At 43.8% G+C, this 123938-nt stretch overlaps 2 protein-coding genes and 2 pseudogenes across 2 annotated transcripts; 1 reads left to right on the forward strand and 3 right to left on the reverse strand.

Annotated features, from left to right (window-relative positions):
* The first annotated feature begins 1267 nt into the window (after positions 1-1267).
* On the forward strand, positions 1268-11171 carry C8H17orf64 (chromosome 8 C17orf64 homolog). Its single transcript, XM_036195283.1, has 6 exons — positions 1268-1397; positions 2854-2955; positions 3147-3322; positions 3922-4021; positions 8160-8322; positions 11086-11171. The coding sequence occupies exons 1-6, from the start codon at positions 1347-1349 to the stop codon at positions 11169-11171; spliced, it is 678 nt and encodes a 225-aa protein (XP_036051176.1). The 5' UTR covers positions 1268-1346.
* Positions 11172-21135: 9964 nt separating this feature from the next.
* Positions 21136-75942, reverse strand: Appbp2 (amyloid beta precursor protein binding protein 2). The gene is made up of 13 exons (XM_036196910.1): positions 75507-75942; positions 50909-50997; positions 49624-49775; positions 48579-48702; positions 39737-39905; positions 37104-37193; positions 34058-34125; positions 33874-33979; positions 32627-32751; positions 29509-29594; positions 27724-27914; positions 25508-25673; positions 21136-23363 (listed from the first exon to the last, which is right to left on the reverse strand). The coding sequence occupies exons 1-13, from the start codon at positions 75642-75644 to the stop codon at positions 23110-23112; spliced, it is 1758 nt and encodes a 585-aa protein (XP_036052803.1). The 5' UTR covers positions 75645-75942; the 3' UTR covers positions 21136-23109.
* Positions 71228-72076, reverse strand: LOC118590201 (annotated as a pseudogene).
* An 8717-nt stretch (positions 75943-84659) lies between the features above and the next one.
* Positions 84660-85041, reverse strand: LOC118588324 (annotated as a pseudogene).
* Positions 85042-123938: the final 38897 nt, after the last annotated feature.

The raw sequence follows: 123938 nt of genomic DNA on the forward strand, positions 1-123938 counted from the left end.
CCTGGCTATTTCCAGTGTGGCCTTGAACTCACAGAGACCCATGGTGTGAGTGCCACCATTTCCTAGCCTCTGTATCTAGTGGCTGTTCTGTTCTCTGACCCCAGATAAGTTTATTAGGGTGCACAATATCACCACAGAAAAGGAACTCACTCAAGGGCCTCCCAGCCTCCAGCCTTGAAGCTGTCAAGAGCCACCATGTCCTGTCCCCCGTCCTGTGTGACTAGATGGACAGAGGGAAGAGTCTATTTGGCCGACATCCAAGAGGTCCTGGCGATAGACTGAATCCAGCCTTCAGGGAAGATATGGCTCAAGAGAGTGGACCGCAGCAGCAACCATCTTTGCACCAGACAACTAGCTCCGCTAGCTGCTGACGGACGCTAGGGGGCTCTGGTGCCCTGGTAGGGACGAAGCGGTCCTGACTGACAGAGCCTGGAGCCGCAGAGCCTGGCAGCCAGGCTGGTTCTTGCAGCTCCAGACGCTGCTGACAGCGTTTGCTCCTGTGGTCCCGACACCCCCGGGCATGCGGGAGGGAAAAGCCAGAGCGCTCGGAATCCGATCAAAAAAAGCCTTGCGCCTGTTTCAGTGGCCACTGACCTAAGGCGAGTGATAGACCTGGGCTCCCCAGGCTCGTTGTGAAACCCGCTTGGTACTTGGCACCTACCCCCAGGAAGGTTTTGGCGAGGGTTAATGAATTATATGTTGGCTGTACTTGTGTAAAATACCCTTAAAGCAACCCCGATCTTCCCTCGGCACAACCAGTTTATTAACTTGGTGGCTACAGGGGCTGGCAGTGTGTTTCAGTAGAGATTTATTATATCCCGTTCTCTCTTCAGTCCTTTGTTCTGGAAAGGACTGTTACAACTCCCACCCCGCCCCACCCCGCCTCCGCCAACACACGCTCTCTCAAGAAGCCCCCGTGCAACTACGGAGGCAGGAAGGGAATCCATCCAGGAAAATTACTTCAAAAGCCTTATCAGGGTTTAAAATCAATAGCATCTGGCCGGAGGTGTGCCATACGGCGCTGGTCAGCTGTGAGCGCTGACTGGGAGGGGGGGAGGTGGAGGTTGAGGGGGGGGTGGGACAGGGTACCCAGCACACCCGGCTCACTTACTCACTTACCGAGTTCAGTTCCCGGTTGGAGGAGATGGTTGGTGGCCACCCTGAGGCACCAGTGGACAGGCTAAAGAAGGGCCTGAGCTCTGTGTTGGCAGTTGCCATGGTTTTCCTCCGAGTTCTGGAGCCAACCTGCCCACTACTGGGGCTCTCGGGTCACAGAAGTAGTAAGTTAGAAGCCTGTGGGGGACCTGAGGAGTGCTGTCCTGGAGGCTGCCAGCCCAGCTGTTGAGATGGAAGCCTCACATGGGCAGGGGAGTGAAGTAGCCAAGCCATTAGAGAAGGTGAAGTGAGGCTCGGATGTGAGGGAGCCAGGGAAGGGGCTGGATTTGGAAAGCTGTGAACATAAAGTTCAAGGAAGACGACGAGGAGGGGGGGATGGTGGTGTATGTGGGTTAGCAAGAGCCTCAAAGAACAAGAGAACATAATTCCTTCAAACAGTTGAGCTAGGGTGTAGCTCAGTAATGGAGAGCTTCCCAGAGTCCTGGGTTTGATTTCCCAGAACCACAAAGTGAGGGATAAATGATGAGCACACTTATAAAAGGTGTGTTTCTGGCAGGATGATGGGACGTGCCATTTTGCTGTTAGTTATAAAGGCTCACCACACCTGTGTGAGCATATATATGTGTTCGTCTGAGTACAGTTATGTGGCGATGTTCATGGAGTTAGCCAGACTCCCCCTCTCTACAGTTGGGAGGAGCTTTTCCTGTGCCTTCTTTACCTTTCCCGGAGCCTCCCTTCAAAGTGCTCTGAGTGTGGCTCTTCCTCTCAACACAGACAGCAGGCTGTCCTGGGAGGTTGTGAAAATGTAAGGGGCACGCCTTTAATCCCAGCACTCGGAGGCAGAGGCAGGCAGATCTCTGAGTTCAAGGCCAGCCTGGTCTACAGAGTGAGTTCCAGGACAGCCAGGACTACACAGAGGAAAAGAAAATGAAGGGCAAACCCAGTGGCACCAGTCTAATTCTGTGCAGTTTTAGTAATAGTTCACAGCCACTTTGTCACCACTCATTTTATTATTTTCTCTTTGCCCCACTTTTGTGTCCCAAGACTCCTGTTACCATCACCTTACTTACTGGGTACACTTCAAATGCATGTCATAATGCTAAAATTCAGAGATGAGTAGATATGGGCCTGGGACCTCAATAAAATGCCAAATAAAAAGGAAAGCAGCCAGGTGGAGGTGGCGCAAGCCTTTAGTCCCTGCACTCGGGAGGCAGAGGCAGGTAGATGTCTGTGAGTTCGAAGCCAGCCTGATTGGTCTACAGAGCAAGATCCAGGACAGGCACTAAAACTACACAGAGAAACCCTGTCTCATATAACAAAGAGAGAGAGAGAGAGAGAGAGAGAGAGAGAGAGAGAGAGAGAGGAAGGAAAAGCAATTGCTGCCCACCCCCTCATGGAGTCACAGAATTCTTTCAATGCCTCACTATTCTCAGTCATAAGCAGAGGTAATGGTAGCTACCCTCAAAGAATTCGTGGGAAAAGAAAATGAGTTAATGTTAATCAGGATGTTAATGTTAATTTCCCTAGTATAGCCAAAAAGTATTGGAAAAGAAACAGGTAAGTAGTCTAGTTTTTCTAAGTGGTTTCTTTGCCCAGGCTCACTAACCTAATGATGTTTTAAGAAAGAGATCATAGGGAGAATGGAGAAGGGTTGGACTGTCAAAGATATTTGCCAATGTCTGCCCAGCACTGGTCCTCAGGCCCAAGCCCCTTGCTGACTGTGCCACCCCCTTCCAGGTGGGGAGTGTCCCCTGCTTAGAGAGGAGCTTCAGTACCGTTCCCACTGGAGATGCTCTGGTCCGTCATGCCAAGGGCCTGAGCCAAGATACCTTCAAAATTGTAAGGGGGCTATCCTGGAACCCTGTCCCTACTAGCCTGGGAGGAATCTGGAGGGTGGGAAATCCTTTGTTAGCACACACCTCTTTGGGGGCCACTAAGGGCTGCAGGCAGGCCAGTTTGCCAGACACAGGACTGTCCACCTGCCTTTCTCAGCCCCTCTCAGCCCCTCCCCGTACCTGTGACTTCCTCAGTGTAAAGAGTACCTGAGGCCTCTGAAGAAGTTCCTGCGAAAGCTGAATCTGCCCAAGGACCTTCCCCAGAAGAAGCGGATAAAGTTTACAAAGCGGAGCCTGGAGGCCCTAGGCGACCACATCAACACCTTTCTGCAGCATTACTGCCGAGCCTGGGAGATCAAGCACTGGAAAAAGTAGGCAGCCTCCTTGCCTTATCCCACCTTCAGTCAAGACTCTTCAGTCATGGAGAGGGTTACGATCCTGGGAGAACGGCAGATGTTTAAAGAAATAGGTCCCTCTAGCCACCAGGCAGCACCGAGTGTTCCTTAGCTGTACACACAGTAGACACAGCCTTTCCCAAGAGCCTCCAGACGCCTCAGTAGGTAAGGCATTCGTTACTAAGCCCACTGACCTGAGTTCTGTCCCTCAACCCCATGTGGTGGAAGGAGAAATCCACGCCCATTGGTTGTCCCCAGACCTTCACACATGCACTGTGACACACACACACACACACACACACACACACACACACACACACACACACACGTTTTTTTAAGCCTCTTCTGCGAAGAGTCCTGTAGCCTCGAGGTGAACAGCGGCTGTGTGCAGGTTCTTGTTAGCAGCATATGGCATTTCTGTCCTGGTCTCCACCTCCACCCCCTCAACCCGAAACTGAGGAAGCAACTTGCACCCCATTTCTACTGGACAGACCCTGGTCACGAGACAGTAACCAGGGCAGAGGGAGAAGGGTTCCCTCCAGTCTCTCTCAGTCTGTCCCGGGTTCTCTCTGCAGGATGCTCTGGCGATTTGTCTCCCTCTTCTCAGAACTGGAGTCAAAGCAGCTTCGTCGGCTCTACAAGTACACCAAAGCCAACCACACAGCCAAGTTCCTGGTGAGGCTCCCAGAGGGCTCCTCTGAGGTCCAGCAGGAGTTTGGTCAATGTGTTCTTAGACCCTGAGGGAGGACTCAGACTGAGTGGCTCTCTAATGCCTGTCCCCTCTCGTCCCTTCCAGAACTCACTGCTGAGGAAGCACTCATGCCTTCCCCTGCACTGTTCCCTGAGGGACCTGACTAGGGCCACCAACTAGGACGTTTTTGGTTCTTCCATACTCACACATGCTAAAACATGGTTTTAGCATGGATGGCCAAGCAAGTGTTCTTTCTGCAGCCTTCAGACCCCAGCCAGGTTACCCTTTGTTGTAAGGTTAAACCTTACAATTTTTTTGAGAGTGATAGTGTGTTGTTTGCTTGTTCATAATGAAACAGTTTTCTTTTTAAAATCCTAACTTTAGAAAATTTAAATTGAGAGCTGGGAGATATATTTGGAAGCTATCTAGCCAGTGAAACCCAGAAATCCAGAAGTCACTATAATGGCAATGTCTTATACTTAGAAAAGGAACTGATAGAGCCAGACACTGGGTCAAAAGCTGACAGACTGGATCCTGAGGCAGGAAGATCACTCAACCCAGGAGTCAGAGTCAACCTGGGCAACACAGCAGGACCCCACCTCTTCTCTTAAAGAAAAGATGGGCTATGTAGATAAACCTGTAGTAGAACACTTGCCTCCTTGTGTGAGGCCCTGAATTCAACCATAGCATTGCAAAACAAAAATAAATAGAAGGAAAAGAAAAACAAAATGGGCAGGCAGTGGGGGCACACGTCTTTAATCATAGCACTCGGGAGGCAGAGGTAGGCGGATCTCTGTGAGTTCGAGGCCAGCCTGGGCTACAGAGCTAGTTCAGGACAGGCTCCAAAGCTACAGGAAAACCGTGTCTCGAAAAACAAACAAACAAACAAACAAACAAAAAATGGGGCTGGAGAGATGGCTCAAAGGTTAAGAGCACTGGCTGCTCTTCCAGAGGTCCTGGGTTCAATTCCCAGCACCCACATGGTGGCTCACAACCATCTGTAATGAGATCTGGTGCCACCTCTTCTGGCAAGCAGGCAGAACACTGTATACATAATAAATAAATCTTAAAAAAAAAAAGAGAGAATTAACAAATGATCCAAGTAGACATGTTGGAGAGAAGCAGCCAAGGTGGAGCAGGGAGGGCTGGCCAAGCAGGCATTCGTAAAGGCCACAGCCGGAGATTGCATTCTGGCTGTCTTCCCCGTTATGTGTTCTGGCACAGATATGTCTCCTCCCAGCATTTGGATGTTTCATTTACAAATTGTGGGTAATAGCTCTAATTGCTACTTAGAGTTACTTGTGAAGATCACAGGAAGGAACAGAAGGTGCTAGACACAAAGGTGACCTTCACTGCTGCTGTTCAGGGTTAGTCTTTGGAACCAGAGGCTCTCAAAATATACTCGGAAGCCTTGAGAGACTCCTCAGAAGGTGAGACCTGATTAACATGTAAAAGATAGAACAGTGGGGCTGGAGAGATGGCTCAGAGGTTAAGAGCACCGACTGCTCTTCCAGAGGTCCTGAGTTCAATTTCCAGCAACCACATGGTGGCTCACAACCATCTGTAATGAGATCTGGTGCCCTCTTCTGTGTACATAATAAATAAATAAATCTTTAAAAAAAGAGATAGAACAGTGGATTCCAGTGAAACAGCAGGGACGGTTCACAGATAGATCAATGAAGAGGCGTGCATTGTGTGACTGCAGCCGAGAGATGTTCTGGGAAGGTAAAACTGTGAGTCAGCCAGGCGGTGGCGGTGCACGTCGTTAATCCCAGCACTCAGGAGGTAGAGGCAGGTGGATCTCTGTGAGTTCAAGGCCAGCCTGCTCTACAGAGTGAGTTCCAGGACAGCTAGGGCTACACAGAGAAACCCTGTCTCGGGAAAAACCAAGCAAAACTTTGAGTGCAGTGAAAACAGCAGTTTGCCCAGAGCTCCCAGGGAGGAAGGAGAGGGTGAGCAAGTGGATGAGAGACACTGGGAGGGTAGGGACGTTCACCAGACAGTTATCACAGCCTGTAACGGTGTATCACTGTGAAGTTGCCCATGTTCTGCAAATAACCCCTTAGGCGTGTTGCTATAATCAACTCTAATTAATTTTATTGGGTCACCCCCCCCCAAAAAAAAAAAGAGATGAGAGCAGAAGGAAGTTAGTTGGGAAAAGATCAGTGAGAATGGGTGTGTTTGGGGGAGGGACCTGCCTTGGGGGGGGGAGAGAAGGGTGTGGAAAGTGAACACAATCAAAACACATTTTATTCGCATATGAAAATAAAAAACTCATTTGTATAATTAATACGCTAATTTTAGAAGTTTTAGAAATTAAATAGAAACTATAGAATGTATACAACACAAAAGTAAATCCTAATGTGAATTAGGGGTCTTCTGTAGTAAGAGTCTACTGATGTTGTCTTACTAGTCTTGACAAATGTGCCTAAAGAAAGTTTCTACAGCTGGGGAAACATGGAGGTGTGGGTGGCAGGAGCCGGACCCCAAATTTCCAGATTGTCCTTTAAAGCAATGTTAAGACTGTTATTATTATTATTACTTTTTGAGATAAGGTCTATATAGTCTTGGCTAGTCTGAACCTCACTATGTAGACCAGGATGTCCTCAAACTTACAGATCATAGAGATCTGCTGGCTTCTGCTTCCCAGTGCTAGGATTAAAGGTGTGGGCCACTATACCTGGCTTAAGTCTATTCCCATTGTCAGCTGATCATAGTGGTACAGTCCCTGAATCCCAGCAGCACTCAGGAGGCTAAGGCAGCCGACTGCAGACCTGACGCCAGCCTAGGCTGCATAGTGAGTCCAAGTAAGATCTTGTTTCAAAACAAAAGAGCCTGTGTATTTTATTTTATATTTCGGTTTTTCAAGACAGGGTTTCTTTGTATAGCCCTAGCTGTCCTGGAACTTGCTTTGTAGACTTTTCTGGCTTCAAACTCACAGAGATCCACCTGCCTCTGCTTCCTGAGTGCTGGGATTAAAGGCGTACGCCACCACTGCCACCACCACCTGGCTGCCTATTCATTTTTCAAAAGTTTATCCATGTGGTTCAGATTCTGCACCACAATTAAGAAACTACTATTTAATTCATTTTAAAAAATTTTATTTATTATGTATGCAGTGTTCTGCCTGCAGGCTAGAAGGGGGCACCAGATCTCATTACAGATGGTTGTAAACCACCATGTGGTTGTTGGGAATTGAACTCAGGACCTCTGGAAGAGCAGTCAGTGCTCTTAACCTCTGAGCCATCTCTCCAGCCCATTGTTTCATTTTTAGTATGACAACAAAGAAGAGTATCTGCTCTTTTCTAAATATGTATTTGTATGAGGCCACACTTCTGTGTGCTTCAACTAAGACAACATATCATAAGTCATAAGTCATAACTTATTCATAACTACTGAGTAAGACCTGAAATTGCAGGTCTTCCCTGGAGCCAGATGCTATAGAGAGCTGAAAATATAAAACACTATTACTTTTCTGATTTTTTTTTTTTTGGAAAGCAAAGTTACTTTTTCATAAATAATTTTCATAGAATATTTGTGTATATATCCTACTTTAATTTTCAAAGAATTTAGTAAATACACACTTAACATTTTCTTATCTGTAATCTCTAAAGGGCAAGTATGAATAGCCATGTCCACATAAGCACATCTTTTGGAGTTCTCACTGATCTCAAGAAGTAAACATGTCTTGAGATCAGGGTAACTGAGAGCCACTGTGTAAGGACAGAGCTAGGCCAGGTTCTGTTTTCAGGCACTGGGGATGTCCCCAAGCTGGCTTCAGCTGTTCTCACTCATGGCTCAGGATGTCCATTTAGCTGTAAGTGAATGAAATAAACGGCCTGCTCCAATGATGCATGCATAATCATAGCCTTCTGTAGGCTGAGACAGGAGGCTAGTGCTTGGACTTCTTAGCATGGATAAACTTACCTAGAAGACACAGTTGTCTGCCTAGCCCACCCTATGTCCCCAGTTTTCCTGTGACCCTCACCCCATCCTTTTTGGCTAGGCAAATGTGAGATGCTATCATTTCTCAGCAGCTGGAGGTGGGGTTTGGTAAGGCTGGTGCTGTAGAGTTTAGGCCCCTCTCGTCTCCACCCTCCTCAACAATGGACCCGATTTCAGGTCACGTTCTGTCCTTTGGATGCACCAGAGAGATCCTTGCTGGCCAGCCAGGAGGACAGTCTCCCCAGACTCTGCAGCGCCTGGGGGTTGCATGGAAATATCAGCGGCATGAAGGAGAGGCTGTCCAAGATGCAGGCCCCTGGCCAAGAGTCCTCAAGAGGAGGTGCTGTCCACTGGGTGTCAGGGGAGGCACCTGGGGGAGGGACTGCGGAGAAGTTGAAGGGTTCTCAGGAACAGGCCGGAGCCTCCTCTCCGAGCCTGCCAAGTACTCTTCCTTCCTGTCTACCGCCTCTTCCTTCTCTGTTCTTTCTGTCCTTTCCTTTGCTGTCTTCGGTCTCTTTGTTGTTTTTAGCTCCTCCCCAGATATACTCATTATAGAATCTTTAACATAAGCAGATAAATGTGAGGAAAAAAAAAAACAAACAGAAAAATTAGCCAATACCCAGAGGCCAGCACTGTTGGCATTTAATACGGTTTTTCCAGTGTTCTGGGTAACACCCTCTGCAGAGGTCTTATAGTGCAGACATTTTGAATCCAGCATTTTCTTTTAGCTAACATGGTGTAAAGGCCCTTTCTCGCATGACTAGAAGCAGGGGGAAAACAGTTTCTAAGTGCTGAGCGTATGGACCCTCAGGAGGTGCTGGGTAGCAGTGGCAGGATGCCCACCCCGATGGAGTGGAATAAAGGGAAAAGGAAAGAGACTCAGTCTCACAGTGGGCTAGATGGTGTGGGAATGACCTTTCCAAGCCACTTTGGCCTCTGTGCTGACCAAAATGTCTGGTTCTCTGCATGGGGCTATGGGCTTAGGACATGGTGCCTTTTAAATAAAAAGAGGCCGGGTAAAGGTTAGAACTGTCAGGGTTCCTGCTGTAAACTAAGGCAAGAGACTTGGCATGCATCTCCCTCTACACTTCTGGAACAGGCTTCTGTGCCACGGTTGGCTGTTCCTCCTTGGCTACTGTTGAGGAAGGTAAAAGGCAAGCATGGTGGCCTAACATGGGTGACCTTGAACTCTGAGCCCACTGTCCACACCTTGCCACTGTTAGGATTACAGGCCACCTGATTTCTGTGGTGCTGAGGAGGATCAAACCCATGGCTTCATGAGAGCTAGGCAAGGATTCTACCCACTGAGCTACCTCTCTAACCTACTTTCTAGTTATTATTATAAACATAGAAAATTAAAAGCAGATAAATAAAATAGGGAGGCTGGGTGGTAGTGGTGCACTGTAATCCCAGCACTCGGGAGGCCGAGGCAGGTGGATCTCTGTGAGTTCGAGGCCAGCCTGGTCTAAGAGCTAGTCCAGGAAGGCTCCAAAACTACAGAGAAACTGTCTTGAAAAAGCAAAAAAAAAAAAAAGTGGGGGAGATATAAATATCACATAAATATCACATGGTTATTACCACCATTGCACTATTAACACTTTACAGATCAATTATGAATATAAATACATACTTTAACAAAAATGAGATATGCTGCATATGTGATTTTGATCTTAACTTGCTTTGTGTTTGGGAGCACTTCTCTAACCTTAGTTTTGGAGATAAGGGTCTCTCTCTGAGCTCACTGATTGGCTGGACTAGCTGATTAAGATGCCAGGATCTTCGAGTCTTTACCTCCCCACGGTGGAATTCCACGTGACGTGTGCCACAGCCAACGTTTTATGTGATGCTGAGGACCCAAACCAAGGCCTTGTTCTTGCGTGGCAAGTGCTTCACTGGCTGAGCCGTCTCTCCCCCTGAACTTGTGTGTGAGTGCCTGCATGAGTTTATATGCCACACACACCAAGGAGCCTGTCGCGGGCAGAAGAGGGCATCTGATCCCTGGAACTAGAGTTACAGGCAGGTGTGAGCCACTGTGTGGGTGCTGGGAACCAAACCCAGGTCCTCTGCAAGAGCAGCCAGCACTCCTAACCACTGAGCCATCCCTCCAGCCCTCTGAATTGGCTTTTTAAAATGAATGCCATCAGTCTTTCCAGGCCAGCGTTTCATTTTGTGGAATTAGGTAATTCATATTAACATTCCAGAGGTAATTGTTGAGATGGCCTCTCATGCCAGGTATTCTACCTGGTTATCTCTTAGTTAACAAGTCTTTTTATCTGACTCTTGGGAGATCAGGCCATTGTCAGAATTTCCCACAGTCTGACTTTCCTCCCTAGTACTTCCTTTTGGCATCTTCTAACTTATTTCTTTACCTATCAATAGACTTTAGATAGAAAGTCTTGATCATGAATCTCTCTCTCTCTCTCTCTCTCTCTCTCTCTCTCTCTCTCTCTCTCTGTGTGTGTGTGTGTGTGTGTGTGTGTGTGTGTGTGTGTGTTACTGGGGATTGAACATTTTCTACCACTGAGCTAGTGAATGTGTTAGAGATTAGAGATGATGTGGGGTCCTCCACCCCATTGTTACATGAGGAAAGTGCACGATACTGGTCAACCCATCCTTTGTGGTGTACCAGTGCAGAATCCGCCCCTACAGTGACTGGCACGGTGTTTCTTTTGCACTGTGTTCACAAATCAGATATTGATTAAAACTTGGCAGTGTTGTTGGCCAACAGACCTGTTTCCAAAGCACTTGTCATCAGTGGTGAGGAGTGAGAGGGAAGTAGGGCAAGTGAAGCAGGCTGGGGTTTGGTCTGACTGTGCTCTAGCTTGCTGTAAAGCTTTGGATATACCACATGCTTGCTCTGTGCTTGGGCAAGCATCCTCACCTGTCAACTCTGTGTGTATGTTTGTGTGTGTGTGTGTGTGTGTGTGTGTGTGTGTGTGATGTCATTGCTCAACCTCACAGGTTTCAGTGAAAAGCGAGAGGGAGGAAGGGACACACTGGCAGGGACTTCCTGGTGTTCTATTCTTCACACCCCTGCAGGTGTTCCTGCAGTTTTTACCATTTGTCATGGCATTGGAACCCTCTCTGATTTCTGTTCTTTCAGATTTTTTAAGGAAACTTCCTCAAAGACCAAAGCTGAAGAAAAGGCAGATTAAAGAAAGCCTGGGAACTCCCAAGAGCTACCTGTGAGAAGACCCACAGGGAGGGAGGTCTCTGAGCACTTACGTGTGTACTCTGGGGGGCGGGGAGGGAGTTGACTAGGGTAAAGAAAATTTACTTTATCAAAATTGATCAATTTTTAAATTATGAATAAACGGGTTGGGGAAATAATAATCCTTAAGACAATTCTACTCTACTTGGCTGAACTTCATTCATCTTTTATTTGCTTAAAAATACTCGGGGCCAGGCTTGGTGGTCACAACTTAAATCCCAGTACCTTTGAGACAGAAGCAGTTGGGTCTCTGTGTGTCAGCCAAAGCTACACAATAAGATCCTGACTCAGAAGAAAAAATGTTTAGAGCCACTTACTAAGTGGCAGATAGTCCACCTATGCATAGATAAACAGTTGTGGCCACGCATGTGGAGAGGCACCTAGGTCCAGTGCCGGGAGAGAATAAAGGGGCTTATGGATGTTAGCCACAGGGAAGCAAGGCATAGGGTAATTGATGGAATCGGACCAGTCAGTGAGAAGTCTGGCAGCCTCCAAATCATCTAGACTTCATCTTATGGATAGCTTGGGGCAGGTGGTAGCAAGGGAGGAGAGATGCAGTGGAATGAAGTGATGCCACGTGTGTATTGGGGAGATTTCCAGGTGACTGTGAGCCAAGTATATGGAGATGAGAGAGGCTAGAAACAGAAGAATCCCAAAGAAGAAACATTAATAGGCTTAACAGAATGATGATTTGTACCAGTGGTCAAAAATTGGCAGCTACCAATGCATTTAATTCCCAATGATGAGTTCCACTTGCTAACATCATTGAAATAATACTAGTTGCCAATATTATAACTGTGTTGTTTCCCATTCAACACAAAACCAAACCTCTGGCTTCTCAGACAGCTCCCTCCATTTGGCTCTGCATGCCTATGTACCAGCTGGTGGAGCTGAGGAGCAGTCCATCAGCTTCATTGATATGCTTTCTGGTTGGCCACAGTCTCCTCCCCTGCCTAGTACCTTGCACAATGGGCTTCACACATCTACACCACCCATGCAACTCTTGGGACCTTTAATATTTGATATCCCCAAAGTATGCAGAAGCAACTCAGGCATGCAGCAAGAATGGCAAACTTAGGCTTTATATATGGTAAAACAAAAACAAAAGCAAACAAACAACCCATTATTGATCAGTTGATTGCTGTGTAAGTGTGCATGTGTGTCTCTGTGTGTGTGCACACGTGCACTCCTGCCACAGCTTGCTTGAGGTTAGAGGTCTTTGAGAGTCCAGTCCAGTCTCTCCTCTGCCCTATGGCCCTATGGTCCCAGGATGGAGCCTGGGTTGTCAGGCTTGATAGTGAGCCCCTCTCCTGGTGGGCCATCTTGTCAGCCCTTTTTTATTTTATAGCACTGAAGATAAAAAGGGACCTTGCATGTTCTAGAGGACCACCGTTTGCCTCTGAGTCACATCCTCTGCAGTCAATTGATGAGTTTGGCTGATACCTATCAGAGGCACAAAAGGAAAGGAGGAAGTTGGGGAAGTAAAAAAAATGTGCTGGCAGGTGGTGGCACACGCCTTTAATCCCAGCACTTAGGAGGCAGAGCCAAGTGGACCTTTGTGAGTTCGAGGGCAGCCTGGTCTACAGAGTAAGTTCCAGGACAGGCTCCAAAGACCAGTTAGATGGCGACTCCACAAAAGGAAGTAGACTCAATGATTTTCTTTTTAAGTGCATTTGTGTCTGTGTGACTGTATGGAGCATGTGGGATCCTCTGGAGCTGGAGTTATATAAATTGTTGTGAGCCGAGTCATGCACATGCTGGAAACAACCACATCTTCCTCTGGAAGGACAAGAAACACACTTAACCACTGATAGCCTCATCTCCAGCCCCCAAGACCCAGATATATATCTACATCTATATCTATATCTATATCTATATAGATAGATAGATAGATAGATAGATAGAGATAGATAGATAGATAGATAGATAGATATAGATATTTGTTTTTTGGGTTTTTTTGAGACAGGGTTTCTCCATGTAGTTTTGATGACTGTCCTGGATCTCGCTCTAAAGGCACGTGCCACCACTACCTAGCTTCTTAAAAAACAACAACAAAACAAACAAGCAAACCGAAAACAGCGACAAGTTAATGAAGACCCTGTTAAAGGTAGCAGTATAAGGGAACCAGATAGCTTAGGGCCAGGGTAAATGTGTGAGACTTTTGTCTCTCCCCTCCCTCAATTTGTATGCAGGAGAAAAACTGAGCACAGAAGTAAATGTGAAAGTGAGCATCAGTCTAGATGAGGCACAAAGAGGGGAGCCTGAGGGGGGGGGGGGACACGCGGCAGGAGCGCAGCTCCTTCTCTTACTTTTACCCGGTGCTTCCCGGAAGCCCAAGAAGGGACTGAACAGGAGGATTCGGGAGAGAGGGGCCAGCAAGCTAGAAGGTGCTGATGCTGAGGGACTCCCCGCAAAGGAGAGCGCTGGTCACTGTCTGTGGGGCAGCACTGCCACCTACAGGAACGGTGGGGAGTGCCTCGGCCCCGGGAGAAGCGGGTTGGGAGCTCGCCCTAAGGGTAACAGGGGAGGCTGGGTTTGGTGTCCTCTTAACTCTTCCCTCAAACATAGTACGACCTTAGAATTCTAAAACAGCAGATCACGGGTTTCTCTGCTCAAAACTCGAACGTTCCTCATTTCATCCGAAGTCAGCGTCAACTGGCCCTGCTGGTGCACACCTATAATCTGAGCAATGGGGAGGTGAGGCAGGAGGATGGAGAGTTCCAGGACAGCTTGGGGAACATGAATAAAATAAAAACATGTCACAAAATAAATAATAAAAAGAAAGCCCAAGTCATCGTCAGGTTCTGCTAGATCTATGATCCAGTCCTACAAGTGTTCAGCTACCTCTGTGCCCTAACCCCTGCTTTCCGCAAACTTGTCAAGCACATCACTATTTCAGTTTTCTGTCACTGTGACAAAAATACGAGACAATGAACTTACAAAGAGGAAAAACTTTCAACTGTTTCAATGATACTTTTAGCACGCACATGAGTGTGTGGGCCACTTGTGCCCTGGCCCATCACCTGTGGGAGCCAGGAGACAACCTGTTTATTGGCATATACTAAGCAATTACAATAGTAGTCACTTAAAAGTCTATTGAATCAACAAATGAAAGGACACACCCCGAACAGCTTTTTGTCAACCACTATCTAGAGGAGAAAAGAAAGCCCCAAGAAGAAAGGTGATGTCTCTTGTATCAGAAGTCGGCATAGGAACTAGGTTTCGGTGCTGATGAGCTACTGGCCTCACATGGCAGCACACTGTGACACTGTGCCTCCAGCATGTAAATAACTGGCAGACTGATGTATGGCGTTTTAAACATTTAAATGTATGAGTGTTTTGCCTGGGTGAAAGTAAGCCCACTGCATGTGTACCTGGTGCCCTCTGATGCCAGAAGATGGCGCCAAATCCACTAGAACCAGAATTACAAACTCCGTGTGTGTGTGTGTGTGTGTGTGTGTGTGTGTGTGTGTGTGTGTGTGTGTGTGTGTGCGCGCGCGCGCGTGTGCATGTATGCTGGGAACTGAATGCAGGTCCTCTGCAAGAGCAATAAGTGCTCTTAACTGCTGAGCCATTTAATCAGCCTTCTACTGTATTATTTTCAAGTTAATTGTTCTCAGCTAAGGTGTCTTCACCCAAAGTATGCTGCTGTAGTGGTAGTGGTGGACACACCAGAGAGTAGCTAGGGAGACTGTTGAAGGGGAGCCAACTGTTACATCATACATCAGTCTGTGCTCTTGTGGTAAAGCTAATCCTAGGAGGGAAACAAAAGATCAAACCAAGCCAAACAAAAACCAGGAGTCCTCCACAATCTCTCCATAGCAACACTCTCTCATTAGATTTCTGTGTCAAACTTGTGAGCCAGACTTCCCTATGGTAGACAGGGAAGCAGGCTCAGGGGTTGGCACAGCTGAGCCAGGATCCCACTGTCAAGGCTCCTGACTCCATTCACAGCATTACTTTTGGTTCTTAGAGTCTTCCTCCTTCTCCCATGGAAGTAGACATTTTCCATCTTTTATATAACTAAATTGAAAGTCATTTGTTCTATGGGGTTTAATGACTTTGAAAGGATTCTGCACTGAGAGTATTTATAATCGTCACGTTTTCTCCTGGAATCCCAGTTTCAGTGTTCCCTTCAACCACTGGCCTACCTAAGCTCAGCTTGGTTGACACTGTGCAGTAGGAATGAAGTGTGTGTGCCTTCCAACCGGCTGAAAACTTGTCCATGGGTGCAAGACTATTTACAGCCTGTAGCATTTAGGGGAAAGCCATTTTTTCTATGACCATTTTAGAGTAACTTTTCAAGCTCCTGATTTACTTGGGTTTATTTCCTGAAACTTCTATACTGTTTTGCGGATTAGGTCTGGCATGTCAGGCTAAGATCTAATGAAAAAGAACAGAAACTGTAACAGGAACACATTTGAAAAGGAACTGTTTTCTGTTATTTTGGTTGCTTTACATTTATTTTGTGTGTATGTAGGTCTGGCCTGAACTGACACTATGTAGACCAAACTGTCTAGACCAACCCCGTCCCCCGCCTCTGCTTCTCAAGTACTGGGAGTAGAGTGCACTCCACTCTATACCTGGCCTTCATGGTGGTTATTCTTCCAGATGGATCATGGCTGACTTAACTGCCAGGCAATTTTAAGAGAAATGTTTTTTGTTTTTTGTTTTTTGTTTTGTTTTGTTTTTTTTTTTTTTACTTTACTGTGTGCTCACACTTAACAGGGCATGCTTGAGGAGGTCAGAGAGCAACTTGCGGGATTTGGTTCTCTCTTTCTACCATGAGTACTGGGGATGGTGCTAAGGTCATCAGGCTTGGTGCCAAGTGTCTATGCCCACTGAGGTATCTTTGCCAGCCCTGCCTACACAGGTTGAAAACATTTAAAAAAAAAATCCTCAGTGTACATAAAATTTACCATCTTATCATCCTCTAGCCTTTCATGTGCTGCATCTCAGCTATTTTTATTGTAATTATGTTTCCATTTTCTGTGTGGCCAGTCTCCAGAACTTCCTCATTGTGTAAAAAGGAAACCTATCTATTAAGTAACCATTTCCCATCTCCCTCCCCCCCCCCCCCTCATTTCTGACAAATCATTCTTTCATTGTCTGTATTACACTAAAATTATATATTAATTTTACTTGGCTTTGCTTTTTTTTTGCCAGAGCTGAGGAACGGAACCCAGGGCCTTGTGCTTGCTAGGCAGGTGCTCTACCACTGAGCTAAATCCCTAACCTTGGCTTTGCTTTTGAGATAAGGTCTCATGTAGCCCAGGCTGGCTTCAAACTTGATATGTAGCCAAGGATGATCGTGAACTGATCCTCATCCTCTGCCCCTCAAGTGCTGAGAATACAGGTATGTGCAGCTGCTGTGGATATCACTCTGTATAAATAAAGTGCTAATTGGCCAGTAGCCAGGCAGGAAGGATAGGGTAGGCAGGACAAGGAAGAGGAGAAGGCTGGAAACAGGAAGGCTGAGAGGGGACACTGCCAGCCGCTGCCATGAGAAGCAACATGTAAAGATACCGGTAAGCCACAAGCCATGTGGCAAGGTATAGACTAACAGAAATGGGCTAAATATAAGAGTAAGAGCTAGACAATGGTAGGCCTGAGCTAATGGCCAAGCAGTTTAAATAATATAAGTGTCTGTATGATTATTTTATACGTGGGTTGTGGGACCGCAGGGGCTTGGTGGAACCTGGAGAGAAGCTCTCCAACTACATGCAACCACACTCAGCTATTAGGCTTCTTAGCGTTCAGGTCCATCCATGTTATAGTACTGTCATAATTTCCTTTAGATGTCTATTTTCTGAGGTGTGGGGGAAGGAGGTGTGCCAAGGTGCACACGGTAGAGGACAACTTTAGGGAGTCAGTTTTTCACCAGATGAGTGAGTTGGAACTTGAGCTGCCAGGTTTGTTTGGTCACAAACAAACACCCTTACCTGCTCTGCTGAGCCATCCCGCCAGTCCATACTTTCCTTTTTAAAGGCTGGATTTCATTTTAAGGATGCCACATTTTATCTGTTCGACCATCAATAGATATGCAGATGTTTGTTTGAAATCGTTTCAGTAGAACTGCTGGGTCACACGGTAAATGTATTTAAACTTGGTTCTGAGGATCCTCCATACTGTTTCCCACAGCATCTACCATTTCACGTTTTCACAACGGTGCACATGGACCTAGTCCTCCACATCCTCACCAACACTTGTCTGAAAACAGCTATCGCCGGGTGGTGGTGGCGCACGCCTTTAGTACCAGCACTCAAGCCAGGCAGATCTCTGTGAGTTCGAGGCCAGCCTGGGCTACAGAGCGAGTTCCAGGAAAGGTGCAAAGCTATACAGAGAAACCCTGTCTAGAAACACACACACACACACACACACACACACACACACACACACACACCATAAAACACAAAGCAAAAAAACCAGCTATCTTAAGAGGTGTTTATATTCTCTTGGGCAGGAGAGGTGTGTGTGTGTGGGGGGCCGTGCTGGGGACTGAATTCAGAGCCTTAAGCATTCTAAGTTCATGTTCTACCACTGAGTTATGCCCAGACTATCTTGAATTTTTTTTTTTTTTTTAAATCTAGTGTTTGAGGTGTCTGGGGTTTGCTAACAGATGTATGTCACAGGGTAAGCTATATATTATGTTAAATAATGCAGAAAACAGTAAAGTTTACAAGCTGGAAGGAGCCTGAAGGTTACCTGCTATGAGATATAAAAAGTGCTTTAACCAAGTTTGGAATAAAATGCCACCCTCAGAATTCTAAGTGACAAATCAAACTTTATGCAGAAAGACAAATTTAATACTGCTGAGGAAGCAAGCAGTACGATGCTGGTTTCTGTCCAAGTACTTGGCTTTACGTTGTTTCAAAATGAGGCCTGTGGCTGGCAGGAGGGCTCAGCAGTTAGTGAAGTAGGTAAGAAGCTGCTCTTCCAGAGGATCTGAGCTTGACTCCTGCCAGCATCCTTGCAACGCATCAGTTCCCAGTCACCGCTGGGAAGTCCAGCTCCAGGTTACCTGACACCCTCTTCTGGATCCCCACAGACACCTGCACACAGGCGGCATGCATACATCTCAAAACATTAAAAACGTGACCTCATTTCCTGAATTCTTTTGACTCTCATGGAAGAGTTCTTTTTAAAAGAGCAATCTCCTTCACATGAGAAAAAGGAGGGTTAAAATGACAAAATGCCTTACATGTGAGGGGCAGCTGGGACTGAATTACAGACATGGGGGGACTGGAGAACTTTCAGCCAAATTCTACTAAGTCTCTCAACCACCCACCCACCCACCGCCTTTTATGGTCAGAAGCTGCCGACAGTGATGGTTGCTCTCCTGGGCACTGAAGCTCTTTCCAGGCTGAAAAGGGCATGGTTCCCAACGCTGTGTGGTCCACCAGCTCTGCGGCACAGCTTCCTTTTCCTGAACAAGAGCACTAGCTTCAAGTTTTCTCCCACTCAGGAAGAACAGCCCACAAAATTAAAAAACCCTGAATTCCAACCCAAAGCAATCACAACTCAATGGGAAACATACACTATGAATGCAGGAACACTATTTATTAGGTCAATAGTTCATTTAGCAATACAATACAGAATATACCACAATGCTGGTTACAAACATACTTAGTGTGGTTTTATAGTTACAAATAACGGTGGGCACTACAAGTAGGTGAGGATATGAAAGGTCGCTCTGACTCAGTGAACTGTCTTCAAATCTATTAATGACCTTAGATACTTCTATAGAAATCCCTGTGGCACTAGTAGTGGGGATTTTCCTGTAAGAACGTTAGCGATTCACTTGTAATTATTCCATTAAGGTTTTTTTTTTATTTTTTTATTTTGAGCCTATTAAACTAAAACCCCTGTTGCTTAATAAGGTATAAAAATAGTACTGACCTGGTAATATTTAATAAAATGTAGCATTCATTCACATAAAACTAAATTGAAAAGTTTTAGTCACCATGGCAACATATTTTCCCATAAAAGGAATATACAGAAATGAGTGATGTTATACAAAAAAAGGGTACCTGCAATTCAGCGATCCAATACATTGTGCACCACAACCAAGTTTTCTAGATATCTATATATAGCATATATATTTCATCTTAAACTTTACTCTTGAAAAACATGTGCACTCCAACAAACTCATTAAGGCCACTCATGCTATAGATACCTAGAACTGTAATTAATAACAGTGTTATTTAAGAGATCCTAAAACACACGCCTTCAAATCGCCACCAGGGAAAGCCAGTTCTCTGCCTAAAACATTCCTGAGATCTGGGGACAAAGGAACTACTATTGTTAAAATCTGCAGACTAATTCAAATGTTCTATTTAAAATAAATCTTTTTTTTCCAGGTAATTTGACATCCTCTAAAGCCAAGAGGTGAAAGAAGTGTTAATCTTTAAAACAAAAATAAAACTCTTTAAAAAAATCAGTAATTATAAATAAGCATTTTTCCAGTAGTAACTCTGCCATCCAGAAAAGATGACTGGAAGCAGCAAGGTTAAAAACCCTAGGGGAAAACATAAAAAAAGAAAAAAAAAAAAGTGGCAGTTAACAACACCTGGTACTTAGCAAACCATCCTTTGATTTTGAAAGTTTTGGCCAAAAGCTTGCATCATACTTAGGCTCAGCTGCTTGCGCTACAGAGACAAGTTCAAGGGTAGGCTCAAGACACCATACCCAGTGCTGCACACGTCCACTGATTTCTTGAGACCAGGTCTCACTAGGTTGCCCTGGCTGATCTCAAGTGAGTTTCCTGTCTCAGCCACCCGAGTAGTTGAGATTAAAGCTTGTGCCACCATGGACAGCTTTCTGTACTTAATGCTCATGAGACTATGAACTCTTCTCTCGGTCTAGGACAAAGGTCTTTATTAAAATTATTCTTAAAAAAAAATTGTTTATTCTCACAATGCAGGAATATCTGGGTAGGGTATTGGTGAGTTGGTTTTTTAAAAAAGAATGTAGATTTGATGGAGAAAGGGTCCAAACCCTCAGGGCAAAGTCTAGTTTGAGGACCCATAAATATTATGCACTAAAAACTCAGTTGGTGTTATTAAACTGAATGCAAGTGACTCACCTGTGTCATATGCATGAGCTCCCCAATGTCCCCAACTGGAGTAGCACCAAGCTTTAGGAATAAGAGAATTCAGGGGAAGGTGAGATCATAGGTCCTTATTTAAAATCACATGCAAGCTATTGATTATTGTGAGGTAAATTTTATGCAGTTTTTCCTGAGATTCTTATTTGAGGAATAAGAATCTCACTCAGTGTCCTGAATACTGAGATTATAGACATATGTTATCACATCCCGCTTTCATGTATAAAAGTCAAATCATGGTGGCATTCCTCACTACCTCATCCTAAACACTCTTGCTAAAGTATAAATCCTACACTTGGAGTAATTAGGGCATTACTTTTCAGTAGAATCAGAACATATCAAATCATATCACTTAAAATGACAGATTGTGCCAGGTGGTGGTGGCACAGACCTTTAATCCCAGCACTCAGGAGGCAGAGGCAGAGGCAGAGGCAGGTTGATCTCTGTGAGTTCGAGGCCAGCCTGGTCTACAAAGTGAGTTCAGGACAGGCTCCGAAACTACAGAGAGAAATCCTGTTTTAAAAAAACAACACCCCACCCCACCCCCCAAAAAACCAAAGATTGCTAAGGTACAGGCATTAGATTAACTTTTGTGAACTTACAGATAACTATATTAAAGAGATAGTAAGATGGACAACTCGACAATGATGATGCTAGGGGTGGGGGTGGTTGCCTCTGACATTATCACCCCGTGACCACAGGCTTCTAAACATCATGTTACTTTATCACTAAGTGACTATACAAAATGCTGTGTATGCATAACACCAAAAAATTCAGATTAAATAAAAATAATTCATGTGGAAACTTAAGTTTCAAAATATTTATTGAAAAACAATTTAGCACAACATTCCTATACCACACACATACCACAGGGCTCTAAAAAGCCAATAAAAGTACACAAAGCCTATCTTGAAAATGTCTTTGGAGGTATTAAATATATAGGCCCGTGCGGCTGGAGTTGAGTAACTTAGAAATGCCCCTCCTGGTCACACAGACTACTTGGTAATAAAGGGTGTCACTGGACAGAGACCGTAATTAACTAGGAGGGAGCCAGCTGCATAAACTGCTAACATACTGATTTATTCTTTGAAGAATTTATAAAGAAATTCAGTTAGAGGAATAAATAAATTCAAGTCTCTGGACCCAAAGCTGTTATCTTAGGGTGTGAGCTTGCCTCATCTACTCGGGTACATCCCCAGTAAGTTCCTTTCTAAGCACCTAAACACACTGGCTTATCACTAAGACTGCAAATAGCAGTTTCAAAGTTAAAATGGAAAGTTAAAAAAAATGTTTAAGATAACTTCTGAAGTCTCTAATGTTTCTGTACTCTACATGATAACTTTGTTTTCCCCTTACCCAACAAGCATGCTAAAGAACAGAGTTTGACACACATCCACTCAACCTACAGAGCACTCCAAGCATTGCCCGGAGCAATGCATCTAACACCCAAGTCAGGAACCCCTGAAAATAGGGGAGACACCCAGATTCTTAACTACACAAGCACCAGATGAGGCCTCTGTGCTAAGAATTGAGGTAACAGCAAAAGATCTTTTGTTCCTTCTTGTTACATTGTCACACAACTTAGGAATTGAGTATTAGCTCCACATTCAATAACCTGGCTAGCTTTAAAAACTTAGAAAATCAGACACTATAGTTGGATCCTTCCATCTGACTCCTGGGCTTCAGTTAAAATGACTAGTTGTACTATTATTTCCCATAAAAAGGAAGGGTTTTCTAAGACTTATTTTTGTGCATTCAATCTTCTTAATCCCCACAGAGTAAACCAAAAATTCTCATCTGAACATGAATCATTTCATGACTCTTAGCCAGCATGTTTGTTAGCATCATGGAGTATTAGGGCAAAGAATAAAATGAGGGTGGCCGCAGCAGATAGTTACAGACTTGCTTCTATGTACCTTGACTAAAGATTTGCCACTGACATTGCCCAAATCCCATAGTTTGGTATCTATGATACAAATAAACCTCGTTTTAATACTTTGCATTCTATCTAAATGAAATTATTCTACTGGAAAAGGCAAGTGCAGTGACTAAAATAATAATCTAAAGCCCCTGGTCCAAATAACTACCTTCCACAGGTGCCTGGTCCGGTCAGGTCCTTCTGGTCCTGTTATGTTTGCAAACACTGTTAGGGCATCTCACTGCTGTACCAGAAACCAAGATAAGAGCTGAGCTGCTGGTCCACCTGGTGTTGACTGACACATCAACACTGGTCCAGTCAGATGAATCTGACAGTCTTTCCCTGACACAGTTCTGGAATGGCTGTAGCACTGATCTGGGAAAGAAGGCCAAATCCACATCAGGATGCCCTCCTTTTATTAGTACCTGTGTTACTTTTCTATACTGCATATAAAGAGTCTTCCATAAAATTTCTTTAAAATACAGTATCGAATACCTCCACATGGAAGAATGTTAAAAAGTTGTTAAAAATCATCCTTACATAAGAAGAATGCAACTCTTTTAAACTCTTAAATAGTTTTATTTAGGGGTTCTTTTTTTTTTCCTTCAGGCTTTCTGAAAAATGAATTATTTTTTAAAAAGGGGGAAAAGGTTTTCTGTTGTTCTAATGGGGTGAGAATGTGGGACTACTTATACACGCGGCACATGCTGATATAACTCAATATATGCTTATATTCTACAGGAACTGCAATACAGGACTACCCGAATAGGGTCTTCAATGGACTGGACCAGTGTTTCAATGCAAATACCAGCCCCAAAACAACATGGTTTTGACTTCACAGTATGAATTTCCCGGAATCTGGGAAAAGGTAATTGTTAGCTGAGGCTGTCCCTCAGCAGCTTGGTCCCTCAACGCTCTGAGACACGAGGAAGGACCGCACCACTTCTTCGGTGGACTGGGGGCTGCTGCTGACGTCCTCAAGGGCATCGGTTACCGAATACTGCCGATCTCGCAATCGGTTCCAGTTAGACAGAACATTGTGATACTCAAATACTTTTTCATAATTCCCAATGGAGTTGTAAAGTTTAATGAGGCCTCGGTAATCATACTCTAGTCCACTGTAGCCTTCACCAAACAGCTTCTTCCCTAAAGGAACATAAGAAAGAAACAGATGAAAAAATGTACAGTCATCTTTTGTTTTGATTTTAATACAGGTTTAGTTCTTTACAGAGGCTGGCTTGGTTTTAGTCTCACGGAAGGAAAACAGTCCTTATATCACTGACTCTTAATTCACTCTCGTCCATGTCGTACCTCTAAGATTTAAAGGAGCTGGTTTCACTAGAATACTAAAATAAATTTCACAGGTTTTAAAAAATGGTTTATAAAGCCGGGCGGTGGTGGCACACGCCTGTAATCCCAGCACTCGGGAGGCAGAGGCAGGTGGATTTCTGTGAGTTCGAGGCCAGCCTGATTTACAGAGCTAGTCCAGGACAGGCTCCAAAGCTACAGAGAAACCCTGTCTCGAATCCCCCCCACCCCCAAAAAAGGTTTCTAATTAATTCAAGCGTGTGTGTTTATGTGTGCGCGCGCACTTGTTCTGGAGCATGTGTGGAGGCCAGAGGTAACTTTCAAGAATCTCTTCTCCTTCCATCATATTGAGTTGTCTAGTTTGGTGGCAGCTGCCTTGACCTGATGAGCCATCTTACCAGCTGAAAATTTCAGGTTTAAAGATATCTTAAAATAATACAGAACATCTATCTGGCTGTCCTGGATCTCACTCTGTAGACCAGGCTGACTCAACTCACAGAGAGCCACCTGCCTCTGCCTCCTGAACACTGGGATTAAAGGCCTGTGCCACTACTCCTGGCTAGTTTTGCTTGTAAGGTAAAATGTGTTAGTTTTGTCAAGTTGATACAACCTAGCGTCACCTGGGAAGAAGCAAGTTCAACTGAGGAATTGCTTAGATCAGACTGGCCTGTGGTCACTATCTGTGAAAGATGGCAAGATTGATGACTGATGTGGAATACCCTGGTCAGTATGGGCAGCACCATCCTTAGGCAGGTAGGGTCCTGAGCTATGAGAAAGCTAGCTGAGCATGAACTGGCAAGACAGTCAGCAAGCAGCATTTCTCCATGGTTCCTGCCTTTAGTTACTGCCCTAACTTCCTCCAATGATGAGTTATCATCTGGAAGTGTAAGATGAAATAAATATTTTCTTTCCACGTTCTTTTTGGTCATGGTGTTTATGTCCAGCAGAAAAAACTAGAATACCAAGTATAGAGAATATCTATAATGTGCTAATTTTATATTAAAAAGATAAAATACTTATTCACTTGCCTTTATGTAAAACAATAAGAAAAATAAGCCAGAAACAAATGAGACTGGTACCCAAAGCAGGCATGTGGTAACTACATATATAGAAGAAATGAAGGAAATACAACTAACTAGGGAAGTACTTGCCTATGACTCTGATTTTTCAGAATGTTAATATTTTGCACACTCCGGGGTTGATCAGTAAGTCAATACACAACGGCTAACACACACACATGGATCACCATTGTGACAGACACAGGCAACAATGGGGGAGGGGCAAGTAATGGTACCAGGTTGACTACACATGTGCATGGAAAAATAAGATTTGATACCTTTCTTGTGTTTTGAGAACTGGTAGGAAAACTCCTTCAAACTAAATACAGAAAGTACTAAGAAACACCAAGGCATTCTATTAACATCAAGGAGTTATTAGGCTGGCTGTGCTAGCACATGCCTGTGATCCCAGCATTAGGTGGAAATAAAATGGTCTGGAGTTCAATACCAGTCTGAGCTACATGAGTCCCTGTAGCAACAAACAACATAAATAAAATGAAGTGAAATAAACTGTCCTTTCCAAGGCGCTCTCAGGAAAACAGGATGAGAGGAGACCCTTGCATCACAGGTAACCAACAGAGCTTGTAATTAGAGTACATGAAGAATTTCCTAAGTCAACAATGCCAGACAATTCAATATGAAAACGGGCAAGAACCCTAACAGCCATTTCATACAATGAGATAGTAAGGTCAAATGGAAACAATTCAAATGCTCTATGTGTTCATTAATGAAGACGACACACAAGTCCAACAAAATGTGAGTGATGGAATTACCAAGGCCTAGCACGCAGCAACCATAAACTGCCCTGTGCTCAGTCCTGTCTTCTGCAGGGCTGACTTTGTCAGTGTCAACATTGCCCTCATGCAGCATAGAAGAAGCCGGACATGCTCTCTAGACACCTAAGAAAAATTTAAAGGAACCTACCAATTGCTATAGATCGCAAATATAATTTCTCAGCATTTTCATATTGATTCATGTCATAATTATATAAAGATGCCAGATGTCCCACCGAAAGGGCTACTTCATAATCTTCTTGACCAAGAAGCTGCTCTTTAATCTGAATGGCTTTTATGTGCATTTCTTCAGCTTCCTGAAAAAGAGGCCAAATGGAATATTAGATTGCACTTTTTCCTAGGATAACTCTACTCAAAGAGCAAATTTGTTTTAAATGTCAACCACAGCTTACCAACGCTATTAGGTAGTAAGATCAAAGAACATGCTTTGTCTTTTCCAAAAAAGCTGCTAATGAAAAGCATTACTGGTATTTGTAAACTACACAAAAGCTGGTGACAGTAATGGTCCTGAAGCCTCGAGTAAGAAAGGCAAATATTAACAATATATGCCGATACTTCCAACAGGCAGACAGAGGCACCAAGATTGATAGTTCAAAGTCAACCTGGGCTTCATGGAGAAGACCCTGTCACGAAAACACCAAAACTATTAAATATAAAAAAGCAATAAGCCAGGTGGTGGTGGCACACGCCTTTAATCCCAGCACTCGGGAGGCAGAAGCAGGCGGATCTTTGTGAGTTCAAGGCCAGTCTGCTCTCCAAATCGAGTTCCAGGAAAGGTTCAAAGCTACGCAGAGAAACCCTGTATCGAAAAACCAAAACCCAAAACAAAACAAAAGAACAATAAAGGGCCTTCTTAAAGACAGGGTGGTAGCACACACTTTTTTTTTTTTTGGTTTTTCGAGACAGGGTTTCTCTGTGTAGCTTTGCACCTTTCCTGGATCTCGCTTGGTAGACCAGGCTGGACTCGAACTCACAAGAGATACGCCTGCCTCTGCCTCCCGAGTGCTGGGATTAAAGGCGCCCCCTCCCCCCCCCCAAACACACACTTTTAATTCCCCAGAAGCAGGTGGATCTCTGAGTTTGAGGCCAATTTGAATTCCTGGACAGCCAGGGCTACACAGTAAGATCCTGTCTCCCAAAAAAAAAAAAAAAAAAAAAAGGGGGGAGATCAGCGCTGGTGGCGCACACCTTTATTCTCAGAACACACAGGAGGCAGAGGCAGATGGATCTCTTCTGAGTTTGTGGCCAGTCTGGTCTACAAAGTGAATCCCAGGACAGCCAGGGCAGTTACACAGAGAAACCCTGTCTCGAAAAACAAAACAAACAAATAGAAAACAAAACAAAACAAAACAAAAGCCGGTGATGGTGGCTCATGCCTTTGATCCCAGGAAGAGGCAGGCGGATTATGTGAGTTAGAGGCCAGCCTGGTCTACAGAGTGAATTCCAGGACTGGCTTCAAAGCTACACAAAGAAGCCTTGTCTCGAAAAAACAGAAACAAAAACAAACAAACAAAAAACAAAAAGAAAAAAAGAAAAAAATTTGAATAAACAGATCCCCAAAATTAAACTTGTTAAGACAGTACTAATTTATGCAGACATGTGCATACATACGAGCATGTGTATGTCCAGGTTGGCACCAAACTATCAATCTGCCTGTCTCAGCTTTCCAAGTGTTACACTAAGGGAATGTACCACTCATACAGACTAGAATCAAAAATTCTAAAAGAAAATTAGTTTAAGTGTACTGCTAGATTTTGTAGCTCCTAATTCTTAGTAACTATATATAATCAACTCTAATGTTATTATTAGAATCTGAAGTCTCTGAATATTTATTATGGGCCAGACATTCTGCTAAGACCTAAACGTACATAGCTAAGAACTATGACAGAAGCCTGACTACAACAATACCAGCTTTTCAGTTGTTTTGTTGTTTTGTTTTGTTTTTCAAGGCAGGGTTTCTCTGTGTAGCTTTGGCGCCTTTCCTGGAACTCACTTGGTAGTCCAGGCTGGCCTGGAACTCACAGAGATCTGCCTGCCTCTGCCTCTCGAGTGCTGGGATTAAATGTGTGTGCCACCACCACCCAGCTTGATTTATTATTTTAAATGTACTAATTATTTAGAAATAAAATATAGCACAATGGGAGAACCCTGAAGGGCAGAAATTCGCTTCTGATGTTTTAAAATCTTACATCTAAGCTGTTAATGACCAATATGCAGGATACACAGCCAAAGAACTCCCTTAAGCATTTAGGAGTATGGAATTTGGCAGGGAATGAGCATAGGGAAGATATCAAGGTCAAGGTCAGCAAGCAAGGCAACATATAAACAAAATATGAACTCCTTTACCTTAAATTTTCTCATTGACTGATAGAGTCTCCCAAGGTTGCCATAGTGTTTTGCAGTCTGTACATTAAACTCTCCAAAAGCTTTCTTGGCCAGCTGGAGTGAGGACAGGTGCAGGTCATGTGCTTCTTGAAGAAGCCTCTGCTCTGTCTCTTTGTTGTGACAGTCGATCGCAATCTCCTCCAAAATAAGTGCTGAACAAGGAAAGCCACAAATCAGGAAACATCAAATCCATATATTCTAAAGGACCAACATTTAACTGAAAATTAAAGACCCAGTATTTACTAAATATTGAACACATAACGAACTCTTGTTTAGAACTGGCCAAGATCAAAGCGTTCTACATTTGAGGTTGTTTGTTATTTATTTATTTTTTTTTAAGCTGGGCTCTTGATATATAGCCCAAGCTGACTTTGACTACATGGCAATCCTCCTGCTTCAACTTCTTTCTAATGCTGGTGTGTGTGCCACTGTGCTCAGACAAACTATTCTACTTCAACAATACACTTCTGGGAAAGCCTATTTATACAGTATGTTCATTCAACTGAATGGAAAAAATGGTGTACTATAAATCACTTTTCAGAATCAGCTTGTACTGTAATAGCCTGCTATATTTTATAGATGGAAATTGGATTTGAAAAGTAAGTGGCCACCTGGGAACGGTGGTGAATGTCTATGTGAGCAACTGGGAGGCCGAGGCAGCAGGATTGGGAGTTGAAGGCTAGCCTTGGCTGCAAGACAACTTTGAGACCTTGTCTCAAAAAACCAAACCAAACGAGAAAAGCGAAAGTTCAAGTTACACAACCGTTGAGGCGTGCTTTAAGCACTTCTGGTACTTCTGAAAGCACCCTTTATGAAACATAACCTTTAACCAAACATAACTGAAAAAGTGTTTCCTCCTGCTTACTCCACCAACCCAATCAGGTCAGAAGACATTTCAATTTCAAAGTTCCATCTGAGGTTTCCAAACCCTAACAAAACCCAAGACTAAAGACATCGCCAGTCATTTTACATCTTGGCTTTGTCGTGTAGAGACAGTGAAAAGAAAACAGAAGATCTAAAGCAGTTTCTAGTCCAGAGAGGAGATTAAGGCTCTTAGAAGAAGGCACACACCTGTCTGTGGTGAGATGGAGAAACACCCAGGGTACAACGGGAGACAACGTAAAGCTATGAATTACTTTCTCTAGCATTTACTTAGTGTGTGGGTGAGTTTGTGCCACAGCATTCAGATGGGTGAGCAAACGATCTGGTGGCAGTCAGCTCTTTCCCACCACCTTCATGTGCATACTAGGGATCGAAGTTAGGGTATGAGGCTTGGCAGCCCACTTACTCCCTTAGCCAGCTCACTGGCCCTTTACTATCTTATTTAAAGACAGAAAGGGCTAAAATAATCAACAAAATGGTGATTCAGTATTGGTGAGGCTTGGTGTAACTTATTTTTCTCCTTACTATCTAACTTCATTGCTGGTACTGAAGTGAATTAAGGTAACCCAGAATTAGGAAAGATTCGGAATCTGCCAGGAAGAAGGAGGGGTGCACGTGAGCTGAGCCTCTGGGAAGCCCTCTCGGCCCTAACTAGTTACTGTGAGGTCATATGCAGCACCCCCCTTTCTTACTCCATGGAAAGGACGGAGGGAAGAAGAAAGGAAAATGAACAAACATTCTATGAAAGAGGAGAACTACAGGAGGTAAGGGAACTATTTTAGTCATGTATCCATACACCCTAACAGCCTGACTTTATGTCACATATGAATTTACAATCATCCGAGACTAGATTACAAAGGGTACCTTTCACCCTCTTTGAAGAAGCCAATAGAAGATGATCTTCAGGTAGGATGTGGGTAATGATACCAATGGCTCTTTCTGCATGAAATCTGCAATACACATAGATATATTCTAGTGTTTTCTTTAGTTAAAAGTGATATAAAAGACATAATATGCATTACAATATTGACAGAAAGTACAAGTAAAACCACAATGAACAAACAAACAAACAAACAAAACAAATGGTTTTGGGGCTGGAGAGATGGCTCAGCAGTTAAGAGCATTTGGGGTTCCTCCACAGGACCCAAGTTCAGGTCTAAGTACTCACATCAGGTGGCTCACAAATTTCTGCTAACTCCAGCTCCAGAGGTTCTAACACCTCTGGCCTCCATGGGCATTTGCATTCATTTACAGTGCATACACACACGCACAAACACACAAGACACATAAATCTTAAAACAAAACACTTACGGATCAGAGTTTTGTCTGTTTTGATGGACTGGGAGTCAAACCCAGGCTCTTTCACATGCTAGGCAAGCACTCTGTGCTTCATTCCCAGGCCCAAATTTAACTGTTATGATTACACTTTTAACACCCATTGTATTTTCATCTCCCTCAAAATCAAAGACCTCATTATGGTCTACAAGACTCAATCTCTCTCTGCCCCCTCTTGCTGACATAATTCCCTGCCATCCCACACCAGCCCTCTTGGCCTCCAGCCTGCACACATCTGGCAATCACTTTCTGGATGAAACCACGCGCTGCTCATTCTAGCAGTGTTGTCCCTTCTCTGTGCACATGGTTCACTTTACAAAACAGAGTACATAAAGTCCCTAAAAATCACTCACCTCTCTCGCTTTCTGTCCAGGGTAACATTTGGCTATCTGTTCACAGCCCAGCTCACTAAATACAAGGTAAGCGACTTGCCTATTATACCTGCTACTCTCTTACAACACAAACTTCTTTTTAAAAAAGACTTATCATGTATCTGAGTGTGGGCATGTGAGAAGCCCACAGAGGCAAGGTGCTGCATTTCTCTTGTGCTGGAATTACAGGTGGTTCTAAGTCACCAGACATGGGTGCTGCACACTCGGGCTCTCTGAAAGAACAGTATTCAGCCGGGCGGTGGTGGCGCACACCTTTAATCCCAGTACTCAGGAGGCAGAGCCAGGTGGATCTCTGTGAGTTCAAGGCCAGCCTGGTCTACAGAGTAAGAGCTAGGACAGGCAACAAAACTGTCTGGAAAACAAAAAAAACCCAGTATTCATTCTCAACCACTGAGCCATCTCTCTAGTTCCCCTCAAACTTCTTATCTCTTGTCTATCTTGAAATTCACCAGCTCTTTTTAGTTTTTAACTAACACACTGTTTAACTTGTCCATAGAGTTTTAATATCAATGATTATACAGGTGCCTTTTCCTCAGCTGTTTACTTTGAGACATGGTTTCATTTGGTAGCCTAGGCTGGCCTCTAACTCCTGGCAATTCTCCTGTCTCACCTGAGTGCTACTGTGTGCCACCACGTTTTTTAGTATATTAGAGTAGTACACATCCACCATTGAAACCAAATTTAGGACATTTTTATCACCTTAAAAAAACTGCTAGACACATCTAGCAATCCTCATATCCTCCAACAGCCCAGCTCTAAGAATCATGTATTCACTTTCTGTCTCTAGTTGCCTATCTAGCCACAGAGAAATGAAGCCACAGAAAATGTGATCCTTTGGGACTAGCTTCTCTAAAAGTTAGCATGCTTTCAAGGCTCAGTCATGATGGAGGATCTATCTTGTTTCACCTAAAATTCCCAGCCTTCAAGAGGAAGCAGGTAGATTGTTTGAGCCCAGGAGTACAAGGTCATCCTGGATAACAGCTAGAATCCCCTGCAAAAAAAAATAAAGCCCGTCTTTGGGAGAAAAAAAAAGGAGGGAGGGTTTCTGAGTCAGCTGTGGTAGCACACGCCTTTAATCCCACCACTTGGGAGGAAGTAGGTGGATCTCTATGAGCTGGAGCTAGCCTGGTCTACAGAGTGAGTTCCAGGACAGCCAGGGCTACAGAGACCAAAAAGAAAAGGTCTTGCTGTGTAGCCTGAGTTGGCCTGAAATTCCCTGTACAGCCCAGAGTGGCCCTAAATTTTTTTTTCTTAGTAAGTTTTTGGAGGAAAGCTAGCAGGAGTCAGTTTTCTCGTCCCATAATATAAGTTTCAGGGCTGGAACTAGGCTGTCATAGTTGGCAGCAAGTGCCTTGGACTCTATCTTCCAGACCCAGCAGTAGTGCTGTGATTACAGGGATGGTCTACCATGCCTGGCCTTCTTTTTGCCTTCACTGTTCCTCCAAAATAATACTGGTTTCCTCTTTTATACCAGATATAGAGAACTTACTTTGTAAGGAGTTACACAGTAAATACTTTGTTAAGCTGGCAACAAATTCTTTCACAACTATTTAAGACTACTATCATGACATGAAATAGTCATAGGAAATAGATGGACAAATGAGTATGCCTGTGACCCATGAAAGTAGTTTTGCATGTAGGCCACAGACCGCGGCTGAGGATGTTAGAGCCTGTTATTTGTTGATGGGGATTCTCCTCTCTCTTGCAAGCTGAGTTACACGTTTAAAAAAAGAGCTACAGTTTACACAGTTCTTCTGTTTTCAGCAACAAGTTTGCAGGTTGATAAATTGGCCATTGAGCCAGATTTCCTGTAATTACTTAAAGAAAAGTCACTATAGGAAATACCGAAAAGAGCACATTCCACATAGAAATACACAAATCTTAATTCGAAACCAAAGGAAGCCTAAATGGATGCCTTAAACATTGGGATGATTTGGGGCCAGAGAGATGGCTCAGCAGATAAGGGCACTGGCTGTTCTTCCAGATGTCCTGAGTTCAATTCCCAGCAACCACATGGGGGCTCATAACCATCTATAGTGTGATCTGATGCCTTCTTCTGGCATATACGTGTACATGTAGATAGAGCACTCATATACATAAAATAAATAAATCTTCAAAAAAAAAATTGGGATAATTTCTAAATGACTTCAAAAACATTTTATAGCACCAAGAAGACAGATTTATCTATACAACACTTAAGGACTATTATACTACAGGGAAACAGTACTATCCTTCTCAGAAAAGGGGGAACTTACAGTGCATTGTCAAATTTCCCGGAGCTGTACTGGTGAACGTAGGAAGAGTAAGCCAGATCTTCATGAGCTGTTGCTACATGAATATTTTTGCCTCCAAACACTGACTGTCGAATGTCGAGGGCTGCCTGAAAGAATCATAAAGACATTTAACAATACTGTATACCACCTACGTTAAATAAACTATCCTCACACTCCATGTACCTAACTGATCCCTTCAATTTCAGATGGCGAAGTCCTGCTGGATTTAAACATGAGCAGAACCTGCAAGTCGCCCCCCAAAAACATGGTTCTGTGACGACGATGCCTGTTTTGGGAATCACATCAGCTGTCTTTCAGCAATAAGGCTGAGTGTATATATACAAGGCAACGCTCCAGCACAGAGCTATAGCCTCAGTCCTTCTTTAAAAGAAAACTGTAAAATCAGTACTATCTTGTCTAGAGTCATGGTACAGGACACCATTTATCTGAAATAATGATTATAAGACCTAAAATTATAGCTATCAACCTTGGCTGGTAGAAAGTCAGGTAGACTGACCCTGGATAAATCCGCCACAAAGTGAAGCCATCACCTCAGCAGCTTACAGACTGAAAGTACTGTAGAATATGGACCCATAGCCTAATGATAATAGTCCTGGATGATTCTCTTCAATTCTTGAAACATTTGACTTTTTAAAAATCTTTTCTGGGCCAGGCAGTGGTGGTGGCACATGCCTTTAATCCCAGCACTCGGGAGGCAGAGCCAGGCGGATCTCTTTGAGTTCGAGGCCAGCCTGGGCTACCAAGTGAGTTCCAGGAAAGGCGCAAAGCTACACAGAGGAACCCTGTCTCGAAAAAACAAAACAAAACAAAACAAAAAAACAAAAAAAAAAAACAAAAAAAAAATCTTTTCTGTAACAGTAAAGCAATGGTGAGGGCCTGCAGGAGTAAGGAAGAGCTCCTCAAATAACAAGTTATGTATTTTTTAAATTGGTATGCTATTGGGTTTTTTAAAAATGATTTTTATTTATATGCATTGATGTTTTGCCTGCATGTCTGTGTGAGGGTGTCAGATCTCCCTAGTTAGTTGTGAGCTGTCATGTGGGTGCTGGGAATTAAACCCAGGTCCTCTGGAAAAACAGCCAATGCTCTTAACCATCTCTGCAGCCCCTCAAAAAGAATTATTTTACATATGGTTTACAAATGACAAACAAATATAGATCACCGAGTCAATTTAGGTTAAAAGCAAAGGGAAATAACCATTAACATACCTGATAAATTGCAACAGACTGACAGATATTGTCTACATTGAGTAAGTAGAACCCATAATCTAGCAGTGTGTCAGAGTATTTTGGGTGTTTGGATCCAAAATGATCTCTATAAAAAGATACAGAACTATTAGGATATAAAATTGAAAAACACATTATAACAGTATCTTTAATAAGAATCACCTACCGTGCCAAATACACTGCATGTTTAATTAACTGTTCTGCCTTCTTAAATTCACGTTTTACTACACACGCCTAAAGACAAAGAGGGAAATTATTAAACAACTCTGGAACAGTTCATTAGTGAGCGACAATAAGTATAGTCTGAGACTACACTATAATAGTCAATTAAAAAAATGATTCTGCTGGGCAGTAGTGGAACAAGCCTTTAATCCCAGCACTCAAAAGGCATAGGCAGGCAGATCTGAGTTCAAGGTCAACCTGGTCTACACAGTGAAATTCCAAGACAGCCAAGGATATACTTTCTCTGTAATTTCTTTCCAAATCTCTATAATAATTTTTTAAAGAAATAGATCTGTAAACAACTTGAGGAAAATTCTGATAGTCATTTCCAGTATAAACCTGTGATAACAAAGGTAATCCACAAGCAGGTAAATGTCTATCACTTTATTAACACTAAACTAAAATGTTGGGGGAGGAGACAGTGTAATATTTTTAAAAGTATATATTCCACTTCTGGAATATGTTATAATGTACTTTTCTCACTACACACACACACACACACACACACTTTTAAATATGTTTTTATGTGTAGGGTATTTGCCTATATATATTCCAGAAGAAAGTGTTAGATCTCCTAGAATTAGAGGTTGTGAGCTGCCACATAGGTACTGAGAATCAAACCTGGGTCCTCCGGAAAAGGAGCCAGTGTTTAACTGCTGGGCCATCTCTGCAGTCCCATACTTTAAAATTATTTATGAATAGTTTATTATGCACACACAAACATGCACATACATGCAAATGAACAAAATGTGTGGGGGTCAGAGGATAGCTTTCAGCATTTGGTTTGTTCTTTCTACCATGTGAGTCAACTAGGGGTTGAACTCAGGTGTCATACTTGGTGGCAAGTGCCTTTACGCACTGAGCCAGCTGACTGGACCTTTTTGTTAAACAGCATCTGGTGTTTACAGGTCTTGCTATTCAGGACTTCTCCACGTGGCTTATGAGATCAGGTAAGATCTGGGACATCAAGTTATCGTGGACACAGACAGGCTCACACAATAATTTTTATATGTACAGAATAACTTCCAGTTTTTAATTACTTTTTTGTTGCTTTTGTTTTTCAAGACAAGATTTCACTATGTACGCCTGGCTTTCCTGGAACTCACTCTGTAGACAATGCTGGCCTCAAACTCACAGAGATCCACCTGCCCCTGTAACCCGAATGCTCCATTACCACCTGGCTAAAAAATATTTTGAACCATGAAGACTGCCAGTTTTTGAACTCTAAATACAATGTGCATATACAAATTTTGCATGTTACATTACTTCATACAAGCATTATTTAATGTTTAAATTAAGCATGCTAACATCTTTTTTCTAAAAAAAGATTTATTTATTTATTATGTATACAGAAGATGGGCGCCAGATCTCATTACAGATGGCTGTGAGCCACCATGTGGTTGCTGGGAATTGAACTCAGGACCTCTGGAAGAGCAGTCAGTGCTCTTAACCTCTGAGCCATCTCTCCAGCCCCCAGGGACAGGTTTTATTACAGTGACAATAATAGAGAAATAATCTTTCTCTGTTTGTCTTAACTCTTTAAAGCTTAGAAGTTATGTTCACACCTCTTTGCTCACTTGATTTTTATCAACAGTTTCTTATGCATGCAGATTATTTCCATTTATTTCCATAGATTCTCTTTATTTTATTTTATTTTATTTTATTTTATTTATTTATTTTGTTTTGTTTTGTTTTTTTCAAGACAGGGTTTCTCTGTGTAGCTTTGCGCCTTTCCTGGAACTTGCTTTGTAGACCAGGCTAGCCTCGAACTCCACCTGGCTCTGCTTCCCCAGTGCTGGCATTAAAGGCGTGCGCCACCACTGCCCGGAGCTAACATCTTTTTCTCGTGTGGATGAAATCTGAATATTTGTGTTGCTATTCACTTCCTCTAAAGTGAATGATGGGAGACTCAGGCACACTGGAACATGCCTGTAGCCCAAGTAAAGTGACAGTCTGAGGGCAGTTTGACTACACAGAAAGTTTAAGGCTAGCTGAGGTTGCATACCAAGATCACATCTCAACAAACAACTTTTTAGTATTTCGAAGAAACAGTGGTGTCTTCTAAACCAAAAATCTGCAGTCTTTTTTCTAGTTGAAAAGACTCGGATAAACCAATCAGAACAGAATAGTCAAGTATGAGTAACTTCTACACAAAGAACATATGTGAAGGTTCATCAGTGCTTTAGGCTTTTGTATACAGAAGCAGTAACTCTGAGGTACTAATAAATAGCCTCACAGAATTCATATACTTATTTACAGAAAAAGAAACAGGAGAAAAATCAAATAAAGACTGTCTAGCAGGTCCAGGATAACAAGCTCTCTGTGAAATGCAATCTAGGAGGAAGGTAAATACACTAGGAGACACTCTAGCCCTTGGCCTACGGGTCCCACATCATTTTCAATGAGAAACTGAGGTTACTACTACTCAGCTTTAAGGAAGACAAATTTTTAAGCTAAATTAGCATCAAATATTACTGTAATGTGAACTTCAGTGAGCTCAAGCAATTATTTTCATGGGTTTCTTTGATAATAGAAAATTTATAAGACAGTTGTTTGTTAGTTTGTTTTTTGAGACAGGGTCTTTCTATATGGCCCTGGCTGTCCTGGAACTCACTATGTAAACCAGGTTAACCTCAGAACCCACCTGCCTCTGTCTCCCAAGTGCTGGGATTAAGCTATCTGATAGTTTTGATAAGAAACTGAATTTCTAAAACTAAGCAGAGAAACTTAGAAAACAGATCTAGTTAGTTATTAAAGACTGATTAAGCTGGGCGGCGGCGGCGGCACACCTTTAATCCCAGCGCTTGGGAGGCAGAGCCAGGCAGATCTCTGTGAGTTCGAGGCCTGCCTGGTCTACCAAGTGAGTTCTAGGAAAGGCGCAAAGCTACACAGGGAAACCCTGTCTCGAAAAAACAAAACAAAACAAAAAATAAATAAAAATTAAAAACAAACAAACAAAAAAGACACTTCATAATAGACATCACACTCACCTTAGAAGCTTGCCTTAAAACATCCACCACAACTTTGACTGGTAAGCCTGCTGTGATTTCCTTCATGGCCTCCACACACCACTTGTACGCCTTTGAAAGAAGTGAGAAGAGAGAAACTGTGACCGACTAAATGACAGTGTTTAATGAAGTGATTGTGACTTTTTCCTGCAAGATTACAAGTACTTAAACACACACAAAAACATTTGCAATTGAAATTTTCTGAGACACACAATTTTGACTCTTAATCTATTGTACTTTTCTCAAGCAAAGTGTGCTGGTGCACATCTGTCATTCCAGAGTCCGGGAGGCATGGCAGGAAGATTTTCCTGAGCTCAGGGACTGGCAGGTGAGCCTCAAACACTCCTACAGCTTGTGTAAATTAAAGTATTGCGGATGTGATACACACTGAGGAAATGAGGCATGTTCTATTTTTCCCAGAAGTCTTTGCACAGATCCCCCACTCAACCTTAGGAACATTCCCCTTCTGGCTCCACAGTGTACGTACGAAGCTCATCTTTTAGGCTTCAGTCCTAGACTAGGCCTCCTCTAGTTCTCTTTCCCTCCTGCAGCACTTTCCCCACTCCTCTCCACCCCCTTTTCACTGGAGACAGGCTTCACTATACAGCCTTGGCTGGCCGCAATTCAGACAGATCAACTGCTACTGTCTCCCAGTTGCTGGGATTAAAGGTGCGTGCCATTGTACCTAGCCATTATTTTCTATATTAATTATCTGTTTAGTTGAGTGCCTACTTTATACTAGATATTGTTCTATGAGCACTTCATGTTCATTGATACATTTAACTGATAATATAGCATCATGGTATGCACTATTATGGAAAAGTGAGGTACAGAGGTCAAGTGGCAGGCAATAGCTAGCATCTATCTAAGATGAGGCGAAACAAAAAAATGATCTTTTCCTAGTGATTATCAGAAGGTAAAAAAAGGCAAACTAAGTTATTCTGGACAGTGACAATTGCTATTCTATAAAGAAAGAAGATAACTAGAGTACCCATTTTGGTAAATCCTGGGCTTAACTGAGAGGTCCTGTCTCAAGCTGGAACAGTAACTGAGATTCCTAGTATCATCCTTGGACTTCCAAGGATATATACATGTACCTGCCCACATACATGCTCTCATACCCATAATACATACATACATTCTCATGTATATTACACATGCATACATATGAAAAAGGGCTGGAAAGAGGGCTTAGTGGTTAAGAGTAGTTGCTGGTCTTACACAGGACTCATGTTCAGTTCTCAGCATCCACATCAGACTGCTCACAACCACCCGTTGTAACCTGGGTCTAACACCCTCTTCTAGCCTCCTCTACACTCATGTACACATAGCACACAGATATACATGTAAATACAATTTAAAACAAATCTATAAGCTGGGCAGTTGTGGTGCATGCCTTTAGTCTCAGTACTCAGGAGGCAGAGGCAGGAGGATCTCTGTGAGTTTGAGGTCAGCCTGGTCTACAGAGTGAGTTCCAGGATAGCCAGGGCTACACTGTGAAACTCTGTTTCAAAAAGAAACAAACAAAAAGCACTGGCTGTTCTTCTAGAGGTCCTTAGTTCAATTCCCAGCAACCACATGGTGGCTCACAACCATCTGTAATGAGATTGATGTCCTCTTCTGGCCTGCGGACATACATGCAGGCAGAATACTGTATACATAATAAATAAATAAATCTTAAAAAAATTTTTTTCAGTGGTAGGGTGCTTGCCAAATTAAATACTTAGGTTCGAAGTCATGTTAAAATAGTTCACCCAGCTGTGCGGTGGTGGCGCATGCCTGTAATCCCAGCACTCGGAAGGCAGAGGCAGGTGGATCTCAGTGAGTTCGAGGCCAGCCTGGGCTACCGAGTGAGCTCCAGGAAAGGCACAAAGCTACACAGAGAGACCCTGGCTTCTATTAAGGCTCAGTTAACATAGCATTTCCAATAAATTGGGCAAACACCTGTACAAATTAAACAAAAAAGCCCTAAATTTCACTTGTAAATATTTAAGATCCATCTCACAAACATTCCTTTTGCCTAGTTTTTACATATTTCACTAGGTTGGGCTGTGGTGGCACACGCTTTTAACCCCAGCCCTCAGGAGGCAGAGGCAGGCAGATCTCTGTGAGTTTGATGCCAGCCTGGTCTACACAGTGAGTTCCAGGACAGCCAGGGCTACACAGAGAAATCCTGTCTCAAGAAAACAAAGAAGAAAATTAAGTCTTTTTCCATTTTGCAATAAAATCTATGACATGAACCTAGTAGGTGAAAACTGGGAATGGTAGTAAATGCCTATAACCTTACCCCAGTACTCAGGAGGCAGAGATGGAAAGATCCTGAGCCTGAGGTTTGTCTGGGCTACCTGGTTTTGTCTTATCCAAAACCAAACCAACCAAACAAACAACCCCACGACCTTCAAGACCACCCGATATATGAAATACAACTTAGAAGACACGTAAGAGAAGACTGCCTTGTCCTGTCTCAGGGAGCTACCGTAAAACACTTACCTCACCATGGTATGGCACATGCCTGTGATCCCAGCACTTGAGAGACTGATACAGGAAGATCATAAATTCAAGGCCAGCTTGGGCTACAAATAAAGACCCTGTCTCAAAACAACAAGCCAACTTACCTCATCATAGTGGCTTTTTGCAAACAGCAGCGCACACAGTTCTCCATAGAGAGCAGCTCTGTTTGCTTGCTGGCCATGTTTTGATAACTTATCCATGTATGTCTGAGCTAACTTAAATGTTTCTTCACCTAAATGATATTTGCAATTTCCATTTCGCACATGAAGCAACCTGAAAAAGACAAAAGTCCTTTACTTTTGGTACTTCCAGCATAATGACCCTGATAACTTCTTACAATAATGATGCAGAACCTAAATGACAAGACAGTGGATGCTAGAAACACGCTGCATGAAAGAGCCGTTCTGTCTAAGGTGGCGCTGACAATGCTGAAGCTCCCTGTGGTCAATCTCAGCCAATCCCTCCAGTTTTCTACATAGTCGTATATTTTGTGTGTTTAGCATGTGCTAAACAAAAAACTGTCTGAATAGACAAATTCAAGTAGACTACAGAAAATCGTGAAGAAAATGAAACTCCGTCTGAGACATTAGCACCTGCCGTTGCTTTTCTTTCTCATTTTGTCCCCGCGTGGCTTCGTCAGCCGTCACTACTCTCATCCACGCTGCTTCCTAAGTGCTCACGTCTGCTTACTGTACCAACCACTGAGGGAACAGTGACACCTATTTGTCCAAACCCTCTGAGGAAGAAAATCCGAGTACACGACACACAATCACATGCAAGCTGCTCTCAATCTAGTGGGTATCAAAGCGTATCAACATGCTTTAGAGAAGACTAAAGGACAAGAGCTGTGAGGACGAATACTCAGCTAGTACAATGCCATATCTATAAGATTAATATGTTCTTCTGTCAATGCTTAGAACCCAGAGGCATAAAGACATAAAACTTGACATTTAAAAGAAAACCAAGTAGGGCATTAATATCAGCACTCTAGAGGCAGAGTTAGGCCTAAACAATGAAACTAAACCATGTGAGAAGCAGGCAGAGCTGGGCGGTAGAGCCTTTCCCTACCATGTGTGAGGCCCTAAGTTCATTCCCCAGCACTGGACAAACAGGAGAAGAGGAAAGGAGGGATGGAGGACGGAGGGAGGGTTAATCTCATTACTCTAGAATGGTGGGTGGAATGACTATACAACTGAGCAGGCTAGTCAAAGTTGAGCAGATTACAAGAGCTAAAAAAAAAAACAAAAAAAAAAACCAAATCAACAGATAATTGAGGGAGGCTGGTGGCACAAGCCTTGCCCACTCATAATCTGCTTGAGCTAGAGAATGAATCTGAGGCCATCCTGGGTAGTGTAGCAAGACCTAGTCTACAAATGAAAAATAATAATAGGGCTGAGCATGTGGCCCAGCTGGCACTGTGCTTGTTTAGCATGCACAAAACCCTAGGTTCGAATCCCAGCAGCTCATAAACTAGACATGGTGGTGTGAACCTATCATCTCAGCACTTGGACAGTATTCATGAGGAATTCTCAGGAACACAGACAGTTCAAAGCTAGCCTGCGACACACTAGACTGTAGAGTGAGAGGATATCAGGAGCTGCCAATGCTCTTTACCATGAGTAAGTACTCCAGGAAGATGATCCTTTCTGGCCATTGGTAACTGCACACAATGGGTCCACAGACTAATGCCGAAAGGCACTGCTTGGTGTTCTCGACAGTCCCATTTGTGCTCTATTCAAACGCACACTGAACACACAGACCCCGCAGCTTCTGTGTGTCATCTGGGCTGAGAGTAAGCAGGAGGGAAGAGCCAGGAACTTCTGGAGCAACTGACAGCTCTGAGCAGAGGATGTGTTGCCAATGTTCCCACCTGCACTCTGACTGCGGAGACAGAGTAGCTTACTTCCACAATTAACAACATGAAATTACACCTTCCTTACCAACAGCTCCTGCAAAAAGTAACTGGTTTTGTTTGTTTGTTTGGTTGGTTGGTTTTTCTGAGACAGGGTCTCTGCATAGCCCTGGCTGTCCTGGAATGCAGAGAGAGCGTACTGCCTCTGCCTCCCGAATGCCTAACTATTCAAGTTTCAAATGGAAAATACGCAAACATGAAGTCAACTAGTTTTTAACTATATTTACTGCAAGACTGAAGGGCTGAACTGGCAAGATGGCTCAAAGGGCAAAGGTAATGATGCATGTAAAACATAATGATCAGAGTTTGACTCTCGATTTTATTGGAGGGAGAGAACAGAATCCTAAACGTTGTCCTCTGATTCCCACACTTGGGCCATGGCACGTGTGTGCCTATGTGTATGTTCATGTGCACCTGTGCATACAGAGTAAAAAGAAATGAAAACTGGCTAGAGCGATGTCTCAATAGATAAGGTGCTTGCCTTGAAAGCCTACAGACCAGAGTTGGAATCCTCAAAACCTACCTACATAATAGGGGGCAGGTCTGAGGCAGCCTGTAATTCCAGGACCTTCCCTCAATAAATAAAGTAGAACACAGTCAAGGAAGACCTGATGTCAACTACATGACTCTACACAGAGGCAGATATGTATCTGCACATACATATGAATACCATGCATACCATACACACTAACACAAATTTTTAAAGATTTATTTATTATGTATCCAGTGTTCTGTCCTAGGCCAGCTTGGGCTATAGAATGAGATCCAGGAAAGGCGCAAAGCTACACAGAGAAACCTTATCTCAAGAGTGAGCAAATTACTAGATCTACATCAGACAGACAAAAACAAAATACATGATACCAGCTGCTGAGATGCCTCAGTGGGTAAAAGTAGCCTAACAACCTGGGTAGAAATGATGGAGGGAGATAACTGACCTCTCCACATGAACACTGTGGCATATGCCTGAGCCCCCTGCCCTAAATACAAACATAAATGTAAATTTTTAAAAAAAATTAAGGGACTAAACTGGGCATGGTGGCACACACTTTTAATCCCAGCACTCGAGAGGCAGAGACAAGCAGATCTCCGTAAGTTCATGGCCAGTCTGGTCTCATAGTGAGTTCCAGGAAAGCCAAGGCTACACAGACAAACTCTGGCTCAAAACAACCAACCAACCAACCAACCAACCAAACAAACAAACAAACAAAAAAAAGGACTGGAGAGATGGATCAGTAATTAAGAGTGCTTACTGCTCTTGCAGAGTACATGGGTTCAGTTCCTAACAACAATAACAGTGTCTCACAACCATCTGTAACTCCAATTCCAGGGGATCCAGTGCCCACTTCTCACCTTTGCAGTCAATGCCCCTACATGCTACACATATACATGCAAGCAAAACACTCATACATATAAAATTTAAACAAATGTAAATTTTAAAAATAAATTATTTGTAACTATAAATATTTATAATTATAAAAAAATAAATGATTTAGAAGAATAAATACTGCCAGGTGGTGGTTGTGCACACCTTTAATCCCATCACTCAGGAGGCAGAGGCACCTGGATTTCTGTGAGTTCAAGGCCAGCCTGGTGTGCAGAGCAGTTCCAGGACAGCCAGGACCGTTACACAGAGAAACCCTGTCTCGATAAACCAAATAAATAAAAATAAAGATAATAGACGAATGAATGAATACAAAGTGATATGGATGTGGTGACACACAGCAAGCAGATCTCTGTGAGTTCCAGGTCAGCCAGGGCTACACAGTGAGACATTGTCTCAAATACACAGACACAAAGACACATGAACCACATGCACAGTATGATCTAACCATCAACTTGATTGGCTTAAATGCCTAGGTTACTTAATAAAGCAGGCCTCTGGGTTCCTAGAGATAGACATGAGGACTGTGAACTAATCAATGGATTAATGATGTGATGGTGTCACTGGGACACTGTGGAAAGGAGGTGAGGTCTAGTTGAGAAAGGTAGGTAGGCCACTAGGACCACTTCCTTGGGGCCCATAAACTGTCCTCTTTCAAGCATCTCTTTCTTTCCACCCTGCTCCAACGTGCTTCTGTTAGCATGTTTTATCTGTGTGGATGGAATGGGGCCAAGGAACCATACACAGGACTCCTAAAACAGAAAGCCAAAAGAAATCTTTTCTCCTTTAAGCTATTTCTGTCAGATATTTAGTCAAAGTGAAGAAACAGCATACACTGAACGAAAACCGAGCCAACAAGTCTCTTCCCTTCCTTCGTTTCCTAAGAGCTAGTACATTTTTCTAAGAAGCAAAGGTAAGTGCTTAGGGTTCATGAAGCCCTGGGTTTGATTCCTACCTAGCAACAAAGATCAAAATATTTTTTGAAATAAATGACAGGTTAAATAGTAACACTAAGGACTGATAAGGGATGAATTCTAGTTTTTTAGATTTTAATGAAATATATAAAATGAAATCCTGTTTTGTTTTCTTTTGAAAAAAGGTCTCATTATGTAGTCTAGGCTGGCCTCTAATTTATGATCCTTCTGTTTCCACTTTTCAAGTGCTGGGATTACAAGTGTGTACCACTACATCCTACCTGAACCATGCTTAAGTGTACAATTCAGTACTATTAATTACATTTATCATGTTATGCAGTCATTACCTCCAACAGAAACTTTGTCATCATTAGTCAATAGTTTCTCATTCTAGTCCTCAGTAACTTTTTACTGCTTATAAATTTACTTTTATACTATATACTTTCCTTTATACTATATACTTTTATGTAGTAAATACAAAATATAATCATAAAATATAAATTTACTCTATACTATACACTTCTACTATAAATTTATTTTATATATATGTGTATGTACATATGTATCTTTTTTTTCACAGGGTAAAATTCTCAAGGTACATCACATTGCAGCACACAGAATTGAGTATCTTTTCATCTGCGAATAAGATACTTGGATTCTTTTCAGCTTCTCGCTCTGTAATATAGTATTCAAATCTCGAGTCCCTGCTTTCCTTCATTTTTTATTAAGTATTTATTTGTACATGTGTATGTCTATGTATGAGATCAGAGAGGTATCAGATCTCGTGAAGCTGGAGTTATAGGCAGTTGTGAACTACCTGATGTGAATGCTGAAAATCAAATTCATACCCTATACAAGAATAGTATGGGGGTTGGGGATTTAGCTCAGCGGTAGAGCGCTTGCCTAGTAAGCACAACACCCTGGGTTCGATCCTCAGCTCCAAAAAAAAAAGAATAGTATGTATTGCAGGGAGGTGGTGGAGTATGCCTTTAGTTCCAGCACTTGGGAGACAGACAGATATGAGTTTGAAGCTAGCATAGTCTATGGAGCTAGTTCCAGCCCAACCAGAGCTACACAAACCCTGTCTGGGGGGGGGGGGGGACAACAAATATGAGTTAATCTCTCCAGCCCAAGTCTCTGCTTTCAGTGCTCTTGGATATACACCTTGGAATGGAATTGCTGGGCCATATGATAATTCTATGTTTAGATTCTGAGAAACTGCCAAACTGTACACTACACAGCTGCATCATTTTACACTCAGAAACAGCGTGCAAGGTTTGCAATTTCTCCTCACCCTCGCTACCACTAACTTTCTGCTTGTTTTGGCATTGCTGGGAATCCATCCTAGGACATGACACACGATGGGTAAGAGCTCATCTCTAGTTCATTAAATCAAACTCTACATGCCCTTCATACAAGTGACGTGGTGTCTCATCTGTGTTTGACATAGAGCTCCCTGATGACTGAGACTGTTAGTAATACATTTTTGCCGGGAGGTGGTGGTGCACGCCTGTAATCCCAGCACTGGGGAGACAGAGCCAGGCAGATCTCTGTAAGTTCAAGGCCAGCCTGGTCTACAGAGCGAGATCTAGGACAGGAACCAAAAACTACAACACAGAAAAACCCTGTCTCGAAAAACCAAAAAAAAGTAGTATTTTTTTTCATTGGCAATTTACACAGCTTCTTTGGAAAGTGTCTACTCAAGTCTCTTGCCTACTTAAAACCTTGGGTCATTTGTTGTTGAGTTGTACTTGATATGTCTTTTTTGAGCCAGGGTCAGAGGGAATGGTAGTGTATGCCTGTATTCCCAGCACTCAGAAGGCTCAGGGAGGAGAACTGAACTTCTGGCCAGTCTTAGAAACATAGTGAGACCCTGTCTGAAAGGAGATAAATACAGACAAGATGGGTGTGCAGACAGGAAAGAAAAGAGGGAGAGGGGCTGGAGAGACGGCTCAGCGGTCAAAAGCACTGGCTGTTCTTCCAGAGGTCCTGAGTTCAATTCCCAGCAACCACATGGTGGCTCACAACCAGCTGGCGCCCTCTTCTGGCCTGCAGGCATTCACACAGGCAGAACACTGGATACATAATAAATCTTTAAAATAAAATAAAAATAAAAAAAAGAAAGAAAGAAAAGAAAAGAGGAGAGTAACAGGATCTTGCTATGTCCCGAGTGCTGAGATTACAGAAATAAGCCAACAGACCCAGCTTCACTGTGTTGACGCTGTCCTCTGATTTACAAACGTTTCTAGGGGTTTTGGTTATTGTTCCTTTTTTTTTTAAATGTGTGTATATGAGTACTGAAGTACATGTCGAGGGTAGAGGTCACACTTGAGTGTCTTCCTCAATTGCTATCCACCTTGCATCGTGAGAATCTCTTCACTATATCTAGAGCTTGCCAATTCAGACCTGTGCCACCATGCCTGACACACTTTCCCCTTTAACCTAAGTCTTTATGCTTGCATGGCTAGCACCTAGCTCGCTGAGTTATCTCCCCAGCTGTTGACCCTCTTTTTACAAACAATCCCACTACCTCTGCCTCCTGAGTACTGGGATTACAAACCATACCTAGTTTCTGAGTTCAATGACTGCAGTCCTTTCCCATTTCTTTTTCTTGTCTATTTTGGCTAAAATTTCCTATATAATGCTGACTATTTCTAGTAGAGACATCTTTTTCCTTTTTCTTTTCTTTTCTTTTTGGTTTTTCGAGACAGGGTTTCTCTGTAGCTTTGCTGTCTGTCCTGGACTAGCTCTGTAGACCAGGCTGGCCTCGAACTCACAGAGATCCACCTGGCTCTGCCTCCCGAGTGCTGGGATTACAGGTATGGGCCTTTTTTTTTTTTTGATTCAGTGTATCACTGAGCTAACTGGTTTTCTCTCCACTTCCCCCAGCTCCTCCTTGCTGTACTAGCACCTCCTGTTTGGTTTTTCCTTCCAGACAGCGTCTTGCTATATAGCTCAAGCTAGTGCTAAAGGCATACACACTGCCATGCCCTATAAGTCTGTCATAAATGGTCTCTGGCAGAGCAAGGAGGTTCTCTTCTAGTCCTAGCTCTCTGTGGGCCTTTTGTTTTGTTTTGTTTTGTTTATTAAGAAAGGATAGCAGATTTTGTCAAATACTTTACAACATCCACTAAAATTATACATTTTGTTCAGTCTATTATTGTGGTATATTATACTGCTTTATTTTCATATGTCAAAGTACTCTTGCATTCTTGGTTTAAAATCTCACTTTAGATTTTTTTAGATTTGATGTTAGTATTTTGTTGAGGATTTTTGCATCTATATTTAAAGAGGTACTGGTCTATAATTAATTATCTTTTCTTGGGATATCTTCCCTGGGCTTTCATTAATGTAACCTCATAAAATGAGTTGGGAAAGGACTCTTCAATATTCTGGGAGGAGTATGGAATGGACCAGTGCTAACTCTTTAAATGCTTGGCACAATTTATCAGCAAAGTCTTCTAGTAATTTATTTTCTTTGTTAGAAGGTTTGTGATTACTTTTTGTAATATCTGTTTGTTATGGGTCTGCTGAGATTTTAATTTCTTCTACCATCATTTGGGTAATTGTGCATTTCTAGAAATTTGTTGCTTTAATCTAGATTTTACAACTGATGATGTATAAGTTTTCATTAGTTTCCCTTATGATTTTTTTTTTTTAATTTATTTTTAGGTCAGCAGTCACGTCTCAATTCTAATTTCTGCATCTTCTTTCTGTTTTTCAGTTCGTTTGCTTTAAACTAAGATCGGGATCCCTGCGGTGTAGTGACATCTGCCTGCTCTCTGTGAGCCATTGCTGCTCCTCTTGCCTGATGACGGAGCCTGAGCTTGCTGAAGCACCTTCCACCTTTGCAGAGGACTGAGAAGTAAGCTGTGACAATTTCAAGCAGCAGGAGAGTAGGGGTCCCACTCCCCTAGCCAGTGACTGACTCAGAGGTTACCAAAGGTCCTACCTCTAACTTGTAAGACTCTTGAGGAGATCTGCTAGTGCACATTAGAACCCTGGGTCTTGATGGGTTTGAAATGTTTTCTTTTGTCCTGAAAAATCAGTGAGGGATAATATTTTCTCTCAAACACTGAGATACCACTATTTTCTTTTTTAATTTATTTTATTTTTCTTTTTTCTCTTATTTTTTTCCTTTTCTTTAATTAAGAGATTTTTCTATTCATTTTACATACCAACCACAGACTCCCTTGTCCTCCGTCCTACCACCCACCCCCAATGATTTCTTTTAGCTTATTTCTATTTATCTTTTTTTTTTTTTGTATGTGGAGCTGAGGATTGAACCTAGGGCAAGCGCTCTACCACTGAGCTAAATCCCCAACCCTCTATTTACCTTTGGACTTCAAGTAATTAAACTATGTCAGAGTCGTGTTCTCTTTAAATCTAGGTTCAAGCTGTTTCCTGTTCAACAGTTCAAGAAGGTTTCTACTTTATTAAAAAACAAAATAGGCTGGGCATGGTGTTGCACCCTTTAATTATAGCACTTGGGAGGCAGAGGCAGGAAGATCTCTGAGTTTGAGGCCAGCCTGGACTACACAGAAAGACCCTGTCTTCACACACGCACAAATCCATAGCACGTTAATAACATTTTGGAGATGGGAGGCTGGACTACTGAAACCATGACATAATTATCATCTAAGAAATTTACTCAATTGTTGGGAGCATACCCAGAACTCTGAGCCCAAGTACCACTACATCTAAGTACCACCTAATCATAGGATCTGCTCCAAGCTCACCTCACACAACACTCCACTGCTCGAAACCAGTGAAGCATCTCATCATGTAGAGTACACAACTGAAGACAAGACAGGAAAACCTTCTCAGCATCACTGTACCAGCCAGCGTCAGAAAGAAAGCCACCTGAAGAATAAGACAATCAGTGACATTAAGTGACTCAGGAAACTGTCTGAAAGCTACAATGACATGTTTATAATAAAACACTAAACAAAACACTCTGTAATAGTAACATCTCATGTTTAACTTTTTTCCCCCTTCTTTTTTCTTTTTTGGTGTTTCAAGACAGGGTTTCTTTGTGTAACAGCCCTGGGTGTCCTGGAACTCACTCTGTAGACCAGGCTGGCCTTGAACTCAGAGATCCACCTGCCTCTGCCTCTCAAGTGCTGAGATTAAAGGCGTGTTCCACTACAGGCCAGTTTATGTTTAACTTTTAAAAAGTTTGATCCCCAGCACAGAAAAGGGAATAATAATTTGAGTAGTAATTGCTTGAAACATACTCTTAACTCTGTACAGTTGTGAAAACTATTCATTACAAAATTATCGCAGTATATATTACAAGCCTTTCCAGAATATTTTTAAAGTGGTTTCTGCTATCTTTACAAAATATCTCCACAAAAACTAACTACTTTTGAAAATCAAAAACAAAAACAAGGCCCTAAAAAGATTTAGTCTCATGCCACAGCATACAGTAAGCAGTTAAAGATTTGATGACAGTATGACACAGCAGTAGACTTGCTTTGGGATCACAGAGACACATGATTCTAAACACAGCTCACTAAAAGCTATGAACTGATCCACTTACTCAACTTCTTTAAGTCTACTTCTGTATAATATGTAAATGCTATCATTGATGTCACTGTGATGGAATGCCATGAGAATTCAGGAAGACACCACCTAGATGCTGAAGTTGAGTAGGCCACACCTAGGTATGACAGTTGCTCACAATCTGCCTGTGCAGACAGACTGTGGGAACTCTTATCGTTAGAAGGTTTAACTACAAGGCCATTACAGAATAAAACACTCCTCTACTTTGCCATTACTCACCTAAAACAAAGCCAACCTGGATGGCCTTCTCCTTTACTGCAGCATCTGATTCTGCTATGTAAGAGCACCGTCTACTGAATGAATAGGCCAGGACAGAAGCAACTTTAACACCATGATCCATCAAAGCCTGAAAACAGTGATGAAGCAAATGTCTGAAAGAGAAGAGAAAAAAGTGATTCTAGAGAGGTCATTGATTTTGCCCCTTTAGAGCTAGCTGCTCCTCTATTAACTATAATACCATTGTTTTTTCCAAGACAAAATAAGGTGAGGCTAAGTCTATAACCTGATGGTACTGAAGGATGGGGCTACCTTTAAAAACTATATATGGGGGTTGGGGATTTAGGTCAGTGGTAGAGCACTTGCCTAGCAAGCGCAAGGCCCTGGGTTCGGTCCTGGGTGTGTGTGTGTGTGTGTGTGTGTGTGTGTGTGTGTGTGTGTGTGTGATGACTTGCCAGACCCTCAAACGGTGGCAGCTAGCCTGGCATATGCCACAGTGAACACTAAGAGAGGCACTGTCTCAAGTAAAATGTAAGGCAAGGACCAACATCCAAAGCCAGACTGGGCTATATGAGACCCTGACTCAAAACAAAACCAAACTATCAAATCCCTCTTTAAGAGCTTTATATGTATTTATAAAGTAACAGTATGTCCTTTGACCTTTTCCCAGTATATAAAGTATGACTATTATAATTTTGTTCTTCAAGGCTTTTCATTGAGAATAATTTGCACGCCACAGAATTTGCTATCATAGCATTCAGTGGTCTTTCATCTACTCATAAATTTTAATGGTGAAACATTCCAGAAATGTCTACTACTGGTGGCTGGTATTAAGTATACTTAAAATAACTGAATTATATATCACTTATCATATTATGTGTATGGTGAGTGTTCTGCCTACATGTATGTCTGTGTGCCACATGTAGGCTTGTTGTCCTTGAAGGCCAAAAGAGAGTGCTGTACCCCTGAAATGAGTTTCATATAGGCGCTGTCCTATAGGGGCTAGGAATTGTATCTGGGAGAGCAGCCAGTCCTCTTAACCACCGAACCATCTCTCCAGTCCCTGAGTTATACACTTTGAAATGGTTCAAGTGGCAGGTTTTATGGTATATATGTTTTAGTAGTCCTTTTTCCTTTTTTGAGACCCTGTCTCCTATCTGCAATTCAAGCATTCATGAAGTAGACGGAGGATCAGAAGTTTAGCAAATTCAAGGCCATTTTGGGCCACCAGACTCGGAAGGACAGACAGATGAAAGCACGAACATAGTATACATGCACACAAATTTACCTTTTATCCAAAGCTCTCAAAACTTTAGCAAAAACTTCCAATTCACAGAATTCACTGCCCAGTTGACATAAGCGTCCCTGCTGGTAAAGCTGTAATAATAAATAATAAAAAAAGAAAAATAATTATTTGGAACTTTTTAATTTAACTTCCTACTCTGTGATTTAAAAAAAATGGATTTAGAGGAGGATTTTTTTTTAAAGGAGGATTTAATGATTGATTTTAAGTATGAATACACAGCAATATCAGAAAAGAGGCTTACAAAAAGAAAAATGCAATGAACAAATTTCTACAACTCATAAAGACTTTAACAATTGTACATAAATGTTCAGAATTGGTACTGTGAAATAGAATAGCACCTGGAATATGCTCAAGTATCAATAGTACAAATATAAACTATATATTTATCATATGTATACCCATTATTTAAGAAATTTAAATGTTTCTTTATTCCTTAAACAAAAGTGGAAATGCCGGGAGGTAGTGGCACATGCCTTTAATCCCAGCACTCAGGAGGCAGAGCCAGGCAGATCTCTGTGAGTTCGAGGCCAGCCTGGTCTACAAAGTGAGTTCCAAGAAAGGCTCCAAAGCTACACAGAGAAACCCTGTCTCAAAAAAAACTGAAAAAAACAACACTGGATAACTTGAAGTTTTCAAAGTAACAGCAAAGACAGTATCTAGAAAATATCTTGTCCATATGCTCCATTGGGGCCCTTCAGCCCATCTCAAATATCTCAAATATTCAGCTTAGTTCTGCATATATTTCACAAGCACTAACATTATACAGTACATCTATCTATAGATCCAAAATGACAAGGATTCATGTATTTCTGACTTGTTAGAACTGGTTGGTTTTTTGTTTGGTTTTGGTTTTTCCAGACAAGGTTTCTCTATGTATCTCGCTCTATAGACCAGGCTGACCTCAAACGCATTGAGATCTGCCTGCCTCTGCCTCTCAAGTACTGGGATTAAAAGCATGTATCATCACTACCCAGCAGGAACTGGTACTTTTTAAAAGAACAATTTAGGAGCCAGGCAGTGGTGGCACACACCTTTAATCCCAACACTCAGGAGACAGAGGTGGTCAGATCTGAGTTTGAGGCAACCCTGGTCTACAGGGCAAGTTCCAAGATAGCAAGGGCTACACAGAGAAACTCTTGTCTCAAAAAACAAAAACAAAAACAAAAACAAAAACAAAAAAACAACAACAACAACAACAAAATAAAACAAGCAAACAAAAAAAAACACAATTTAGGGACTGCCAAGATAGCTTCTTGGGTAAAAGAGTTTTGTAGCTGAGCCTGATGACTGGAGCTCAATCACAAGGACCCACAGGGTGGAAGGAGAGAACCGATTCCTCTGTCTTCTGATCTCCACATACATGCACAAATACAAAAAGTTTAATTAACTAATGACACGTTAAAAAACAAATATGGAGAGGGGCTGGAGAGATGGCTCATCAGTTAAGAGACTGACTGCTCTCTAGGGGACTCGGGTTCAATTCCCAGCACTCACATGGTGGCTCACAATTGTAACTCCAACTCCAGAGGATACAACACATTCTTCTGGCTTCCTTGGGCACCAGGCAAACATACAGTACAGAGATACACAAGCAGTCAAAAAGTACTCATACATATAATAAATGAGTGAAATTTTAAAAAAGGCTTTTCCTGGCCTCAATTTCAGCAAATGCTTTTGAATGTATACAGTACCTTTAATGACAGAAATTTTAACACTAACTCAATTGATGGCATTAGTTGCAAAAAGATAGGAAGGTAGCTTACTCTGTGCAGAAAAGCACACTACAAACTCAGGATACTCTTGAGCATAAGATCATTAGTCACACAAAGGTCAGATTACATGAGGTACACACACAGCTCAGTGATAGAAAACTTACAGCATAGACCAGGCCCTGGGTTCTATCTGTAACATGAGAGAGGAAAAGAAAAGTGTGGTGTGTGTATGTGTGTGTGGAGGGGGGGGGGGGATTCTGCAGACCCAACAAGAACTGCTGGCGAGGAGAGGGGCCACATGCTCAGAAAGGGGAACAGAACCATGTTCTTCATAGAATGAAGATATTCAAATTAACATTAAAACCTGGTTCATAAGGAAAGAACTGCTAATTTTGGAAATGGCTTTTCTTTTCTTTTTATTTTAAGGTTTATTTATTTACTTTACGGATATGAGTGTTTGGCCTGTATGTACACACCAGAAGGCATTAGATCCCAGGGGACCTAAAGATATAAATGGCTGTGAGCCACCATGTGAGTATTGAAAATTGAATTCAGGACCTCTGGAAGAGCAGCCAATGCTCTTAACCAACGAGCTATCCCTCCAGCCCCTGGGATTTTTCTACAGAGAAATTTGTCTCAAAAAAACAAAAAACAAACAAACAAAAAAATGCAGTTTGAAAACCTGCTGTCACAAACAACAGCTGTTTTCTATACTGAGACATTTAACTTTTCTAGACAAAATGGATTCATGTTTAAATTACCAGACACAAGTAATGATTTACCAGTTCCATTCAAGTTTGCTTCACCCTTACATTTATCTCAAAATAAAAATTAATATAGTTGACACAGGCCAAAGGGGGGGTTTGGGGATGCCAACTTGAGATAAAAATAGTACCTAATCCCTAAATATTTAAAAAATTTTCATTTTATTCATAATTATTATGTGTAAATGCAAGCACATGTGTGGAAGAGTACAACTTTCAGGAACCATTCTCTCTTGCAGGTTCTGGAGACTCTCCAGGCTTTCATGGAAGGCTTTTTTTTTGTTTTTTTGGTTTTTCGAGACAGGGTTTCTCTGTGCAGCTTTTGTGCCTTTTCCTGGGTAGCCCACCCAGGCTGGCCTCGAACTCACAGAGATCTGCCTGCCTCTGCCTCCCGAGTGCTAGGATTAAAAGGCGTGCGCCACCACCGCCTGGCAGAAGGCTTTTTTTACCCACCAAGCTATCTCAACAACCCCTAATATTTTTTGTTTGTTTCTTTTTTGAATGCCGAATGCCTTTATTGAAGGAGGGAGGAGGTCTTAAATACAGGCTTACAGGTGGGCAGAAGTTAGCTTCCGATGTTTTACAATCTTGCATCTAAATTGTTTATGCCCCATATGCAGGATACACAGACAAGGAACTTCCCTTAAGAATTGAGGAGGGTGGAATCTCCCAGGGAGGATATCAGGGTCAAGGTCAGCAAGCAAGGCAACAGTTACCCAAAACAGTGCCGCTGCCCCCAGGGCCCTACAGGCCCCCCCTCTTTGTTTTTCGAGACAGGGTTTCTCTGTGTAGCTTGGTGCCTTTCCTGGAATTCAGTCTGTAGCCCAGGCTGGCCTCGAACTCACAGAAATCCGCCTGGCTCTGCCTCCCGAGTGCTGAGATTAAAGGCGTGTGCCACCACCGCCCGGCTAACCCCAAATTTTTAAATGTTAAAAAGCTAAATCGTAAATAAAGAGCAGATTTTGGAAAAGAAAAAGAAGCTGAATTGGCGCTGGGGAAATAACTCAGCAGGGAAGTGTTAGCCAATACAAACGTGAAGACCTGGACTCTGACTCCAGAACCCGGTGAAGGAGAGGCATGATGTAGTGTTTGTAATCCAAGCGCTGAGAGTCAGGGACAGGATCCCTTGGACCTCACAGACTAGCCCAGTTCATCTGGCCTGTTTAGTGAGCTCCAGGCCAGTGAAGAGACTGTCTCAACAAACAACAAACCCAAAGTTAAGAGTTTCTTAGCAAACAACACTCAAAACAGACCTCTGGCCTCTACACTTTGTACACATACATGTAACCTGCACACATGAACACACAAAAATCAGAATACTAAAAGGACCTGGTAACATTGACTTTGTAACCAATATATTACAGGCAAAACTACCAAGGAGATAAATAATCACACAACACTCTAAAATGTGCCAGGTGGCATTGGTTTCCAGCACTCAGGAGGCAGAGGCAGGCGGATATCTGTGAGGTCTACAGAGCAAGCTCCAGGACAGGCACAAAAACCACACAGAGAAACCCTGTCTCGAAAAAAAACAAAAACAAAAACAAAAACAAAACCCTCTAAAATGTAGCAGGCTTGGTGCCTTCTCCCTGTAATCTCAGCACTCAAATGGTTGAGGCAGAACAGCTGAGTTCAAGGCTAGTCAAAACTATTTAGTAAGTTCTGGGTCAATTTGGGCTACAGTGTAAAACCCTACCTCAACAAACAAAAACAAAAATCTAAAATGTTCATGCATATAAAATACTACAAAAAATAAATGAAAACCTGTAACACTAATTAATAACATACTTTTTCTTTCTTTCTTTTTTTCTTTTGATTTTAGAGACAAGGTTTCTCTGTGTATAGTGCTGGCTGGCCTCAAACTCAGAGATTCGCCTGCCTCTGCCTCCTGAAAGCTGGAATTAAAGGCATGTGCCACCGCCGCCTGGCTATACATTTGTAATAGTATATACACAAGACTTAGTTACGAGGTCATCTAATAAAAAGATGAACTGGGGAGCCTGACAGGTGCAGCCTGGAAGAAGCAGGAGTCCAGCATGTGAGCCCTGCAGCCATGGTATGGTGGGCCATAGGTGTTGGGATGAGGGCATGTCAGCCACTAGCAAAGCTAGAGAGCAAAGGCAGGCCTTAGTTAGGGACATGGGTGGAGGCATGGGAGCCTTGAACATACTAGTTTCCTGACACTCTGGTACTGCTCTGATAGTCAGTCACCCTATGCAGTGCTCCTAAGGGGTGGTTCAGCTCAGAAATCACAATGAGTGACAATGGCTCATTTGGAACCATGGACCAGTCACAGCTGGCAGGCACAAGGGAACTTGTGCTCATCAACAAGGGTCTTCGGAATAAAAGGTTCAAGAACCAGTAGCTAATGATTATGTTCACTGCCATAGTACGAGGCCAAGGCACTTTTCTACTTCAGTGGGAAGGTCTCAGGGTATCCAGGAATGTGTGGACTGTCCACTGACCCCTTCTGTTTCCCTGCCTGCCTTTCCCACGAGGCGCAGTCCTAACCCCGTTCTCTGCACACCTTGCGAGCCTCCGCTGTCCTGTTTTTCACACCTCTCGTTTGCTCTCCACAAAGATGAGCTGCACTTAAATCTGGTGCTGGAACACGGTTAAGACAGTGTACCTGGTGGCCCACCATTTCAGCCAAAGCTGAGCAGAACATTCTATCATCTAGGTTAAGGTGCACACACCAGTTCTAGAGCTTGGCTACATCAGTTTCACAGGCTGTATCACCATATCAGCCCCAGAATCTTGATGGATCCCAACCGACACAACTATCTCCTAGAAAATCCAGTGTTTCCTGCATTTGTTTTTGGTACTACTACTCTCCAGAGCTCCTTTTTGGGGTCACGAATAAAATCTTACCTATAAACGTGTGGTCAGTAGGTTGACTGCTGAGTGAACACTGCCCTCTCCAACAGCTCATCTTCCCCAAGGACAGTGGCTGAGCTAGCTTGTAGAGATGACGGTATAGGAATACCAACCCAGGAATAAATCTGGAAGATGAACCCCAACTACACAGATTCAAGTTCTCCCACATCAAAGCTCATGCCTGCTCAAAGGTGTCCAAATCTTAGATGCCACTTCTGAAGCTGGAACCCTGCTGGCTCCCACACCTGACCGAAGGATCTCCTTCCTAGAGGCCTAGATCCACAGCTTCTGAGATGAACTTTAGTGTCTGAGGATCCAGCTCCTCAGCAAATGCTTGCTTCTCCAACCCCTTTTCAATTCCAGTCCCAGTGACTTACCATCCAACACTCCAGCAACGTAACCAACTCTCACCCTTCCTCACTTGAGGTGTTGGGGGAAATATGGACAGGACGACACAACATGAGTGTTAGCCTCATTCTCCTCATTTCACAAACCCAGAGCAGCCCAGACTGACAGCTGCCCAAAGTCATTCCTACCCACACTTCTTTTCAGGGCCCCACTGGACTGCCCTCCACATCCATCCAGGAGTCCCAAATGGGCCTGGAAATGGGGGCCTATATTCCATCAAGTTCCTGCCCCAGGTGGGCCCCAAGAACAAAGGGTAGAGGTAAATGAATTCTTACCTCCCATTCTTACCAACCTCTAAATCCTCCCTTAGCAGCTTCAACTCTGCAGTGGACTTTTAAAGAGAACCCAACTAGATGTGGACAGGGAAGAAAACCGAGGGGCCGAGGGATGGGAACATAAGGACCTTCGCTGCCCACCAGACTCCTCCTATTCTCCAAAGGTCTCAATCTCCTCCATTCACTCTGTAGCCCTTGTAAATAGATTTTTTGTTTTGTTTTGTTTTTCGAGACAGGGTCTCCCTGTGTAGCTTTGCACCTTTTCCTGGAACTCACTTGGTAGACAGGCTGGCCTCGAACTCACAGAGATCCACCTGCCTCTGCCTCCTGAGTGCTGGCATTTTTTTTTTTAATGTAAGTACCCTGTTTCTGGCCTTTTCTTTGAAGGCTTCATTACTTTCTTCTCATTCTGGAGGACCCAGGAGTAGGCAGCATCCCTGGTGCTTTAGTTTCCAAAGTAAGGTTTGCTATGTACAGATATTTGTTGGATAAATTATTAGTCTTTTAAAAAAAAGGTATGAACTACTTGATTAAGATGGTATTTTTGAGCCAGGTGGTAGTGGCCCAAACCTTTGATCCCATCACTCAGGAGACAGAGGCCGCCTGGTGTACAAAGCGGATTCTAAGACAGCCAGAGCTACAGAGGAAACCCTATCTCAACAACACCACCACCCCAAAAAAGAGAGGGAATTTTTGGTTTTTGTTGCTTTTTGAGACAAGGTTTCATATACCCCAGGTTGGTCTTGAACTCACTATGTAGCAATTTGTGATCCTCCAGCCTCTAATCCTGTGGATTACAAATGTTCACCATCTCAGGCAGTTTAATGATTAAGTTTTTTTGTTTGTTTGTTGTGTTTTGTTTTTCATTTTTTTCTGGTTAGGGTTTCTCTGTGTAGCCCTGGCCATCCTGGAACTTGCTCTGTAGACCAGGCTGGTCTCTAACACAGAGATCCACCTACCTGCCTCTGCCTCCCTAGTGGTGGGATTAAAGGCTTGTGGTACCAAGCTTTATGATCAAGATTTTTAACAGCAAAGGTTTCCAGGAACCAAAATAAACATCCTATAATAAAACTGAAGACATACGGTGAGTAAATGTGTACACCATACCCCAGGAAGCAATTCTTGTTATGTAAATAAGAGCATTTCTGTGGCATCAAGTTGCAAGTAATTTTGATTAGCTGAACAAATCTAGCATTCTGTGGCTCTAGTCGGGTAAAGGGGAAACACATGTTTTCTTCCTAGAGAACGCTTTTCAGAGTTTGGTAGAAACCAGGACCTGTATATCCTCATCTGTGCTATCACTCTCCTGTTGTGGATAATCTTTTTGTACACTGTGAAGATGTGTCTCTGCCAAGACACCTTCTGACTTGCTTCTGACTTGTTTAATAAAGAGCTGAATGGAAAACAAAAAAACAAGGGTTGGGGATTTAGCTCAGTGGCCCCGGGTTCGATCCCCAGCTCAAAAAAATAAAAAAATAAAAAAAATAAAGGATATATAAAAGAAATTGAGTGCAAGACTGGGTGTGGTGGCACACATCTTTAATCCCAGCACACAGGAGGCAGCAGAGGCAGGCAGATATCTGGCCTATATAGTGAGTTGTAGGGCAGTGAGAGCTACATAGGGAGACCATGTCTCAAAGAAAAGAAAATAAAGGAACAAAATCCAAAACCACTATATGCTGTTCAAATCTTAGATGGTCTTTTAATAAAAACCCAGAGCCAGACATTAGGGCGAAAGCTGAAAGATCAGAGAAGCAAAGCAAAGCAAGCCACAGCCACCACCAATCTTCACCTAACCAACTCCACGAATCCTCTGACTGAAATCTTCAATCTCCAGCTGAAAGGGTCTCAGTTGAACTGCTTTAGTCCCTTCCTGTTTCCAGGAAAGGTGCCTTATACACCTTTCTCCACCCTGACTTCAATTCCTGGGATTAAAGTTAGTGTATGCCTCCAATGTCTGGACTCTAAATGTAATCTAGTGGCTGGCTCTGTCCTCTGATCCTCAAGGCACGCTTTATTAGGGTACCCAATATTATCACCACAACTATATAGGGAAAAAATACGGGGGGAAAAACACAGAAATAATCAATTAAAGCAATTGCATGAACATACAAACATACACAGAAAGTCATCTATCCTGTTTGTTTGGAACTAATGAAACAGTAAAAATAAACCCAAACAGCCAGGCGGTGGTGGCGCACGCCTTTAGTCCCAGAGCTTGGGAGGCAGAGCAAGGTGGATCTCTGTGAGTTTGAGGCCCACCTGGTCTACAGAGGGAGTTTCAGGACAGCCAGGGCTGTTACACAGAGAAACTCTGTCTCGAGAAAAACAAAAAAAAACAAACAAAAAAAAAAAAAAAAAACGAAATAAATAAATAGATAAACCAAAATAAAAAACCTCAGAAAGGGCCAGGCGGTGGTGGTACACGCCTTTAATCCCAGCACTCAGGAGGCAGAGCCAGCCGGATATCTGTGAGTTCGAGGCCAGCCTGGGCTACAGGGTGAGTTTCGGGAAAGGCACAAAGCTACACAGAGAAACCCTGTCTCAAAAAACAAAACAAAAACAAACAAACAACAACAACAAAAAAAAAACCCTCAGAAACGAAAGGGGCTTATCATCAAGGAAAAACTTCCATAATACACAAAAAGTAAGTTCTCCCCAAGCTGGGAGTAATATCATTTCATTTTTGTTTAAATATATATGCATACATTAAAGTCTGAAATGACAGTCAATAAAAAGCTGGTACATCTCTACCAAAAAGACTGCTAATGAAGAGGATGCCATTTTCTTCAAAGGTGCAGCCAGAGAAAACCACAGCCTAATGGCAGAAGTAGTCAACGCTAATAGAATGAAGACAATGAGGGTGAATACAACCACAACACATTGTGTGTACGTTAATCTGTAAAAATACATTAAAAGGGTTTACACAGCTGCAGTAAAGGAGCCATATTTCCAAATCCCCACTTCCACCATGACCTTCTTTGACTCCCATTACTGTAACAGTCTGGTAGAACTGGTCTCTCCATTACCCTTCAGTTTTCTGCACACTAACCAGAATGATCCTTTCAAACAGTAAATATGGATTGGGTATAGTGAGTTAGAAGCCAGCTTGACTTACCTAGTAAGACCCTGTTTCAAAAAAGGGGGGGAATTGGCAGGGAGGCAGGCATGGTGGCACATAGCTGTGATCCCAGCACCTGAAAGGGCAGAGGCAGGAGGGCCGCCATGAGTTTGAGGCCAGCCTAGTCGACAAAGGAAGTTCCTGGCCAGTTAGTTGGAACTATATAGTGAGATGCTATCTCAAAAACAACAAAACCACCCTAAATATGCATTCCCATTTAAAATCTTCCTTATAATTACACTCCCTATGCATTTAGAACATACCCAAAATCCTGGATGTAACCAACTCCTGAAAGTCATCTATCTGCCCTCACCTTTCCTTCCTTTGGCCCCGTCCCCACAGTCCCACCACCTTAGCTCTCATTTCGGACTTTTGGATACAGAAGCCACTGCCCCATATTAAGTACAAGCACCATAACTCTTTGGTTAATTTATAACTCAAGCTGTCTCTAGTAACATGTTACTTCCTCATGGACACTCAAGACACACATGCATTAACCTAAAAGGCATCTACCTGTTAACCATCACTCCATTACATTCTGTAATCTAGGAAGTGGCTTCAGTCACTACTATATCCCCAATCCTTAGCACAATGCCTGGTACTAGACATGCACTTAAATTTTTGGAATGAATAATGCAAATTGGTAGTTACCCTAACCTTTGGATGGAACTTGGAACTCAGAAGAAACAAACTGAAGACAGTCTCTACTCTGTAGCTTATAATTAGCCAACCAAGAATCCAGTGTTGTTATGCTGTTATTATTTATTCACAGTCCAGAAGTTGGTGAATATGATACTAAGGAAAACCCTCAAATTTTACACATAAAGTCCCCCAACTATGTTATGAATACATTATGAGAACATGCTATGAACATGTTATGAGAAAGTTCTAACAGTTAATCTTTATTAAACTTTTCACAGTACCTTTTTAAAAAGTTTGGAAGTATTTGGCTTTACTGTTCTCTCTCTCTCTCTCTCTCTCTCTCTTTTTTGAGACAGGGTTTCTCTGTGTAGTCCTGGCTGTCCTGGAATTCACTCTGTAGACCAGGCTGGCCTCAAACTCAAAATATACACCTGCTCCTGCCTCCCAAGTGCTGGGATTAAAGGTTTGTACCCCTACTTCCAATCTTTTCCTCTTTAAAAAAAAAATTTGTATTAATTTTTGAGAATGTCATACAATGTATTTGGGTCATATTCAATCCTGCCTCCCCCAACTCTTTCCAGATCCAGCCCCCTTCAGCGCCAACACAACTTTGTACATCTGTGTACACACACACATATTTATAAAATCAAGTTCAATTTGTGTTACACATATTCTTTTGGTTGTAGGGCCATCCACTGGTGCTTGGGTTAGTTTCCTAGGGCCACATCATTAAAGAAAATCGACTCTTCTTCTCCCAGTGGCTATCAGTTGCCAATAGCTCCTCAGGTAGGGGTGGGACTTCATGTCCACCTCCTCACTCCAGGCTGGTCTTTTGTCTAGCTTGAAGCAGGACTTTCCTGCCCTGCTGTTTCATTGGGTTCATCTATAATCTCTGATACTTCCAGCCTTTTAGTTCCTTACTCTACAATGAACCATGAGTCTTGGGAGGAGGGGATGAGCTGAGCACTCCAGTCTTAGTCTCTGCACCTTGTCCAGTAGTAGGTCTCTGTGTTAACTGCCATATATAGGTGATTAAAGCAACTTTTTTAGAGCAAAGTGCTCGTAGCTGGTATAATAGCAACCTCACTTTTCTACTTAGGAGACTGACAAAAATGGAAAAATTTAGAACAAATTCTGAATATGGTTGCTTTAATTTATAGATTAAAAATAGGTGTTTCTATTTTAACATCAGATCAAGGCAGATTCATTTCATGAAACTCAGAGCACAGTTGTATCTTCATGGTTTTGATAACAAAGACCAAAATGCTGTAATAAGGAACATTCCAGTAATTTTTACCAATTTCTGGTGCTAGGGATAAAACCCTTGGTTTTGCACATGCTAACCACGTACTTTGCTCCAGCCCTACTTCTCTTAACTCAATAAATCTCTGAACATTTGAATAAGACACTGCTGTGGGATGTTCTGTATGCTGTGAATGTGTTGCTCTGGTTGGTTGATAAAAAGGTGATTGCCAATAGCCAGGCAGGAGGTATAGTTGGGATAAGCAGACAAGGAGAATTCTGGGAAGAGGAAGAAGGTTGAGTCAGGAGACGCCAGCCCACTGTCCAGAGATCAACATGTAATGGCATACAGGTAAAGTCATAAAATAACTCTTGTATAAACATCTGGGGCTAAAGCTTTTCAAAAGCAGAAAATCTACAGTTGTCAAAAATTAAGAAGATATAAACTTAGCCAGGCATGGTGGCACAGATCTTCAATTCCAGCATTTGGGAGATAGAGTCAGGTGGATCTGTAGATGAACAGTCTTATTAAATAAGAAACAGAGCCAAATGCAGAGTTAATAGCCCAAGAGGTCAGAGCAATAATAACTAAGAGCTAAAAACCTTACCCTTCACTGCCGCTACTGTCCTTCCACTCCACAAGAGACCTACTTCCTGTGTGTCTGTCCTTTTATTGACTTTCTGTTCTGCCTTCTCATTGGTTGTAAACCCAACCACATGACCTCCTCATCACTGCCTGTCTGTACAGACCTTCAGGTCTTCTATGGGTGGTATTGAGGTTAAAGGTGTGTGTCTCCATGCTGGCTGTATCCTTGAACACAGAGATCCGCCTAGCTCTGCCTTCCAAGTGCTGGGATTAAAGGTGTGCACCACCACCGCCCAGCTTCTGCTATGGCTCTGACCCCAGGCAACTTTATTAACATACAAATAAAATCACATTTCAACATCTATAAAATATCACCATATTTCTCCTTTTCTATTTTAATAAAAAGGAAAAAAGTTATAACTAATATAAGAAAAACTATATACAAAAGTACAATAACTATACACCATATATACAAGCAATAAATACCTAAAAAAATGTCTAGGCCATTTGTATTTGACAAATTCAGAGAAAATAATTCCATTATCTATCCTTTTTTGGCAAGTCCAAAATGTACCTGATTCACTTTCTATCCTAACTTATATTACTAACAGAACTATCTTATAACGTCTTTCAAATTTATACAATTACACCTCTTAGTGAGTTTCTTTTCTGAAATTCTTTTTTTTTTTTTTTTTTAAGCTGAGGATCGAACCCAGGGCCTTGTGCTTGCTAGGCAATCGCTCTACCACTGAGCTAAATCCCCAACCCACTTTTCTGAAATTCTTAACAAGGAAAACTATAACTATAACTAACTAATCTTCAACTCCCTCAGAGACCCAAGAAGGAAATAATATTACCTAATAAAAAAAATAAAAACAGGAAGTACATGCAAGCAGCTCCCCCCAACCCCCCAAAAAGTGAGTTGACAGAAATAGTCAGCTGCCTGGACAGTCACCTGAGGTTTCTCCACAGTGTTGGGGCATCATCTTCAGCCTATAGGCTTAGTGTATCTGACAGACTCATTTGTGAACTAGGATGTATACAAGGTCAACAGTTTGACCCCACATTTGGTGAGAGCAGTCCATGTACCAGAAACACCTGAATTCCATTAGTGTCATGTCATGATTCAGGATTTTAAATTCTGGAAATTATTGATCTTTTTTTAATTCAGCTGTCCATTCTTCTTGGCTGTGTGTGTGTGGCTTCATCTCAGCATCCTGTTCTTCTCCACATCCCTCTTTTAAATGCCAGTCTACTATTGAGAGGTGTGAACCTAGTTACTCTTCAAGAATAACTGTTTCAGCTGCTGTTCCACTGCACCTCAGAAGCCATCCAGTCTACTGCCTGTTCAGCTGTCTTCAAAGAAAAGGGCACTGTACCTTTTCCAGATTGCAAAGGCCACTCACTTCAGGGATGGTGCCATATTGTCCTGGCGTCAGAAGATGCCTTTTGATAAAGCCACAACCACACTTGTTTTTGGCAAGAATTGGTAGTCCTTTGTTTCATGTCCTGTCTGTTCTGTTTGTTAGCAGTTGATTTGAGGATACTTTGTTGTCCAGTGAGAACAAACTTTTGCCACAATAAAAGTTAACTCCATATGCAGTTTCTTCAATGCCCGTATTTTCTCTGAAGTAGATTGGTACTGCCAGGAGCAGACATGTCTCATAGTCATAACAAAAAAGAAAATTTTTCTAAGTTATTAAAACATTTTAAATGCTATATTCTGTAGATCTCTGAAGGGTTTGAAGATGACCTATCTATTTAAAATATATCTTCTCGATCTTAAAAACACACCTAATACGACTACAAGTTCGATTGTAATGTCTAACTACTAACTTTCATTTCTTTATATCCTAATAGTAATAATAACATTCAAGGATCAGCAAATTGCATTACATTGTTAAATGAACTGTATAAGTACAATATCTTGAACAATATGTATGGCATTTTCTAACCATCTCAATCTCAATATATGTATAATTTATATATAATATAAAAAAATCTGAGCCTGGAGAGATGGCTCAGAGGTTAAGAGCACTGACTGCTCTTCCAGAAGTCCTGAGTTCAATTACCAGCAACCACATGGTGGCTCACAACCATCTGTAATGAGATCTGATGCCGTCTTCTGGCCTACAGTCATATATGCTGTATATATAATAAATAAATCTTTAATCCGATCTAATGTAAAGTATTTAAAACTAGTAATTGTCTTTAAAAAAAATAAACAAAAACAAAGAAGAACCTTAAATCTAATCTCCTTTGCCTAGCCCTTTTCCTAACCCTTAACAACTTGTAACGAACCCTCCTAACAATGAAAACTATCTCAGACCCAAAACCCATTAAAAGACCAAAAAACCATCCGCCCCACATCACCTCTTTGGGAATGTGAGCGTCATATTCTTAAAATTGCTTCCTGCTGGGTATGGGCGAAGATATCTTTATTCCAAAAAGAAAAATTTTGGGTTAATTGTCAAATTCTAGGAAAGGTAGCTATATCCTTTGTTGTCCAGTTTGAGTATAATGCCAAAGTTCAGGGCTTATCTCAAGTTCTTATTCAAGTAGTCTTTGAAACTAGATCATCTCATCTAGCCATCTCAAAATTGCTCTGAGCAGTTTGTAGTCCAAAGTTGATCTAGAGATGATATTGTCAGCTTAGTGATATTATTATTGCCCATGTGGAATTGTCATTGGGGGCCCATCTTCTTCCTGGAGATTTCAGTTGATGTTAGGCCTGGCCGTGATTTCCTGCAGAAAGCTGAAGAGACTCGAACACAAAGACATGGATAGGCAGCTAATCGAAGCCTTTTCTCTAGAATTAATTAGTACTCTATATGACCATTAATACCTTAACAAAGTTTAAAATGTATATATATAAATCTTATAAATTTTGATATAAAATTCATACTTTAAGAAAAGTTTAAAGAATAAGAAAAGAAAGAATTGAGATTGGTAATAGAATAGTCCCTTAATTAATTTGGTTTTTCTCCTGTCCCATGTCAGAAGATGGCTCTTTCTTCTGGCATGATACAGGGAGTTTGCATTTTCCTTTTAACAACATGCTTGAGTTTAAAGGAGAGAGCCATTCTCCAACTTTTTCTTTTTCTTTAAACTGTTCCATCCTCCCTTCTCTCAGCTTCTGGGTTAGATATGAAACCTTAGACTCACAAATATAAGATAGGATATTTTCTTTAATTTTGCCAAATAGACTACTTATTATAAATAGACTAGATATTATAACTGTAATTCTTGCTTGATAATTGTTTGGTTATCTGTAATTTTACTATGTGAAAGTTAAAAACTTCCTTTTTGAAAAAAACAAAAGGGGAAGTGCTGTGGGATGTTCTGTATGTCAAATGTGTTGCTCTGATTGGTTAATAAATAAAACACTGATTGGCCAGTAGCCAGGAGTATAGGCAGGACAAGCAGAGAAGAGAATTCTGGGAAGTGGAAGGCTGAGGCAGAGAGACACTGCCAGCTGCTACCATGACAAGCAAGATGTAAGGTACCAGTAAGCCACATGCCACATGGCAACTTAGACTAACAGAAATGGGTTAATTTAAGATATAAGAACAGCTAGCAAGAAGCCTGAGCCATTAGGCCAAACAGTTTAAATAATATAAGCATCTGAATGATTATTTTATAAGTGGGCTGTCGGACTGCCAGGGCTTGGCAGGACCTAGAGAGAAAACTCTAGCTACATGGATCTCTGAGTTCGAGGCCAGCATGGACTACAAAGATGGTTCCAGGGCAGCCGGGGCTACACAGAGAAACCCTGCCTAGAAAAACAAACACACACACAAAAAGAAAATATAAACTGGAGCTGGTGGCAGTTGAGATACACATTCCTTTAATCCCAGCACTCAAGAGGCAGAAGCAGATGGATCTCTGACTTCAAGGCCAGCCTACACAGTTGAGTTCTAGGAAAACCAGAACTCCAGAGAAATCTTGTCTTGAAAAAAACCAACAAAACAAAAGCCTTGCCTAAAAGCCAGGTGTGGTGATGCACATCTGTAATCCCCAGGACTAAGGAGGCTGAGATTGTGAATTTTGTGAAGACTATGAATTAATCTGTGTTAAATAATGAGACTATCTTGACCAAACAAATCAGGAACTGGAGAGATGGCTCAGTCATAAAAATGCTTGCATAGCAAGCAAGCGTGTGGACTGGAGTTCACTCCAACATCTACACATAGCAAGGCAGCCTCTCCTATAATTCTAGCACTGGGGAGACAGAAACAGGGTAATCCCCCAGTTTGTGGGTCAGCTAGCCCCACTTTCCACTAAAAAACACATACCCCTCCGCCACTTTTTTTCCTTTTTTGAGTAAGGTTTCACTATGCAGCTCTAGAAGAACACACACACATACACACACACAAATTAATAAGAGAGACCCTTCCCAAAAGCAAGGCGGAGCAGGGAATAGTGGCACATTCCTTTAACTCAGGAGGCAGAGGCAGGCACATCGATGTATGAATTCAATGCAGCTTTCTATATATATAGTAAGACCCTGTCTGAAACAACCAACAAAAGGACCAAGGCACACAGCTCCTGAGAAATAATACCCAAGCTTGACCTCTGGCTTTCCACATACACACCTGCATTGCACACACTACAACCACACTCACATACAAAACCAAACAAATCTGGTTTGAACCCTGAAATTAATGAAGTCTCCACAGAGACAAATGTAAAAGTACCCCAGTGAGGGGGCTAATGACATTTCATATAGCAACCACTGAAATTCCAGACTAGAAAATTCTGTTCACAATACAACATAGGAAGTTTAACCACTTAGGAAGTTTAACGCCACCCTGGGCTATATGAGATTCTGTCTCCAAAAAAGGGAACTTAATGGTAGTGGGACTCAAGGATCCTGACTGAAACGGGTAAACTGAAATTAGTCATGCATTATGCTAGAATGTTAGTTACTAAAATATCTTAGGTGAAGCCTAATCCCAGCACTCTGAAGGCAGAAGCAGGAAGATCTCTGAAAGTTGAAGCCAGCTTGGTCTACAGAGGTAGTTCTAGGACAGCCAAGGCTACCAAAGAAACCCTGTCTCGAAAAACCAAAAAGAAATAATTGAAAACAAAACAAACAAACAAACAAACAACAGGATCTCACTGTTTGAATTAGGCTACCTAAAAGGTTGGTCTTTAATTTCTCTCTTTCTTTTTTTGTTTTTGTTTTTCGAGACTCCGTGTAGTTTTGGTGCCTGTCCTGAATCTCAATCTGTAGAACAGGCTGGCTTCAAGTGCTTGGATTAAAGGCTTGGGACACCACCACCCAGTGATCTTTAATTTCTTGACCCTCCTGTTTTAGCCTCCTAACTGCTGGAATTACAGGCACATGCTACCAAACCAGATTATAAGAAACAGTAACTTTGTGTTAGCAAAATGTTTCAGTAAGCAAGGGCTTTCTGTCAAGGTAAGGACCTGAGTTTGATCCCCAGTACCCACATGGTGGGGGAAGAGAATCAACTCCTGCAAGTTTTCTGTAATATCTACATATGTATACACACAATAAGTAAATAAATAAATGTATATGTACGTATACACATATACATAAGAAACGGTAACTTTTAGAGCTGTGTGGGAGACAAACACAGGTCTATTGATCATCCTATTCTATTTCTGTATGTGTTTCATTTAACATGAAAGGTTTGTTCATTTTTTAGGTGCTAACAAGGACCTCAACATGCTAGGCAAGCACTCTACCTCCAGCAGAGAAAAGGAACTGAAGAGATGGCTCAACAGTCAGAAGTACACACAGCTCTTTCAGAGGACACACATTCACTGACAACCATACCTAATTCCCAGCTTCAGGGGATGCCAAGCTTTCTTCTGGACTCCAAGTATAACTGCTCAGCTCACTGTCTGTGTGTCTGTCTGTCTGTCTGTCTGTCTGTCTCTCTCTCTCTCTCTCTCTCTCTCTCACACACACACACACACACACACACACACACACACACACACTTTAAAAAGTAACATATGGGTTGGGGATTTAGCTCAGTGGTAGAGTGCCTGCCTAGCAAACGCAAGGCCTTGGGTTTGGTCCTCAGCTAAAAAAAAAAAAAAAAAAAGAAAGAAAGAAAAGAGTAACAAGCCTGGCAGTGGTGGCACACACCTTTAATTCCAGCACTTGGGAGGCAGAGCCAGGCAGATCTCTGTGAGGCCAGCCTGGTCTACAAAGTGAGTTCCAGGAAAGGCACAAAACTACACAGAAGAAGAAAAAAAAAAAAAAAGTAAAATAAAAATAACGTGTGTTGGGCAATATGGCTCAGCAGGTAAAGATACTTGTCATCAAACCTGACAACCTGAATTTGAACCCTGGAGCTCAGGGAGGAAAGACAAATGACTACTATAAGTTGATCCTTTCTGGCTTTCACACAAATGCCATGGCATAAGTAAAAATGCACATGTGCATAAACATACTTACTCTCTCTAAAATAAATAAAAGTAAAACAAAAACCAAGCATGGTAGTATGCCTATCATTTAGGAGGAAGAGGATAGAAGATCTTGAGTTTCAGGCTAGTCTTGGCTACATGAGACCTTGTCTCAACAACATCAAAGGGGTGGGAAGAAAAGGGACATGTTGGGGAACAGAGGAAGGAAGGAAATGGATGCTGGAGAGTTAGCTCAGTCAATCAATAAAGTGCTTGCTTTGTAAGCATGAGATCCAGAGTTCAATCTCCAGCATCCATGTAAAAGGATGGCACCCTCCTACATACTTATGACCCTAACACCTGACGGGGGAGACAGCAAGATCCCTGGGACACACTGGTCAGCCAGTCCTGCCAATGACACATTGTTTCCAAAGAAATGGATGGTAATCTTGAAGATGATACCCAAGGATCTTTCTTCTCTGGCCTTCACACACAGGTAAACATAAAGCATTTTAAAACATTAAAAATGATATGTAAACTGGGTGATGGTACACGCCTTTAATCCCAGCACTCGGGAGGCAGAGGCAGGTAGATCTTTCAATTTGAGGCCAGCCTAGTCTATAGAGTGAGTTCCAGGACAACACAGAGAAACTGTCTCGAAAATTCAAAACAACAACAACAACAATAATAATAATAATAATAATAATAATAAAATATCAATTTGAACTCCCACAAACCTTGTAGTAGTTTCTATTGTTTAATATTCTTTTTTTTTCCTTTTGGGGTTTTATTTTTGGGTGTGTGCAGGTACACAAGCCTCTGCTGTAGATACATATGGGACACATTCAATCTTGAATGCTGTTCCTCAGGAACACTGACCACTTCAGTCCCTCTCAGTGTCTCTGTCTCTCTGTCTCTCTGTCTCTCTGTCTCTGTCTGTCTCTCTCTCTCTCTTTGTTTTTTCAAGACAGGGTTTCTTTGTGAAGCCTTGGAGCCTGTCCTGGAACTCATGCTGTAGACCAGGGATTAAAGGTGTGTGCTATCACACCCAGCCACATTTTCTTCTATGCATGTGATCTGGGGGAAGTGGAGCCTGCCTGCACATTCTGACAACTGAATTCAGGTCCTCAAGCATTTTCTTCCAGGCTTTTGGTTTCATACTTCGAAAGGTCTTCTCCATGCCAAGATGGCACTGCAGTGTTGGCAAGAGCCAACTTTCACTTTTTGCTTATTTTTATGTGATATTTTTAAAATTTTTGGATCGGCGGTGGTGGTGCACGCCTTTAATCCCAGCACTCGGGAGGCAGAGCCAGGCGGATCTCTGTGAGTTCGAGGCCAGCCTGGTCTACAGAGCCAGTTCCAGGAAAGGCACCAAAGATACACAGAGAAACCCTGTCTTGAAAAACCAAAAAAAAATAAAAAATAAAAAATAAAAGAAAGAAATTACATTTAAAAATTCTTTAAGCAATGAATTTCAGACATTTCTCCATATAAGATGCAGACCTGATCATTTATTCTGTTGATTCTAATAGGTGTATTTAAAATTTTAATTATGGGGTTAATTTTGGTACATGATCTGATGTAGTGGTCTAATTTATATACCAAACAGCAAGTTATTTAAATAAAACATCCCAAAAATATTTTCCAATTTGATTTTAAATACAGCACTATCTGTCTATTTCTCTTCCCCTCCCCTCATTTTTCCCCCAATATAGTGTTTCTCCGTGTAATCGCTCTGGTTGTCCTGGAACTCATTCTGTAGACCAGGCTGGCCTTGAATTCACAAAGATCCGCCTGTCTCTGCCTCCTGAGTGCTGCGATTAGAGGTGTGAGCCACCACCACCCGGCTTCAGTGCTCTCTATTAACTTCATTATGTAAAGAAACCTCATTGTTTTAGTTTCTTCCTGGACTGTCTGTTACACTCAACACTCAAGCTCACTCTCCTGTCACTGTGCCAGTGTCAAGTGTATTCATGTGCAGCTTTCTAATATACCCAGCTATCTTAAAACGCACCTCTCTCAACCACAGTGTTTCAATTTTTTCTTGTTTCATTTTCCCCAGAAAAAAAATTAAGAAAGGCAATTTGAGCTGGGCAATGGTGGCACACACCTATAATCCCAGTACTCCGGAGGCAGAGGCAGGCCGATCTCTGTGAATTCAAGGCCAGCTTGGTCTACAAAGTGAGTTCCAGGACAGCCAGGTCTGTTACACATCGAAACCCTGTCTCAAAAAAACCAAAAGAAAGAAAGGCAATTTTATTACAAAGAAAACTGGGCCCAGGGGACAGGGTTAGTCCATGTGGGTCTTCAGTGTCCTGGTGGTGACCTTGTCATTTCCAATGATGTGAACAATGATGCTCATGCCTGATATGGCATCCTGGAGGCCCACAGCATTCAGCATGGCTTGGGAAATGGTTTCAGACAGGTGTTCTGGATCCACATTGGGCTGCCAAAAGAGTCTTGAACATCCCATACATTCGTTCAGAGCAGATACCACTGACTATAATGTAATCAGTCATCATGGGCAGACAATGAGGCCTACCTAGAGAGCAAATGATGTGCTTAAAGTTCTTTGGATCCAACCCAACGATGACAGGTTCTACATAGTAGGGACCAAACTTCTTCTCATGAATAGGTTGGCCACCATGCTCCTGAGGATATAAGACATGATATGCTGACCTTGCTTCAAGTTATACAGGATCAGCTGAACTTGAGGCTCTGGGCAACTGTCTGGATGTAAGTGACCAGCCCAGCCAGGCCTATATAGAACCTGTGACCCATAGGAAAAATTCGTGCAAGTTTATGGCCACCATCTGAACCTGGATTCCCAAAAAGCATGTTTGCTGCTCAATGGCCACACAGTTCTTTCCCTTTGTGGCCATGACAGCCTCTCCATTATAGGACATAATAGAAGTGAATGTGCTGTAGTAGGACTCCACTTTCCCAGATAATTTAATGCTTTCTACACTAAGTAAAATCCTTTTTTGGTTTTTCTAGACAGAGTTTCTATGTGAAGCAGTCCTTGCTGTCCTGGAAATCACACAGCAGACTAGGTTGGCCTCGAACACACACACACAGACGGCTTACCTTTGCCTCTCAAGCTCTGGGATTAAAGGAGTGTGTTACCACCAGCTGACATCTTAATTAGTTAACTAATAAATTCTGAGAAAGAGCCTACCACTGTAGCCCAGGCTAGCCCTTACCTCTGAAATGATCCTCCTGTCTCCTCCACCTCCCTAGTCCTATATTATAGCATGAGCTACCAAGTTCAGCTTCTATTTACTTTCTAAGTTTTGCTTTTTTGTTGTTGAGACAGTCTCCATATGCAAACCCTGAATTTGTGATCTCCCTGTCTCAGATCCTCAAATACTAGGGTTACAAGCATGCACTGTGACACTCAGTTTTATATCCATCTGTACACTGTTTTACAATTTTTCAGCATGTTCTATCCATTTTTATGCTACAATCATTCCATCCTTGGAAAAAAATATTGGGAATCAAAGCCATTTATTTTGTAGGGTACCAATTTTTATATAACCATCTACTTACTACTTACTGCCTATATTCATTCATGTATTTTAGCCAGTTTTTCCTACCACAGACTTCAGTAACTATTTCCACCTTCTGTTTAGCTTTCCCAACAAAAACCTCAGACTACTAATCCTTATCCTGAGCAAGTTCTCTTAGCTCCTAATTCACCTGTCTCATTTGAGGTTACAGCTGCTCTGTAGACCAAGCTGGCCTACACAACTCACAGATGTCCACCTGCTTCTGCCTCCCAAGTGCTGCAATTAAAATGGCTTGCACTACTATGCCTGGCTAAAAATTTTATCTTATGTGTATGAGTGTTTTGCTTGTATATATGTCTGTGCGTCACATTATAGATGGTTGTAAACCACCATGCGAGTACTGGGAAGTGAACTCAGGTCCTCTGCAAGAGCAAGTGTTCTTAACCACTGAGACATTTCTATAGCCAAATATATATATTTAAAAAAGCAACTTAAGCAGTATGGTGGTGGCACATGCTTTTAATCCCAGCACATAGGAGGCAGAGACAGGTGGATCTCTGAGTTTGAGGCCTGCCTGAGAACAGCCAGGGCTACTCAGAGAGAAAGCTTGTCTCCCCCCCCCAAAAAAAAAAGAAAGAAAAAGAAAAAGGAAGAAAAGAAAGAGAAAGAAATTCCAAAAACTTCAAGGTAGGGTTAATGAGTTAATTCAAGGCCATACCAGGTAACTTAGTGAAACATTGTATCAAAATGAAAAGTAGACAGTTTATTTCTTTTTTTTTTTTTTGACACAAGGTCTCAGTGTATTTCTGAGTACCTTGGAACTCCTTATGTACACGGACTAGGCTGGTCTCAAACTCACAGGAGATTGGGCTGGTACTATAATCTGTGCCTCAGGCTTAAATCCCAGCAGCAGGGAGGCAGAGCAGGTTTAATATCTGTGAGTCAAGACATTTACCTGGTCTTCAGAGTTTCAGGGCAGTCAGGGCTACAACAGTTGAAATGCTTTCTCAATACTCTACCTTACATTTGGATGCTAAGGCTTAAACAAGATGATGTGGATGAAAGTACTTAACACCGCTCCAAGCACGCCACCAGGGTCCACATTAAAACAGTAAAGTGTACCCAAAAGAAGCAATAGGAAAACTGAACCACGGGAAGACAAGACCCATGGCAAGGGCACTAGCTCTTCACACTCACTAATAGTCTTCAAAGGAAAAGCTTTAGTTTTAGCAGAAGTAAAAGATATGGTAGTCTTGCCAGGCGGTGGTAGCGCACTCCTGTAATCCTAGCACTCGGAAGGCAGAGGCAGGCGGATCTCTGTGAGTTCAAGGCCAGCCTGGGCAACCAACTGAGTTCCAGGAAAGGCGCAAAGCTACACAGAGAAGCCCTGTCTCAAAAAACCAAAAAAAAAAAAGATATGGAAGTCTTTAATCCCAGTACTCCAGAAGCAGAGCCAGTTGGATCTCTATGAGTTCAAGGCCAGCATGGTCTACAGATCGAGAGCCAGAACACACGGAGAAACCCTGTCTTGAAAAACAAAAAACAAACAACAAAAGAAAACAAAAAAGATACTAAAGTATTTCGAAAGAATCCAAGTAGTAAAAGTATTTTTCCTGGTTAGATTCCAGGTTAGTGACGGGCTCTAAAAGATGTACACGTCTGCATATGACTTAATAAAATTGACAGAAATGGCACACTGCAGCAGTTTCCCAAGTTGAGAAGAGATTAATTTGTCCTTGGGACGAATGTAGCTTAAAAGCATAAAATTAACATTAGTTACACACGAAAGTATATCAATGATTCAAAACCCTTCGGAATGGAGGGCAGTTTCCTTCTAAACCCAAAAATTATAATACGTTATCAAAATGAATCTTCTCCAAACAGTTAGGAGGGAAATGACTTGAACTGTTCAAAGCTGGTGCAAAGCAGCAGGATTTTAAAGACTGCAGTGTGTCAGCTGGTAATTCTAAAAAAAAAGTGTTCTCAAGCTGGAAAAAGCAGACAATCTCTCTAATAAAACAAATGCTCTCAAACATCACACAGACATAAAAGAACATATACATCTGCTAAATATCAAATTACACCGTTGAAGACAACTTACTTAAATCAAGGAGTATTTAACATCTAAAAATAAAAATAAAACCTCTACTGGTCATATTTTGCAAAGGTGGCTACTGCAAACTGGAGTTCTCTGACTCAAAGCAAGGATCAGTGAATAAATCCAGTGTTCACACTCCAGTGTGGGGGAGAGGAAAAGGGAGGCTCCGCGTCCACAAAGTTCTCCTCCCTCTCAGAACACTGCAAAAATTGTCCACGTCTAAGGACACTTACCCTTGAAACTCCTTGGAGAGCAACTTGGGAGACTCTGTTCAGATTTTTGAGGAATGCTGCAAAACTGCAATTTCCATACAGATGGGCCTAATTTAGATTTCTACTTCTTCCCTTCAAGGAATTTCACGGCTTCCATTCTAAAGAGCCGGTCAACACTCCCCTATTAATAAAATCCCTAATTCAACACCAAGCGTCAGCCGAACAACCAAAACAAAACCTGAAACCACACAAAAAGCTTTCAAGAATATGCAAATGAAGGCCACAGAGCATTTCCAGTAATCCCTAAGTACATCACATCGGTTTGAGAGGAGAAAGGAAAAAGGACAGAACTCCGACCAGCGGAGGGAGGGGAAAAAAAAGAGAAGAAATCAGTACTGGGGGGGGGGGGGGGGGTGCCGACGAGAACTGGGGGAGGAGCACAGAAAAAGAAGAAAAAAGAAGTCCAGCTGATGCTGACACTAAAGAAGAGGACAGGGCGGAAAATAGCCCAGGGACAGGAGGGCCGACCGGGTGGGTCCCGGCTGGGCCAGGCATTCCCGGCAGGCCTACCCCGGGGCCGCACAGCTCGGGAGGCGGACGCGGGGGTGGCGGGGTATCGGAAAGCCGCCACCGCAGCCGGTCCCGTCCCGGAGGGGACCCTGCCTCCAGGGCTGCGGGCCGGGCCGCGGACGTGGAAGGGGGTGCGGCCCAGGGGCGGCGGCGGGCTCCGGGGGAGCCGGTCGGCCGTACCTTGTAGTAAACGTCGAACTGGATATTCTCCGGCAAGGAGCGGATGTCGCGACGCGAGCGGATGTAGTTGTCCACGACAGCGGAGATGGCGGTGTTGTAGAGCGTCTCGGGGATCCACTCGAGCTCCACGGCCGCCATCTTCCCTCGCTCCTCCTCCGCCTCCTCCCGCAGGCCCCCGCCTCCCTCCGTAGCGAACCCGTGTGCGGCCCCGGAGGCTTCCGAGGGGCGGCGACCACGCGGGCGCGCGCCTCACGGACCCGGCCGCCCGGCCTCCGCCTGCGCACGGGAACCCAGGGACGGCGGCGGCCGCGGGGTACCGGGGACACCGAGACGAACGCAGAGCACACGACCGGACCCAGAGCCTCACATCCCGGGAAGGAAAGCAAGTCCGGTTCCGTCCCCGGCGCCCAGCTCTGCAGGGGCGGGGCTGCGTTGCGGCGTCGTGACGTCAGCGCGCGCCGACGCGCCCGGGAAGGAATGCGGCAGGCGGAAAACTTGGGAGAAAGAGCGGGGACCGCCTGCGGGGCGGCGGGTGCCAGTTCCGCAGGGGCAGGCACACGTGGGGGGCTGGGCCGTCGTTGTGACAGTGTTTTTATTCAGCTCCCTGCGGCCGTCCAGCACAGCCTTGTTTCAGTGCGTTTTAGACCAGAGCCCTCTTGAAGTTTCAGGTATACGTTTAGAATTCATCTTTTCTTCCCAAAAGTGCACAGTATGGCCAGGCGTGTTAGCACACTCCTTTCATCTCGGCACTTGGTAGGCAGATGCAGGCAGAGATCAAGGAGCCTCACTTCTCTGCTTTCCTGGACAGCACAGAAACAGACCACCCTTTTTTTTATTATTATTAATTATTATTTTATGTGTATGGTAATGGGTTTTCTGTAACTCGATAATAGATTTCTCTGCCAGTGCAGAAAATCAGACCAAGCTAGAGACCGTTTAGTGGTTAAGAGCACTTCCTGATCTTCCAGAGGTCCTGAGTTCAAATCCTGGCAACCACATGGTGGCTCACGGCCATTGATAATGAGATCTGATGCCCTCTTTTGTCATGCAGGCATACATGTAAATAAAGCGCTCATATACATACATAAATAAATATATACATAAATCTTTTAGAAACAAGTTTTCAAGTTCCATCCATGTTACAACATTCATCAGACTTGAGCTCTTGTATGCTCCTGTGGGTGTGTACACGTGCACCTGAATGTATGGAGGAAAAAACAACAAAGCGTCATTCTCAGGAGCACACAGGCCTTATTTCTGAGGCAGAGTGTCTCACTGGCCTGGAGCTTGCCAAGTAATTGAGGATTGCTGGCTAGGCAGCCTGAGAGGTATGCCTGCCCAACACTGGGACTCAAAGCATGTGCTGCCACGCCCAGTCATTGTTGTTTTTGTTGTTGTTAGTTATGTGTGTTCTGGGGAATAAACTCAAGTGCTATGTTTTCAAGGTAAGCATGTCTCAAGCCCAGATTTACATTCTTTTTCTTTTCTTTCTTTCTTTCTTTCTTTTCTTTTCTTTTTTTTTTTTTTTTTTTTTTGAGACTGGGTTTCTCTGTGTAGCCTTGGATGTCTTGGCACTCTTTGTAGCCCAGACTGGCCTGGAACTCAGAGATCCGCCTGCCTCTCCCTTCAGAGAGATTGGATTAAAGGTGTGTGCCACCACCACCCAACCAGATTTGCATTCTTTTTTAAGGCTTACTCCTACTCCATTGTGTATACCTGCCACACTTGGTTCATCCTTGGGTTTGTTGGTGACCATCTGGGTTATTCCTACCTTTTGACAAGTGTGACTACCACTGCTGTGAACATTAGAGTACCAAGATCTGTTTCCGTTGTTTGGGGAATGTACTCAGAAGTAGAACTGCTGGACCATATGGTAATTCTATATTTAACTTTCTGAGGAACTACCAAACTATTTTCCTAGCATCTGCACCACATTGCACCCCACAGGCAATGCAGGAAGGTTCCAGTCTCTCTCCAGTCTCAGCTCCTTCCCCAGCACCATGTCTGCCTGCATGCTGCCATGTCCCGCCATGATGACAATGGACGAAACCTCTAAAGCTGTAAGCCAGCCCCAAGGAAATGTCTTCCTTTATAAGAGTTGACATGGTGTCTCTTCATAGCAATAGAAACCCTAGCTAAGACACCTTTGCATTTCAAAAGTCTGTTAATAACAGCGAGTGGGAACGGACAACACAATAGACCTGGGACAAACTGAAATAGAGTTTCCCAGGTTTTTTGTTTTGTTTTTTAAAGAGCAGTCAGTTTTCCTGCAGAGGAGAAGGGAAAAGGAGGCAAAGCTCAACTTAGAAAATATGGAAACCCGACTATAGAGGAAGTACAGGCGTTCATCTTGTTCCCTTACCACTACTGTGTCTGTCCTCAGGAGGCTTAGAGAAAAATGGAGAAAGTGTAGGTTTAAGAGAAGCCTGCACACACAGGGTCCACTTTCACATCCAGATATTGTGGTCCTGAAATCAGACCACAGCAGAGGGAGTGAGATAAGAGGGCTTACGGCCTTAGACTACATTCCAGAACCCACTGCATGATGCTAACGTGGCACATAAACTGTTGAAGACTGGCAGGGAACCAGCCTCTGTGAAGTTTCTGTGACAACCTAAGCGTTTTAGAACAACAGAATGATTCCTATGTCTGAGGACTTTAGATTGCCACGCTTCAGGACCGGCGTGGCGAACACCTTTAATCCCAGCACTCAGGAGGCAAAGCCAGGTGGGTCGCGGAGTTCGAGGCCAGCATTGTCTACAGAGTGATTTCCAGGACAGACTGGACTACACGGAGAAACCGTGTCTCGAAATAAACAAAGAAAAGAAAAAAATAGGCTGCCACTCTGTCACAAGAGCTGACAATTTTAGAGCATCAAAGAGGGCCCACGAGAGAGGAGGAGGAAATCCCTTCTGAGGAAGTTCAGTGAGGGCTGGAGGTGTAGTTCGGTTGGTACTGTGCTTGCTTAGCATGCATGCAGCCCTGAGCTCTGCCCCTAGTACTAGGTAGAACCCAGTGTGGTGTTTCACACCTGTAACCCAGCAGGAGATTGGAGTATCAGAAAACCACAGTCATTTTTAGTTACAGAATGAGTTTGAGGCCAGCCTAGTCTACATAGCATTTCCAGGCCAGGCAGGGATGCATAGTGAGACCCTGTCTGTGCTGGATAGTTCTATGCCAACTTGACACAAGCTAATGTCCTCTGAGAAGAAGAAACCTCATTTAAGAAAATGTCTCCATAAAATCAGACGGTGGGCAAGCCTGTAGGCCATTTCCTTAATTAGTGATTGATGTGGGAGGGCCCAGCCATTGTGGGTGGTGCCATCTTTGGGCTAGTGGTCCTGGGTTCCATAAGGAAGCAGGCTGGGCAGGCCACAAGGATCAAACCAGTAAGCAGCCCTTCTCCATGGCCTCTGCATCAGCCTGCTTGAGTTCCTGTCCTGACTTCTTTTGATGAATTGTGATGTGGAAGCAGAAGCCAAAAAAACCCCTTTCTCCCCAAGTTTCTTTGGTTATTGTGCTTAACAGCAAGAGTAACCCTAACTAAAACAAGTTGGTACCAGGATCCTGGGGGGTTGCTGTGACAGACCTGGTCATGTTGTTTGGGGAGGATTGTGGAGGACTTTGGAACTTTGGGCTAGAAAAGCCATTGAGTATTGAGAGCTCAGTGAGCTGTTGTGTAGGAGCTTGGGAGATAAGAATGTTGGGAGCAGAGCAGACAATGGAGGCCTGGCTTGTGAAGTTTCAGAGAGAAGATTAAAGACAAGCAGGGCTATTTGTTATTTTGAATTAAGATTCTGTGGTTCTGGCTAGCTTGGGCTGGATAATCAGCTGTAATTAACAAGATACCAGAACTACTGAAGTGAAACCTTTGCTTTGCTGGGATACTTGATGCTGGCCAGCTGGAGCTGAGAAATTAGTGATAATTGAGAAGAGACCAGTAGGGCGTTGGTGGCCCATGCCTTTAATCCTAGCACTTAGGAGGCAGAGGCAGAGGCAGAGGCAGAGGCAGAGGCAGAGGCAGAGGCAGAGGCAGAGGCAGAGGCAGAGGCAGAGGCAGAGGCAGAGGCAGAGGCAGAGGCAGAGGCAGAGGCAGAGGCAGAGGCAGAGGCAGAGGCAGAGGCAGAGGCAGAGGCAGAGGCAGAGGCAGAGGCAGAGGCAGAGGCAGAGGCAGAGGCAGAGGCAGAGGCAGAGGCAGAGGCAGAGGCAGAGGCAGAGGCAGAGGCAGAGGCAGAGGCAGAGGCAGAGGCAGAGGCAGGTCTCTGTAAGTTCAAGGCCAGCCTGGTCTACAGAGTGAGTTCCAAAACAGCCTGACAGCCTGGGCTACACAGAGAACCCCTGTCTTGAAAAACCAGGGGAAAAAAGTTATATTACAGAAATAAGAAATGAAGGAAAAGTAAGAGAAATTCCTCAGAGTTGGGAAGGGGTTTCTGAGAGAGGGGAGGAAGCCATTGTGGTAGGGAACTTTTAGAGCAATGGTAGACACTGGACAAAGGCTGAGGTGATTTCTACAGAGACTGGTTAGTTCCCTGGGATGCCAAGGGTTGACCCATGCTCTATGCCTGCCCCCTATTCCCACAAGGGAAATGCTACCAAGTGTCGTGGTTTCTGTCCATCCTGGACTCTAGCTTTGACTTTGACCATCTGCTAGCTGTTTCTCACTGCCCAGTGTTCCTCCCTTCCAACCTCACAGGTGCCTCAAGTGCCAGAGACTACACTAACTTCTCCGTTCTCACATCTATATGATCAGTTTGTGGCTGTGAGCTAACTCTCTCCCAGACACCAGGAAGCGGCTGCGGTGTTTGTTAGCTGCTTCACTTTTGGCTCCTTGGTTATAGGGTGGTCTCTAAGTGGAAGCTCCCTATTACAAGTCACATGTACTTATAATTTAGACTGTCACGATTACCTGAATTAGAGTCAACAGCACATGAAAGGTCAGTGGTGCTTCAGGTATATTCCTCAAGGGCTTCAGGAGGCCAGCCAGGCTGTGGTCACTGCTCCAGAGCCTGTCCCTCTTCCTGTCTATCTTGATTATCTGATACCCAGCTCCAAGTCTTCTTACTTGTTTCCTCAGTGTTTCAAACTCTGCTGTTTTAACCCTTAATCCTCTGTCCTCTTTACGACATATGTGGGCAGCTTGCAGTTTTTACTCTGGGCCCACTCCCCTTACCATGCAGAGAACTGACCCCCAGCTCTTTCCTTCCATCTTCCCACCACAGAGGTCACCTGATCAGCTGCTCTTTTGTCTTGGTGTGCTCACCTCGTACCTTAAGCTTTCTCTGTTTTTGTCTTGCTTAAGTGATATATTCCATTCAGGTCTCCTCTGGTCGTTGTAAATGGCCAATCACTCTGCATCTCCTTTCTCTGCTTTATTTTTTCCCCCATGGTGCACACTACCTTCTATCATTTCACATAAACCACTCATTATTGTTGTTACTATTGCAATGCTATACCTTCATACCTGGTAGGCAAGCACTTTCCCATTGAACTACAGGCCCAGCCGTTACACTTATTTTCATTGTCTTTCCACTGTGCTTACAAAGGCCCCGCAACAGTAGGGAGCTTTGTCTGTTTTGATTTACTTCTCAGGACCCAATGAGTGCTGAATGGAGTGAATAGGGGGTACAGGTAACTCCGACACTACCATCAAAGTTACTGGTGCTATTTAAGTTCCTGGTTTCTCTGTATGGGTACTCTAAAATGTAGAGAATATCAGGCTTTTGTTTTTCCCAAGTAGAGGTCAATTGTGAACAAAAGTCGCAATGCGCAGCCTCCAATTTTTTTAATCCCCAAATACAATGATCTCAAATTAAGAAATTGCTTCTCTAAGTAAATAAAATAAAATGAGAATAAGTTGGATGGGGTGATGCACACCCTTAATACCAGCACTTGGGAGGCAGAGGGCAGGCAGAGCTCTGTGAGTTCAAGGTGAGCCTAGTCTACATAGTAAGTTCCAAGACAGCTAGGGCTAGATAGAGACCTTTCCTCAAAAAGCAAACAAAGGCAACAAACAAATAAAAAGAAAGAAAGAAAAACAGAGAGAAAATGCTTCTTAGTAGGTTCTTCCACAAGCCTTTCGTCTGGCCAGTTTCATGGAAACTGCTTGGACATGATGCTGTGTGACTGTGAGATAGTCCTGTCTGTGTTTTTTGTTGCCAGAGGAATATTTTTCTTTTAGAAGTCTGAACTATTTCATGGAAAAGTTGGAGAGATAGGAAGTAGAACTGTGTGAATCTTTCACTACCTTGGCCAACTGTTGTGTATTGTTCTTTATTTTGTACAAAATAGTATTTGAAATATTCCCGGCTTCCAGTAAAACACACAAAAGGTAGTTTCAACAGCTATGTTTTTTCTGCCAAAAATTTCCTCTTACCAAACTATACTATAACAAGTGTTGAGATTTTGTGGTTTATTTTGTTTGTTTTAAATATTAAATTGACAAAATTGGGGACGGGGAAGAATGGAGCTAGGTGGTGACGGCACATGCCTTTAATCCCAGCACTTGGGAGGCAGAGGCAGGATCTCTAAGTTCGATGAGGTCAGTTTGGTCTACAGAGCAAGTTCCAGGACAGCCAAGGGTACACAGAAACCCTGTCTAAAAACAAAACAAAACAAAAATCTTTAATTTTTTTTTTTTTTTTTTTTTTTTTTTTTTTTTTTTCTGAGACAGGGTTTCTCTGTGTAGCTTTACACCTTTCCTGGAACTCGCTTTACTTTATAGACCAGGCTGGCCTCGAACTCACAGAGATCTGCTACTGCCTCTGCCTCCTGAGTGCTGGGATTAAAGGCGTGTGCCACCACCGCCTGGCTTAAATGTATTTTTTAGTGTTTTACCTGCATGTATTCATGTATGTGCTGCCATGTGGGTGCTGAGAATCACACTTAGGTCTGTTATAAGAGCAACAGGTGCTCTTAACCACTGACTCATCTGTCTAGCCCCATTAACTCTTCTAAAATGAATGATTTATTGATATTATATGTGTATCTGTATGCCTGCTTGTCTATAGGCCAGGATGTCAGATCCCCTGGAACTGGAGTTACCAGAGGTGACTATGAGCTGCCCCATGTAGGTGCACGGAGTTGACTCTTATTCCTGTGGAAGAGCAGCAGTGATCCTGGCCACCAAGCCATCTCTCCAGCCCCAGCACTGTCTTAATAGACCTAGAAAAGCACAGACTTGGGCCTGCGGAGATGGCTTAGTTGGTGACGTTCGTGAAGACCTTGAACTCAGTGCCCCAACCCACTTAAAAAGCTGGGCACACATACAGGCACCTGTGTTTTCGGCCCTGGGGAGGTGGAGACACAGTACCACTAAGCCTAGCCAGCCAGCCATTCTAGCCAAATCAGTGAGCTCCATGGCCAGTGAGAAAATCCATCTTCATCAATTGACAGAGATACCCAGTGTTGATGTCTGGCTTCTGCACACACGTGTAAGGACACACACACACACACACACACACACACACACACACACACACACACACACACACACACACACACACACACACATACACACACACAAGTCAGCAATAGAAAAAAAATAATGTTGACATGATGTGTATCATTAACCACATAAAGACCTCTCTAAACTCATAAAAAAATAATAAAACAAAACAAAACAAACCCTCAGGGGCTGGTGACAATATGAATCTTGGGATTGGGAAAAGGAGAAGCTGAAAACAGAAGGGTGGACACACAAAAAAGTACGTGTCTAATGCCCACCCACTCACATCCTGCCAGGAAGTTATTGCTCAGATATGGAAAAGACAGGGCCTCAGAGACAGCAGGTTAAGTGATGAGGATTCTAGAGCAAAGACAAGAATACTCAGTGATGCAAGTTGAGCTAGTCCTCCATGGAACTTCTTCCTGTCTCAGCTCCTAAAATGCCGCCGACAACCGGATCTAAGAGCTTAAAGAAAGTAACATCCTTTTTTTATTTTGCTTCTCAGAGTTTTGCTTTCCACGTTGCTTTATGTAATTAAACATTTTAATAAAAGTATTGAGTTTTATCAAAAAAAAAGTAATATCCAGACTCCCTACCTCCATCAGCATGTGGACTCAGGAGACATCTCAGTGTTAGATGGGAGCACTTGGCCAGGCATCAGCTCACATGAGATGAAGGTATCCAGTACCCAAGGAGCAGAACTAGCAGCAAGAGCAGTGTTAAGAAATCTGAATACTGCTGGAGAGATGGTCCAGTGGTTAAGAGCACTGACTGCTCTTCCAAAGGACCTGGGTTCAGTTCCCAGCGACCACATGGTGGCTCACAACCATCGATAGTGGGATTTGATGCCCTCTTCTGGCATAAGGTTGTATATGCGTATAGAACACTCATACACATAAAATAAATAAATCTTAAAAACAAAAAACAAAGCCGGGCTGTGGTGGCACATGCCTTTAATCCCAGCATGTGGGAGGCAGAGCCAGGCAGGTTTCTTTGAATTTGAGGCCAGCCTGGTCTACAGAGTGAGATCCAGGTCAGGAACCAAAACTACACAGAAACCTTGTCTCCACAACCAAACCAAAACAAAAAAGAATGCAGGTTGGGCAAACCAGGGCCTCTGTATTAGGCCCTGCCCTCAGGTTCTGACCCTGTTTGAGTTCCTGTCCTGACTTCCTTCAATGATGCATTCTTCTGCAGAAGTGTAAGCCAAATAGACCTCCCCAACTTGTTTTTGGTCATGGTGCTTCATCATAGCAATAGTAACCCTCAGATACTTTCAGAGATACTTCTTCAACTAAATAAGAACAAGATGCAATTTCATATGGGAACACTTAAACTTTAGAGAGCAGCGGAGCCCTTGGAATTAAAACATGATGCTGGAAAACTGGAGATGTCACTCAGTTGTTAGACAAGCACCCTCTCTACCTACTGAGCTTCACCCAACCCACAAAAGTTAGAAATGTTTCCTTCAAAATTATTTATGGAGTTTATACATTAACAGTTCACTAACAGATTTTTTTTCCCAGACATTTGATGTCTTTGTGACTTATCCTTTGTCATTTCTTGGGTTTGGTTGTCTGGTTTTTTGTTTGTTTGTTTAGAGAAGTGTTGTTGTTTAATGATAAAGCTTAGCACACTCCAGCACCAGGACTGGCATGGACTGGCATGGAGTCGAAGCAGCAGGGACGGCTGGGTGACCTCATGGAGCCTCACATGGCGAAGAGGATGAAGATGAGGAAGGCGAGCATCAAACAGAAGAGCCCCATGGCCTCAGACAGGGCAAAGCCCAGAATGGTGTAGGAGAAGAGAGGTTGCTTGAGAGACGGGTTCCTGGTATAACCAATAGTCAAGCTACCAAACACTGTTGCAATGCCAGCCCCTGATCCAGCCACACCAACTGTGGCAGCCCCAGCACAACTGTGTCAATGTTGGGGAAACACTGGCCACCTGGAGAGGGGAGCTGCTGCAGGAAGACTGTTTAGATGGGGCCTCTGGTCTACCCAAGAGGGAGGCAGACACAGGCCTGATTAGAGCCCTGGTACAAGAATGGGTCAGAACTGGAGAATCGAGCAGTGCCTTGGTGGTCTGCATTTTTCAATCTGTACTCCCACTCCCCTGCAGCCCCTGCAGCCCCTGCTCGGCCCAGGCACTCCTGGTTTTGTGTTGACTATGTAGACTTGACTGATCTGGAACTTGCTATGTAGACCAGGCTGGCTCTGAACTCACAGAGATCCTCATGTGTGCTGGGATTAAAGACATGCTCTACCATGCTGGGCCTCTTTGGAATCACAATTGAAAATATCATTCCTCCCAGCCTGGTCCTTTATTTTTCCCCCACTTTGAGACTTTAGTTTTCTTTGCCTTTCTGGGAACTGTCTTAGACTTTGAAGTCTACAAATATTATTGAGTGACTGGGAGTGTGGTTCAGCGGATAGAGTGTTTGCCTCTCATGGCAAGAAACCTGAGGTTCAATTCCCAGTACCCTATAAACCAAGAGTGGTGGAACAAATCTAATTCTAATACTGGAGAAGTAAAAGCAGAAAGATCAGAAATTAAGGTCATCCTCAACACCATAGGGCACATGAGAGGAAGCTGTGCTTCTATACCAAAATGTATCCATTTAACGCCTTGCTTAAAGACTGCTGCTGATTCATCTTCCCCAAATTGCAGTATTTGCACCTCACCACAGTGGCTTTTTACAGTCTTTCACAGGCAAATCACAACCTTCTTTTCCACTTCTTGTTCCCACTCGACTCCCACCTCATTTCCTTATTTTTTTTTTTTGTAACCTGGTCCAACTCCATTAAACAAACACATACACCTAGTCACCGCCTAATCACATAGCACACAATGAATCACCTCCCTATGCTCTGCACACTTCCTGTCAATACTTACAGTAGGTTCTCTGTACCTTGAGTTACTCAGGGTGTGCCCTGCCTGGGTTACTAGGTAACTCAAGGTCATACTTGTTGCCTACTCATTCTCACTAGCCTGATTTTTTTTTTTTTTTTTTTGGTTTTTCAAGACAGGGTCTCTCTGTATAGCTTTGCACCTTTCCTGGTAGCCCAGGCTGGCCTCGAACTCACAGAGATCTGCCTCGCTCTGCTTCCCGAGTGCTGGGATTAAAGGCGTGTGCCACCACCCCAGTTTACTAGCCTGATTTTTAAAAAATAATTTATTTATTTTGTGTGCATTGGTGTTTTGCCTGCATGTATGTCTGTGTGATGCTCTTGTATCCTGGAGTTACAGACAGTTGTGAGCTGCTATGAGGGTGCTGAGAATTGAACTTGGGTCCTCTGGAAGAGCAGTCAGTGCTCTTAACTGATGAGCTATCTCTCCAGCCCTTATTTTATTTATTTTTTATATTAACCCATTTCTATTAGTCTATAAGTTGCCACGAGGCTCATGGCTTACCGTTACCTTACACTTTCCTTGTCATGGCAGCAGCTGGCAGTGTCTCTTTGCCTCAGCCTTCCACTTCTCAGAATTCTCTTCTCTGCTTGTCCTGCCTATACTTCCTGCCTGGCTACTGGCCAATCAGTGTTGTTTTTGTTTTTTTGTTTTTGTTTTCCTTTGGTGCTGAGGATCGAACCCAGGGACTTGTGCTTGCTAGGCAAATGCTCTACCACTGAGCTAAATCCCCAACCCCAGTGTTTTATTTATTAACCAATCAGAGCAACACATTTGACATACAGAACATCCCACAGCACTGGTTGGAACTTCCAGGTCAAAGCTGGAATGGCTACCCACTACACCACCTGGCTGAAGATACATTTCTTTACAGAACAGGAATTGATACTTTAAGTGCAATACATGTTGTAAAAGTTGTTGAACATATAACCCTGCAAAAAAGCTATACCAATTTGCATTTTCACCAGTAGGACACAACTGCCTAGTTTCTGTAATCTAGACTTAATTGTTTTTAAACCATGGATGAGTTTGAAACCCCTTGTGTCATGGGGTTTCTGTGTAATGATGTATTTGCTGTGACTGGTGTAATAAGAAGCTGAATGGCCAATAGCTAGGCAGGAGATATAGGCAGGATATCTGGGAGAGAAAGGAAAAAGAGAATCTAGATGCACAGGATGCCAAGAGACCCGGAGAGGAAACAGGAGGTGCAGGATGGAAAAGAGGTAATACCATGTGATAGAATGTAGATTAATATAAATGGATTCATTTAAGTTATAAGAGCAAGTTAGGAACAAGCCTAAGATATAGGCCGAGCTTTCATAATTAGTAAGAAGTCTCCATGTCATCATTTGGGAGCTGGCTGGCAGAACAGAGAAAGACTCCTTACATCCTTGTGCATCAGCTGTATTTTGTTGTTGTTACTGCTGATGATTTTTTTTTTAATGTGTGAATATTTTGCCTGCATGTGTGTATGCATTGCATACATGCTTTGTGACCAAGGAGGCCAGAAGAGAATTTCAAATCCCCTGCAACTGCAGTTATGGACAGTTTTGAGTCTATGTACAGGTGCTGAGAACTGAACCTGGGTCCTCTGCAAGAGCAGCAAATGCTCTTAACCACTGAGCCATCTTTCCAGCTCCTTTGTTACTGTTTTTATGACTCTCTTATTTATGGTTTTCTCTCCTACTCCCTAGTTTTCTTCCAAAATCTTTAGAATACTCATCTTTTACTAAGCATGGGGTCTACACTGGATACAGAGGCAGGCAGATCTCTGTGAGTTCAGCCTGATCTACCAAGTAAGTTCCAGGCCAGCCAGGGCTACCTAGAGACACCTTGTCTCAAAACAAAAAGAGATCCTTATCTTTTATCAAGTGGTCCCATATATTTTCCCTGGGTTGTCCTTTGGAATGTATCTTCATTTTGTGGCTATTTGGGGCCTTAAAAATACTTTTAACTTTATATATACAGTCTTGTTTTCAGGTATCTTTTTAGACTTGAAATCAATAGGCAAATTTTTCAGAATTTGTCATATCCTGACCGTTGTGTATCAATTCTTCCAAGAACACTGTGTACCCAGTGATAATCCAGGGAGGAGATCCTAGTCATCTCAGACAAGCCCTTCCCACACTCCTTGAGTTGGTCTTCCTGACTAGTCTGACAATAAGACAAGTATGATAGCTTGTCAAGGCCGCCCTGAATGTGTCTTTGATACCAGCTTGCAAAAAGTTAAGGAGAACACTCACGTTTTATTCATTGGCCACATTCTGCACAAGATGGGAGCTTACAGCTTCTTTGCTCGGCCACATTCTCACATTTACCTTATTAGATGCCACTGGGACAATGCAACACCAGTTTTGTGAAAACTTAATATTTCAAATTCAATAGTATGTTTTTCCCTTTATTTTTAATAAATATGTCCCCAATGAGTCCCTCCTCCTTTCTCTTCTCAAAGAAACATTATAATCCCTCAATTTTCCATTCCCCATTCTTCTTTCATGGGAGTGTAGCTGGACATGGTGCATTCCTCCTTTCCAGACAATAGTGACTTTGTCCGTCTCCTGATATATCTGTGTTGGTTCTTCCATCTTTTTGCAGGATGTTTCATCCTAATTCTGCAGTTTTCCGAATCCTAAGAGGAGTCAGGACACTGTGCCAGCAAAGCATCCTTGCCCCAAAAGTGTCATTTCCCAAGCAGTGGTGATTTGCTCTAACAAAGTGGGGCAACAGCGTCCACAGGCAAGGTGCCAACCATTGTCCATCAGCAGAAGCCATGTCGTGGGGGCAGAAAAGAGAGACAAAGACAAAAGTCTTTGTTTTAGATTTGCTGAGAGTGGTGTTCTTTCCAGCTACTGAGAGCATGCCACACAAGAAGTTAAAATTCAACTGAGCCTGACGCCAGCCTGTTATCCCAGCACTTCAGAGGTGGAGGAAGGAGACTCGGGAGTTGAAGGTCAGCCTAGGCTACACAGTCAAGTCTCAGGCCTGCAGAAGCTACCAGAGACTGTTCCAAAAAACTCAACAACAGAGAGGGAATAAGAATATCTGTTGCTCAATTGTAGAGCTCTGGCTTGGCCTTGGCAAAGTCATGGGTTCAATCACAGCATGGCAAACTTAATGGACAGAGAAGTGACCCGGGAGAAAGTCCACTCTAACAAGTACAGAACAGAGCTCCTCCCAGTGAGAGCAGGAGCTTATACTGGCAGCTAACCTCCACTTCTTCCAGAGCCCAGCTCGGGTTTTCTTTTTCAGTGCTGGGGGTTGAACACATGACCTTGTGTGTGCAGGGCAACTTGACTACCATTAAGTTACATTCCCAACCAGACTCAACTTTTGTGACTTTGGGGAAAAAAAAATTATAAATAAATTGAGAAAATTGAAAGCCAGTCAATGGTGGCTTACAATTTTAATCCCAGCACTCTGGAGGCAGAGGCAGGTGGATCTCTGTGAGTTCGAGGCCAGGCTGGTCTACCGAGTGAGTTCCAGGAAAGGCCCAAAACTACACAGAGAAACCGTGGGGGGCGGGGGGTGTTAATCTGACTGACAACCAAGTCAATCCCTAGGACCCACATGGTGGAAGGAAAGAGAGAATCAACTTCTGAAAGTTGTTCTCTGATCTGTGTGTGTGTGTGTGTGTGTGTGTGTGTGTGTGTGTGTGTGTGGTGCCACTTGTGCACACATACATAAGTAATCTAAGTTTTCCTTTAATTGCTTATCATCCAACCTCTTCCATGAGTGTTCAGCACACACTACAAAAAAAAAAAAAAAAAAAAAAAAGCGTAAGCTTGTCCCACATGCTTTCCCAGCAGCCAGAACACAAGACCAAACGCCTGGTCCTCGCTGGAATCTTAAAGTTGCGAAAGTGCTGAGGAGATGAACTGCAGGTCAGAATCCACTCACAAGAGGGGCTGCAGGGGAAGATACTCCTTGATAACAGGCAACTGTGGGATCTGCAAGAGAGGTTGCTGGTCCTCACAAACACCGGACCTCTAGGACCAGAAGAAGCCACCATAGAGTGCAGGAGTCCCAGTGAACTACCAAGAAAGGACGTGGAACCTCTCCTTCCTCACATAGCAGAACCCCGAGAACCCTGAGGCTACGGAGGTCACTGGCTCCTCTTCTCCCTCTTCCCAGGCAGCACCACCTGGAACCTGCTAGAGCCAGAGGAATCTGAGGATTTAACCTTTCAACTCCATGCAGCAGGCTAATCCCTAAGTATCTGTTTTATCTCTTATGTCCTGTTTTTTACATTCCAAGCATGCATACCTGTGTTTCTGGTTGTTTTGCTTGTTTTTTTTCTTCTTCTTCTTCTTTTTATTGCTCAGATTTTAGGGCTGTTTCTTTTCTCCATCCAGTTTACCAACCGCATTCTTTACTTGTCAGCTGTATCTCATACACTCCTCTTATCTTTCCTTATCTTTTCTTCTTTCTCTCATCCTTATCCCCTCCTTATTTTATTTCTTAAGTAAACCTTCCAGAGAGTTAACAATCTTCAAAATCTGTGGACCCTAACAGTATCTCAACTCCCCTTACCGGCTCCTTTACCCACCTTGATTTTTTTTCCTTTCAAAGTTGATGAATATTTAATCCTTAAACTTACCTACCATACTTCCTTCCCACTCCTAATCTCCTTAACTAAAATCCACGTAAACCACATAGTCTCCGTGGTTATTTGTCCTCCGACAGTTACTGAAGTCAAAGGAGCCACTGTTATTTGTTGCTTAGTATATTTGCATATACTATGTGAGATATATAGATATTATGATATATTTGCATAGTAGTGATATCAAGCAGCTGTGGCTACTCTTCCAGTTAATAGCCCACTCAGAGAATAATATAAAATTAACCTAGGCACTCTAAGTTCCTGGGTTAAAGGCTGTTCTCTGAATTCACACTCAACACTACCATATTCAACACCACAAATACTTCAACTGAAAGAATAGGACTGATTACAAAAAAATAAAAATAAACCAAGCAACAAAATAACAACAGCTGTTTAAATCCCAATGCAGTAACATAAGAAACATGAAAAAGCCGGGCGGCGGCGGTGGTGGTGGCGGCGGCAGCGGTGGCGTTGCCGGACCCGTAATCCCAGCACTTGGGAGGCTGAGGCTGATGGATCTTTGTGAGTTCGAGACCAGCCTGGTCTACGAAGCGAGATCCAGGAAAGGTGCAAAGCTACACAGAGAAACCCTGTCTCGAAAAACAAAAACAAAAGAAGAACATGAAAAAAAATCAAGACACTATAATTCCTCAAGAAATGAATAGCCTTACCGTAATGGCATGTAGTGAAGGTGAGCTAGATAAAGTCCCACACAGAGAACTCATGATTGTAAGTGTGTGAAAGACACAGAGAGCTGGCTGAAATAAGGAAGCGATACATGACCTGGAAGAGGAATCAACAGAAAACCTGAAACAACACCCTCTCTTCTTGCTCATCACAATGGAATAAGCAAGAGAAACCCCAGGGCTCACACAAACTCATGGAGATTAAACAACACACTGCTGAACAATGAATGGACCCTGGAATAATCAAAATGGAAATAAAAACACTCTTAAAATCAAGTAAAAATAAAAACAACATACCAACACAATCTATGGACTATACATGAGAACCATCCCAAAAAGGAGATGACTAGGCGGAAAGAAAGAGCCCCAGTGAATGACTTCGTGGTACATCACAGAGCTCTAGAGAAGGAAGAGCAAAGCCAACCCCAAACCACAACACGGAAAGAAATCATTGAGAGCAGGGCATGCATGAGGCTGGAGAGATGGTTCAGAGGTGAAGAGCACTGGCTGCCCTTCCAGAGGTCCTGAGTTCAATTCCCAGCAACCACATGGTGGCTCACAACCATCTGTAATGAGATCTGGCGCCCTCTTCTGGCCTGCAGGCATACATGCAGACAGAACACTATACATAAAAAAACAAGGGGTTGGGGATTTAGCTCAGTGTAGGCAAGCGCAAGATCCTAGGTTCAATCCTCAGCTCAAACAAAACAAGCAGGGCAGGCAGACAGTGGTGGTGTATGCCTTTAATTCCAGCACTTGGGAGGCAGAAGCAGGTAGCTCTCTGAGCTCAAAGCCAGTTTGGTCTACATAGTGAGTTCAAGGACAGCCAGAACCACACAGAGAGAATGTGTCTCAAAAACAAAACAACATTCACCCATGATCAAGTTTGCTTTATCAAAAACAATATTATAGGCTTGATATTCATAAATCAATAAATGTTATGAATTAAATAATCTCAAGGACAGAAATCACATGATCAGCCCCATAGATGTAGAAAAGGTTTCTGACAAAATCCAACATTCCTTCACATTAAAAGTCTTGAAGGAACTTGATAGAGAAGGACCATATCTCAAAATAATATGAATGCAAAGTGGGAGGAGTTATTAATATGTGCATATCTGACAGGCATTGATTGCATCTAGAGTACAGAAAGTTATCTTACTACTCAATAGGAAGAATATAAGTAACCTGATTTAAAATTTTTTGATTTTAATCTTTTATTTTTATTACATTTTATTTATTTTGTATGTGTGCTGTATATGTGCGGTGTGCGTGTGTGTGTGTGCGTGTGCGTGTGTGTGTGTGTGTGTGTGTGTGTGCATGTGTGTGTGTGTGCGTGTGTGTGTGTGTGCGTGTGTGTGTGTGTGTGTGTGTGTGTGTGTAGGTCAGAGGACAATTTGCAAAGTTGGTTCTTTTCTACCGTATGAGTCCCAGGAATTGAACTAAGCTTGTCAGGCTTGGTAGCAAGCCACCCCTCCAGCCCCACAACCAGATTTTTGTTGTTGCTGAGATGATATTGTTTGTCTTAATTTTGTGTGTATGGGTGCTTTGCCTGCATGTATTTGTATGCACCAAGTGTGTGTAGTGCCTGTGGGGGCCAAAAGAGGGTGTCAAATGCCCTGGGACTAGAGTCACAGATGGTTGGTTGTTAGCTAGCTGCCATGTGGGTGCTGGGAATTGCACCCAGGTACTCTGGAAGAACAGCATGAGCTCCTAACAGCTGAGCCATCTCTCCAGCCCTCTAATTTGTATTTTGAGTCAGGATCTCACCTTATGTCTCAAGTTGACCTGGGATTTACTGCATAGACCAGATTGGCCTTAAATTCACAGCAATTCTTTTGCCTCCAGCTCCCAAAGCACTAGGAGTAGTGCTACAAACTACCATACCGCACTTCTAAGTTCTTATTTTATAAAACCAAGTCTAAGGTGCCCAGAAGGAAACCGGAATTCAAAAGACGTATGTGTTTGGGTGACCAGTCCTTGTCCTTATCAGAAATCTGGAGGACTCTGAGGTAGCTCTGGGAGACGATGAGCTTGCCCAGAGTCTTCCTTAAGGTTTCTTGGGGAGCAAAGGGTTTATTTCAGCTCACAGCTCTTGTCAGAGTCTGTCACTGAGGGAAGTCAGGGCAGGAACCTGGAGGCAGGAACTGAAAGCAGAGGCCATGGAAGAGGACTGCGTACTGGCTTATTCCTCGTGGCTTTGCTCAGCCTGCTTTCTTTGGGCATTTGGACCACCTGCCCAAAACTGGCATGACTCACAGGGTACTGCCCCCCCCCCATATGTCAGTTATTAATCAAGAAAATGCCCCATGGGCCAAATGGTGGGGGCATTTTCTCGGTTGCGGTTCCCTTTTCTCCAATGACTCTGTCTTGTGTCAAGTTGACCAAAATCTAGCCCGCACAGCCAGCAAGGCTGCCGACCTGAGATGGATCCCTACAACCTACGGTGGAGGGGGAACTGTGGTCTCCGTGTGTGAGCCAGGGCATATGTGTGTCCTGTCCCATAATAAATAACATTTAAAAATCAGAAAGTTTGCGGCGGGTGGTGGTGGCGGCGCACGCCTGTAATCCCAGCACTCAGGAGTCAGAGGCAGGTGGATCTCTGTGAGTTCGAGGCCAGCCTGGTCTACAAAGCGAGTTCCAGGCCAGCCTCCAAAGCTACAGAGAAACCCTGTCTCGAAAAAAAAAAAAAGGAAAGAAAAAAAAAAAAGTCAGAAAGTTTGAAGGTCTTGGGAGCCACTGCGAGAAAGGATGGCCCCATTTTGCTGAAGCAAACCAGCCACCCAGCTCAGTGCACGGAACTCCGAAAGGGCCGCCTGCAGCAAAACCGTAGTCCTTTGGCTGGAAGTCTCAAGTCTATTCCCTCTACAATTTCCTCACTTCTGTTGCAATCTTCTTCACCAGCATTTCAGCATGTGACCTAACTTAGGAACAGACGCAACCGAGCCAAGATAAGGTCGCACTGGATTAGTGTAGGCCCTCCCCATGACCGGCCGTTTGTGGCCGAAAGTCAGGCACAGAAACAACCCGACAAGGACACCATGTGCTGACAGAGACTAGAGTTTTACATCTAAAACGAGGCGAGCCAAGGACTTTAGTAAACACACTAGGAGCTGGAGCTAAGGAAGATCTTGCTTTGTCAGCTCTGGCCAAATGGGGCTGCACAGCCCCAGCAGCCCTCAGCAGCCCTCAGCAGCCCTCAGCAGCCCTCAGCAGCCCTCAGCAGCCCTCAGCAGCCCTCAGCAGCCCTCAGCAGCCCTCAGCAGCTGCTGGCCTTTGTGTGGACGGGGTGGAGGTGAGCTGAGGGGGTGGAGGTGGGGGCGGGGATTCAATTTAAAACAGGAATGTATCTGCTCTCCTTCACCTTATGCGCTTATCTGTCTCCTGCAGGACTTTTCCCACAACCTAGAATTAGTTCCGACTTTCCCATGGTTTGGGGAACTGGGTAAAGAGTGGGGCGAACCCTGTGGACTGTCTGGAATGAAAAGTGGGAAGATTCTGGTTCTTCCCTTCAAAAGCTATTGATGTAGCTCAATGCCAAACATCAGCCAGCAGAAGACCAGAAAGAAAGATGAAGACGGAGAATTTGATTTTTCTCTCTCTCTCTTTATCCCCGACCTCCTTACCCCGGTGAGAAAGCACCAGACCCAAACACAATGCATTTTTATTTTTTTACATTTTTTGTTTTTTGAGTCAGGGTTTCATCCTAGAACTCACTCTATAGACCAGGCTAGCCTCGAACTCACAGAGATCCACCTGCCTCTGCCTCCCGAGTGCTGGGATCAAAGGCGTGCGCCACCACCACCTGGCTCTACATTGCATTTTCAACCATAGTTGAAACTGAATTGCATTTGTCATAAATTAGTGAGACTGTTTTCCGTATCAGCATGGGAACTCAAGGCCAGACATTCAAGATTGAATTGTAGACAATTTATATTGTGTATATACTCTCACAGGCCCGAGTGTGAGCCCCATGACCTTTTAAAAATACATTGAACTTTCATTTCTTTCTTCCTTTTTTTTTTTTTTTTTTTTTTTTGGTTTTTTGAAGACAGGGTTTCTCTGTGTAGCTTTGCACCTCTCCTGGAACTCACTCTGTAGACCAGGCTGGCCTCAAACTCACAGAGATCCACCTGCCTCTGCCTCCTGAGTGCTGGGATTACAGGCGTGCGCCACCACCGCCAGGTGAACTTTCATTTCTTTGTTTCAGATAGTTAGCTTGTGTGTGCACCCTTGTGCTCAGAGGACAACTTGTTGAAATCTGTTCTTTTCTTCCATCATGTGGTCCCGGGGATTGAACTCGGGTCCTCGGGCACAGCAAAGGCTCCATTGCCTGCTGTGCTCTCTTGCCCTCTCCCCTTCAAAACATCTTTTATTACATTTCATTTGCTTTTTTATTGTGTGTGGGTACACTCGTACCACGACACACATGTCAAGGTCAGGGGACAACTTTGAGAAGTCAGTTCTTTCCTTCTACTGTGTGGGGCCTGGCGATCGAACTCAGGTCACTGGACTTGGAGGAAGTGTCCTAACCCTCTGAGCCATCCTGCTGGCCCCTATCTCCACACACTGCTCACACCGGGTCTCCCTCGCCTTGTTATTATTTGCACTGCACACCTTTCAATATTTCCTCTGGTTTTCCCATGAGGACATCCAGCTACGTCGGAAACCATCCCAGCTACTTGACCTACTTTGTGAATTCCTGCCTAGGTCCCAGGCAGCCTCTCTGTTTTCTAAGACTGTTTTTATGGCTGTTAGAGCTGTGGTTTCTTCTTTTGTCCATTTCATTTCTAGGATTACCCTCTTTCTTCCTGAGCAGCCCTTTTCTTCTTCATGTTCGGAGAACTCCTGGTCTGTCCTCTGTCAATTCTGTATAAAAGTCCACCGTGAGCCCAGGCCACATCTTAATGTCTAGCTCTTTTTTTTGAGACAAGGTTTCTCTGTGTAGTTTTGGTGTCTGTCCTGGATCTCGATCTGTAGACCAGGCTGGCCTTGAACTCACAGAGATCCGCCTGCTGAGTGCTGGCATTGAAGGCGAGCGGCACCACCGCCCGGGCTTAATGTGAGCCCTCTTTCAGGGCTGATAACAAAAACCATCCAATAACATGTGTGTGTATGTACACATGCAGGTTGTATTTGTATACACATGCAGGTTGTATGTGTATACACATGCAGGTTGTATGTGTATACACATGCAGGTTGTATTGTATACACATGCAGGTTGTATGTGTATACACATGCAGGTTGTATTGTATACACATGCAGGTTGTATGTGTATACACATGCAGGTTGTATTGTATACACATGCAGGTTGTATGTGTATACACATGCAGGTTGTATGTGTATACACATGCAGGTTGTATGTGTATACACATGCAGGTTGTATGTGTATACACATGCAGGTTGTATGTGTATGTACACATGCAGGTTGTAGTGTATACACATGCAGGTTGTATGTGTATACACATGCAGGTTGTATGTGTATACACATGCAGGTTGTATGTGTATACACATGCAGGTTGTATGTGTATACACATGCAGGTTGTATGTGTATGTACACATGCAGGTTGTAGTGTATACACATGCAGGTTGTAGTGTATACACATGCAGGTTGTATTTGTATACACATGCAGGTTGTATGTGTACGCACAACCTTGGTTGTGGTCTTCAGGAAACACCACCCACTACTGCTTTTGAAACAAGATCTCTCTCATTAGCCTGGAGTTCATTAATCATATTAGCACTGTCTGGCCACTGAGTTCCAGGACTCTCTTGTCTCTGCGTCCCCAGCATGTGCCACCACGCTGGTGTATTTGTTACTTGTCTCATTATGTGACAAATACCTGGCAAAAGCAGCTAAGGAAGGTCTGCTCTGGCTTACGGTTCCAGGGGACACAGTCCACCATGGCAGGGAAGGTCGGCAGGAGGAATGTGAGCTGGCTGCTCACGTTGTGGCCTCTACTAGGAAGCCGAGAGTGATGGATACCGGTCCTCATCTTGCCTTCCCCTTTGGTATGTACCCCAGGACCCCATCCTAGGGAATGGTGCCACCCACCTTTAGAATAGGTCTTCCCACCTCAATTAGCCTACTCAAGAAATAGCCTCCCACACATGTCCATGGACCTGTCTGCATGGTGATGCTAAATCCCTTCTAGTTAACAGCCAAGATTAACTGTCACACCCAGGGGGTTTTACATGGGTTTTGAGAACTGGAGCACTGACTGAGCTATGTCCCCACTCCCTAACAAGTGTTCTTAGAATGGATCGTGTCAGCCGGGTGGTGGTGGTGGCGGCGGCGGCGGCGGCGCACGCCTGTAATCCCAGCACTCGGGAGGCAGAGGCAGGTGGATCTCTGTGAGTTCGAGGCCAGCCTGGTCTACAGAGCTAGTCCAGGATAGCCTCCAAAGCTACAGAGAAACCCTGTCTCGAAAAACAAAACAAAACAAAAAAGCGGATGGTTTCTTCGTGAAGGGTTTACTCTGCCTAAAACTAGACATCAACTTTGTAACTTTGGATCATTCTAAAAAAAAAAAAAAATCTATCTTACTTCATAATTTTATGTAGTGCACTTTGGAAACGCCCCCTGGTGGACACATACAATGTTGTGTCTAATGAGAAGGACCAGTCACAAGGGGTTAACAGACCCTCCAGCACAGTCAACCTGGTTGAGCAAACAAGCCACAATGAGCTGTCTTGATATCACCCTGTCTTTTCTGCCTCTTCCTACCTACAAACTTTAATCACTATGTAAAGTGTTTATCAGTTTATCAATAAAAACTCAGGAGTCAGATGTCAGAGTAAAGACCCGAGTGATCAGAGAAGCAGCGGAGAAACTACCAGTGAACGTCCTCCGGTCTTTCCTCCATCCAGAAGGGCGGAGACCCTCTCTCAGCCCCGCCCTACTACTTCCTGTCTCTGTATCTGTCTTCAGTCCTCCAAAACCTCTAGGGTTAATTTGGTCAGCTAGTAGCTAGCTCCACCCTCAACCCCTTGTGTTTTGTTTTTTGAGACAGGGTTTCTCTGTGTAGTTTTGGTGCCTGTCCTGGATCTCGCTCTTTAGACCAGGCTGGCCTCGAACTCACAAAGATCCGCTTGCCTCTGCCTCCCGAGTGCTGGGATTAAGGTGAGCACCACCACCTGGCCCAAAGAAAATTTTATTGTCAGTCTTGAGAGTGTCAGAATGTGATCAGAATGTCATACAACAACCTTTTTTTTTTTTTTTTTTTTTTGGTTTTTTTGAGATAGGGTTTCTCTGTGTAGCTTTGGAGACCAGGCTGGCCTCCAACTCACAAAGATCCGCCTGCCTCTGCCTCCGGAGTGCTGGGATTAAAGGCCTGCACCACTAATGCCCGGCGTCATACAACAACTATGCAGTCATTAACAAAAACTTCATTCTTCCAATTCCTATTTTACCATTACTGGCATGGTATTTCAGGATTAGCTGGTAGCAGTGGCATAAGCCTGAAATCCCAACACTTGCAGGTGGGGGCAGGAGAATCAGAAGGTCAAGGCTATCCTCAGCTATATGGTGAGTAGCCAGCCTGGGCTACGTGAGACTCCGTCTCAAAGAAAACAAAACAAGTTTTTTAAAGTGTATAGAGCAAAGGCTGAGGTGCTACGCAGAGCGGAAAGGCAGTGATTGGTGTGGCGATCCCTTATCAACACAGAATGAGTTGTCCCAACAGGAAAATGTCTAAACCAAAACCCCATAGATCACACATGACTCCGACAGACGTTTCCATACTTGAATGTATGTGTATGCACAAATCATGACCTTTAGTCTCAACCCAAAAGTAAGAATCGCTGACAGGGCTCCTCTCCTTGTAGTGGCCTCCTCAGGCACAGATAGGCAGCCTGCTGCTTGTGGGAGTTGTCCTCAGGGATCTTGCAGACCACCCTCTCCAGCAGCCACTGATGCTTCTGGTTTGCTGCTTTTCCTAGTCCAGGCTCCAGGCAGGTATGCAGGGTGCCTTGGGGAAGGCCCAGGGCATGGTGGTTATAGTTCATGTCAGCCACGTCACCTGAGCCATCTGCACTAAGCTGTAGGACCAGAAGCTCGGGATACGCCCTGCAGAAGGCCGACATCAGGCTTCCTGGCTGCATGCGAATCTCAAAGAAGTGAGGCTTCGTGGAAGTTAGTGAAGATAAACCAAAAGACATGATAGCTTTTTTGGTGGCTGTGGGGTTAAATACTTCTGAAAGTATGGTCCCCTAATAAAGTGGTTAGGCCCCACACTCCAAACGGCTGCTGCTTCTCCTTCTTCTCCTTCTTCTTCTCCTCCGCCTCCTCCTCCTCCTCCTTCTTCTTCTTTTTGAGACAGGGTTTCTCCGAGTAGTTTTGGAACCTGTCCTGAATCTCGCTTTGTAGACCAGGCTGGCCTCAAACTCACAGAGGCCTGGCTCTGCCTCGAAAGTGCTAGGATTAAAGGCATGTGCCACAACTGCCTGGTAATCTTTTTTTTTTTTTTTTCTTAAAGCTAAGAAGTCTCAAACATAGATCACTTACATATTAAAACTTTTTAAAGATTATTTATTTATTTTTGGTTTTTCAAGACAGGGTTTCTTTGTGTAGCCTTAGATGTCCTGGAACTCTCACTATAGACTGGGCTGACCCCAAAGTCACAGAGATCCACCTGCCCCTGCCTGCCCAGTCCTGGGGTGAAAGGCATGTGCCGCCACCACCCTGCAGATTTATTTTTTATTTTAATATATATGCATGTTTTTGTATGTGTGCCATTTACATGCAGTTACCAGCATAGGCCAGAAGGGGGCATCAGATCCCCGGGCACTGGAGTTGTAGGCAGTTATGCGCAACCTCACAGGTTCAAGAAATCAACCTGGGGGCTGGAGAGATGGCTCAGAGGTTAAGAGCACTGACTGCTCTTCCAGAGGTCCTGAGTTCAATTCCCAGCAACCACATGGTGGCTCACAACCATCTATCATGAGATATGGTGCCCTCTTCTGTCCTGCAGGGACACATGCAGGCAGAATACTGTATAATAATAATAATAAATAAATAAATCTTAAAAAAAAAAAAAAAGAAAGAAAAGAAATCAACCTGGGGTTGGAAGAGCAACAAGTGCTCCCAACCACTGAACTATCATTCCATCCCCACAGATGAAATCTTATCATGGGAAATGTAAGAGCCAAACTGAAATCCCCATTCCAGAGTTTAGACAGAAAAGAATGATCAAATACTTGAAATGTTGAATTATTCGTGATTGCGCCGTGGGAGCACGTACATACAGCCTTGCTCTGTCTGCGGTTTGGTGAGACACTGCATCTGTCCTTCTCTGCTAGCCAGGGGTTGCACATTTGAATTTCAGCTTACAGAGGAACACAAACAGACTGTTATCAGAACTTACATGTTGGGGTTATAATGTTGTACCCGTTTCGCAAAACCCTCAGAGATCGTCAAGGAGCCGGTTTCCGATGCAAGCACATGAGCGTCCTTTTATTCAGGTTCAACCTGGGCCACCACACGGCAGACGGAAGGAAATGTGGCGGCGGCCACGAGCCCACTAATTAAGAAAAGCAACTGCCACCCTTTAATACAGTTCCTCGTGCTGTGGTGACCCTCAACCATGAAATTATTTTGTTGCTGCTTCATAACTCTAATTTTGCTACTGTTATCAATTGTAATGTAAATATCTGATATACAACCCCAAAGAGGTCAAGACCCACAGGTTGAGAACTGCTGCCCTACAGGCTTGTCTAACAGATGGATCCGATGGAGGCGTTTTCTCAACTGAGGTCTCATCCCTTCAGATGACTCTAGCTTCTGCCAAGGTGACAAAAAAGTAGGCAGCACGGTGGAGTTTTTGGTAGCATTAGAGATTGAATGCAAACATGCTAGGCAAGCACCCTAGCCACTGAGTGAGCCCTTTCTGTATTTTGTAATTTTATTTATTTATTTCAAATTCATTGGGGGTGATGTACCTGTGAGGATCAGAGAACAACTTTGGGAACTAGGTTGTGTCCTTCTGCTCTGTGTGTCCCCAAGAGGACACTCAAGTCACTTGATAGCAGGGCATTTTTAGCTGATGAGCCCTCCTACTGGGTACTGTTTTTTTGTTTCTTTGCTTGCTTGGTTTTTTGTTTGTTTGTTTGTTTTGTTTTATTGTTGTTGTTGTTGCTGTTTTCTGTTTGTGGCAAGGTCTTTTGTAGCCCAGACTGGCCTATAATTTATTATGTCATCAACGATGACCTTGAACTCCTAATCTTCCTGCTTCCAATTCTAGACTTACAGGTATGTGTTCCCACTCCCGGTGTATTTTATTTTGAGACAGGGTCTCATTGAGTTGCTCCGGCAGGCTTTGAGCTTATGATCTTCCTGCCTCAGACTCCTAAGTAACTGAGATGGTTTGCAATACGAGACCCAGCCAAAATGTTTTAATTGTGAGAAGAAAATTTAAAATGTCATGAGAAATGAATTGAATGTGAATCGACAACAGCTCTTGGGAGACAGAAACAGGAAGATCTGGAATTTGAGGTTACCCTCATCTACCTAGGGAATTTGAAGCCAGCCTGGACTCAATGAAACACTGTTTTAGAAATCAATAACCTGCCCGGCGGTGGTGGCACACACCTTTAATCCCAGCATGCGGGAGGCAGAGCCAGGTGAATCTTTGTGAGTTCAGTCCAGCCTGGTCTACAAAGTGAGTTCCAGGACAGGCTCCAAAGCTACACAGAGAAACCCTGTATCGGGGGAAAAAAAAAAAAGAAATCAACAACCAAAGCCAGGTGTTGAAGCAGCTTGAACCCATAAAACCAGCCTGAGGAGGCTGAGGCTGGAGAATTACTGTAAATTCAAGACCAGATTGGACTATGCAGAAACAGCTGGTACCAACAGTACTCACAAGTGTCCCCTGTATCTAGTAATCCTGTCCAAGGACAATCTCCATGGGAGCCTTGGGAGATCATAGGTAGGTGCAGGGCAGGGCCACCCTCATTCGAGGAGATAGGAGCGAGTGAGAATCCAGCCTCCTGTTTGTCAGAGGGACCCTCCTAGAAGTCCCTATTTCTGTGGTTTCTCGGGAGGCATCTGCTGCTAACAGCAACAAGTTAATAATGAAGCTTCCGTGATCTTTCTTCCATTCCTTAGTTCGTCTTTCCCAGTTCATGCCGTGACCACCTCCGAGTAAACACCCCTTCACTCACCCCCAGGCCAGGCTCTCTTTCGGTGAACCCCGTGTGTTCCCGAAAGACAATGAGACTCAAGAAGGTGCTGACTGGGGTTCTCTTAGTAATCTAAGAAGAGTCGATTTACTTCCTCGTTCCCTTTTGTTTGATTAGGTAGACTGACATCCGCTCCCATTTTCTTCTCTTTTGTGTTCGGTCTGCAGTGGATGCACAGATGTTGCCCTTGGTCTAACAAACCAGCCAATCCTTGTCTGGGAGATCTGAGTAACTTCCCTCTGCCCAGAGCACATCCGCCCCTCCTGTGGCTCTGCATGGCTGGCTGTGGTGATGACTGCTGTTGCGTCCTTTTAAATGACCTTTATTTTTCCGTTTGTTTATTATGTGTGTGATGGCATGTATGACGCATGTGTGGAGGTCAGAGGACAACCATCCAGGAGTCAGTTCTCTCCTCCCACCGCGCAGGTCCCCCACAGTCAAATTCAGGCTTGTTGGCCAGCACCTTTACCTGATGAACCACCTCACTGTCATTCAAATCTCAATACAACTCCCACGGCGTCAAAGCGGAAGACCTTGACCATGAAAAATAACCCGCACATGCACACCCACATTACGCTGATGTAATTCTCCTCACAGCAGGTAGGAATTTATCTGCCATGTGGGTGCTGGGAATTGAACCCTGGTCCTCTGGAGGAGCAGCCAGTGCTTTTAACCACTGAGCCATCTCTCCAGTCAACTTTTTATTTATTGATGATTGATTTCTTCAGTTAGAACCTAAGCTCCTAAGTACAATTAGCCATTCAGTGCACATTTGCTGACTAATACATCTTTTTGAGTTTTGCTTGAAAATAATTGATAATTTTTTCTTTCTTTTCTTTTCTTTTTGATTTTTCCAGACAGGGTTTCTCTGTGTAGTTTTGCGCCTTTTCTGGAACTCACTTGGTAGCCAAGCCTGGCCTCGAACTCACAGAAATCTACCTGCCTCTGCCTCCCGCGTGCTGGGATTAAAGGTGTGCGCCACCACTGCCCGGCTGATAAATTTTCCTTGAACTTGTGTTTAAAAGCAATATAGACTCTAATCCAGCCAGTGTCTGAGAAGGGGCAGCCTGGCCTTCCCTTCTACCTATATGACATTAATCCCAGTACTTGGGAGGCAGAGGCAGGCAGATCTCTGGGAGTTCGAGGTCAGTCTGATCTACAGAGTGAGTTCTAGGACAGTCAGGACTACACAGAGAAACCCTGTCTTGAGAAACAAAACAAAATTTAGTTTTGTGTGTGCACAGTCGTGCATCTGAGTGTGGGTGCCTGAGGAAGACAGAAGATGTTGGAGCCCCAGGAACTGGAGTTACAGGTGGTTGTGAGAGGCCCAGCATGGGTGTTGCAATCTGAACCTAGGTCCTCTGGCAGAGCAACCTACACTCTTAGCTGCTAACCCAGGTCTCCAGCTCAGGATGAAGTATTGACCCCATGCGTTCTGTGAATGAGGTGGAGAATCTTCATGTATGAATATTGCCTTGTTGTGGATTTAAATGGATACTAATGTTGATGGAGGAAGGGGGAACAATCAAAGAACATTTTGTTTGTTTGTTTGTTTGTTTCTGGAGACAGGGTTTCTCTGTGTGACCACCATGGCTGTCCTGGAACTTGCTTTGTGGACCAGGCTGGCCTCAAACTCACAGAGATCCACCTGCCTCTGCCTCCCAAGTGCTGAGATTAAAGACGTGTGCCACCAGCTCTGGCTGAACTTCTCAGTTGTGAATTCCACTTCAGCAAGCAATCTTTCCTTTTCTTCACGATTTTTTCCTTTTGTCTGAAGAGCGAGTAGCTCAGAGTCAAATATCATATCCATCCAGTGTACAAGGCAGTCTAGGTAATGGGATGGCAGCATTTGACTGACATAAAGACCCCATAATCCACAGGCATATCTGTTTTTCACATGAGGAGCTAGCATGAGGCCTGGCTCCCTGGTGAAATGGAGTTTTTGTCCCCTTGTATGACTGCTCTGGTGGGGCTTTGAATGGAAAGCCTTCCTTTTGGGGAAGGGTTACAAATTACCCTTTAGCCAGGCACACACCTTTAATTCCAGTGCTTAGAAGGCAGAGGCAAACAGATCTCTTTGAATTCAAGGACAGCCTGTAGCTGATGTTTTCCTGGTCCTGCCTGGCCCACAGTCAGGACAAATCTCTCTCACCAGCCAGTCCCACAGCCGCTCGGACCCAAGCAAACACACAGAGACTTACATCACTTATAAATTGTATGGCCGTGGCAGGCTTCTTGTTATCTAGTTCTTATATCTTAAATTAACCCATTTCTATTCATCTGTACCTTGCCACATGGCTCGTGGCTTACCGGTATCTTTACATGTTGCTTGTCTTGGTGGCAGCTGGCGGCATCTTCTGACTCAGCCTTCCACCTCCAGAATTGGCTCCTGGCCAATCAGTGTTTTATTCAATATCAATCAATCAGAACAACACATTCACAGCATCCCCAGCTCCAGCCTGGTCTACAGAGTGAGCTCCAGGACAGCCATGGCTACCCAGAGAAACTCTGTCTCAAAAAAACAAAGAACAGGGGTTGGGGATTTAGCTCAGTGGTAGAGCGCTAGAGGCCCTGGGTTCAGTCAGCTCAACAAAAAAACAATTGTTATTGGTTTTAAAAAAATAATAAGCAGTGCTGGTTACAGTGCTGTGGATATCACTCTGTATAAATAAAGTGCTGATTGGCCAGTAGCCAGGCAGGAAGAATAGGGTAGGTGGGACAAGGAAGAGAATTCTGGGAACAGGAAGGCTGGGAGGAGACACTGCCAGCCGCTGCCATGAGAAGCAACATGTAAAGACACTGGTAAGCCACAAGCCATGTGACAAAGTATAGACTAACAGAAATGGGCTAAATATAAGAGTAAGAGCTAGACAATGGTAGGCCTGAGCTAATGGCCAAGCAGTTTAAATAATATAAGTGTCTGTATGATTATTTTATACGTGGGTTGTGGGACCGCAGGGGCTTGGTGGAACCTGGAGAGAAGCTCTCCAACTACATTACAGCAAGAGAGGTCATAAGGCACGAGGCACAACAAAACCCAGTATCAGAGCTTTATTGGGGGTGGGTGGGACAGAAGGGAGTGTGGCCAGGCCTGAAGCAGAGACAGAGAGTTGGGGGAAGAGGAAAGAGCTGAAGGGAAGGTAGGAGTCTGCACAGGTGGGCTTATGGAGCTACACCATGCATGACCATGCCACATGCATTACGTAATTATGCAGCACACGGATGGCATAAGACATAAGACCCCCTGCTTAGCTACTGAACTGCGCATCAACAGTCATGCAGCTGGAGAAGTGGCAGAATTCTAACAATTGTACCCTTAGGGGCTCATTGCTTAAGAATGCATACTGCTCTCCCAGGGGACCTAAATTCAATTTCCCACATTCATGTTGGATATCTCACAATCACCTACAGCTCCAGGGGATCTACCTCCAAGGGCACCAGCACTCATGCGTACAATCCCCCACAGTTACAAATGAAGTCTTTCTTTCTTTCTTTCTTTCTTTTTTTTTTTTCTTGGTTTTTTCGAGACAGGGTTTCCCTGTGTAGCTTTGCGCCTTTCCTGGAACTTGCTTGGTAGACCAGGCTGGCCTCGAACTCACAGAGATCCGCCTGGCTCTGCCTCCCGAGTGCTGGGATTAAAGGCATGCGCAACCACCACCCGGCAAAGTAAGTCTTTAAAAAAGAAGAGAAAAGAGCTTTGGCCTTTCCAAGATGGGCATGGTGGCTCATGCCTGGAACCTCAGTACCAAAGCAGGAGGTCGCAGATTGGAAGCCAATCTAAGATACACAGAGAGATCCTGTGTGACACGCGCACATGTGCGCGCGCGTGCACACACACACACACACACTCACACACAAGCACGCACGCACGCAAGCACGCACGCACGCAGACAGACAGACTGAGATAGACTGGGAAGTAGACAACAAGCTCTGAGGTGGTCCTGGAGAAGGGGACAGCACTGATGGGGAGACCCAGCTGCCCCACAGAGAAGGGTGCAGTCCCTGCATCTGGTTGTCAGAGAGGTCACTTTGTGAGTCATGACATTGGTGTTTTTAAGACATTTCTTCCTCATGGTTAGAGGTGCTTTTCCTATGCAATCAATGGACAGGCTTGGAGACTTGGTGGCACCATCCTGCACCTGGTCGATTTTTTTCCTCTGGATATAAGGGACAGGTGCATTCCATACATTGTTGACAGTGGAGTTCCCAGTCTGTTGGGGAACAGGTTTATGAATCCAGGGGTTGAGAACTTGCCAAGTTTGTTTGGACCTTTTGCTGTTTGGGGTGTTGGGTTTGTCTCTATTTCTGTTTCAATCTGAGCTGAGCTGGCTGTTCACACTTTCACACTTCTCATAAGTGTGAAAGGTAACCACACCTTCTTAGGGTCATTTTTGTTCATTTTTTCTTTTCTTTTCTTTCTTTGTTTCTTTTTGAGACAGGGTTTCTCTGTGTAGCCTTGGTTATTCTGGAATTCCATATGTAGAACAGGCTGGCCTTGAACTCACAGAGATCCACCAGCCTTTGCCTCCGAAGTGCTGGGATTAAAAGCATGAAACACCATGCCTGTTTTATGGTAATTTTCTTTTCTTTTCTTTTTTTTTTTAAGATGGGGTTTCTCTGTGTAACAGCCTTGGCTGTCCTGGAACTCACTGTGTAGACCAGTCTAGTCTCAAACTCACAGAGATTCACCTGCCTCTGCCTCCCAAATGCTGGGATTAAAGGTGTGTGCCACTACCACCCAGTGGTGTAGCTGGAGAGTTTTCTTGGGTCCCACCAAGCCCCAGCAGTCCAACAGCCCACTTATAAAATAAACACACCAACACTTATATTATTTAAACTGTTTGGCCTAATGGCTCAGGCTTCTTGTTATCCACTTCTTCTATCTTAAATTAACACATTTCTATTAATCTATACTCTGCCACGTGGCTCGTGGCTTACTGATACCTTACATCTTGCTTGCCATGGCAGCAGCTGGCAGTATCTCCCCACCTCAGTCTTCCACTTCCCCAATTCTCTTCTCTGCTTGTCCCACCTATACTTTCTGCCCAGCTACTGGCCAATCAGTGTTTTATTTATTAACCAATCAGAGTAACACATTTGACATACAGAACATCCCACAGCACAGTGAGGTGATTCTCATAAGCTAAAATCATGGCCTCTGGCTCCAGGTATGTGTCAAAGAAAATGCCATGGCTGAGATGTAGCTTTGTGAACCAAAGCTGTTCCTCAGTAAGAGCCAACAGTAATGCCAGGAGCGGGATTGGATGGGTCAGAGTTCACAGCCTCTGCAACACAGCTCCCTCAAAAACCCATATCTAGATGATGTATTTGTTTTAGTGTGTGTGTGTGTGTGTGTGTGTGTGTGTGTACACATGTGTGTGCGCGTGCGCGGAAGAACACAGAGGCCAGAAGAGGGTATCAGGTCCCTAGACATGGAGATGGTTGTGAGCCACCATGTGTGATTCTCCATAGAGAGACCATGTCATGTGTTCCTTTAGTGTTTGTTTGTTTGTTTGTTTTTGGAGACAAGGTTTCTCTGTGTAGTTTTGGTGCCTTTCCTGGATTTTGCTCTGTAGACCAGGCTGGCCTCGAACTCACAGAGGTCCGCCTGGCTCTGCCTCCCGAGTGCTGGGATTAAAGGCATGCACCACCGCCACCTGGCTGCTCCTTCAGTTCTTGCATGGTGTTTCTTTTTATTCTCTAAATGTCTTTGGAACAGCTGACTTAAAGTTTGTAGGACCCAAAGCTGGGGTCCTCTTGGACATTTTCCCCTCCACTGCTCTTGGCCCTGTGCCTGTGACAATACTTTCCAACATATGTCTTTGTTTCTTGTTACTTGTTTGTTTGATGATTTCCTCCAACTAATTCTGTAGCAACTGAGTTCTCTGTTATTAGTTTTTATTTGAGAGCATGGATTCATAGGGAGCATCCTGATCAATATAATTTAGTGATCAGCCAATAACCCCATAAAGGAGTTCTTGAATACCATGTGCTTATGTTATCTATTCTTTTGTGAGAGAGCATATCTTCAGACCTGAGACAGTTTTTGAGATAGCTGCAGCTGAAATTTAGCAAGAAGTGACTAGGACCTTCTCTGCCACCTAATATTTCCTGGGTATGTGCATAGCTTTCCACATTCACAAAATCATTTAGATTCTCTGAAATATGTCAAGGCTTTATTGTTTCTTTTAATTTTTAATTGCTTTGTGTGTGTGTATACCAGCTTCTACTAGTGTCTGTGCATCACAAGCATGCAGTGCCACTTTAGGCCAGAAGAGGGCAACATATCTCCATGGGATTTACCAGCAGTTGTGCGCCATCCTGAGTGCTAGGGATGGAACCCTGGTCCTCTGGAAGAGCCGCCAGTGCTCTGGAGCAATTACTCCGCCTCCATGCTGAGGCCCATATAAGGCCCCTGGTTGTCAGGTTCCATAGTACGTATTCATCTTCCCAGTCTGAGTGGCTCACCTCAACTGAAAGCCGACTGAAGCAACACTTAGATTTTTATTTTTATTTTTAGAGAGGGTCTCACTAGATAGCCCTGTCTGGCCTGAAACTCACTATGTAGCCCAGGCTCGTCTCAAATTCAGAGATCTCCTTAGTTCTGCTGGCATTAAAGGTATTCACCAACACGCCCCTCCCCACCCCACCCCCACTAGATGTTGTATTGATAACCAGCCAGGATAGGGCACTTTTCTTCAATTCAGCTGAGTTCTGAGTCAAATCAAATAGTCACAACTCCCGAGGAATAGAAAATTTCCAGGGAGCGGCAAATTTGAGCAAAAACGTTGACTGTGTTTGTGCTGTTTCTTTTAACTGAGCTCTCGAGGGTTGCGCCCTCTCCACTGGCCCAGCCCCTCTGGCTTTGCAGCCGCAGGCGCTGAGCTGCGGGAACAGCACCCACATCACAGACTTCCCCGTTACCAAAGGGCCAATAATTTATCGTGATCAGACCATTTCCATTTTGTTCTTTGGCTTTGGTGAATTTCCAAAGTTCTGAAGTGGATTTTAGAGGCTTTGTCGGTATTTCTATGTTTTGGTAGGAGAGCGAGTTTCCGCCGAGGACCCTCTTGAGGTGAGAGTCTGCTGAGGACCCGCTTGTCTCTTCTGGAAGCTAATCCTGTGATTTTTCTCTGGTCTCCTAGAGCTCCAGAAGAAAGATCTTATCTAAAGCGTGTCCTGCTTCCACCGGACTTGAGTCAGACAGTGAACCTTTGACTAGAGTTTCGTTTGTTGGTTGGTTTGAAAAACCAAAAAAGACAGGGTTTTGAAAAACAGGTTTCCTTGGCTGTCGTGGAACTCACGCTGTTGACCAGACTGGCCTCGAACTCACAGAGATCCGCCTGGCTCTGCCTCCCGAGTGCTGGGATTACGGGTGTGCGCCACTACCGCCAGGCAAAAAGGGCAAGCAAGCAGCATTTTCGGAAGCTCCCCCAAAGCAAGGAAATGATTCCAAAAGGAGTTGCCGAAGACTGTGATGAATCATTTTTTAAAAAAAAATTATTTCGGGTTTGGGGATTTAGTTCAGTGGTAGAGCGCTTGCCTAGCAAGCGCAAGGCCCGGGGTTCGATCCTCAGCTTAAAAAAAAAAAAAAAATTATTCCATTTATGTGTTTGTGCGCGCGCGTGTGTGTGTGTGTGTGTGTGTGTGTGTGTGTGTGTGTGTGAAAGGTAAGTCCTTCCAAGCTCTCTGTATAGCAGGGTTAGCTTGAACAAATCATAGTAGGTACTATTCGGATGGGGTTTTTGTTTGTTTTTGGTCAGGGGGAGACACTCACATGCCTGTAATTCCAGCACTTAGAAGGTGGAGACAGAAAGAGTGCTGTGAGTTCAAGGCCAGCTTGACTACACATTTCTAGGCCTGCCTAGGCTACAGAGGGAGACCTTGTCTCAATTAATAAATGAATAAATAAATACCGAAAACCGGGCTGTGGAGACAGCTCAATAGGTAAAGCTCTAATCATGCAAGTGTGGGAGTGTGCATTGGGATTTCTAGAGCCCACAAACAGCCACACCAGTCACGTGCATTCATGAGCCTGGCATTTTTATGACAAGGTGGGAGACTGAGGCTGGAGAATCCCTGGAAGCTTGTGGGCCAGCTAGCCTGGAGGTAAGGACCAACACCTAAGGTCCTCTGACATCCACAGGTTGCTATATATGAACACATGAACACACACACACACACACACACACACACACACACACACACACACACACGGCTTAAAAAAATAAGACTAAATGGCTGCTGTAAGTGATACTGTTTATGTGTCTTCTTGTTCGGATTTTTTGTTTGCTCTGGTCTCTGCTTCAGGTAGGTTCAAGACATTATGAACACATACACGTCATTCCTGGTGTTTTGTGAGCCGAGTTGAGCGAAACCATTCCTAAGATAAGGAGGCTTATGTGAGTGTTGCAGTGAGCTGCCTGCTTTAATGAGATGTTGAGTCAGGGAAGGAGCTTGCCCATACATACAGTTACTAACCTCAAGAGAGATCATGGGGCTGGAGAAACGGCTCAGTGGTTAGGAGCATTGGCTGCTCTTCCAGAGGTCCCAGGTCTAATTCTCAGCACGCACATGGTGGCTCACAGCCATGCTAACTCTTGTTCCAGTGGACCTGATGCCCTCTTCTGACTTTTTTTTTTTTCCGAGACAGGGTTTCTATGTGTAGCTTTGTACCTTTCCTGGAACTCGCTTGGTAGCCCAGGCTGGCCTCGAACTCGCAGAGATTCGCCTGGCTCTGCCTCCCGAGTGCTGGGATTAAAGGCGTGCGCCGCCACCGCCTGGCCCTCTTCTGACTTTTGAGGGCACCAGGCGTGCACAAGGTACACACCCAAATATGCAGGCAAAACACTCACATAAACAAATTTAAAAGTTTTAATTTAAGAGAGATTCCAGATAAAATGGCCCTGCATCCCCCAAATATCAGCTTTTTCTGGGAGAGCTTGCTTCTCTGACTGGTGCTTAGTGTGGCAGGGGTGGGGGTGGGAATCTGCCAAGGTTTCCTGCATTCAGTGTTCAAGATAGCACACTCCGCTTAGAAACAGGCATTGAGTCACGTGGCGCTCAATGAGCAGCTGTGAGAACTGCATTGTTAGGTGACTCTGTCATGTGAACGACGTGGAGCATGTTTGCACACACTGGGAAGGTACGTGTCAGCTCCCGGTGATGCAGACTTTTGATGCAATCCACAGATGAGGCAAACCCGAAGGATGAGGCAGCTAGCTGTTGGTTTTGTGTGGCATACTAGTCTGCAATCAACGTTTTTCAACAAGTGGGAGGACACACTAAAATAATGATGATGAAAATAGCCAAAAGAGGGGGCTGGAGGGATGGTTCAGTGGTCAAGAGCACTGGCTACTCTTCTAGAGGACCCGGATTCATTTCCCAGCACCTACATGGCAGCTCACAACTGTCTGTAACTCCAGTTCCAGGGGATTTGATTCTTTCATGCACATAAAATAAAGTTAAATAAATAAATTTTTTTTTAAAAAGAAAGAAAGAAAATAACCAAAATAACATTTGCCTAGTCCGTGTGGGGCTCTGGGAAAAAAGATCTTAAAGTACACAAACTACATGAACTAGCAAGAGTCATTTATTATCAGGTATTTTGTGTGGTACACGCCTGTGCATGTTATGCTTTTATACGGCTGGCGGTCCAGCAGGTTTGATCACATCAGCATCGCTACGCTTGCATGAGAAATGCATGCTATCCGTAATGACATTAGGACAGGTACATTATTTAGTCAATAGGGACTTTTCAGCCCATCACAACCACACAGAGCCACCGTTGTACATGGATCTGTCATTGTCTAATATTAGATAGCACAGGACTAAATATGTGTTTTGCATTTGGTACTAGGTGGCAATTATCAAGCAAAAGTTCTGACTGGGGTACATCTATGTCCCCTTTTACTACATCTCTGACATCTGTTTTCATTGATATTAATTTCCCTTTAGTCATTTTAATCCATTGCATAGAAAGAGAGTCTTTTTCCTTATCTCTACTCAATCCTTAGAGGATAAAAAAAAAACTTATTGAAGATATCATAGAAAGGGGCTAGAGAGTGTTCAGTGGTGAAGAACACTTGTTATTCTTCCAAAGGGCCTAGATTTGGTCCCAGCACCTACATCGTGGCTCACAACCATCTGCAACGCAAGTTCCAGAGGATCCAATGACTTCTTCTGGCCTCTGTGGGCATTAGGAATGCATACAAATGTACAGAACATATGCAAACAAAACACTTCTACACATAAGATAAAAACAGATAAATAAAGAGATTACAGAACGTGTATTTTGAACTCAGTGGATATGGAGGTGCACATCTGTAATCCCAGCAAGGAGTTGGAGGCAGGAGGATCAGGCGTTCATTAATTCAATAAGGAGGAGGGCACACTTCCTGTTCCATTACCACGTGACCCAAATAGGCCCAGGACAAGTTTCCATGGGAACGTCATAGGGACAACATGAACTGATTCTTAGGGTGAGGGGAACTCTAGAGAACAAGTATTATTATTGATTGACTCCACTAAGGACAGGTAAGAATGAAAGGCAAGAACTAAATCAGATATACTAGTACGTCACCCAAGTAACCCACATGCTTAATTTTTTCTTTCTGACATCGATGATGAATTAAAAAATCATATATATCCTGGGGCTGGGATGTAGCTGGAAAGTAGAGTGTTTGACATGCACAAAGGCCTGGTCAATCCCTAGCACTAAAAACAATTTCAGCAAAAACCAAATAAACCTGATGAGACAAGAATCTCAACTACTTGGAATGCTGAGGCTGGAGGAACATAAGTTCACTGCAAGCCCAGAGTATGTACTCAGTTTTAGCCAGCCTATGCAACACAGCAAGATTCTGCCTCCAAGTTTAAAAAGGGTGGGGGTTGTTGGCTAAAGATATAGGTCAGAGGTAGAGTATTTGCCAAGCAAGGGTGAGGTCCTGTGTTCAATTCTAAACAGTACATTTTTTAAATTGAGGACCGAGACTATCCATCTGTTGGTAGAATGGTTACCTAGCCTGTATTGAGCCCTGGGTTTGATTCTCAGTAACCCTGGCATAGTAATACATATCTGTAATGCAAACACTCAGGAGGTAGAGTTGGGACAGTGAAGTTCAAGGTCATCCTCAGATCATAGGAACTTGGAATCCAATTTGGGCTACGTAGACTGTATGTATCTGAACAAACGATAGGAAGAAGTCCACAAAGGCAAACTTCTGGAGGAGATGCCCAATGCCTCTGGTTTCCCGGGGCCTCTGTATAGGACGTGGACTTGTGGAACTGGTTATTACAGTCCACATACTGAAAGACTCCAACAGCACTCAGGTAACAGTGAGAGGCCTGCAGAAAAGAAATTCAGGGTATTTTTAGTTATCACATCAATCTAATCAGGAAATGGAAAAGGTTTTTTATACGGAAGGATAGGGGATAGTTAAGGTTTTGTGGGCCAACAGGCACAATCAGAGTTATTTCATAGCTATCCACATGACTTAAAATGTGGTAAGTTAAAAATATATAAAAACTATTCTTAACTTGTAGGCACAAAAAGTAAAATTAAACAAACAAAACCCACAGGAGCTTTGGCCGGATTTGGCTTATGGGATACTGTTTGCTGACCCATGATTTTAGCTCCATCCAATTAGAGGATAAACTGGGGTTCCGTGAATCTGAGACAGAAAGGAAAAATAGAAGGCTGGAGGTCTAGCTGAATGGCTGAGTGCCTGCCTAGCATGCAGAAAGCCCTGGGTTCAACTCCTGCTGCCAGAGAAGAAGGTGAGGGAGGAGGAGGAGGAGAAAGGGAATACAAACATAGCTGGCATTCAGATAATCCCTGCGCTTAGAAGGAAAACTACCACGATTTCAAGACTGGCCTTGGGTGTGTAGTGAGTTTACAGACAGTTTGAGACCAGTCTGGGCTACATGAGTACCTACCCTAAAAACAGCAATAACAAAAAACCCCAAAAATCTGTGAGCAGACATTGTGGTACATACCTGGCATCTCAGCTCTCGGGAGGCTGAGCTGGGGGGATTGTGAGTTCAAGGCCTAGGCTACAGAGCAAATCCTGCATCAAATAACATACAAAGAGACAAAAATGTAATTGTGGAAGTGAATATGGGGTGTGTTCCTGAAGGCCCAGACTGGGAGGTAACTTGAGACAAGATGATCAGTGGTATCCATGAGTCTGAGACCAGGCTGAGCAATACCATAAGACTCCATTTCAAATAGAAAAACACAGTAGCTCTTGGGTATTCTTACTCCAGCCCCAGTGAGTCAGGATCTCTATACTCAGTAGGAATCCTAGACGATTTCAAGATTCCTAGATGATTTGTAGGCATTTAAAAGGTTCTTCTGAGGGGCCGTCTTATACTTTTCTTCTCTGTGTTTCCTGTCTCCATCTTTTGTATCTCAGCAAATTTAAAAGATGATCTCTGGGCTGGAGAGATGGGTCAGGGATTAAGAGGGCTTGGAGGGGGTTGGAGAGGTTAAGAGCACTTCCAGAGGTCCTGAGCTCAATTCCTAGGAACCACATGGTGGCTCACAACCATCTGTAATGAGATCTGGCGCCCTCTTCTGTATACATAATAAATAAATAAATCTTAAAAAAAAAAAAAAAAAGAGGGCTTAAAAAAAGAGGTCTTGTAGGCCCAAGATGGGTTCCTTGTAACCACCTACAGTAGCTCACAAATGGCTGTAACTTCAACTCCAGGATGATCTGAGGCCTTCTGGGCTCCGACAGCACTGTGTTCACCCCCTCACCCCCTCACACACAAATACACACATATACACATAATGAAAGCCAGTCTTTGTCCTGTTTGTCCTTTAGCTGACTTTCTCCTTGTCAGACAAGGGTCCCAAGTGCTCCACCCGTGCTGGAGTCAGAGCTTCTTCGTGGGCATCTCTCACGGCCCTGACTCCCTTTGTACATCGACACTACTCTTTCTGGAACTTCTTGGGCAAAGGTAAGGTGTAACCCCTTTGGATACATCCAATCAATGGATGATATTATTTCCCTCTGCTGTGCTGGGAGTTGAACCTGGGGCCTTGGGCACGTTAGGCAAGCTCTCTATCACTGAGACACAGTCCCAGACTAGGTGATTGTGGGTGATAAATTTACTTGACTTCACCATATCACTTGACATTCTTGATTATGTGTGCTTCTAAAAATCTTCCTCTGGCTTTTTCTTTTGTTTTGTTTTATGAGACAGGGGTCCTCTTGTAGCCCTGGCTGTCCTAGATCTTGCCCTGTAGATCAGGCTGGCCTCGAACTCACAGAGATCCACCTGCCTCTGCCTCCCAAGTGCTGGGATTAAAGGCGTGTGCCACCATAGTCCAGCATCCTCTGGGTTTTGAGAAGGACATTTTTCCATATTCTTTTCTGCCTCTCTAGCCACCCATGACCAGCTTCTTCTTCTGGTCTCACCCCTTCCGGCAGGAGAGAAGGCCTGCAGTTAAAAACCATTCTCTTGCCTCAGTATTCTCTCTACTGTGGGAGATTGCGCCTGAATCCAACATTGTTTAGCAGTAACTCCAACATCCACCCACTAGATGCCAGTAGCATCTCTCTCCAGTTGTGACAGCTAACACTGTTTCTGGATGTTGCTAATTATCTCTTTGGGGAAAACACTGCTCTGTACTTGAGAGCCGCTGGCTTTAAGATGTGGGCTGAGGAGGTAGCTTAGTGGTAGAGCCCTTGCCTAGCTTGTGTGAGATCCTGGATTCTATTCCCAGCATTGAAGAGAGAGAGAGAGAGAGAGAGAGAGAGAGAGAGAGAGAGAGAGAGAGAGACAGAAAATCTATTGTGAGTAGCTTGACAAACACACAGGCTTGTAAAAGTTTCTCAGAAAGTCCTTTACTTTAGAATGGCTGGGGGAAGCTGTTTCGACGGCATCACTTGAGAAGCGTGTATAGTGTTGGTACTGTAGGTGACACTGGATAAAGAAAGGACCCTCCCGACCCGCTTCCTTGGCACGGCTCCTGGGCGTCTTTCTCCCACGTTGGTTGTGTCTCTCATTCTGCTCTCTTCAGATGGACTTTGCACTCAACAGCGCTTGGTTTTCTGCCTCAGTTTCCCCAGAGGAGACGGCCTTTCACTCTTTCTGTCACAGCTGTCAGGATGACCCAGCTTTCTGGATCTACCTGGGGTCTCACAGACATCTCTGCACATCTGAGGGGTTCCCGGAACACAGAGGTAGAGACACAGTCCTGCTGGGATGCCACGACCTTTCTCTCATCTGCACCTGGGGCCGATGGCTTCTTGAGACTTGCACCTGGTGGTAGCACTGGGCCCTCTCCTGCTGAGGAACCAGAATTGAGACCCAGAAACAGGACATTCAGACAGCACAAAGCACAAGTCTTTGGACTTGAAAGGACTGGTAGACTCAAGGGACCCAGGCACGTAATTTTGGTTGGATTCCCTCCCTTCTCTACTTCTGGTGCCTGGGGGAGTTCTAGCCCTTGGGGAGTGCTCAGTAAATACTTGCTGAGTGACTCCACAGGCAAGCAAAAACCTAGTCTGCCCAGGATAGCATAGTTGAGATTCTTCATGTGCCTAGAGACTTAAAGAGAGTGACTTCCTTGGTCCCTGACCCATCCATCAAGGTTGGGCCAAGCTGACTTCCTTACTGCTGGCTCCTGATGACACTCAGCCATCAGAACAACAAATTCCATTTTGTTTACAGTATTTGAGAGGTTTAGTATAAACGGCCAGTCCTTTTCTATAGCAATAATGTTTTTAATCTGGGTGCATGGCCTACTTACACAAATGAATTTATTTCTCAGACTTCTGTAAATTAGATGTGACATGTGTCTCAGATCTGGCTAATAGAATACCAGCTGGTATTCTGGGCTGGTTCTACAAGACATACATATGCTGGACAACATGAATATCTGTGCACAGTTTAAAGATCAGTCTGGCAGGATGTGAAGTGTTAGTTATCAACTTGACTGGTCTGGAATTCCCCTAGGAAGAAAGCCTCCAAGCATACCTGTGAGGGATTATTTAGCCTCTGCACAAGCCTGTGAGAGCATGCTGATTAGGGTAACTGAGGTGGGAAGAGGAAACCCGTAAGTGGGCGGCGCTAACCCGGGTTTGGATTCTAGACAAGGGGAAAGGTAGCTGAACACAAGCACACTCCTCACTTTCTGCTTCCTGACTTCTGAGGCAATGTGACCAGCTGCCTCACGCTCCTGCCACTGTCACATGACCACAGTGATGTACTAGAGCCCTGAACTGTGAGCCAAAGTAGACCCTTCATTCCTAGACTGCTTCTGTCAGGGGGTTTTTAACCGAAGCAACAGAGAAGAAAGGGAACTAAGATACCAGGAATCCCTGGTCCTCGGAGAAGGAAGAAATTGAGAGTCAAACATTCTTCTACAGTTCCGTTTAGCTCTGGGTGTCCTGAAACGCATTCTGTAGACTAGGCTGCCTCCCCAGTGCCAGAATCAAAGATATGTGCCACTATCCCTGGCTCCTTTCTATGGTTCTAACATTGGCCTTGTGGTGCTCATTTTAATTCCTGACCTGGTTTGTGCCCCACCAATCACTGCCAAACCACTTTTAGTAGTACCGGCCGTCTTGTATGGTTCATTGCTTTCTAATCGTGGCTTCCATTTAAAGTCCACATTTAGGATGAGGAGAGGAGGCCAGATAGAGTGGTTCAGGGCTGTAGTCCCAGCACCTGAGGAGCTGGAGCAGGAGGATCTGGGATCTGCAACTAGCTGGGGAAGGAAGAAAGAAAGGAAGGAAGGCAGAGAGGGAAGAAGCCTGGTGTGGTGCAGTGCTTGGGGAGCTGAAGCAGGAGGATTGCTGTGAGTCCAAGGCCCTGTCTCAAAAAAAAAAAAAAAAGGAAAAAAGAAAAGAAAACAGGGCTGAAGAGATGGCTCAGAGGTTAAGAGCACTGACTGCTCTTCCAGAGGTCCTGAGTTCAATCCCCAGTAACCACATTGTGGCTCACAACACTTGTAATGAGATCTGGTGCCCTCTCCTGGCCTGCAGGGACACATGCAGGCAGAATACTGTATATGTAATAAGTAAATAAATCTTAAAAAAAAAAAAAGAAAGAAAGAAAGAAAGGAAGGAAGGAAGGAAGAAAACAGTAGCCAGGCATGGTGATGCACGCCTTTAATCCCAGCACTCAGGAGGCAGAGGCAGGTGGATTCTCTGTGAGTTTCTAGGCCAGCAAACTGGTCTACAAATCAAGTTAAAGGCTGGACATGGAGACTAGCCTGGGCTACCTAGTGAGACACTATCTCAATTAAACAAACAAATAAGTAAATAAAGTAAAGAGAAGAGGAAAAGGGACTAGGGTTGGTGCATCTCAGTGGCAAAGTGAAAAGAGGCTTGACCCTCAGTTCTACCAAAGAAGAATAAAGGCATGGGCGGGTGTGTGTGTGGGGTGCAGACAGATCCTTTACATAAAAAGTTGTTCTGGCAGGTTCCTCCATCTCTGAGTAACTTAGCAAAGAGCTAGCTCAGCAAGAGAGATGTCATCACTAGCAGATAACACCCTAGTATTTAAGTCCTTTTAGCCCTACACATCCCTCTTCTCTCCCTGCCAATCCTCAAGTCAGAAAACTGCTTGATTAGTGTTTCACATTCCTTCTGTGTCCCTATACATATGCACAGGGCAGCCTGGGGACAGATTCTTTTCCTGCAGTACTATATATCAAACTCCTGCTGTGCCTGACCCGGGCTTGCCTCTTCCTAGGGTTAGGGACTTGGGGGGCTGTGTGCATTCTGTTGATGTTTCTCCTCTCAGCTTCTCCATAGGCTTTGCCCTTGTGTTTCAAGTCTTAGCGGTTTCTTCCAACCTGTATGCACCATAGGACTACACTCTTGAGAGTTCTCTAAGTCCATTGTTCTTAAACTACAGAATTGTAGGACCACACCTCCCATGTGACGTGGACACTCAGAAGCCCAAGCCTGAATGCCTCCTGCTGACACTCTGACAGAGACTCTTGCGTGTGGCCCATAGAGAATTCATGTTTAGCAAATTACTACACTCCTTGAAGAATAATATCTTGTTCAGCACTATTAGTTTCCAATCTTGTTACTTTTCTGTGCTCTCGGGATCATTTAAATCCTCTCTAGAAACTTTACTCAGAATCTGGATAAACTATAGACACCCATGACAACCAGGACTCTCCAGCCTGATAAAGTATAAGGAAAGGACATTGCCTGTAATCCTAGAACTAGAGAGGCTGAGACAGGAGGACTGCTGTGAGTTTGAAGCCAGCCTGGGTTACACGATGAGACCCTGTCTCAAAAATTCTAAAAATAAAAAAAGAATAAGAAAAGAAAAGGCCACTTGACTAGGGGTGTTTGCTCAGTTTTCTCTCTGTGAGCACTGTCAAGGAAGAATGATTCAGTGGGTTTATTGAAGTGCTGAACGTTTTATTGCTTGGTTTCTCTCATATACATATACATATATATACATACATATATGTGTGTGTGTGTGTACATATGTTTTGTTTTTGTTTTGAGACAGTCTCACCTAGCACAGGCTGGCCTTGAACTCCATACGTAGCAGAAGCTGTGCACGAACCTTTGATCCTCCTGCATCTGCATCCTAGGTGCTGAGGTTTCAGGTATGCACCCATATACCCAGCTGCCTCTGGTTTTCAGATAGTCATTCAGAAATGTTTTTGTAAGTTCCTCTCTAAATGCACAAAACATCTAAAGGAAGATATTTTTATCTATTTATTTTTTATTATGGAAGGTTGGGGAAGCGGGTAGATAGGGCTCCAGAGTGAGGAGGCCCAGGTCATTAGGGAATGCATGCCCAGACTCTGGTCATTATCTGAAAGGGAAAAAAAAAGAGACCAGAGATTCTGCAGTGATGCCTGATGGGAGAGGGACCTTTAAAAAGAAATTCAAATGGCTGCACGTGGGGCACATACCTGAAATCCCAGTGCTTGGGAGGTAAAGCAAGGAAGATCACAAATTCAAGGACAGATTCTGTTACATAGCCTGGATAGCCTGGGCTACATGAGCTCCTGAAGGGGAAAGGGAGAGGGAGGGGAGGGGAGGAGAGAGAGAGAGAGAGAGAGAGAGAGAGAGAGAGAGAGAGAGAACATCACAGAGATTCACCAATATTTTATTTTACCTTAGTTAGTTGGTTAGTTAGATTTGGCATTTTGAGGCAAGATCTTGTGGCCTTGGCTGGTCTGGAACTCCATCTGTAGACCAGGCTGTCCTCAAGCTCCTAGAGATCCTCATACCTCCACCTCCTGTGTGCTAGAATTAAAGACATTCACCACCATATGCAGCATAGATTCACCCAGTCTGTTTGAGGAAAATGCCTGAGAGAGAATCAAAGTCATCCTAAAGTGCTGAGTACTCAAAATCAGATCTATACGACTTTTTAATTTAAAGTTGATACGTCATACCTGCATTTTACCAAATAATGAAAATTTAATCTCAAGAAATGGGTTGTTCTTTCCAATTACTGAGGCTAAGTTAGCTCCTTACATGAGATCCACATGTGAGTAGTGACTGGGCCAGATGTTGAGTCACCACTCTGCTCTGGCATCTGCTGGGATTGCCTTTTCTATTGCTTCTCAGGATGCGCTGTTCCCTGCAGAACCATGACATTGTTCAGGTTCATCATTCAAAGCCCGGAAGAAGCACCAAGTCTGTTCTGATGCATTATGACAGTGGGGAAATTTGACAGGGGGGCTAACGGCAGGTTGGCATAACAAAATGACGTTGACCCTTGCTACACATGAGCTCCACGCCCTCTGGGTGAGTCCAGTCAACCCCCAGGGCCTGTCTTGTAGTCAAAGCCAGGCACAGAATAGATTACCCTTGGAAATAACGTGGTCTGCCTGCTCCTGCTTCTTTTCCAGGTCATCTGCTATACAGCCTACGGATCATTAGGTTGTTGCTTTTTTTCTTTCTTTTTTAAAATCCCATGCAGAAGCTATGTTTCAGGTTTTTTAAATTGTTATTTATTTTTTATTTTATGTGCATTGGTGTTTTGCCATGGGTGTTGAGTTCCCTGGAACTGGAGTTACAGACAGAGAAGGTTACAGACCGAGACCGAGAAGGTAGCGAAGGATGATTGATGGGTCAGCTGATGTATGTCTGATAATCTTCCTAAAAGAACATCCCTCTTACCGCTGTTAAGAGTTGTAAAAGAGCCGGGTGGTGGTGGGGCACGCCTGTAATCCCAGCAGAGGCAGGTGGATCTTTGTGAGTTCGAGGCCAGCCTGGTCTACAAATCGAGTTCCAGGAAAGGTGCAAAGCTACACAGAGAAACCCTCTCTCAAAAAAAAAAAAAAAAAAAAAAAAAAAAAAGAAGAGTTGTGAATGAGCTGCGTATTATTATTATTATTATTATTATTATTATTTTTTAACTTTTTTTTTTTTTGAGACAGAGTTTCTCTGTGCAAACCTGGTTGTCCTGGAACTCATTGTGTAGACTAGGCTGGCTATTTGACTATTTTTAAAGGTTTTATATTTAAAAAGTTGACTATTTTTAGAAGTTTTATCTTTATTATTTATATATGGGCTGCCTGTGGAGTACAGAAGGAGCCACTGGATCTCATGGAGCTTAAATTACATAGGTGGTTGTGATCCACCTGATGTGAGTGCTGGGAACTGAACTTGGATCCCCTGAAAGAGCAGTATGTGCTCTTAACCACCAAGCCATCTTTCTACACTCCTTTTAATTTTTGAAGTTTAATGTGTGTGTGTGTGTGTGTGTGTGTGTGTACATGTGCATTTATGAATGGAAGCCAGAAGTTGACATCAGATGTTCACAATAGCATTCTACTCCCCCCACTACCTTCCCCACCTCCCAACTCCCCAACCCCCCAACCACCCTCCCCCCCACCCTCCACCCCTGCCACACAGGGTTTCTCTGTGTAGTCTTGGTTGTCCTGGAACTTACTCTGAAGACCAGGCTGGCCTGGAACCCACAGAGATCCGTCTGCCTCTGTTTCCTGAGTGATGGGATTAAAGGCATTCGCTGCCCATGCCGCCGCTGCTGCCACCACCACCATCTCCTGGCTTCCACTTTATTTTTTTGAGACAGGGATTCTCACTGAATCTGGAGCTTGCAGATTCAGTCTGGCTAGAGAGATCCGCCTGCTGGGATTAAATGCGTGTACCACCCCTGACTGGCACTGTTGATGAAGTCTCTCCTCTGCAGCCTTCATAGACCCTTGCACTACTGTGAGGGGAATGTGAGGGGAATGGGGACAGAAGACCTTCAGTCACTTGCAGCTTGGTTTTCTATGTCCTGTGTCTTCGTCCCTGTTCTATTTTTGTGAAGAGACACCATGACCAAGACCATTCTTTTATTTTAATTAGTTAATTTATTTTCTTATGTTTACATCCTAACCAAAGCTTCCCCTCCCTCCCCTCTTCCCAGACCCCCCCTCTCAACCCCATCCACTCTTCTTCCTCCTTTTCTCTTCAGGTACAGGCGGGCATCCCATGGGTATCAGCCAGTCACGGTCTATCAAGACCAGCCACCCCCTCTTCCACCAAGGTTTGAAGAGGCAATCCAGCAGGAGGAATGGGTCCCCCAATCAGGCAACAGAGTCAGAGACATCCCCTGTTCTCACTGTTAGGAGTCCCACGAGATGACCAAATCACACAAGTGTAGCATAGATGCAGAGGTCCTAGGTCGCTCCCATGCGAGGTCCCTAGTTGTCGGTTCAGTCCCTGTGAGCAACTATGAGCCCAGCCTAGTTGGTTCTGTGGGTTTTCTTGTGGTGCCCTTGATACCACTGGGTCCTATAATCCTCCTTCCTCCCCCTCTTCTGTGGATTCCCTGCGCTCTGCCTAACATCTGGGTGTGTTTCCGTCAGTGGCTGGGTGAAGCCTCTCTGATGACAGTTGGGCTAGGCACCAGTCTATGAGTACAGCAGAATACTATTGGGAGCCGTTGCAGGCGGGATTATTGCCCACCAGAATCAGTAAGATCTTAATGCCTTGTTTGCAGGATGTGGTGTTTTGAATGAGAGTGGCCCCTCCCCCCCCCCTTCCTCCCACCCCCCCACTCCCGTAGGCTCACATATTTGAATGTGCAGTCACCAGGGAGTGGAACTCTTTGAAATGATTAGAAAGATTAGGAGATGTGGCCTTGTTAGAAAAAGTGTGTCACTGGGGGTGAGCTTTGAAATTTCAAAAGCCCATGCCAGACCCAGTCTGTCTCTCTTCTCTCCTTTCTTTCTTCTCTTTTTCTCCTCTCCCCCTTTCTCTCCCTACCCGCCCGCCCCCCATCTCTCTTTCTGCTTGTGGATCAGGATGTAGCTCTCAGCTACTTCTCCAGCACCAGGCTTGCCTGCTGCCATGCTCTCTGCCATGATGATAAAGAACTAAGCCTCTGAAAATGTAAGCAAGCCCCAATTAAATACTTTCTTTTATAAGAGTTGCCTTGCTTCAAGACTTCCAATGGAGGTTCTGGGACACCCACACAACAAACTCTTCAGCCTCTAATTTGTCCTGCCTACACGGTTTGCTGAGGAAAAGACGGCACAGAAATTGTAGGAGTGACTGGCACAGCTGGAGATCGCTACCCTGAGAGGGAGGTCACCCCTGAGGGCCAGGACCCAGAGGTGAGATACCCCGGAGTCCTAGGATAGAACCAAACATCAG

The sequence above is a fragment of the Onychomys torridus genome, chromosome 8, assembly GCF_903995425.1.
Source record: "Onychomys torridus chromosome 8, mOncTor1.1, whole genome shotgun sequence".
NCBI classification, from domain to species: Eukaryota; Metazoa; Chordata; class Mammalia; order Rodentia; family Cricetidae; genus Onychomys; species Onychomys torridus.

Excerpts from the sequence above, each read along its gene's own strand:
- C8H17orf64 (XM_036195283.1), top strand. The coding sequence starts at position 1,347 with ATGGAAGCCTCACATGGGCAGGGGAGTGAAGTAGCCAAGCCATTAGAG. Across the intron at positions 2,956-3,146 it reads GCCAAGATACCTTCAAAATT|TGTAAAGAGTACCTGAGGCC; the intron begins GTAAGGGGGCTA and ends TGACTTCCTCAG. Across the intron at positions 3,323-3,921 it reads GAGATCAAGCACTGGAAAAA|GATGCTCTGGCGATTTGTCT; the intron begins GTAGGCAGCCTC and ends TTCTCTCTGCAG.
- Appbp2 (XM_036196910.1), bottom strand. The coding sequence starts at position 75,644 with ATGGCGGCCGTGGAGCTCGAGTGGATCCCCGAGACGCTCTACAACACC. Across the intron at positions 48,703-49,623 it reads CCAGGTTGGCTTTGTTTTAG|GTGGCTTTCTTTCTGACGCT; the intron begins GTGAGTAATGGC and ends CTTATTCTTCAG. Across the intron at positions 37,194-39,736 it reads CAAAAAGCCACTATGATGAG|GCGTACAAGTGGTGTGTGGA; the intron begins GTAAGTTGGCTT and ends CTTCTTTCAAAG.